Source organism: Bos indicus x Bos taurus, chromosome 15, assembly GCF_003369695.1.
Source record: "Bos indicus x Bos taurus breed Angus x Brahman F1 hybrid chromosome 15, Bos_hybrid_MaternalHap_v2.0, whole genome shotgun sequence".
In the NCBI taxonomy this organism is placed as follows: Eukaryota; Metazoa; Chordata; class Mammalia; order Artiodactyla; family Bovidae; genus Bos; species Bos indicus x Bos taurus.
This window is the reverse complement of record NC_040090.1, coordinates 33,150,720-33,294,898: the sequence shown is the minus strand read 5'-3', so window position 1 is coordinate 33,294,898 and position 144,179 is coordinate 33,150,720. Positions and strand designations below refer to the sequence as shown.

General features: G+C 41.7%; 2 protein-coding genes and 10 pseudogenes across 2 annotated transcripts; 7 read left to right on the top strand and 5 right to left on the bottom strand.

The window, feature by feature from the left end:
- Nucleotides 1-4,567: 4,567 nt before the first annotated feature.
- On the top strand, nucleotides 4,568-5,152 carry LOC113904735 (annotated as a pseudogene).
- Nucleotides 5,153-11,096: 5,944 nt separating this feature from the next.
- LOC113904734 lies at nucleotides 11,097-11,681 on the top strand (annotated as a pseudogene).
- Nucleotides 11,682-20,788: 9,107 nt separating this feature from the next.
- On the bottom strand, nucleotides 20,789-21,844 carry LOC113904899 (annotated as a pseudogene).
- Nucleotides 21,845-46,476: 24,632 nt separating this feature from the next.
- Nucleotides 46,477-47,421, bottom strand: LOC113904898 (olfactory receptor 52B4-like). Its single transcript, XM_027561973.1, has one exon. The coding sequence runs from the start codon at nucleotides 47,419-47,421 to the stop codon at nucleotides 46,477-46,479; it is 945 nt and encodes a 314-aa protein (XP_027417774.1).
- Nucleotides 47,422-52,003: 4,582 nt separating this feature from the next.
- Nucleotides 52,004-52,588, top strand: LOC113904733 (annotated as a pseudogene).
- A 17,179-nt stretch (nucleotides 52,589-69,767) lies between these two features.
- On the top strand, nucleotides 69,768-70,811 carry LOC113904897 (annotated as a pseudogene).
- Nucleotides 70,812-78,113: 7,302 nt separating this feature from the next.
- LOC113904732 lies at nucleotides 78,114-78,698 on the bottom strand (annotated as a pseudogene).
- A 5,219-nt stretch (nucleotides 78,699-83,917) lies between these two features.
- On the bottom strand, nucleotides 83,918-84,502 carry LOC113904731 (annotated as a pseudogene).
- Nucleotides 84,503-96,415: 11,913 nt separating this feature from the next.
- LOC113905568 lies at nucleotides 96,416-98,616 on the top strand (annotated as a pseudogene).
- A 16,670-nt stretch (nucleotides 98,617-115,286) lies between these two features.
- Nucleotides 115,287-115,910, top strand: LOC113904730 (RNA polymerase II subunit A C-terminal domain phosphatase SSU72-like). Its single transcript, XM_027561827.1, has 2 exons — nucleotides 115,287-115,310; nucleotides 115,350-115,910. The coding sequence occupies exons 1-2, from the start codon at nucleotides 115,287-115,289 to the stop codon at nucleotides 115,908-115,910; spliced, it is 585 nt and encodes a 194-aa protein (XP_027417628.1).
- Nucleotides 115,911-121,224: 5,314 nt separating this feature from the next.
- LOC113904729 lies at nucleotides 121,225-121,809 on the top strand (annotated as a pseudogene).
- Nucleotides 121,810-132,461: 10,652 nt separating this feature from the next.
- On the bottom strand, nucleotides 132,462-133,517 carry LOC113904896 (annotated as a pseudogene).
- Nucleotides 133,518-144,179: the final 10,662 nt, after the last annotated feature.

Below are 144,179 nucleotides of genomic sequence, written 5' to 3'. Positions count from 1 at the left end.
TATAAATTGGTGTATTCCATGGTCGCATTTATTACTAAAATCCAAGCCCTATCTGTTGAACTATGTACCTTATTTAAATAAAACAAAATGAAATAAATCAAAATAATACTCTTTAAGAAAAGGTATCCTCTATGACTCACTTCCCAGAATATTGGAAATAAAAGTGAAAATAAACAAATGGGACCTAATTAAACTTAAAAGCTTTTGCACAACAAAGGAAACTCTAAGCAAGGTGAAAAGACAGCCTTCAGAATGGGAGAAAATAATAGCAAATGAAGCAACTAATAAACAACTAATCTCAAAAATATACAAACAACTCCTGCAACTCAATTCCAGAAAAATAAATGACCCAATCAAAAATTGGGCCAAAGAACTAAATAGACATTTCTCCAAAGAAGACATACAGATGGCTAACAAACACATGAAAAGATGCTCAACATCACTCCTTATCAGAGAAATGCAAATCAAAACCACTATGAGGTACCATTTCACACCAGTCAGAATGGCTGCGATCCAAAAGTCTACAAGCAATAAATGCTGGAGAGGGTGTGGAGAAAAGGGAACCCTCTTACACTGTTGGTGGGAATGCAAACTAGTACAGCCACTATGGAGAACAGTGTGGAGATTCCTTAAAAAACTGGAAATAGAACTGCCTTATGGCCCAGGAATCCCACTGCTGGGCATACACACTGAGGAAACCAGAATTGAAAGAGACATGTGTACCCCAATGTTCATCGTAGCACTGTTTATAATAGCCAGGACATGGAAGCAACCTAGATGTCCATCAGCAGATGAATGGATAAGAAAGCTGTGGTACATATACACAGTGGAGTATTATGCAGCCATTAAAAAGAATACATTTGAATCAGTTCTAATGAGGTGGATGAAACTGGAGCCTATTATACAGAGTGAAGTAAGCCAGAAAGAAAAACACCAATACAGTATACTAACACATATATATGGAATTTAGAAAGATGGTAACGATAACCCTGTATGCGAGACAGCAAAAGAGACACAGATGTATAGAACAGTCTTTTGGACTCTGTGGGAGAGGGAAAGGGTGGGATGATTTGGGAGAATGGCATTGAAACATGTATAATACCATATATGAAATGAATCACCAGTCCAGCTTCAATGCAGGATACAGATGCTTGGGGCTGGTGCACTGGGACGACACAAAGGGATGGTATGGGGAGGGAGGTGGAAGGGGGGGTTCAGGATGAGGAACATGTGTATGCCTATGGTGGATTCATGTTGATGTATGGCAAAACCAATACAAAATTGTAAAGTAATTAACCTGCAATTAAAATAAATAAATTTTTATAAAAAGAAAAAAGAGAAAAGGTGTCTTCTCATTTGTGCTAGGGGATGGATCTTACCAACTGGGTATCTTGATCTCCTTTTTTTCAAAGCCTATAAATCCCATGTAGAAAAGCATTCTTTTCTCTTGAGAATTTACTTCTTGCTTCAAACATTTGTTGTTTTGTGTTTTGTGTTCCTCTGAAAACAGATCCTCATTGCTCGGCAGTGAAACATTCTTGGTCCTGACCAGAGGTGCCACCAAGTCTTGTGTGACTCACAGGAGAAAATAAAGGAGAGGTAGTTGGGATGGTGAAGTAGTTTACTCACTATCAGAAAGTAAGTGTGGACTTTGTTATCCATGTAGGTGACATGGAGTGCCATGGGTCTGGAGGGATCAGGGAGTACAGGACATCCTGAGGACAGGAGTGCACTGAGAAGTAGGGAGATGGCTCTGCATAGGGGGAGAAGCTGTGGGAGCAGAGGCAGGTGCTGGAGTTGAAAAGACTTGATGAAGAGAAGAGAGAGGGATGGATATAGAAGCACTCTCAATTTCTGTCTTTCCCCACATGTGAGCATGTGCATCTATATCTGAAGAGGGCAGTGGTAGGGAGATGATGGTTTTCTTTCCTGGTAGAGTCAGTGGTATTCAAGATCAGTCTCTCATCTGATGGGGGACAGTCACGGTCAGGAATGGAGAGGGAGTAGGAGTCAGCTGAGATCATCTTTTCCAATGATAGGACCACAAAATTGAAGTAGGGAGATTTAGGAGCCCTTTGAAAGAAAGAGAAATGATTTGTCCAGGTGAACTTATTTTGCCAGAAAATCCACATGCAGAAAAAGCTGTTGGTTGAATTCCTGTCTGTAGGGATATGCAGGAGGCAAATATGAGACAGTGCAACTGGTTCAAAGTGCTGTAGATGTTACACAGGAGCGATTATAGTAATGCCACTTAACATAGTAGGTATCCATGGAAAAATAAAGGGAATGGAAATGGATGAAATCCATGCTGAAGCATAGTTTGTCTAAGAGCTATTAGAGTTGAAAAAAAATAAAAGATTAGAAGGTGGGTGGTTGAAGGTTGGTGAATATCCTGCTTTGGATTTTGATGTAGTGGCAGAGATCTGGGTGGAAGTATGGAAACTGCTGTCACAGGGGACTGTGGAGAAAAAGGCAGCTGGGGAAGAAGTGACAATACCAGATTTTGTTGGTGTTGAATGGGTGATGTGTGCACTTGTAGGGTTTGTTAAGTATTTGGCCTGTATCTATTGATTTTACATCCAAAATTGACAGAATATGGGCTTCCTCAGAGTGGTAAGTCCAGAAAGACAGAAGATAACTTTGAGAAGAGATTGTGTCTACAGGATTGATTTTAAAAAAAAAAGAAAGAAAGAAAGAAAAGAGGTAGTAATCATAAAAAAGATGCTGACATCATTCAAAAGAGAACTGACTCTAAAGGAAATCAATCTTCATATAAATGAAAACATATTCAAGGTTATCTCAAGGTGAAAAAACAGGGACGGTGTCCAATTAAATAGTGCTCAGAATTGGCAGAAAGTGAAAGAAACCCTGCCCTGTAAGGTCTCCTCTATCAGCACTGCAGACATCAGGAAGTCTTATGGAGTGACACAGGAGCACTGCTCTAGCACTAAGAGCTCAACTGTTGGCTGCCACAGTGCTGGCATGCTGAACAAGAACCCCCCATCCCCACCCTGAGTCTGAGAGAGAAATTCAGGAGCACACAAAGCAGATGAGAAGTAGAGGTTTTCCCCACTGTGTGACCCTAGAGCCATCCTATGAAGAGAAAGAACCATGATGAAATTACTTCCTCCTGTAGTATCATGAATGTAGTTTGGACTCTGAGATCTTTCTTCTCTCTCTCTCTCTCTCTCTCTCTCTCTCTCTCTCTCTCTCTCTCTCTCTGCTTTTCCTGGCAGGATGAGTTAGGTCTCAGGCAGTGACTGTTAAAAAACATTTTCACATCATATTTGAGAGCTGACTACCTTTTCAGGTATGCCTGGCCTTTTCTCTAATCTGGCTTTTCTCTTCAGAATATTCAACCTCCCATCTAGAGGTAGTGCTTCTCAGGGACTTCCGAGGTTCAGTCAAGTTTCTGAAATCTCTGTTACTAATCAATTTGCTCCCAATCTTTAGTGCACGTCCCTGCAATCCAATTCAGTGGTCTGGGAGTCCAATTCCCAGGTTAAACAAGCTCCCCTTCAGTTCATGCTGATGCTCTGGGGGTCACACTTTGAGTAGACTTGGGCTGTTTACTGACATAGGACTCTTTGCACTCAGAGAATCACTGCAATGGACAGAACATTCAGTCTGTGGCTCTATGAAGAGATCTCTGCCCTCGTCATTTTGAAGTGACAGCATTAAGTCTCCTTAGTGGTCAATGTCCCGACCCCAAGTTTAATATCTGTACAGTTGCTTCATCAGCTATGCAAATGGAGAAAAGCAATGAAAAGGCTCCTATTTTGAGTATGGAGTGTTCAGACTGAGCTGCTTTTAGAGACAAGATAAGGGAGGAGGATCAGGTCGGTTCACTCCAGAATTCTGATGAATTGAAGAAAAGAGAAAGGAGAAAATGCGGTGTTCTTGCAACTTGTGAAACCCTATCAAATGGCAGTAATATTTTCCAGAGGTTGCTACTGACATCGGTGCATGCTTTTTTGACTGATAGAAAGAACCATGAATGCCTTCCTAGGATTTAGCACAACTGCTCTACTGGAGTATCAACTCTAACATGAAAATTTGGGGAACAACCACTGTGATTCTTTCCATCATTGGATTAGGAGGCTCAGGAATTTCAAAGACCTTTTCCACATGCATGTCTTCAGCTCTTTGGAAGGCTGGTGAGAAGCCAGTGAGTAGTCTAGTTGTTTGGCCTGATACCAATTCTAGCCCCATACACACAGGCACAGATGGAGTTAACTGGAGATGGCAAAATGCTCAGGAAGGGGTGGGGGTTGTGTGGGCACCCACTGAGGTTGGGTGATTGCATCACTGGGATTATTCTGAAAACAGCACTGGGTTCTCTGCTCCCAGCCCACCATTCAAATCCAATCAGTCAAGAGTTAAGCCAATCATCAATCAAGATTTCTCCTCCCACTGAGGACAAGTGCCTCCATATAAACGCCCTCTTTCTTCTTTGACTCTAACACTCCTTGGAAGAGCTGGACCCAGTCGGTCATCCCCTGGCCTTCAGAGTTCCCTCAGCCCCTGAAGTCCAGGCATCTGGCTGGAGTCCCAAGTGGCCGCCACCATGCCCTCGTATCCGCTCAGTGTGGCTGTGGTCTGCATGAGCAACATGAACAGGAGCATGGAGGCCCACCGCATCCTCAGGAGGAAAGGATTCCGAGTCAGGTCCTTCGGAGCTGGATCTCGAGTCAGGCTCCCAGGAAGGGCACGCAACCTCCCCGTGGTTTACAATTTCTCCACCACCTATGAGGAGATGCGCAAGGACCTTGTGCGCAAAGACCGACAACGCTATAACAGCAACGGCATCTTACACATCTTGGGAAGAAACGAGAGAATCAAGCCTCGCCCGGAAAGATTTCAAGAGTGCCGAGATCGCTTTGACGTCATCTTCACCTGTGCGGAGAGTGTCTACGACAGGGTGGTGGAGGAGCTGTGGGTCCGAGAGCAGGAGACCTTCCAGCCTGTGCACGTGATCAACGTGGACATGGCTGACAACTTGGAGGAGGCCACGCTTGGGTCTTTCATCATCTGTGAGCTCTGCGAACGCCTCCAGCAGGCAGACAACCTGGAGGACTCTCTGGTCCAGGTGCTCCTGGCAGCCGAGCGCAAAACTGGCAAGAGCTTTCTGCACACGGTCTGCTTCTACTGAGGATCTTGTCTGCTTTCAGCTCCTCTTGGTAAGCACTTGTGTCTGGACATTGGACTAGGTGGTATTTTCTGTCAGAAGCGGCTTCCAAGGCCTTTCTGCTAAAAGCCATCTACATGACTTTTTCCAGGTACACTCCAGCCTGGGAAGGAAGTGGAGAAGGAAATCTCTTTCTGCCAAAGTAACATGAACGCCCTGGAGGCATCAAACCTTTCCATGGTGGGGGACGATGGTATGGATTCTTGACCTGGAAGGAACACTTCCGGTCTCACAGGGCTCTTCGAGGAAGTTAACCTAGAGGACTCCATTATCCACATCAAGAGACCAAGGTTTACAATGGACCAGTGATGCGTTGAAGGACACTCAGGGAAGAAGAACAAACAAACCCCACACCATTTCCATTCCATCATTGGTTTTTACTTCATCATTTTAATACAGTTTCCTTTTGTCGTTTTGGTATCATGCATCAGTATAAATGAATTTTTCTTTTTAGTGAGATATGATTATATTTAATGTTTGAACTTTAAAAATCTAATTTTAGATTGTATATATTTTGGTAAATGCAAGTTTCATAGAAACTCAGGCATTGATTGCTAAAATGTTAGCACAATCTGTTCAATTCAATATTAATGAAATGAAATGAAAGCTTCTAGTTTATAGAAAATGGATCTCCTAATTTTTGGTAGGGGTTGGATCTTGCAAAAGGAACACCTTGGTTTCTTACTGTTCAAGCTGAATGAATTCCACAGAGTAAAGCACTCTTTCCTCAAGCGGATTTTCTTCATGCATAAAAGTTTCATTGATTATTGAACTCCTCTAAACGTGGATTCTATGTGTAGGGAAGTGAATCATCTTGGGTCTGACCAGCAATGACACCTAGGCATGTGTAACTTACAGCAGAAATTAAAGGAAGGGGGAGTTGGCCTGGTTGAATGAGGTATCTTGCTATGTCAGAAGATTGATGTGGACTTTATTTACAGAGCAAAGGCAGGATGGAGCAAGGGTGTACCTGGAGGCATGGGATGAGCTAGTAGAGGATTTCCCGAGGAGTGTGGATTGAGCAGTAAAGTGGATGTTCTGGACAGGGGGACAAGCTGTGGGATCCTAGGAAGATGGTGGAGTTGAAGGATGGAACATGCTGAAGAGGAGAGAGAGAGAGAGGGAAGAATTTAGAAGCAATGTCAATTTTCTGTCTTTCCACACTGGTGACAGGGTGTACTTATCCACATGGGGCAGTGCTGGCAGTAGGGAGGTGAGGGTTTCTTTCTGGGTAGATTCAATGAGCTTCAAGGTCAGTCTTTCATCTGATGTTGAGGTAAGTAGGGCAGGAATGGGAAAGGGATCCGATAGTGTGTTGAGATGATCATCTCCAATGATGGGAACACAAAATGGAAATAGGGAATGTTGGGGACCTTTTATGAGAGAGAGAAATGATCTGTCCAGGAGATCTTACTTTTGTCAGAACATTCACTGGAAGGAATTAAGAAAGTATTTTTGGTTGATTTCCTGTCTGTAGGGGTATGGAGGAGGCAAATATGATAAAGCATGTAAAAGTGCGGCTGGTGTTCCAAAGGAGTGACTCCAGTGAGGAAACTCAACATAGAAAGTGTCCATGGAAAAGTTAAAGGGAATGGGACTGGATGAAATGGATGGTGGGACATGGTTTGTCTAAGAGTCCTTAGAGCTGAAAAAATAACAAAGATTTGAGGGTTGACAGTTGAAGGTTGATGAGTGTCCTGCTTCAGGTTTAGATGTACTGCAGAGATCTGGATGGATCTTGGGAAGTTGCTGTCTTGGGGGAAGGTGTAGACAAAAGCAGTTGGACAAATGTAACAACACTGAATATCTTTGATATTGAATGGGTGATCTTTGTGCTGGTTGGGTTTGCTATGAATGGGACCTGTTCTAGTGACTTCACATAAAGAATTGTCAGGAGAATAGGAACCCTCTCATGCCAACATGACATGCCAACCCTTCCAATGTGGGGAACGATGGTGTGGAACTGGACCTGGAAGGAAGGACTCAGTGTTCACAGGGTTCTGCAAGGAGGTTAATCTCGAGGACTCTCTTCTGGATGGACAATCAAAGCTGATCACAGAGCCCAGGACAAGCAATGCATTGAAGGATATTCTGAGAAAAAGGAACAGTTTCTATTTTATTGATCTATATGGATACTGATTTCTTTTTGTCCTTTTGGCATGGTGTCGATACGACGGGTTGTTTTTTCTTAAGTGGGATGGGAATACATTGAATCGAAATTATATTGAATTGGAAATATTTTTGCTTTTAGAGTGTTTGTTTTTGATGAATGCCTACTTTATTAGAAACTCAGGGTAGATCATGTGTGGCTTTTTTAGGGGAAAATCCAAGCATGATTTGTTTAATCAAATAGCTTATTTATGAAAGAAAATTAGAAATCGCTGTAACCCGTGGTTGCATTTATTACTAAAATCGAAGCCCTATCTGTTGAACTATGTAGCTCATTTAAATAAACAAAATGACATAAATCAAAATAAAACTCTTTAATTTAAGAAAAGGTGTCTTCTCATTTGTGGTAGGGGATGGATCTTACCAACTGGGTATCTTGATCTCCTTTTTTTTAAAGCCTATAAATCCCATGTAGAAAAGCATTCTTTTCTCTTGAGAATTTACTTCTCACTTCAAACATTCGTTGTTTTTTTGTTTTGTGCTCCTCCGAAAATGGATCTGCATTGCTCGGCAGTGAAACATTCTTGGTTCTGACCAGCTGTGCCACCAAGTCCTATGTGACTTCCAGGAGAAAACAAAGGAGAGGTAGCTGGTATGGTGAAGTAGTTTACTCACTATCAGAAAGTAAGTGTGGACTTTTTTATCTGTGTAGGTGGCATGGAGTTCCATGGGTCTGGAGGGATCAGGGAGTACAGGACATTCTGAGGACAGGAGTGCACTGAGGAGTAGGGAGGTGGCTCTGCATAGGGGGAGAAGCTGTGGGAGCAGAGGGAGGTATTTGAGTTGAAAAGACAAGACTTGATGAAGAGAAGAGAGAGGGATGGATATAGAAGCACTCTCAATTTCTGTCTTTCCCCACATGTGAGCAGGTGCATCTATATCTGAAGAGGGCAGTGGTAGGGAGATGACGGTTTTCTTTCCTGGTAGAGTCAGTGGTATTCAAGATCAGTCTCTCATCTGAGGGTGGACAGTCACGGTCAGGAATGGAGAAGGAGTAGGAGTCAGCTGAGATCATCTTTTCCAATGATGGGACCACAAAATTGAAGTAGGGAGATTTAGGAGCCCTTTGAAAGAAAGAGAAATGATTTGTCCAGGTGAACTTATTTTGCCAGAAAATCCACATGCAGAAAAAGCTGTTGGTTGAATTCCTGTCTGTGGGGATATGCAGGAGTCAAATATGAGAGAGTGCAACTGGTTCAAAAACTGTAGATGTTACACAGAAGTGACTACAGTAATGCCTCTTAACATAGTAAGTATCCATGGAAAAATAAGGGGAACGGAACTGGATGAAATGGATGCTGAAGCATAGTTTGTCTAAGAGCTATTAGAGTTGAAAAAGAGAAACAAAAGATTGGAAGGTGGGTGGTTGAAGGTTGGTGAATATCCTGCTTTGGATTTTGATGTAGTGGCAGAGATCTGGGTGGAAGTATGGAAGCTGCTCTCGCAGGGAGTGTGCAGAAAAAGGTAGTTGGGGAAGAAGTGATAATGCCAAATATTGTTGGTGTTGAATGGGTGATGTGTGCACTTGTAGGGTTTGTTAAGTATTTGACCTGTATCTATTGATTTTACATCCAGAATTGACAGAATATGGGCTTCCCCAGAGTGGTAAGTCCAGAAAGTCAGAAGATAACTTTGAGGAGAAGAGATTTTGTCTACAGGATTGATTTTTTAAAAAAAAGAAAGAAAAGAGGTAGTAATCATTAAAAAAGATGTTGACATCATTCAAAAGAGAACTGACTCTAAAGGAAATCAATCTTCATATAAATGAAAACATATTCAAGGTTATCTCAAGGTGAAAAACAGGGATGGTGTCCAGTTAAATAGGGCTCAGATTTGGCAGAAAGTGAAGGAAACCCTGCCCTGTAAGGTCTCCTCTACCAGCACTGCAGACAGAGCACTGCTCTAGCACTAAGAGCTCAACTGTTGGCTGCCACAGTGCTGGCATGCTGAACAAGAACCCCCCATCCCCACCCTGAGTCTGAGAGAGAAATTCAGGAGCACACAAAGCAGATGAGAAGTAGAGGTTTTCCCCACTGTGTGACCCTAGAGCCATCCTATGAAGAGAAAGGACCATGATGAAATAACTTCCTCCTGTAGTATCATGATTGTAGTTTGGGCTCAGAGATCTTTCTTCTCTCTCTCTCTCTCTCTCTCAGGTCTCAGGCAGTGACTATTAAAAAACATTGTCACATCATATTTGAGAGCTGACTACCTTTTCAGGTGTGCCTGGCCTTTTCTCTAATCTGGCTTTTCTCTTCAGAATATTCAACCTCCCATCTAGAGGCAGTGCTTCTCAGCGACTTCCGAGGTCCAGTCAAGTTTCTGAAATCCCTGCTATTAGTCAACTTGCTCTAAATCTTAAGTGCACATGCCTGAAATCCAATTCAGTGGTCTGGGAGTCCAATTCCAGGTTAAACAAGCTCCCCTTCAGTTCATGCTGATGCTCTGGGGGTCACACTTTGAGTAGACTTGGGCTGTTTACTGACATAGGACTCTTTGCACTCGGAGAATCACTGCAACGGACTGAACACTCAGTCTGTGGCTCTAGGAAGACAGCATTAAGTCTCCTTAGTGGTCAATGTCCCAACCTCAAGTTTAATATCTGTACGGTTGTTTCACCAGCTATGCAAATGGAAAAAAGCAATGAAAAGGCTTCTATTTTGAGTATGGAGTGTTCAGACTGAGCTGCTTTTGGAGACACGATAAGGGAGGAGGATCTGTTCAGTTCACTCCAGAATTCTGAAGAATTGAAGAAAAGAGAAAGGGAAAAAAATGTGGTGTTCTTCCAACTTGTGAAACCCTATCAAATGGCAGTCATATTTTCCAGAGGTTGCTTTTGACACTGGTGCATGCTTTTCTTGAATGATAAGAAGAGCCATGAATGCCTTCCTAGGATTTAGCACACTGCTCTCAGTTCAGTTCAGTCGCTCAGTCATGTCTGACTCTTTGTGACCCCATGAATTACAGCACCCCAGTCCTCCCTGTCCATCACCATTTCCCAGAGTTCACTCAAACTTATGTCCATCAAAGGCTTTGGCATAGTCAATAAAGCAGAAGTATATGTTTTTCTGGAACTCTCTTGCTTTTTCTATGATCCAGCACATGTTGGCAATTTGATTCCTGGTTCCTCTGCCTTTTCTAAAACCGGCTTGAACATCTGAAAGTTCACAGTTCACAACTGCTCTGCTGGAGTATGAACTCTAAAATGAAAATCCGGGGAACAACCCCTGTCATTCTTTGTCATTCTTTGCATCATTGTATTAGAAGGCTCAGGAATCTCAAAGACCTTTTCCACATGCATGTCTTCAGCTCTTTGGAAGGCTGGTGAGAAGCCAGTGAGTGTCTAGTTGTTTTGCCTGATACCAATTCTAGCCCCATACACACAGGCACAGATAGGGTTAACTGGAGATGGCAAAATGCTCAGGAGGGGGGTGGGGGTTAGGTGGGCACATAGTGGCATTGAGGTTGGGTGATTGCATCACTGGGATTGTTCAGAAAACAGCACTGGGTTCTCTGCTCCCAGCCCACCATTCAAATCCAATCAGTCAAGAGTTAAGCCAATCATCAATCAAGATTTCTCCTCCCACTGAGGACAAGTGCCTCCATATAAACGCCCTCTTTCTTCTTTGACTCTAACACTCCTTGGAAGAACTGGACCCAGTCGGTCATCCCCTGGCCTTCAGAGTTCCCTCAGCCCCTGAAGTCCAGGCGTCTGGCTGGAGTCCCAAGTGGCGCCACCATGCCCTCGTATCCGCTCAGTGTGGCTGTGGTCTGCATGAGCAACATGAACAGGAGCATGGAGGCCCACCGCATCCTCAGGAGGAAAGGATTCCAAGTCAGGTCCTTCGGAGCTGGGTCTCGAGTCACACTCCCAGGAGCTGCACGCAACCTCCCCGTGGTTTACGATTTCTCCACCACCTATGAGGAGATGCGCAAGGACCTTGTGCGCAAAGACCGACAACGCTATAATAGCAACGGCATCTTACACACCTTGGGAAGAAACGAGAGAATCAAGCCTCGCCCGGAAAGATTTCAAGAGTGCCGAGATCGCTTTGACGTCATCTTCACCTGTGAGGAGAGCGTCTACGACAGGGTGGTGGAGGAGCTGTGGGTCCGAGAGCAGGAGACCTTCCAGCCTGTGCACGTGATCAACGTGGACATGGCCGACAACTTGGAGGAGGCCACGCTTGGGTCTTTCATCATCTGTGAGCTCTGCGAACGCCTCCAGCAGGCAGACAACCTGGAGGAATCTCTGGTCCAGGTGCTCCTGGCAGCCGAGCGCAAAACTGGCAAGAGCTTTCTGCACACGGTCTGCTTCTACTGAGGATCTTGTCTGCTTGCCGCTCCTCTTGGTAAGTACTTGTGTCTGGACATTGGGCTAGGTGGTTATTTTCTGTCAGAAGCGGCTTCCAAGGCCTTTCTGCTAAAAGCCATCTACATGACTTTTTCCAGGTACACTCCAGCCTGGGAAGGAAGTGGAGAAGGAAATCTCTTTCTGCCAAAGTAACATGAACGCCCTGGAGGCATCCAAACCCTTCCATGGTGGGGGTTGATGGTATGGATTCTTGACTTGGAAGGAACACTTCAGGGCTCACAGGGCTCTGCGAGGAAGTTAACCTAGAGGACTCCATTATCCACATCAAGAGACCAAGGTTTACAATGGACCAGTGATGCGTTGAAGGACACTCAGGGAAGAAGAACAAACAAACCCCACACCATTTCCATTCCATCATTTCTTTTACTTCATCATTTTAATACAATTTCCTTTTGTCGTTTTGGTATCATGCATCAGTATAAATGAATTTTTCTTTTTAGTGAGATATGATTATATTTAATGTTTGAACTTTAGAAATCTATTTTTAGACTGTATGTATTTTGGCAACTGCTACTTTCATAGAAACTCAGGTTTGATAATAGTAGGCATTGATTGCTAAATGTGAGCATGATCTGTTCAATTCAATATTCATGAAATGAAATAAAAGCTTCTAGTTTATAGAAAATGGATCTCCTAATTTTTGGTAGGGGTTAGATCTTACAACAGGAACACCTTGGTTTCTTACTGTTCAAGCTGAATGAATTCCACAAGGTAAATCGCTCTTACCTCAAGAGGATTTTCTTCATGCATAAAAAGTTCATTGAGAGGGTGGGAAGATTTGGGAGAATGACACTGAAACATGTAAAATATCATGTATGAAACTAGATGCCAGTCCAGGTTCGATGCACGATACTGGATGCTTGGGGCTAGTGCACTGGGACGACCCAGAGGGATGGTATGGGGAGGGAGGAGGGAGGAGGGTTCAGGATGGGGAACACATGTATACCTGTGGTGGATTCATTTTGATATTTGGCAAAACTAATACAATTATGTAAAGTTTAAAAATAAAATAAAATTTAAAAAAAAAAGTTCATTGAGGTTCAGTAGAGGAGTATTCAGATCAGATTAGATCAGATCAGTCACTCAGTCCTGTCTGACTCTTTGCGACCCCATGAATCGCAGCACGCCAGGACTCCCTGTCCATCACCAACTCCCGGAGTTCACTCAGACTCACGTCTATCAAGTCAGTGATGCTATCCAGCCATCTCATCCTCTGTTGTCCCCTTCTCCTCCTGCCCCCAATCCCTCCTAGCATCAGAGTCTTTTCCAATGAGTCAACTCTTCACATGAGGTGGCCAAAGTACTGGAGTTTCAGCTTTAGCATCATTGAACTCCTCTAAATGTGGATTCTCACACGATGGTAAAGTGATGCTCAAAATACTCCAAGCCAGGCTTCAGCAATACGTAAACTGTGAACTTCCAAATGTTCAAGCTGGTTTTAGAAGAGGCAAAGGAACCAGAGATCAAATTGCAAACATCTGCTGGATCATGGAAAAAGCAAGAGAGTTCCTGAAAAGCATCTATTTCTGCTTAATTGACTATGCCAAAGCCTTTGACTGTATGCATCACAATAAACTGTGGAAAATTCTGAAAGAGCTGGGAATACCAGACCACCTGACCTGCCTCTTGAGAAACCAATATGCAGGTCAGGAAGCAACAGTTAGAACTGGACATGAAACAACAGACTGGTTCCAAATAGGAAAAGGAGTATGTCAAGGCTGTATATTATCACCCTGCTTAGTAACTTCTATGCAGAGTACATCATGAGAAACTCTGGGCTGGAAGAAGCACAAGCTGGAATGAAGATTGCCTGGAGAAATATCAATAACCTCAGATATGCAGATGACACCACCCTTATGGCAGAAAGTGAAGAGGAACTAAAAAGCATCTTGATGGAAGTGAAAGTGGAAAGTGAAAAAGTTGGCTTAAAGCTCAACATTCAGAAAACGAAGATCATGGCATCTGGTCCCATCACTTTATGGGAAACAGATGGCGAAACAGAATAAACAGTGTCAAACTTTATTTTGGGGGGCTCCAAAATCACTGCGGATGGTGATTGCAGCCATGAAATCAAAAGACGCTTACTCCTTGGAAGGAAAGTTATGACCAACCTAGATAGCATATTGAAAAGCAGAGACATTACTTTGCCAACAAAGGTCGGTCTAGTCAAGGCTATGGTTTTTCCAGTGGTCATGTATGGATGTGAGAATTGGACTGTGAAGAAGGCTGAGAGCGGAAGACTTGCTTTTGTTTTTTTTGTTGTTTTTTTTTTTTTCTAATTTTATTTTATTTTTAAACTTTACATAATTGTATTAGTTTTGCCAAATATCAAAATGAATCCACCACAGGTATACATGTGTTCCCCATCCTGAACCCTCCTCCCTCCTCCCTCCCCATATCATCCCTCTGGGTCGTCCCAGTGCACTAGCCCCAAGCATCCAGTATCGTGCATCGAACCCGGACTGGCAACTCGTTTCTTACATGATATTTTACATGTTTCAATGCCATTCTCCCAAATCTTCCCACCCTCTCCCTCTCCCACAGAGTCCATAAGACTGTTCTATACATCAGTGTCTCTTTTGCTGTCTCGTACACCGGGTTATTGTTACCATCTTTCTAAATTCCATATATATGCGTTAGTATACTGTACTTATGTTTTTCCTTCTGGCTTACTTCACTCTGTATAATAGGCTCCAGTTTCATCCACCTCATTAGAACTGATTCAAATGTATTCTTTTTAATGGCTGAGTAATACTCCATTGTGTATATGTACCACTGCTTTCTTATCCATTCATCTGCTGATGGACATCTAGGTTGCTTCCATGTCCTGGCTATTAGAAACAGTGCTGCGATGAACATTGGGGTACACGTGTCTCTTTCCCTTCTGGTTTCCTCAGTGTGTATGCCCAGCAGTGGGATTGCTGGATCATAAGGCAGTTCTATTTCCAGTTTTTTAAGGAATCTCCACACTGTTCTCCATAGTGGCTGTACTAGTTTGCATTCCCACCAACAGTGTAAGAGGGTTCCCTTTTCTCCACACCCTCTCCAGCATCTATTATTTGTAGACTTTTGGATCGCAGCCATTCTGACTGGTGTGAAATGGTACCTCATAGTGGTTTTGATTTGCATTTCTCTGATAATGAGTGATGTTGAGTATCTTTTCATGTGTTTGTTAGCCATCTGTATGTCTTCTTTGGAGAAATGTCTATTTAGTTCTTTGGCCCATTTTTTGATTGGGTCGTTTATTTTTCTGGAGTTGAGCTGTAGGAGTTGCTTGTATATTTTTGAGATTAGTTGTTTGTCGGTTGCTTCATTTGCTATTATTTTCTCCCATTCTGAAGGCTGTCTTTTCACCTTGCTAATAGTTTCCTTTGATGTGCAGAAATTTTTAAGGTTAATTAGGTACCATTTGTTTATTTTTGCTTTTATTTCCAATATTCTGGGAGGTGGGTCATAGAGGATCCTGCTGTGATGTATGTCGGAGAGTGTTTTGCCTATGTTCTCCTCTAGGAGTTTTATAGTTTCTGGTCTTACGTTTAGATCTTTAATCCATTTTGAGTTTATTTTTGTGTATGGTGTTAGAAAGTGGTCTAGTTTCATTCTTTTACAAGTGGTTGACCAGCTTTCCCAGCACCATTTGTGCAATGTCAATTTTCTGTCTTTCCACACCGGTGACTGGGTGCAGTTATCTACATGGGGCAGTGTTGGCGGTAGGGAGGTGAGGGTTTCTTTCTGGGTAGATTCAATGAGCTTCAAGGTCAGTCTTTCATCTAATGTTGAGGCAGTCAGGGCAGGAATGGGAAAGGGATCCGATAGTGTGTTGAGATGATCATCTCCAATGATGGGAACACAAAATGGAAATAGAGAATGTTGGGGACCTTTTATGAGAGAGAGAAATGATCTGTCCAGGAGATCTTACTTTTGTCAGAACATTCACTGGAAGGAATTGAGAAAATATTTTTGGTTGATTTCCTGTCTGTAGGGGTATGGAGGAGGCAAATATGATAAAGCATGTAAAAGTGTAGCTGGTGTTCTGAAGGAGTGACTCCAGTGATGAAACTCAACATAGAAAGTGTCCATGGAAAAGTTAAAGGGAATGGGACTGGATGAAATGCATGGTGGGACATGGCTTGTCTAAGAGTCCTTGGAGCTGCAAAAATAACAAAGATTTGAGGGTTGACAGTTGAAGGTTGATGAGTGTCCTGCTTCAGATTTAGATGTACTGCAGAGATCTGGATAGATCTTGGGAAGTTGCTGTCTTGGGGGAGGGTGTAGACAAAAGCAGTTGGGCAAATGTAACAACACTGAATATCTTTGGTATTGTATGAGTGATCTTTGTGCTGGTTGGGTTTGCTATGAATGGGACCTGTTCTAGTGACTTCACATAAAGAATTGTCAAGAGAATAGGAACCCTCTCATTGACATATGGACAACGACCCCGAAGATGCCATCCTTGGGTCTTATCATCTGTGAGCTCTGCGAATGCCTCCAGCAGGTAGACCACCTGGAAGACCCTCTGGTTGAGGTGCTCCTGGCAGCCCAGTGGAAAACAGGCAAGAGCTTTCTACACACGGTCTGCTTCTACTGAAGATCTTATCTGGCTTCAGCTTCTTAGTCAGTAAGAACCTGCGCCTGGACATTGGGCTAGGCGGTATTTGCTGTGCAAGGATCTCATAGCCCTTTTCGCTAAAAGCCATCCTTATGATTTTTTTTCAGGTGCACCCCACCCAAGCATGGAAATGCAGGGGGAAAGCATTATATGGATAATAGAACTTGAGTCACTGGGAGCCATCAAAAACCTTCCAATGTGAGGGATGATGGTGTGGGGACTTGACTTGGAGGGAACAGTTCAGTGTTCACATGGCTCTGCAAGGAAGTGAACCTGAATGACTCTGCTTTTCAGATCAACTAATGAAGGCTTATAATGGAATGGTGGACGTGTTTTGTTCAGTATAATCAGGAAAGAAACTTGTTTATTTCATCATTTTAAAACAATATCCTTTTTTCTCTTTTGTAGTTTTATATAACTATATAAATTTTTATTGAGATGTCATTCTGGTGAATTGTTTTACTTAGAAATATATTTATATTTAGATTGTATGTATTTTACTAATGCCAATCTTAAGAGAAACAGCGTAGATTATGGGCAGCATTTACTAAAATCCCGGCATGATTTTTTCAATTAAATAGCTCATGACATTAGGTAAAGTAAATTGAAACCCTCTGAATTATAGAAAAAGTGTCGTCTTGTTTGTGGTAGTGCAGGGATCTTACAAAGTGAGCCCTCTGGTTTCTTATTGTTCAATCCATGTGAATTCCATGGAGAAAAAGCTTTGTTTCCTAAGAAGTTCTTTCTTCATGCTGGTTGAGTTCCTATCAGTTTGGGCGAGGGATGTCAAAAATGACAGACGAGTAAAATGCTGCAGGTACTGCAATGGAGAGATAACAGTGATTAATTACAACATATAAAGTGTATATAAAATAGAAAACCAATAAGGACCTTTTCTGGGCTTCCCAGGTTGTGCTAGTGGTAAAGAACCCAGTTGCCAATGCAGGAGACATAAGAGATTCAGGTTTGATCCTTGGCTCGGGAAGATCCCCGGAAGCGGGCATGGCAACCCACTCCAGTATTCTTGCCTGGAAAATCCCATGGACAGAGGAGCCTAGTGGGCTACAGTCCATGGGGTTGCAAAGAGTCCAATATTACTGAGCAACAGAGCATGCACGTGCTCAAGGACCTTGTCTATAGCACAAGGAACTCCTCCACTCTGTCGTGACCTGTATAGATACATATGGATAAAAAAGGTTGAAAAGAGGGGATATGTATGAGTGTGTGTATATCTGATTCACTTTATTGCACAGTAGAAACTAAAATAACATTCTAAATCAACTATAGACCAAAAAATATTTTTTTCAATTTACTTAAAAACATACAATGTGTCTGTGAATAAATTAAAACAAATGGGATAGGAAATAAAGTAGATTGTGGAACGTGATTTGTCTAAGTCACCATAACGGTCATAAAAATATAAAAATGTTTGGGGAGTTAGAACTTTAAGGTTGGTGAATTTAGTGTTTCACATTTTGATCTAGTGGTAGATTTCTTGTGGAACTATAGAAGCTGGTGTCTCTTGTAGAGTTAGAAAAATGCAGATGAGGAAGTTGTCAAAACCCTGAACACTGTGGGCATTGAGTGGGTGAACTTTTGGTTGCTGGAGTTTCTGTGAATGAGAACAGAAGGTGAGTAAAAGTTTGCTGGGAGGCTGCTTGGGCTCATGTTTCCTCCTGAAACCCGCAGCACCTGGGGCTTCCTTGTGTGGAGAGTTGGCGACAGATTAGAGAGGGTGATGGGAACACAGAGATCATTTATGTGGAGCGGTGGATGTTACCTACAGAATTTGGCCAGGACTATGAACTTCTGGCTGGATAAGGGCATAGCAACCCACTCCACTGTTCTTGCCTGGAGAATTCTATGGACAGAGGAGCCTGGCAAGCTACAGTTCATGGTGTCCCACAGAGTCAAACGTGACTGAAGTGACGTAGCATGCACGCACTCATGAATTGCCGGCAGCATTCCAAAGGTATTTTCCAGACTTCCTCAAGGTGATTGCAGTCCCAGGATGCTGAGTCCTGATCTTTGTCAATGGATGGTCCTTTTACCAGCCTCTAAGGATGCTCCTCACAATGGCAAGGTCTTTTAAGCTTCAGATCCATGAAAACCAGCCACAGTTCGGACCAGAGTGCCGGTACATTCTCTGTGGAACTTCTGGCACTCCATTAAAAAAAAAAACAAACCCAGAGTTGGGGGGCTGGGACTAGAATAGGTGCTGTTAAATACAGTGAGACAATCATTTCCAGGTGGTATTAACACCACTGGTGTTGGTGGTTTTGCTAAAGGAAGGGGAAATTTGTCATTTTTAATGATAACTAACAATAATATGTTTCTAAGTGTGAGGAATGGAAAAATAAAGAATTAGATGTGCTACTGGGCATACAGTGGTTTTTTCTTGACTAGACAAATATAATTCCAGTTAAGACACAGAGGCAAATGAAATATTCAGACGGTTGTTGTAGGTGAAATGGCAGCATTTGAATGCAAATTGTTGAAAGACATGAATGTACATGTAATTAGATATGTTAAGTATGCCAGTGATAGCTTTGGGACTCTTTGATGGGGCACATGGACATGGCTGTGGGTATGTCAGAGCAAGCTGTATTTCTTGATCTGGATGATATTGGACTTTATAGTCCAAGAGCCAACAGCCTAACAATATATGTGTCAGTAGCTTCATTCATAATTAATTTATTTAAAATCCTTCATTTCAGTTGTTTCTTGATTTATATCCCCCTCTGACTGTTGTTCCTGCTTCACTTCACTCTAAATCCACAAGGCAGAGGATATAATACTTCTACATTATTCCACTGGCCAAAGAAAGACATGAGGCGTTCACAGGTACAAGGGAGTGGGGAACAGACTGCACCTCATGGAGGACGAATTGGCTTGTGTGGACAGTGGAGGGGTTGGGTAGGGAAGGATTATTGGTATTCATCTGTGCAGATAGTCAGCCTTATTGGAAACACTATCCGACTGAAAATGTCTGAAAGCTTGACAATATAGTCTGAAGGCATCATGTGAGGACTAAGTTACTCTCAAATATTGTTGGGAGGAATGAAAAATAGTATAGCCTGTACAAAGGGAATCTTTCCACATAAGACAAAACTACAAATGCATTACCCCTGGACCAAGGTGCCCCCACTTGCAAAAATAGACCCTAGATCTTTCAACAGAGTTATCCAACTGGAGAAGAGAGAGAAAATACAGAAAAATAGAGAGACCTTTTTTAAAATATATACTTTTTAATTGGAAGATAATTGGTTACAATGTTTTATTGGTTTCTATCATACAATGTGAATCAGCCATAACTATACCTATATCCTTTCCCTCTTAAGTCTCCCTCCCACCTCCTCCGTGTTCCACTCCTCTAGGTTATCACAGAGCACCACGCTGACCTCCCTGTGTTATACAGCACATTCCAATAGCTATCTATTTTACAAATGGTGGTGCATATATGTCAATGCTACTCTCTCAATTTGTCCTACCTTCTCCTTCTCCTGGGCTTTTCTGGTTGCTCAATGGTAAAGAATCCACCTGCAATGCAGGAGACACAGGACACCACTATGCATCTTGTTGTGGTTCTTTCATTACATCTTTAGTTGTGGAGATGCTTTTCTGCTGTTCTTAGGGTCATTTTCATTGATAGCTGTTCTGTAAATGGTTGCAATTCGGGATTGCCCATGGAAGTAGGTGAGCTTAGGGTCTTCCGACTCTTGCCACATTGGCTACACCTCTACATATATCAGTGTGTTTTTTACATATGCTTGCTCAGTGTACTCTTACATGTTTGTACTGTATTTGCTCTCGTGTTGAATACTTTCTTCCAAACAGTTGATAATATAAATAAAATGAAAGAATTAGTAAACATTTGCTATGTTTAATGTTTTGAAAGGATAAAGATTTACTGATACATACGCTCATTATTTATGGTCACATTATGTTAATGGTGAATACATATGAATTTTAAGATATATATGAATTTTATAATTGTCTAAAAAGCAAAAGTATGATGAAAGCTACAACATGGGGGCAAATGGCAGGAAAATGTCTGAATGAGAGGAATAAAACAAGTGTAGCCATTCAAAGCATAGAATACCCTAGTAAATAAGAGTTTAACAATTACCCAGGAAAGGTCACTGTTTCCAGGGCATTACATTCTAACCTCCAGCCTAGGAGTAGGGAGGTGAACTAATCTATTTATGAATTCTATGTATAAGAAAGTGAACTAAGACCCCAAAGGCACTGATATCTAATAAGTTATTAAAGACGTTGCAAGAAACATTTACAAACCCATCCCTGATAAAATTGCTCTATGACAACAAGACACAGAGTTATTTGATTACTATTTCCACTGTATCCTTCCACGTCTTGATACAAAAACTAACCTAAAGCATGATGAGCATTATTGAGGAAAGCACAAAGGTAGTTTCCATTATTATAGTCATATCTGCTTTGGAAACGGTAAATGAACTACCAGCTCCCGAATCTGCTTGGTCTTAATCCCGTAAACCATGGGATTTAATGTAGGTGGAATGAGAATATAGACATTGGCCAGAAGAATGTAAATATGGAATGGAATGTGGTATCCAAACCACTGAGTGAGAACTGAGAAGATCCCAGGTCCATAAAAGAGGATGATGACACAGATATGGGAGCCACACATGTTGAGAGCTTTGTGAGGAGCATCTTGGGAAAGGATGTGGAGGACAGCACGGAGAATAGGCATGTATGAAACAAAGATTAGCATAACATCTAAGACCAAGGTCGACATTAGGACAAAACATCAAACCATATGTTCTATGTTAAAGTCACTCAGATGTGTTCAACTCTTCGCGACCCCATGGACTATACAGTCCATGGAATTCTCCAGGCCAGAATACTGGAGTGGATAGCCATTTCCTTCTCCAGTGTTTTGTTGGATATCGTTACAGGAAATTTTTGCCAGGACAATGTTTACAAGCAGTGTTTGGGAGGATGTTACTTTTATAAAAAGTCAGTCTTTTCAGAAGAATTATTACAGTAAAACTGTACAATAACTTCTTAGGAAGATGGATATATGAATTTTCCCTATCAGTGTATGTGTAAGAACAGTGGTGTATCACAGGGGGTAGTGCATGGCAGTGTAGGGGTCAAATGCCATCACCAGCAAGATCCCAGACTTGTAAATGAAAGTGGAAGTGAGGAAGAACACCTGACAAATGCACCGATCCAGGGAGAGCTCTCCAGCATGGAACCAGAGGATCACCAAGGCCTGAGGGACTCTGCACGCAGAGAGGACAAGGTCTGCTCCAGACAGCATGCAGAGGAAGAGGAACATGGGTTCATGGAGGCTGTGCTCGGTGAGGATAATGAAGAGGAACAGGCTGTTTCCAAGCAAGGCAGTGGCATAGGAAATAACAAAGGGGATGGAAATCCACATGTAGTGGTCTTCAAAGCTAGGGATGCCCAGCAAGCAGAAGACTGTGTGGCTAGCACCAGTGTGGTTTAAGGTCCTCATATTTGGGAAGTTCTTCCAGAATCTCATGCCTATTCATGGAGACAGAGGAAAACCCAAAATATATGCAAACTTTTCTTTTGTATTGTCACTTGATTTTGGTTCCTACTTCATCCCATTCCATTCTGATGATGTCAGGAATTTTGGATATATATATAAATAAAGATAAGTAAGGTATGACTTGCTATCTGAATGAAGCCTTAATTTCAGGAACAAGATAGACCCATAAAGCAGTAGAGAAAATTAAATGAGTATGGTAATGATTAACATCTTGTTGTCCAAAATTAAGCCAATACACAAACAAAATGGAAAGAATAATTTACTCTGTATTTGTGTTGGTTTTAGGAATGAGTTATTTTTAAATGTACCTTTGAAAACACTTTTGTGACTATGGGTAGGGAATCAGGGGAGGAGCAGAACAAAGGCTTTCCCTGAGCAGGTAGCTATGTCCTATTGTTTTGACTACTGAATAAAGAGTAGGATAGTATAACATGAGTTTTGAAAGGGTTTTTGAAACCTCATCAATATTTAATGTGTCCCTTGTCAATTTCTTTCTAGGCAACAGTGATAAAATTCTGGTAAAGACCTAAAACACTTGTGCACCATGTATCCAGGCCAGCTGAAGGCTGAGGAGTTCATAATATAGTCCTGTTACCTATTGTACTACATAAGAAAGAGGGGTTGTGAGGTCACATGGAAGGAGGAGCAGTGGGCCCAAATTCTAAGAGCTCTTGGAGAGGAAGAAAGAAGGTTCAATTGTTACAGTTTCTAGAAGAAACACACATGGTTTAGTGGACAGAGGTCTCTTTCCCCCATGAATCAATATCCAAAATTGCTATTTGTAAAAAGAGTGTTTTTATACTATGAAGGCCAAACTCAAGGGCTTACGCTTTCCATGCCCTCTCTCACTATGACTGAAGTTGATTCCCATGTCCATCTGCATTCTCAAGAGAGGAGCTTGGTGCAAAACTCAGGGAGTTGCAAATTCAGGAATCCATGAAATAATGAAGTATATTGATCAACAACTTTCAAGATCTGCATGTTTTTTAATATTTTATTTTATTTTATTTTTTATTTTATTTAACTTGACAATATTGTATTGGTTTTGCCATATATCAAAATGAATCTGCCACAGGTATACATGTGTTCCCCATCCTGAACCCTCCTCCCTCCTCCCTCCCTGTACCATCCCTCTGGGTCGTCCCAGTGCACCAGCCCCAAGCATCCAGTATCGTGCATCGAACCTGGACTGGCGGCTCATTTCATATATGATATTATACATATTTCAATGCCATTCTTCCAAATCATCCCACCCTCTCCCTCTCCCACAGAGTCCAAAAGACTGTTCTATACATCCGTGTCTCTTTTGCTGTCTCATATACAGGCTTATCGGTACCATGTTTCTAAATTCCATATATATGCGTTAATATACTGCATTGGTGTTTTTCTTTCTGGCTTACTTCACTCTGTATAATAGGCTCCAGTTTCATCCATCTCATTAGAACTGATTCAAATGTATTCTTTTTAATGGCTGAGTAATACTCCATTGTGTATATGTACCACTGCTTTCTTATCCATTCATCTGCTGATGGACATCTAGGTTGCTTCCATGTCCTGGCTATTAGAAACAGTGCTGCGATGAACATTGGGGTACACGTGTCTCTTTCAATTCTGATTTCCTCAGTGTGTATGCCCAGCAGTGGGATTGCTGGGCCATAAGGCAGTTCTATTTCCAGTTTTTTAAGGAATTTCCACACTGTTCTTCATAGTGGCTGTACTAGTTTGCATTCCCACCAACAGTGGTTCCCTTTTCTCCACACCCTCTCCAGCATTTATTGCTCATAGATTTTTGGGTTGCAGCCATTCTGACTAGCATGAAATGGTACCTCTCAGTGGTTTTGATTTGCATTTCTCTGATAATGAGTGATGTTTAGCATCTTTTCATGTGTTTGTTAGCCATCTGTATGTCTTCTTTAGAGAAATATCTATTTAGTTCTTTGGCCCATTTTTTGATTGGGTCATTTGTTTTTCTGGAATTGAGCTGTAGGAGTTGCTTGTATATTTTTGAGATTAGTTGTTTGTCTGTTGCTTCATTTGCTATTATTTTCTCCCATTCTGAATTTTTAACAGGGCATAACTGAAGATCCAGCACACAGTAAGTCACAAAGAGTGTTCTTTGCCCTTCCAGGATTGACACTTCTCACCTCTGAATTTATTTAACAGATTGGGAAAACCTTCTCCTATTTTTATTCCTGTACCTTCTAAGTAATGACTAAAGTTGTCCTAAAAATACAATCATGGAACAGAAACCCAGTAGAGGTGTGTGAAGATGTTCCTGCTGTGGGCAGCTACCAAAGCCAGGTCAGTCTGTGACCAAACAGCCATTTTGAGAATAGATCATGCCCTGAGGAAGGCCATCCTCCTGAAGGAGATGGAAGACACCAAAATAGACATGAAAATGCCATTGGGGGCGGGGGGATAATATATGTGCCATATGCTGAGAAGCTTGTAGCAAGAAAAGGTTATAAAAATGAAGCAACATAAATGTTGTCATTATAAAGAGGAGCCAGTGAGGACCAGCTTAGAGATGATGATGGACACTGGATATTTGGGAGTAAAGAGGAATTTTTCTTCTAGGAGCCAGAGGAGAGATGCTGAGGAGCTCAATGTTTGTGGTATGGTCTGTGGGTACATTGTGAGTACATGATAGCTATTTGTTTACTGAATCAAATCTAAAGCAACTTCTCCAAAGCAGCCTCATGCCGGTTCCCCCAGGCTGGATCCAGAGAGCATCAGTATCATGGAGAATTTACTTGCTTCTCCCTGCTGTGTTCCCGAGAGAGCTGACCCCATTCAGGATACTGTTCACCATCTGCCCACTATGTCAGCCATGTGCTTGTAAAAGTCTTCTCCCCATATGTCATTTATTTCCTCTGATTTCACAAGGGATCTAATCATCAAAACTCGTATCTCAAGAATAGGAGAAAATTTGATTACCTGACCATGTTTCTCCTATTGATTTTAAAGTTTCTGTGGTCTTGGAATTGTCTTTTTCCTTTGTGCAGTTCTAGACCTCAGCATATCAAGGCAAAGTGTAGCTTCTCATAGTGTTTAACAAAGCGAACAAATGACAAATATCAGGTAGGTGTGCTGAAGGATCAGTTCGGGGTGGCTGTGAATAACCCTTTTTAATGTCTCAGATATTTACACCAGTGAGGATCTGGGGCCAACATAGAACCTCCTCTGGAAGGTCTTAGGGATCCTTGGCACAGTGAGAGCTAATGATGCGTCCCACTTCTCTACACTCTCCTTTCCCAGAGAACAGATTCCATTCTGCTGGGACAGCTCATATGTATGGCAGTGGTTCAGTGGTGTGCTGGTAACCCAGCTCAAATGCACATATATATATACCTAGTATGTAGATAAATAAGTAAATAAATAAATAATCTTGATTGCAGTGCTTGCCAATTTCTGTGTATGTACTCCCCTAAGGTGTATTTCATGGAACAAGGTGATATCACTGAGTGTGGAGTTGCATGGAATGGGCAAAGGGGCAGGTACAAGTGGATCCAGCACACAACTGCTCTTGTCTCTCTAAATCTGTTTCCTTTACTGTAGACAATGGTCCTAATATTTTCAACCACTTTCTTTAGGCTGCATAACATCTAGTCTTGTAATGATCTTATTGCCTGAAATATCACTCCACAGCAATAATAAATGTCACCTGCTTCAGTGGAATTCACATGGGTTAGAATGGGTTAGAATGGGTTAAGTCCCAACAGGGTTCTCAGAGTGATGGGTGCCACGAACTGAGCTTTTATGCATTTGCCTGAAAGCCTCGGGGGCAGCTATCACCCTAGGGAGACCAGATTTCAGGTTGCCTTTTCAACAACATCTCTTTATCCCACATATGTGGATCATGTCTTTAGGTCTCTTTAAGCCTTCGTTTTCCACTATTTTTCTCTATACATCCCTTGATCAGATGTGCTCACATACTTATTTCTAATAAATCAATTATTAGTATTACCACTGCAAATATTTGTGTTTCTATTTTTATGGCAATTAATAAATATCAATCCTGTTTTCAATCAGAACAATTTAAAGATTTACATATTAATTATTTTAAAAATACATTCAGTTCAGTTCAGTCACTCTGTCCTGTCTAACTCTTTGCAACCCCATGAATTGCAGCATGCCAGGCCTCCCTGTCCATCACTATCTCCCAGAGTTCACTCAAACTCACGTCCATTGAGTCAGTGATGCCATCCAGCCATCTCATCCTCTGTCATCCCCTTCTACTCCTGCCCCCAATCCCTCCCAGCATCAGAGTCTTTTCCAATGAGTCAGCTCTTCGCATGAGGTGGCTGAAGTATTGGAGTTTCAGCTTTAGCATCAGTCCTTCCAAAGAACACCCAGGACTGATCTCCTTTAGAATGGACTGGTTGGATCTCCTTGAAGTCCAAGGGACTCTCAAGAGTCTTCTCGAACACCACAGTTCAAAAGCATCAGTTCTTCGGCACTCAGCTATCTTCACAGTCCAACTCTCACATCCATACATGACCACTGGAAAAACCATAGCCTTGACTAGATGGACCTTTGTTGGCAAAGTAATGTGTCTGCTTTTGAATATGCTATCTAAACACATTACACAAAAGCATTTCTTTGTAATTTAAACAGACTTGAATTAAATTTGTGCTGTTTGGTGGCCAAGATGATGGAATAGGAAGACCCTGAGCTCACCACCTCCTCCATGACCACATCAAAATTACAACTATTTACTGAGAAAATATTGATGGGAAAGACCTGAAGACTACTAGAAAATATTTTTCCACAACTAATTGTAAAAAGACCAATAGGAGTGGCAGAAATGCATAGTCAAGATCACAACACCAGGTAAGTGCCCTAAAAGGAGAGGATAATAACAATTGCAGAAGTTCTCCCCAAGGAGAAAGTTGTTTGAATCCTGCATTGGGCTTCCTAGCCTGGGGGTCCTGCTTTGGGAAGATAAGTCCTTAGACTGTCTGGCCTGAAGGCCAGCAGGGCTCACATACAGGAAAGCCAGAGGGCTGTAAAAAACAGAAACTTTGCTCTTAAAGCTTGTGTGTAAAATCTCAAGCACAGAGGCAGTAATGTGAAAACAGCCTTAATCAGTCCCATTTGCTGATCTTGGAGAACCTCCTGGAGAAGCAGAAGGCAACTGGGAATTTTCCTGGGGACATCGATGCTGATGGCAGTCATTTTGGGGAGCTCATTCTACTATGAGGACACTGCTTCTGGCAAATATCATTTTAGAGTCCTCAGTCTAGTCTATTATCATCGAGGGCATACCTGCCCACCAGTAAGCTGGCACAAGCTTTGGGCCTCCCTGGTCCCCACACCAGCAACCCTAGGACCCAGCCCCATGCACCAGCAGGATGGCACCCCTTTCAACTCCCCACAGCCAGCCCATGCTGCCAACGGCCATGAAATATGACCCTGCCCACCAGTGAGCCAGCTCCAACCCCAGGACCCCTCAGGCCCTGCAGCCAGCAACAACAGAACTTTGTTCCACATTCCAATGGGCTGGCAGCCATCACATGAGGCAGGGCCTAGAAGCCAATCATGCTGGGAGCCAGACCTGCCTATGAACATACCCACAATATTTAACCCTGCCACAACAAAAGGGCCCAAGCAGTTCACATGCAGGACATGCACAGAACACATATTAATAGCTCTGGTGACTGGAGGGTAGTGTGCTGCTAGGTCCATTAAGACATCTTCATAATGCTACTTCTCCAATATCAAGAAACACAGCTGACCTACCTACTATATAGAAATAAACAAAACAAATTAGGCAAAAGGAGAAGAGAGAAGAATGTTACTGACAAAGGAACAAGAAAATCTCCAGAAGAAGAATAAGCCAAGTGGAGATAAGAAATTTACACAATCAAGAGTTCGAAGTAATGATCTAAAGATGCTCAAAGGAAAAAGAATGGATGAACACAGTGAGAAGTTTAACAAAGAGAACATATAAAGAAGAAGCAAAGAGAGCTGAAGAATATAATAACTGAAATTAAAAATATATGAGAAGAATAAACAGTAGATTAGGTGATACATAGGAAATAATCAGTGAACTGGAAGACAGTAGTGGAAAGCACTTCAGATGAAGAAAAAATGTATTAAATACAATGGAAAAGTTTTAAATGACCTGTGGGACAATCTCAAGTACACTAAAATTTGCATTATAGGAGTCTCAGGAGCAGAAGAGGGATAATGAGGGGAAAGAACTTATCTGAAGATATAGTAGCTGAAAACTTTCCTAACCTAGGGAAGGAAACAAACAACCAGGTCCCTGAAGCAGAGAGTCCCAAACAAGATGCACCCAAAGACATCCACATCCAATCACATTTTAATTAAAATGGAAAAAATTTTAAATAAAGAGAGAGTCTTAAAAGCAGCAAGATAAAGGCAACTATTCATAACTACATACAAAGGAACTCCCATGAAACCATCAGATGACTCTTCAGCAGAACCTTTGCAAGTCAGAAGAGAGTGTGGCATAATAATATTCAAAGTAATGAATGGAAAAAACCAAAATACTGTACTTCACAAGGCTACTTTCAGATTTGAAGATGAGATAAAGTGTTTTACAAACAAGCAAAAACTAAAGGAGTTCAGCACCATGAAACCAGCTTTATAATAAAAGTTAAAAGGACTTCTTTAAGTAGAAAAGAAAATATTGCAATTAGAAATGTGAAAATTACAAAGGAAAAATCTCAATGGTACATGAAACACAGAGGTAAGGTAGTTTATCAACAATTTATAAAGCTAACAGGAAGGTTAAAAAAAGAAAAGGAAAGACTTGCCTGGTGGTCCAGCGGTTGTGAATCTGCCCACCAATGCAGGGACACAGAGTGGATCTCTGGTCTGGGAAGATACCACATGTCACAGGGCAACTAAGCCTGTGAGCCACTACTGAAGCCCCCATGCTCTAGAGTGCATGCTCTACAAGAGAAGCCGTGACAACCTGAAGCCCTAATACTAAAATGAAGAGTAGCCCCTGCTCTCCACAACTAGGAAAGTCCATGAGCAGCAACAAAGACCCAGTGCAACCAAAGAGGGGGTGGAGGGGGTGGGGGAGGTGTTGGGAGGCGCAGTGCAAAATAGCCTTGAAGGAGAAGGTCCTCGGGGGGAAATGGCGAAGGGCCAGAAGTACCCAGACATTGTGTACTGATAGCTGAAAAACATTTCCTGCCTTTGGCTATGCTCGGGGCTAAGAATTAACGATTAAACATTAAAGATGTTGCTTGAGAAAATGGGTCATGGGATAAACACATGGGTCGTTAAGAACACGCTGGTCCTTGAAGTATCTTTTACTGATTATATCTTAGCCTTGTGCGTGCTCTGCTGACCGTATGCTCTAGGCTCTTTGTTCCTTACTCCTATAAAAAGCTGGACTGCAGAAATAAAGTTGTCAGTCCTTGCAGAGACTGTCCGAGTGTTGTTCGTTCAGGTTCACTGTTTCAAATCCTGGGAAGAAAATTCCCACAAAAGGCAAAATGAGTAAAATTATGTATATCCAAATAAGTTATTAGGGAATAAATAAAACAAAAAGATGTAAAATATAATGTCAAATAATAAATGAATGTGTATGAGAGGGAGAGGGGGATGCAGAGTTATTAAAATGGACTTGAATTTAAGATTGTTGTTGATGTTCAGTCACTAAGTCATGTCCAACTCTTTGTGGCCTCATGGACCACACCATTACAGGCTTCCCTATCCTTCACTGTTTCCCAGACTTTGCTCAAACTCGTGTCCATTGTGTCAGTGATACCATCCAACCATCTCATCCTCTGTTGCCCACTTCTCCTCCTGCCCTCAATCCTTCCCAGCATCAGAGTCTTTTCCAATGACTCAACCCTTCGCATGAGGTGGCCAAAGTATTGGAGTTTCAGCTTTAGCATCAGTCCTTCCAAAGAACACCCAGGACTGATCTCCTTTAGAATGGACTGGTTAGATCTCCTTGCAATCCAAGGGACTCTCAAGAGTCTTCTCAGAAAAATAAACAATCCAATCAAAAAATTGGCCAAAGAACTAAACAGACATTTCTCCAAAGAAGACATACAGATGGCTAACAAACACATGAAAAGATGCTCAACATCACTCATTATCAGAGAAATGCAAATCAAAACCACAATGAGGTACCATTTCACGCCAGTCAGAATGGCTGCCATCCAAAAGTCTACAAGCAATAAATAATGGAGAGGGTGTAGAAAAAAGGGAACCCTCTTACACTGTTGGTGGGAATGCAAACTAGTACAGCCACTATGGAGAACAGTGTGGAGATTCCTTAAAAAACTGGAAATAGAACTACCTTATGACCCAGCAATCCATACGCAGTGAGGAAACCAGAATTGAAAGAGACACGTGTACCCCAATGTTCATCACAGTACTGTTTCTAATAGCCAGGACATGGAAGCAACCTAGATGTCCACCAGCAGATGAATGGATAAGAAAGCTGTGGTACATATACACAATGGAGTATTACTCAGCCATTAAAAAGAATACATTTGAATCAGTTCTAATGAGGTGGATGAAACTGGAGCCTATTATACAAAGTAGGCCAGAAAGAAAAACACCAATACAGTATACTAATGCATATATATGGAATTTAGAAAGATGGTAACGATAACCCTGTATGAAAAACAGCAAAAGAGACACAGATGTATAGAACAGTCTTTTGGACTCTGTGGGAGAGGGAGAAGGTGGGATGATTTGAAAGAATGGCATTGAAACATGTATAATATAATATATGAAACGAATCACCAGTCCAGGTTAGATGCATGATACAGGATGCTTGGGGCTAGTGCACTGGGATGACCCAGAGGGAAGGTAGAGGAGGGAGGTGGTACAGGGGTCCAGGATGGAGAACACCTATATACCTGTGGTGGATTTATGTTCATGTATGGCAAAATCAATACAATATTGTAAAGAAATTAGCATGCAATTAAGTAAATTTATATTTAAAAAAAAAAAAGAGTCTTCTCCAACACCACAGTTCAGAAGCATCAATTCTTCGGCACTCAGCTTTCTTCACAGTCCAACTCTCACATCCATACATGACCACTGGAAAAACCATAGCCTTGACTAGACGAACCTTTGTTGGCAAAGTAGTGTCTCTACTTTTGAATATGCTATCTAGGTTGGTCATAACTCTCCTTCCAAGGAATAAGCATCTTTTAATTTCATGGCTGCAATCACCATCTACAGTGATTTTGGAGCCCCCCAAAATAAAGTCTGACACTGTTTCCACTGTTTCCCCATCTATTTGCCATGAAGTGATGGGACCAGATGCCATGATCTTAGTTTGCTGAATGTTGAGCTTTAAGCCACCTTTTTCACTCTCCTCTTTCACTTTCATCAAGAGGCTCTTTAGTTCCTCTTCACTATCTGCCTGCCATAAGGGTGGTGTCATCTGCATATCTGAGGTTATTGATATTTCTCCCAGAAATCTTGATTCCAGCTTGTGCTTCTTCCAGCCCAGCGTTTCTCATGATGTACTCTGCATAGAAGTTAAATAAGCAGGGTGATAATATACAGCCCTGAGGTACTCCTTTTCCTATTTGGAAGCAGTCTGTTGTTCCATGTCCAGTTCTAACTGTTGCTCCCTGACCTGCATACAGGTTTTTTAAGAGGCAGGTCAGGTGGTCTGGTATTCCCATCTCTTTCAGAATTTTCCACAGTTGATTGTGATCCACACAGTCAAAGGCTTTGGCATAGTCAATAAAGCAGAAGTTGATGTTTTTCTGGAACTCTCTTGCTTTTTCTATGATCCAGTGGATGTTGACAATTTGATCTCTGACTCCTCTGCCTTTTCTAAAACAAGCTTGAACATCTGAAAGTTCACGGTTCACGTATTGCTGAAGCCTGGCTTGGAGAATTTTGAGCACTACTGTACTAGCATGTGAGACGAGTGCAATTGTGCGGTAGTTTGAGCATTCTTTGGCATTGCCTTTCTTTGGGATTGGAATGAAACTGACCTTTTCCAGTCCTGTGGCCACTGCTCAGTTTTCCAAATTTGCTGGCATATTGAGTGCAGCACTTTAACAGCATCATCTTTCAGGATTTGAAATAGCTCCACTGGAATTCCATCACCTCCACTAGCTCTGTTCATAGTGATGCTTCCTAAGGCCCACTTGACTTCACATTCCAGGATGTCTGGCTCTAAGTGAATGATCAGACCATCGTGATTATCTGGGTCATGAAGATCTTTTTTGTACAGTTCTATGTATTCTTGCCACCTCTTCTTTATATCTTCTGCTTCTGTTAGGTCCATACCATTTCTGTCCTTTATTGAGCCCATCTTTGCCTGAAATGTTCCCTTGGTATCTTTGATTTTCTTGAAGAGATCTGTAGTCTTTCCCATTCTGTTATTTTCCTCTATTTCTTTGCATTGATCACTGAAGAAGGCTTTCTTATCTCTCCTTGCTATTCTTCAGAACTCTGCATTCAGATGCTTATATCTTTCCTTTTCTCCTTTGCTTTTTGCATCTCTTCTTTTCACAGCTATTTGTAAGACCTCCCCAGACAGCCATTTTGCTTGTTTGCATTTCTTTTCCATGGGAATGGTCTTGATCCCTGTCTCCTGTACAATGTCATGAACCTCATTCCATAGTTCATCAGGCACTCTATCTATCAGATCTAGTCCCTTAAATCTATTTCTCACTTCCACTGTATAATCATAAGGGATTTGATTTAGGTCATACCTGAATGATCTAGTGGTTTTCCCTACTTTCTTCAATTTAAGTCTGAATTTGGCAAGAAGAAGTTCATGATCTGAGCTATAGTCAGCTCCCAGCCTTGCTTTTGCTGACTGTATAGAGCTTCTCCATCTTTGGCTGCAAAGAATATATTCCTGTATTGTAATTATTTTTTAAGTAGGTTAAATTAAGATTTTAGTTGGAGTTTCAATATCAAACTCTTAAAAATTAATAGAATGAATATACAGAGAAGGAAACGGATATAGTAGTCCTGAAAGGCACTGTGAACCAATTCAATATAGTTGAAATTTATACAATTTTCACCCACATTTTTCACAGTAGCATACAAATTCTATTCAAGTCCCTATAGACTGTAAACTAGGAGAACCTGGAATATATCTATGGACATAAAGCAAGGTGAAAATTTTCATGGTTTAAAGGTATTGAAATCATACAAAGTCTGTTCTCTTATCACTGTGAAATTATGCTAGAAATCAATATTAAAAGATATTTGAAAATAACCCACATATTTTCAAGTGCAATGTGACATTTACCAAGAGAGATATTCGACTTAGCCATTGAAAGCCTCAATAAGTCAGACTGAAAAAAGCACCAAGGGTGATTGCAATGAAGAAAACATTTAAATGAGAAATTAGAATCAAAATAAGAAATTAATATTAAAGATACTTTAAATAAAATCCTTTGTATTTAGAAATTAAATGTCTGCTTTTAAATGATGGGTGTATCTAAGAGGCCATAACAAGGAAAATTAAAAATTATTTGTAATAGAATAAAAAGGAAAAGAGAATTTGACAGAATTTGTTCATGCAGCTGAAGCTGCTCAGTGCAATTAAATACAATATGCGCCTAGAATAAGGTATGAAAACAAATAATGGACAGTATCATAAAATTTTGTGAAATTTGAACAAAATCTGTACTTCAGTTAATAATACTGTATCATTTGTTAATTTCCTGTTTTTTTAACAGCAAAGTATTTCTTTATATTCTCAAAATTAGAATTTTCAAGCCTTATGCAAGTTTTTTTTAATCACTAAGATAATAAATTTTCGAATGTTAACAGTAAAGCTAGATGTCAAAATACATGGACCTATAAAGCTTTGAAAGAATATAAATTAGAAATCTAACATTCTATACACACTAAGTCAAACAAGTGGGATCAAAATGTCATAAGTTTTTTTACCTAGGCAAAATTCATAAATTTTCTAAACTATATATATTATACATGCTATATATATGGATATATGTATGTATGTAAAAGCTTTCCTACTACCCTTGATAAAGGCTTGAGAAAGAACAACAACATCAAAAAGAGACAGAGAAATTGAAAAACAAACTAAATGAAATGGGAGCACTGAATATGAAATAGAAAAAGTGAAACAAACTAGATAAAAGTAAAAGATCATCATATAGTCCACTTGTTTTTAAACATGCTTGGTTATTAGAAACACATCTGGTGTTTTGTAGAAGAGCAGCAGTACCTAGACATTTGTATTTTTCAAAATATTTCAAGATAATCCTGATATGCATCTGGACTTTAAAAAGTGATTACAAGTTTTTCTATTAAATGGTAGTTTTAGTGAAATAGAATTGTATTATTTTCTGTTGACCAATTATGATACAATGATATTAAGTGAATAATAGTTGCATAATCACAATAGTAAAGATGTTTATCAGTTTTCACAATCAATAGCTGTTGGGGGCTGGCGTGAGGCACTCCGCCCATGGCAAAGGTCATGAGGAAGGAGGTTCGACACACGCAAAGGCGGGATCGAGCCTCAGGAGTCCCCCTGGAAATTCTCAAGCATCTACCCCCATAACCAGAGCCTGCCTACTTTGCTACTTTGTGCTCTCACCTACACCTCTGACTTTAAGAGGGGCTGTCCCCCACCACCTCTTTTGGAGAAGAAGTTAAGTTAGAGCTCCAATTAATAATAATTCCTGGGTGTGATAGGAATGTTTCAACTACAAACTCCTCTGAAGGTTCTCTAGCCTGCCTGACAGGCTTGTCTGGCCACATGTGATTGCTCACAGCCTCCCAACTGTGAGAGGCATGAGATGCTTTAAACCTTCTAAAAACAGGTTCTTTAGAGAAGTTAGAAAATTATTAGTATAAGTATAGTGGGCTGATTAGAAATTGTATTGGTGAAGGGTTTTTCATTTGTTGAGCCAATGTTTACTGCTAAGTCTCCACATCCCCTGCCCTTATACACATTAATGAATATATAGAAGAAATAAGTATTAACCTTTGATATAAATCACGTTAGACCTTAGGCCAAGTAAATTCTTTCCTTAACTAAAACCCACTACACCCTCACCCTATAGGAATGTAACTTTATTTGAGTGACGTCTGTTTTAAGAATAATCACCCCTGGAGAAATACGTGTTGACTAACCGCTGTCACAAGGAGAAGGTCGTAAATTGTCAGCAGGCCCCCCTGGCCAGAAGATGATGTAACACCCCTAAGACCTCTGTATACATTTGTGTGAAGCACCTGACTTTAATAAAAGTCAGGACTGCTGTCCCCGTGTGACTTTTGTATAACATCTCAGTGTATAAAAACAGACTCTGGAAAATAAAGAATTGGGATCAGTTTCTCGAAATACTGGTCTCCCCATGTCGCTCTCTCTCTCACTCTGGCTGAGTCTCCATCTGGAGTGCGGAACCTGCCATACTTACTAATTATGCCTGGGCTTCTAAGATCCAACCGGAGAGGCCTCAGTGTCTCCTCTCCTTCGGGAGAATGGAAGGACGCCTGCAGCCTACATAAGTGGTGCAAGCTTCTTGTCTTGAAGTTGTATTGGTCTCCCGCGTAAACCAAGCTACTCAGCCTCTTTTGTCCACTGAATTTTCCTACTGAGCTATCCTCATTCTATTACTCTTTACATCTCTAATTAATGTCTAATTGAAGCTATTGTATCCTGATCCTCGCCGAAGCCGTCTCCCCTTCGAATACCCTGGATCAGCCGGGGCTGGACCCCGGCAAATAGCCAGACAAAAACAAAAAAATAGAAGATAATTACAATTGCAAGCCATAATGGAAACATGATTAATCTAACAGTATAAAATAATTACATAAGGTTTGGGGGGTGAAATAGAGTGATGTGGTATGAGGAAGTGCATACTTGCACATGTTTTCATCTGACCAGCCAATACACCTTTTGGTTGGTGCATTTAATCAATTTACAATTATGGTGATTATCAATCTGTATAATCCCACTAACATTTTCTTAACTGCTTTGGGTTTATTTTGTGTAGGTCTTTTCTTTCTCTTGTGTTTCCTGCCTAGAGAAGTTCCTTTAGTACTTGTTGTAAAGCTGGTTGGGTGGTGCTGAATTCTCTTAACATTTGCTTGTCTGGAAAGATTTTAATTTCTCCACCAAACCTAAATGCAAGTCTTGCCGGGTAGAGTATTCTTGGTTGTAGTTCTTCCCTTTCTTCACTTTAAATATATCATGCCATTTTCTTCTGGCTTGTAGAGTTTCTGTTGCAAATCATATTTACTTTTCATCCTATAATAAATGAAATGGTTTATAATTTTGCTTTAAACTATTTGCTACTAGTATTTAAAAATATAGTTTGTTTTTTAAACTTTTATCCTAAAACCTTGCTAAATCTGTTTCAGTGTTGTATGAATTGTTAGCATTTTCTATATACTCAATCATTTCATCTGTTAATAATCTATTAACAAATAGTGGCTTATTAATAGTGAGCACCACTGAAGTGATGTTTTTGAACTGTGGTGTTGGAAAAGACTCTTGAGAGTCCCTTGGACTGCAGGGAGATCCAACCAGTCCATCCTAAAAGACATTAATCCTTAATATTCATTGGAAAGACTGATGCTGAAGCTAAAACTCCAATACTTTGGCCACCTGACACGAAGAACTGACTCATTTGAAAAGACCCCGATGCTGGGAAAGATTGGAGGCAGGAGGAGAAGGGGATGACAGAGGATGAGATGTTTGGATGGCATCACCGACTCAATGGACATGAGTTCGAGTAAACTCTGGGAGTTGGTGATGGACAGGGAGGACTGGCGTGCTACAGTCATTGGGGTAGCAAAGAGTTGGACATGACTGAGCGACTGAACTGAAAAAGTTGTTTAATTGTCCCTTTCCAACCCGAATATGTTTTGTTTATTTCATTTTTAAAAGTGGATTTTCCATTCACTCAGTGAACGACACCTTGATTGCTTCCAGGTTTTGGCAGTTATAACTAAAGCTGCTATAAATGACCATGCACCAGTTTTTTGTGGATATACGTTTTTAGTTCATGTGAGCAAATATAAAGATGTGCAACTGCTGGACTATATGGTAAGAGTATGTTTAGTTTTGTAAGAAGCTGCTTGTCTTCCTAAGTGGCTGTACCATTTTGAATTCCCACCAGCAATGAATGAGAATTCCTGTTACTATACATCCATGCTGGAATTTGCTGCTGTCAACATTTTGGATTTTCTCCATCTCATTAGGTGTGCAATGGCATCTCATTGCTGTTTTAATTTGCAGTTCTGCATTGATTATGATATCATTTTATCCCAAAAGAAAGTGAAAGTGAAGTCACTCAGTCGTGTCTGACTCTTTGTGACCCCATGGACTGTAGCCTACAATGCTTCTCCGTCCATGGGATTTTCCAGGCACGAGTACTGGAGTGGGTTGCCATTTCCTTCTCCAGAGGATCTTCCCAACCCAGGGATCAAACCTGGCTCTCCTGCATTTTAGGCAGATGCTTTACCATCTGAGCCACCCAAATCCAACGTCATCTGGATTTTCTCTTCTGTTGTCCTTTAAGAGTTTTAGAATTTTGCATTTTCTATATAGTTTTTATATAGAAAATCCTAAAGGCTTCACTAAAAAACTATTAGAACTTATCAATGAATTTAGTAAAGTTGAAGGATACAAAGCCAACTTAAAAAAGACAGTTGCATTTTTATACACTAACAATGAACTATTTGAAAAAGAAATAAAACAATCATGCTTGCAATAGAAAAACAGTAAAATACTTAGGAATAGATCTCTCCAAGGATGTGAACATTTCTACACTGAAAACTCCAAAACTGTGGTAAAATAAGTTGAAGGAGACAAACAAACGGAAAGCTTGTTCATGGACCAGAAGAACTGATATAGTTAAAATGTCCATACTACATAATGCCATCCACAGTTTCTTTTCAATGCATTAAAATATTCCAGTCACATTTTCCATGGAAACAGAAAAAGGCCCTAGAATTTGTATAAAACAAATAAAAAACAAAAGACACAACATCGTGAAACAGTTATTAACCAATTTAAAAAATAAGTTTAAAGAAAGATAATATCAGGAAAAAAAGGATGCTGACTATCCATAGCAATCCTGAGGGGGGAAAAAGACAAATAATTGTGGCAAGTCAATTCAATGGAGGAAACAATAGCCCCTTTTCATGAACCGTGCTGGGAAAATTAGATAGCCACAGACAAAAGAAAAGAAAACCCTACTTTTCACTATATATAAAAGTTTGGTCAAAATGGATCAAAAACATAAATATAAGAGTTAAACCTATAAAAATCTTACAAGAAAGCAGTTATAAATCTGTTATCGAGTCCTAGCGCACTCTACTTGCTGCATGACAAGCCAGTAAATCTAAGAAATTTGTTGAGGCAAGGAATAACAACTTTATTCAGAAAGCCACAAGACTGAGAAAATGGCAGACTAATATCTCAAAATAATCATTTTATTTGGGGTCTGGATGCCAGGTTCTTTTATAAAACAGAGCAGGGGAGGAGCTGAGGAAATAAAGAAAAAAGGCCATTTTCCTTGCAACTGTCTCCTGGAATGGTCAGCCCCCAGGAAGGGATGGTGTTCAGGCAGAGGGGCACGGTTCCTTGAGGCAGGTCATTATGTGTAGACAGTATCCTTTTAGTAAACAAAAGCAATGGGAAGAAAAGTAAAAAGATTAGGCATGATACCAGAGTACAAACAACACAACATAAAATAAGGTAAATTCAACCTTATTAAAAGTGAAAACTTTTCTACTTAAAAGCACATTATCAAGAAAGTGAAGAGACAGTCCCTTGAGTAGGAGAAAATATTTTCAAATTACCTATCTGCTAAAGGTCTAGTATCTAGAATACATTAATAACCATTATGATTCAACAACTAAAACAAATAGCTCAGTTAAAAACTATATGATTACATTTGTGGGGCATTTTGGAAAAGGCAAACTGCTGGATCATAGAAAAAGCAAGAGAGTTCCAGAAAAACATCTATTTCTGCTTTCCCAAAGCCATTGACTACGTGGATCACAATAAACTGTGGAAAATTCTGAAAGAGATGGGAATACCAGACCACCTGATCTGCCTCTTGAGAAACCTATATGCAGGTCAGGAAGCAATAGTTAGAACTGGACATGGAACAACAGATTGGTTCCAAATAGGAAACGGAGTACGTCGAGGCTGTATATTGTCACCCTGCTTATTTAACTTCTATGCAAAGTACATCATGAGAAACGCTGGACTGGAAGAAACACAAGCTGGAATCAAGATTTCTGGGAGAAATATCAATAACCTCAGATATGCAGATGACACCACCCTTATGGCAGAAAGTGAAGAGGAACTAAAGAGCCTCTTGATGAAAGTGAAAGAGGAGAGTGAAAAAGGTGGCTTAAAGCTCAACATTCAGCAAACTAAGATCATGGCATCTGGTCCTATCACTTCATGGCAAATAGATGGGGAAACAGTGGAAACACTGTCAGACTTTATCTTTTGGGGCTCCAAAATAACTGCGGATGGTGATTGCAGCCATGAAATTAAAAGACGCTTACTCCTTGGAAGAAAAGTTATGACCAACCTAGATAGCATTTTCAAAAGCAGAGACACTTTGCCAACAAAGGTCCATCTAGTCACGGCTATGGTTTTTCCAGTAGTCATGTATGGATGTGAGAGTTGTGCTGTGAAGAAAGCTGAGCACCGAAGAAATGATTCTTTTGAACTGTGGTGTTGGAGAAGACTCTTGAGAGTCCCTTGGATTGCAAGGAGATCCAACAAGTCCATTCTGAAGGAGATCAGCCCTGGGATTTCTTTGGAAGGAATGATGCTAAAGCTGAAACTCCAGTACTTTGGCCACCTCATTCGAAGAGTTGACTCATTGGAAAAGACTCTGATGCTGGGAGGGATTGGGTGCAGGAGGAGAAGGGGACGACAGAGGATGAGATGGCTGGATGGCAGTACTGACTCGATGGATGTGAGTCTGAGTGAACTCCGGGAGTTGGTGATGGACAGGGAGGCCTGGTGTGCTGTGATTCATGGGGTTGCAAAGAGTCAGACACGACTGAGCGACTGAACTGAACTGAAGCATAGAAAACAGATAAAAGGCTCCCAGGGTTAGTGGAAATAGTTGACTAGGAAGGGGAACCTGGGTGTGTTTTGGTAGGATGATGGAACTGAGTATCTTAACTGCTAAGTCACTTCAGTTGTGTGCAACTCTTTGTGATCCTATGGGCCATAGCCCACCAGGCTCCTCGGTCCATGGGATTCTCCAGGCAAGAATACTGTAGTAGGCTGCTGTGCCCTCCTCCAGGAGATCTTCCCGTCCCAAGAATCAAACCTGGTCTCTTACGTCTTCTGCATTGGCAGGCAGGTTCTTGACCACTAGCACCACCTGGGAAGCCCCTCACACAGCTGAGGTGCATATCAAGGGAATGATTTCAGTGAGCCCAGACTTTTGTGTCTTCCCTTACATAGAAAAGAACTAAATTCCTTATCTCGAGGTACCCGTTTTGTTTTGTTTTGTTTTTTTAATCAACAGTAATCTTTGAGGTTCCTGACTACCTACCCTTAGTTGCAAAACTTCTATATACCCTGGCTCCTCCACTCGCTTCCTTGGAGGAGTTTCTCAGAACTATCTGGAAACCTGCCTCTTGGGTTGCAGTTCTCATTTTGCCTCAAATAAAGCTTAACTCCAAACATTGTACAAATATTTTTCAACATTTAAAGCCAATAAATATATAATTTAGTTGAAAATGGTATCTTACCTTTGTATATTGCTATTGGGTTTTATTCAATTTTTGGAAATGATGGATTATCTTACAATTTATAAGATGTATATTTAAAATTTTTTGTGCATAAAAAACATATTCAACCTGACTGCGTTCCAGTTGCTCATATATGCAGTAAAAATTTTCAGAATCTGTTTTTACAGTGTACATTAAGGACTCAAAATATAGCAGATGTTTATTAATGCTTAATTTCATAACAATTTTATTTATACTGTCAGTTACACAGATGTAAATATTCAAAAAGAATCCACTAGTTTACTAGAACACAGTATGCCATGTAGCAGTATATTATACAAAGATTCATATAAACCTTAACATTCAACATTTAAAACATTCAAAAATTCTTTGGGCTCCAAAATCACTGCAGATGGTGACTGCAGCCATGAAATTAAAAGATGCTTGCTCTTTGGAAGAAAAGTTATGACCAACCTAGACAGCATATTAAAAAGTAGAAACATTACTTTGTCAACAAAGGTCTGTCTCGTCAAAGCTATGGTTTTTCCACTAGTCATGTATGGATGTGAGAGTTGGACTATAAAGAAAACTGAGCATGAAAGAAGTGGTGCTTTTGAACTATGATGTTCGAGAAGACTCTTGAGAGTCCCTTGGACTGCAAGGAGATCCAACCAGTCCATCCTAAAGGAAATCAATCCTGAATATTCACTGGAAGGGCTGATGCTGAAGCTGAAACTCCAATACTTTGGCCACCTGATGTGAAGATCTGACTCCTTGGAAAAGATCCTAATGCTGGGAAAGATAGAAGGCAGGATGAGACAGGGACAAAGGAGGATGAGATGGTTGGATGGCATCACTGAATCAATGGACATGAGTTTGAACAAGCTCTGGAGTTAGTGATGGACAGGGAGGCCTGGTGTGCTGCAGTCCATGGGGTTACAGAGCCAGATATGACTGAGAAAATGAACTGAACTAACATTTATATAATGTCCTTGATGTCAAAGTAACACACTTGCTATATGACATTGAATAAAAAAGTAAGGCATAGAGTATTCACAAAAATCATATGTGAAAATATGCTTAAATGATGAAATATTCTGTAGTTATTAACTATTTTGTTTAGTGGGTATAATTGGTGATCACAGACAGAGTGCCTGATGAACTATGGATGGAGGTTCATGACATTGTACAGGAGACAGGTATCAAGACCATCCCCAAGAAAAAGAGATGCAAACAAGCAAAATGGCTGTCTGAGGAGGCCTTACAAATAGCTGTGAAAAGAAGGGAAGTGAAAAGCAAAGGAGAAAAGGAAAGATATACCCATTTAAATGCAGAGTTCCAAAGAGTAGCAAGGAGAGATAAGAAAGCCTTCCTCAGTGATCAGTACAAAGAAATAGAGGGAAAAAATAGAATGGGAAAGACTAGAGATCTCTTCAAGAAAATTAGAGATACCAAGGGAACATTTCATGCAAAGATGGGCTCAATAAAGGAAAAAATGATAGGGACCTAACAAAAGCAGAAGACATTAAGAAGAGGTGGCAAGAATACACAGAAGAACTGTACAAAAAAGATCTTCACGACCAAGATAATCACAATGGTGTGATCACTCACCTAGAGCCAGACATCCTGAAATGTGAAGTCAAGTGGGCCTTAGGAAGCATCAGTACAAACAGAGCTAGTGGAGGTGATGGAATTCCAGTGGAGCGATTTCAAATCCTGGAAGATGATGCTGTGAAAGTGCTGCATTCAATATGCCAGCAAATTTGGAAAACTCAGCAGTGGCCACAGGACTGGAAAATGTCCGTTTTCATTCCAATCCCAAAGAAAGGCCATGCCAAAGAATGCTCAAACTACCGCACAATTGCACTCTTCTCACACGCTAGTAAAGTAATGCTCAAAATTCTTCAAGCCAGGCTTCAGCAATATGTGAACTGTGAACTTCTAGATGTTCAAGCTTGTATTAGACAAGGCAGAGGAACCAGAGATCAAATTGCCAACATCTGCTGGATCATGGAAAAAGCAAGAGAGTTCCAGAAAAACATCTATTTCTGCTTTATTGACTATGCCAAAGCCGTTGATTGTGTGGATCACAATAACCTGTGGGAAATTTTGAAAAACATGGGAATACCAGACCAACTGACCCGCCTCTTAAAAAACCTGTATGCAGGTCAGGAAGCAACAGTTAGAACTGGACATGGATCAACAGACTGGTTTGAAATAAGAAAAGGAGTACATCAAGGCTGTATATTGTCACCCTGCTTATTTAATTTCTATGCAGAGTGCATCATGAGAAATGCTGAGCTGGAAGAAGCACAAGCTGGAATCAAGATTGCTAGGAGAAATATCAATAACCTCAGATCTGCAGATGACACCACCCTTATGGCAAAACGTGAAGAGGAACTAAAAAGCCTCTTGATGGAAGTGAAAGTGGAGAGTGAAAAAGGTGGCTTAAAGCTCAACATTGAGAAAACGAAGATCATGGCATCTGGTTCCATCACTTCATGGGAAATAGATGGGGAAACAGTGGAAACAGTGTCAGACTTTATCTTTTTGGGCTCCAAAATCACTGCGGTTGGTGATTGCAGCCATGAAATTAAAAGATGCTTACTTCTTGGAAGGAAAGTTATGACCAACCTAGACAGCATATTGAAAAGCAGAGACATTACTTTGCCAACAAAGGTCCATCTAGTCACGGCTATGGTTTTTCCAGTAGTCATGTATGGATGTGAGAGTTGGACTGTAAGAATGGTGAGCGCCTAAAAATTGATGCTTTTGAACTGCGGTGTTGGAGAAGACTGTTGAGAGTCCTTGGACTGCAAGGAGATCCAACCAGTCCATCCTAAAGGTGATCAGTCCTGGGTGTTCATTGGAAGGACTGATGTTGAAGCTGAAACTCCAATACTTTGGCCACCTAATGCAAAGAGCTGACTCATCTGAAAAGACCCTGATGCTGGGAGGGATTGGGGGCAGGAGGAGAAGGGGATGACAGAGGATGAGATGGTTGGATGGCATCTCGATGGACATGGGCTTGAATAGACTCCAGGAGTAGGTGATGGAGAGGGAGGCCTGGCATGCTGCTGTTCATGGGGTTGCAAAGAGTCAGACACAACTGAGCAACTGAACTGAACTGAACTGAAAGTGTTCTTTGTTATTTTGTCTTTTAAAATCAGCAGACATTTTAAAAACACTGACCATAATTATTCAAATGCTAAATTAAGTAGAAACCAAATATTAAAATAATGTTAATTTTGTTTGTTTTTTAAACATTTCCGAGGCACACTAGGAAAACAGCGGGAAAAGAAAAATCAAAGGAAAAGAGTCATATTTCAACCACTTAAGGAAGCATGTGTAAACTAAAAATAATGGATAGGAAAAATGAGGAAATGTTTTAACAAGCATTACTTTCTCAGACAACTGAAAAATTTGAAATATCCTGCATGTTAATAATAGTCAAATGGCTAGGTGAATTATGGTTCTTCCATGAACTGGTTTATTTTATAACCAGCTGAAATTATGTTAAAACTATATTATAAATAATTATAAATATATGTATGTAAAATACAAATATATTTCACATAAATTATGTTTGTAGTCTATATGAAATATAGTTTTGGATATGTAAGTTCAGTTTAGTCATTCAGTCATGTCTGACTCTTTGTGAGCCCATGAACTGCAGCACACCAGGCTTCCCTGTCCATCATATCTTTTTGCTTTTTCATACTGTTCATGAGGTTCTTACAGAGAAGGCAACGGCACCCCGCTCCAGTACTCTTGCCTGGAAAATCCCATGGACTGAGGAGCCTGGTAGGCTGCGGTCCATGGGGTCGCCAAGAGTCGGACGCGACTGAGCGACTTCCCTTTCACTTTTCACTTTCACGCACTGGAGAAGGAAATGGCAACCCACTCCAGTGTTCTTGCCTGGAGAATCCCAGGGACGGGGGAGCCTGGTGGGCTTCCGTCTATGGGGTCACACAGAGTCGGACACGACTGAAGTGACTTAGCACATGAGGTTCTCAAGGCAATAATACTGAAGTTGTTTGCCATTCCGTTCTCCACTGTTTCATCAGAACTCTCCACCATGACTTGTCCAACTTGGGTGGCCATACACGGCATGGCTCATAGTTTCATTGAGTTAGACATGTAAAAATAAGTGTAAAAATCAAAGGAAAAAAGGGGAACCACAGTGGCAAATGCAATATGTGTAACTTCTTTATGCATTTCATTATCTATGATCATTTATCTATCTCAGATGATATAATGGATACTTAGGAAGTAATATTTAGAGAATGCTGAGCCTACTCTTGATTGGAAATGAAGAGTAAATAAAAAATTACATATGAGAAATGCTTTTTGAAAAGAGTATGGCTTTTTAAAATGCTTTTTGACAAGACTACCGGTTAAATTATAGTACATCTTTGTATAAAAACAATGGAAAGATGATAAAAATGCCTACAGATGTGTAGAGTTGGTTGGTTTTTTTTTTTACAGTTGGTTTTTAAATAATTTTTTTGAGAGTTATATTTATTTGGCAGGAATTTTTAGGACTTCAAGCCTGAGGAGGCAGTGTGTCAAATAACCCTGAGAGAACTGCTCTGAGGAGACAAGGTAGGAGGAAGCCAGGTTATATAGAAGTTTTGCAACCAAGGGCAGGTGGTCTGAATGACAAAAGATTATTGTTAATTTAAAAAACCCAAATATACCAAGTTAAGGAATTTAGTGCTTGTCTATGTATGGGAAGATGCAAGAGTCTGGGCTCACTGAAATCATTCCTTTGATATGCAGCTCAGTTATCTGCAGACACTATCCTGTGTTTTCATATCCTGAGTTTTCTCAGGGCTCATCGGCTCACCATCCTTGGTGGCTGCAATTGCTAATGACTAGAGATGTACAGTTTTAGCATGGGCATATGTCTACATTACTTTGCTAAGTGAGAAAGGTACATTCTGGAATAGTAAGTGGAATATAGTCCAAATTAAAAAAAAAATTATTTACCTGCACACAAATACACCATAGAAAATATATACCAATCTTTTGTAAGATATTAACAGTTATTATCTCCATTTGATAAGAAATAAGTAACTTTATACAGCTTTTATTTCTAATATATTGTCTGATGTGGGATGAGGGAGAATTTTCAAGAATGAGAGCTGTTTGGCTATGTGAAATATTTCTCATGTGTCATGTAGAATGAATATTGACCATTGAATTCGGCAGGGTAGAGGTCACTGTAACATGCGTGCAACATGAAGGGAAAATGATTGGTATGAGATTAAAAAAATAGAAAAGTATCAAAACCTGAATATATAGAGAGCTCTTTCAGATGTTTTTCTGTGATGGAAACAGTGAAAGAAGAAGGAGAAGGAACAGAGGAGGAGGAAAAGGAGACAAGAAAGAGGAGGAGGAGGAAGAGGAGGAAAAGAAGGGATACAGAGGAAAAGCAATGGGCAAATATATGGATGCCAGAGGTTTTTGCGTGCTAGTTTCCCTCCATCCCTCCCTCTGAAACATTCCTTTCCTTCCTCCCTTCCTTCTCTGTCCTTTCTCCCTCCCTCCTCCAAACCTGGCTTCCTCCCTCCCTTTCTTCTGATAGAACAAGTAACAGAATGAATGTGGGTAGAGGTGAGCCTGTGAAAATGAAAACTTTGTGATAGAGCAGACAAAGGGAAGAATATACACAGCCATGCCCCAAAATAGATAAGAGGAATAAGAACTGCATCATTATGTCAAGGCATGCAACAAACCAGGACAGGAAAGTATAATCTAGTGATTATCCATAATTTGTCTTTTTCCAAATACCTATCTAGAGTAAGAATGAATTAAGAAGGCGAGCTGGTTTATTTTTCAGACTCTGAGTGAGAAATGTTGAGAAAAGAGTAATTTTGCTTCCATTTCCAAAGTCATATCTTTTTTTGACACAAAACCTGAGATACCTGGTCCTGGATCTGTTTAGTTTTGATCCCATAAATGATGGGATTCAGCATAGTAGGAGCCAGAATGCAAACATTGGCCAGTAAGACATGGACATGGGGTAAGATATGACGTGCAAATCGAGGAGTGAAAGCTGAGAAGATCCCAGGTCCATAAAAGAGTATGATGACACAGACATGGGAGCCACATGTATTGAGAGTTTTGTGGCGAGCATCTCGAGAAGGGATGCGGAAGACAGCACAGAGAATAAGCATATATGATACAAATATTAGCACAACATCTAAGGTCACTGTTGACAACAGGACAAAAAATCCATACCAGAAGTTTACTCGTATGTCATCACAGGAAAATTTGGCCACGGCGATGTGCTCACAAACAGTGGTTGGAAAAATGTTACTTTTACAAAAAGTTAGCCTTTTCAGTAGAAATATTATTGGGAACATTGTACCGTAACTTCTCAAAAAGATGGTCACACCGATTTTCCCTATCAGTGTATGTGTAAGAATAGTGGTGTATCTCAGTGGGTAGCATATGGCAATGTAGCGGTCAAATGCCATCACCAGCAAGATGCCTGACTCTGAGATGAAGGTGGAATGGATAAAGAAGAGTTGAGTGATGCATCGATCCAGGGAGATCTCCCTCGCATTGAACCAGAAGATGGCCAAAGCCTGAGGGATTGTGCATGTGGAGAGGACAAGGTCTGCTCCCGACAGCATGCAGAGGAAGAGGTACATAGGTTCGTGGAGGCTGCGCTTGGTGAGGATAATGAAGATGAGCAGGCTGTTCCCAAGCAGGGCGATGACATAGGAAATGAAGAAGGGGATGGAGATCCACACATGCTGGTCCTCAAGGCCAGGGATGCCCACAAAGTAGAAGACTGTGTGGCTAACACCAGTATGGTTAAAGACAGTCATACCTGGAGCAGATGACTAGGACCTCACCCCCTGTTAACAGACACAATCAAAATTTCAGACTGTACTCAGAGCTCATGGCATCTATCTGATTCTTTTCCACAGCGAGTGAGCCAGGAACAATATAGGATGGGAAGATGAACAAGATATTATCTGTAAAATGAGGTAATAATCTCACAGAGAAAATGAATGTTTATATAGTTAAAGAAAACTATATGGTAAAGAAAGATAATAGTAGTACCAAGAAAAAATACTATGGGAACCAGATGGAATGAATAATTCAGTCTATTTGGCTATGGGATGTCATTGGATGGAGATCAATTAGGTGGGGAATGACATGAAGTCTTTTGGGAGTTTAAGGATAAGCTTCTGTCATAGAAATATTTAATGCATTTAAATATTTTTAAAAGCATTAAATATTTTAAACAGTTTGCAACCCTGTATGGTTGTGTGATCAATCACATCTACATGCAATGGTGAAAAGATAGAAGCAAAAGTATTTTGGCTGTGATTACAAGTTAAGGAGTTTTGATGCTATCCTGGGAGGAGTTAATTATTATGAGTTTTAAAATTGGAGAACATTAGATATCACTCTGCTTACTTAACACCAGACAAAGGTCTTAATATTTTCAAATGTCTGCTTTGGTTCCCCTAAACAGTTTAGTCTTGATACTGTAATTTTCTTCCCTTTCCTAAAGTTTATACAATATCAGTAAATAACCTACTTACGTGCTTCAAACGCAGACTTCATAGAATACAATGTGATGAATCAAGGAGGACTCTGAGAGCTGGGCATCAGGGAGCAGAGATTTTTATGCATTTGCCTGAAGACTCCAGGGAAGGCTGTTGCCCCAAGGAACCCAGTTTTAAAGCTGTATTTCTAACAACACCCTTTCCATTGTATCCACATGAGTAAAGGTATTATGGTTCTCTGTATCTGTCAAAACCAATCCATCCTCCACAACTTTTCACCCTTGAAATGGTTGTGTACATACATTATTTTCAATAAATGAGATATTTATGTCATTATGAAATGGAGCAGGATCATATGGTCCTTGCCCCTTCCCATGTCCTCTGCCTGCCTTTTCCTGAGGGAAATCTTAACCAAAGAATACATTTAATCAGAGAAATGCTAAAACAAAGGAAAACTGTCTAAGGAGACTAGTAACAATGTAGTCATCAAGCATAGTCAAGGACCTTCAGTTCTTTCTCAAGGGCTGTAGATAATCTGAGCCATATCCTGTGAGCTCTCTTAGAGATACTAAAACCTGAGGTGGAGAAATTACCTACATGATGAGCAGATTGTACCCAGGACGTGAGCTTCCACAATTCTGAGAATTGACCACAAAGAAATTGGAACAAATGGACCCTGGAACTGAAGATTAACTGTACCTAAGACATTCAAGAAGATGCTGGTCAGACCATTGTGACTATGCTGTTTTTGCATGTAGCGCCACACCCCCATATCCCCATCCCCTGCGCCTGCCTGTCTATGAATTCTCTCACCCCCTGCTTGTCAGTGGGGGGAGCTGGCCTTTGGACAGATATCTGCCACCCCTCTCCCCCAGTTGCAGACATCTGAAATAAAGCAACTTTCCTTTCCATCAACCTGGCCTGTTTACTGGCTTTTGAGCAGCAAGCAGTCAGACCCCACACACCATATACTCCTTTTGGTAACAATTACTTTAACTATTCCTGTTTCTATTTTAATGAGAATTAGTAAATATTAATCCTATCTTAATCAGCACAAAAAGACTATCAAATATTCAGGTTATTTTAAGATCACTTATTCCTAAGAGTTTTTCTTTGTAATTTTGACAAAATTAATATGAAATCTGTACCTTACTTTCATATCATTTTCTATTCTAGAAACTGAAATAATGAATTTTAATTGCTAATGTGAGATAATTTAATGGCCTTATTAAAATTTTCACATCTTTTATGTACTTAAGTGTTAGGCTATAATGAAGAAATAATCTTCACCTTCCTCTTTTTTGGCTGCCTTCAAATCTATAATGAAGACTCAGTTACCACATTTTCCTGTATCTTTTTTTCTGGTAATATATCTCAACCTTCAACATATTCTGTTTTATCTTTATTAAATTATCCCAAGTAAGTAATTATGTTTATATTTGTAAAGAAGAGACTACTGTGTATGTGCATGTATAGGATTATAAATTCATAGATTTCAATTTAACATGGTGGATTGAGCTTATACAAGAAGACTCCACGCCTACTTAACTTCCAGAAATATTTGATAAAATATACATATTTTATTAAGTGGTTTTTAGATATTATTAAAACACATAAAAGCTACATTAATTAATTATTTTTGTTGTCAGTTGCTCAATCTTGTGTGATTCTGCGATCCCATGGACTACAGCACGCCAGGCTTTCCTGTCCTTCACTATCTCCCAGAATTTGCTCAAACTCATGTCCATTGAGTTGATGTGCCATCCAACCATCTTGTCCTCTACTGCCCCCTTCTCCTGCCCTCAATCTTTCCCAGCATCAGGGTCTTTTCCAATGTGTTGGATCTTCGCATCAGGTGGCCAAAGTATTGGAGCTTCAGCTTCAGCACCAGGCCTTCCAGTGAATATTCACAGTTGATTTCCTTCAGGATTGACTGCTTTGACCTCCTTGCTGTCCAAGGGACTCTCTAGAGTCTTCTCCAGCACCACAGTTTGAGCATCAGTCCTTCAGTGATCAGCCTTATTTATGGTCAAAATTATTAAAACATATAAAAGCTACATTAATAAATTATAAATTCCAGTAAAACTTTCATTTAGATTCAGCCACTATTAGTATTTGGCCACATTTCCCTACCTCCTTGCCTCCTCCCCAAACCCCCGCCCCCTCTGCTCCTGGCCCTGTCTCTCTCTCATTCTTAGTCTGATTTTTTTGTTGTGCCATTTAGCAAAATATGCAGTGTCATGACCCTATATTTAGCTGTAACTTCTTAAGGATAATCTCTTACATATACAGCAGTGCAATGACCAAGTCACAATATTTCACATTGATACAACACTATAATCCAAAATATAGAACATAGTCAAAATTCACCAATTGTCCACAAATTCTTCTTCAGAGTGATGATTATTATTTTTTTATCAGATTTACATATCACATCAAATTGTCACATACTTACTTTCCTTCCCGAAGAAGGAGAGTCCAGTCAAGTGACATCCCAGGGACTGTCAATGTCCAGTCAAGTTTCAGAAACCTCTGCCATGAGTAAGTCTTTGGTGGACATCACACCATCCAAAGGGCTTTGTATGTCACAAATCTCTGGGCTCCACTCGCAGAATTTCTCATTTTGTGGTGTGGAGTCCAAAGTTGCCTTTTTCACATATTCCAGGTTGATGTTAATGCTCTGGGTTTGGGATTCACACTTTGACAAGGCTGAATGTGGTTACTGAGACTGCAATGTGACAATCACTATGTTGATGGAGACACAGAGATATAAAATCTTTGGCTTTCTAAGTGGATGTTTTTCCTGCACCATTTTGAAGGGATGGGACTGTCCCTCCTTACTGTTTCGTGTTTCATTTATAATTTTAAAGTCTATATTCTGATGCTGGGAGGGATTGGGGGCAGGAGGAGAAGGGGACGACAGAGGATGAGATGGCTGGATGGCATCACTGACTCGATGGACGTGAGTCTCAGTGAACTCCCGGAGTTGGTGATGGACAGGGAGGCCTGGTGTGCTGTGATTCATGGGGTCGCAAAGAGTCAGACACGACTGAGCGACTGATCTGATCTGATCTCTGATTTGATTCTTTGCTGGGTCAATGGTGCAAAGTAACCAAAGAAATGGAACAAAAAATTGCTATATTTCAGTATAGAGTGGTCAGACAGAGCTCTCCCTGAAGACATGGGAAAGCCAGTGGAGGCTATTCCAATTCTTGGAGAATTATCAGGAATTCAAGAAAGGATGTGTAATGTTGTAACTCCTGCACACACTATCAGGAGGGATGTTTTCTAAGAATCACTTTTTACACTGGTGAATCATTTTACTACTTACGGGTAAAACTATCTGTATCCTCTCATGATCAACAGTTACAATTCTAGAGTACCAATTATAGGAAAGAAAGAAAAACAACGCTTGTAGTTTTATGTATAATTAAATTAAGTGTAAGCTTGGACATTTCAATCATGTTTTTCACATGCATGTTCTCAGGTCATTGGAGGGAGCTGGTGACAAGCTTGGGAGTAGTCTAGGTATTTTGCCTAATATCAATAGTAGCCCCACCCACAATTGAACCCAAGGGCTAAGTGGAGATTTCAAAACACACCCATGGGGTAGCCACACTCTTTTGGAAAATTAGATTTTGGGGTGATAATCACCAGATTGTTCTGATGCCTGGATTGAGCCTCTGGTCAGAGCCCACTATTCAAATCCAATTACTCAAGAGTTAACCCAATTATCAATCAAAAGGTCCCCTCCCACCTGGGGTAGGTGACAATCTGTTCTTTGACACTAGATTAGTCTGAAGAACTTGACCTAGGCTGACTTCTCCCTGGGTTCTGCCCTTAAGAGACTCTAAGCCCATCCATCAGCCTGGAGTTCCAAGTGGCCAACATAATGTCATCCTCCACACTCAGGGTGGCTGTGGTCTGTATGAGCAACATGAACAGGAGCATGGAAGCCCACAGCATCCTCAAGAAGAAAGGATTCAACGTTAGGTCTTTTGGAGTGGGATCCCATGTGACACTGCCAGGACTGGCACCCAACCTCCCTGTGGTATATGATTTCTCCACTACATATGAGCAGATGTGCAAGGACCTTCTCTGCAAAAACAGAATGCACCACAAGAGCAATGGGGTGTTACAGATCTTGGGGAGAAATGAGAGAATCAAATCTGGCCCTGAAAGATTTCAAGAGTGCAGAGATCCCTTCGATGCCATCTTCACCTGTACTGAAAGAGTGTATAAAGTGGTGGTGAAAGATCTGTGTGCTAGAGAACAGAAGACCTGGCAGCCTGTGTATGTGATCAACGTGGAAATAGAGGACACCCTGGAGGCAGCCACACTTGGAGCTCTGATCATCTGTGAGCTCTGCCAGGGTCTCCAGCAGGAGGACGATATGCAAAGCAGTCTGCCTAAGCTGTTCCAGGCAGTGAAGAAGAAAACAGGCAAGAGCTTTCTGCACACTATCTGCTTCTACTGAAGATCTTGGCTGGATTCAGTTCCTTTGTTGGTAAGAACTTGTGCCCGGACTTTTGGGCTAACTGGTATTTTCTATGAGAAGAGTCTTCAAAGCCCTTTTAACTCAAAACCATCTGCATGATTTTTTTCAGGTATACCCCACCCAGGGAAGGAAGTGGAAGAGAACATCATTGCATGGCACAGGAGTTATGGACTACCAGCACACACCTGAATGCTTTCAACTGAATAGATGATGGTGTGGGTACTTAATCTGGAAGCTCCCATGGCTCTGCAAGGAATTTAACATGAGGACTCCCTTTTCCCGATGGACAAGCCAAGGCTGATCACAGAGTGCCAGACAAGTGATGTGTTGGATATTCCAGCAATACAAAACAAACAAAAAACATTTTCTACTCCATTTATTTATAGTGATAAAATTTTCCTTTTGCTCTTTTGGAGTGGTATACAAATGTGAGTTCTTTTTTTTTTTTTTTTTAAGTGAGATAGGATTGTATGGAATGTTTGAACTTAGACATATGTTGTTTTTAGGTTGTATGTTCTTTCACTAATGCTGATTTCCTTAGAAACTCAGGATAGATAACTGGTGGCTTTTATTACTAAAATCCTGGCGTGATCTGTTCAATTAAATAGTTCATTAAGTGAAATAAAATGAAATAAAACCTCTAATTTAAAGAAAATGTGTCTTCTCATTTGTGATAGGGGATGGATCTTACTAACTGAGCCCTTTGGTTTCTTATTGTTCAAGCTATATAAATTCCACAGTATATATTACACCACATGTAATACATATATTCCACGAGATATAATGGTCATCTGAGTTAAATTCACCAATTCAGGTCCATTTTAGTTCTTTGATTCCTAAAATGTCGATGTTCATTCTTGCCATCCCTTGTTTGACCACTTCTAATTTATCTTGATTCGTGGACCTAACATTCTAGGTTCCTATGCAACATTGTTCTTTATAGCATCAGACTTTACTTCCATCACCAGTCACATCCACAACCGCGCATTGTTTTTGCTTTGGCTCTGTCTCTTCATCTTTCAGAGAAGGAAATGGCAACCCACTCGTATTCTTGCCTAGAGAATCCTGTGGACAGAGGAGCCTGTTGGGCTGCTGTCCATAGGGTCACACAGAGTCGGACATGACTGAAGAGACTTAGCATGCATGCATGCACTGGAGAAGGAAATGGCAACCCACTCCAGTATTCTTGCCTGGACAGTCCCAGGGACAGAGCCTGATGGGCTGCCATCTATGGGGTCACACAGAGTCAGACACGACTGAAGTGACTTAGCAGCAGCAGCAGCTTCATTCTTTCTGGAGTTATTTCTCCACTGATCTCCACTAGCATATTGGGTACCTACCGACCTGGGGAGTTCATCTTTCGGTCTATCTTTTTGCCTTTTCATACTGTTCATGGGGTTCTCAAGGCAAGAATACTGAAGTGGTTTGCCATTCCCTTTTCCAGTGGACCACATTTTGTCAGAGTTCTCCACCATGACCTATCCATCTTGGGTGGCCCCATATGGCAGGGCTCATAGTTTCATTGAGTTAGCCAAGGCTGTGGTCCATGTGATCAGTTTGATTAGTTTTCCATGACTGTGGTTTCCATTCTGTCTGCCCTCTGATGGAGAAGGATAAGAGGCTTATGGAAGCTTCCTGTTGGAAGAGACTGACTGTGGGGGAAACTGGGTCTTGTTCTGTTGGGTGAGGCCATGCTCAGTAAATTTTTAATCCAATTTTCTGTTGATGGGTGGGGCTATTTTCCCTCCCTGTTGTTTGACCTGAGATCAAACTATGGTGGAGGTAATGAAGATAATGGCAACCTCCTTCAAAAGGTCCCATGCACACACTGCCACACTCAGTGCTCCCGACTCTACAGAGGGTCACAACTGATCCACACTTCCAGCAGAAACTCTTGGACACACACAGGCAAGTCAGGGTCAGTCTCTGTGGGGTCATAGCTCCTTTCTCCTGGGTCCTGGTGCACACAAAGCTTTCTTTGTGCCCTCCAAGAGTCTGTTTGCCCAGTCCTGTGTAAGTTCTGGGGGCTCTATGTTGGGGTTAATGGCGACCTCCTCCAAGAGAGCTTATGCCATACCCAGGTCTGCTACACCCAGAGCCCCTGCCCCTGTGGCAGGCCACTGCAGGAGACAAACACTCAAAGGCAGGTCTGGCTCAGCCTCTGTGGGTTCTCCTGGTTGCACAAGGTTTTGTTTGAGCCCTCCAAGGATCTCTGGTGGGTATGGGATTTGAGTCTAAATGGGATTTTGCCCCTCCTACTGTCTTGTTGGGGCTTCTCCCTTGCCCTTGGATGTGGGGTATCTTTTTTGGTGGGATCCAACATTCTCCTGTAAATGGTTATTCAGAAGTGAGCTGTAATTTTCAAGTTCTCACAGGAGAAGATGAGTGCAAGTGGGCCCAAAAGCCCACTTTTAGTCAACAAAAGAGTCTGAAATGTAGGACTTGGATGCAATCCCCAAAATGACAGTGTGATCTCCGTTTGTTTCCAAGGCAAACCGTTCAGTATCACAGTGATCTAAGTCTATGCCTCAACCAGGAATGCTGAAGAAGTTGAAGTTGAACGGTTCTATGAAGATCTACAAGACCTTCTAGAACTAACCCCCAAAAGATGTCCTTTTCATCATAGGGGACTGGAATGCAAAAGTAGGTAGTCAAGAGATACCTGGAGTAACAGGCAAATTTGGCCTTGGAGTACAAAATGAAGCAGGGCAAAGGTTAATAGAGTTTTCCCAAGAGAACACACTGATCATAGCAAAGCAAAGATGTTCTCCCCTCCTCACTTGTTCTTTGATTATAAAACTATAGGCCAGTAAGTTTCAGGGTTGTGGATTTTTGAGTTTTACCAAGAGAATGCACTGGTTATAGCAAACATCCTCTTCCAACAACACAAGAGAAGACTCTACACATGGACATCACCAGATGCTCAATACTGAAATCAGATTGATTGTATTCTTCACAGCCGACTCTGGGGAAGCTCTATACAGTCAGCAAAAACAAGACTGGGAGCGGACTGTGGCTCAGATCATGAACTCCTTATTGTCAAATTCAGACTTAAACTGAAGTAGGGAAAACCAAAAGACCATTCTGGTATGACCTGAATCAAATCCCTTATGGTTATACAGTGGAAGTGACAAATAGATTCAAGGGATTAGATATGATAGACGGAGCACCTGAAGAATTATGGACAGAGGTTTGTGACATTGTACAGGAGGCAGTGATCAAGACCATTGCCAGGAAAAAGAAATGCAAAAGGGCAAAATGGTGTTCTGAGGAAGCCTTACAAATAACTGAGAAAAGAAGAGAAGCTAAAGGCAAAGGAGAAAAGGCAAGATATACCCATTTGAATGCAGAGTTCCAAAGAATAGCAAGGAGAGATAAGAAAGCTTTCCTCAGTTATCAATGCAAAGAAATAGAGGAAAACAATAAAATGGGAAAGACTAGAGATTTCTTCAAGAAAACTAAAGATACCAAGGGAACATTTCATGCAAAGATGGGCACAATAAAGGACAGAAATGGTATGAACCTAACAGAAGCAGAATATATTAAGAAGAATTGGCAATAATACACAGAAGAACTATCCAAAAAAGATCTTCACAACCCAGATAATGAAAATTAAATAGAAAATGCAAAATTCTAAAACTCCTAAATGACAACAGAAGAGAAAATCCAGATGACGTTGGATTTGGTAGTAACTTTTGTGATAAGACAATATCATAATCACTGTAGAACTGAACATTAAAACAACAATGAGATGCCACTGCACACCTAATGAGATGGAGAAAATCCAAAACGTTGACAGCAGCAAATGCCAGCATGGGTGTATAGTAACAGGAATTCACATTCATTGCTGGTAGGAATTCAAAATGGTACAGCCACTTAGGAAGACAAGCAGTTTCTTACAAAACTAAGCATGCTCTTACCATACAGTCCAGCAGTTGCACATCCTGGTATTTACCACATGAACTAAAATCTATATACACAAAAAAAAAACTGGTTCATGGTCATTTATAGCAGCTTTAGTTATAACTGCCAAAACTTTGAAGCAATCAAGGTGTCCTTCACCGAGTGAATGGAAAATACACTATTAAAAATGAAATAAAAGATATTCAGGTTGGAAAAGGACATTTAAACCACTATTTCAGTTCAGTCACTGAGTCATGTCTGACTCTTTTAGACCCCAGTAACTGCAGCACGCTAGTCCTCCCTGTCCATCACCAACTCCCAGAGTTTACTCGAACTCATGTCCATTGAGTCAGTAATGCCATTCAACCATCTCATCCTCTGTTGTCCCCTTCTCCTCCTGCCTTCAATATTTCCCAACATTGAGGTCTTTTCAAATGAGTCAGTTCTTCGCATCAGGTGGCCCAAGTATTGGAGTTTCAGCTTCAGCATCAGTCCTTCCAATGAATATTCAGGATTGAGTTCTTTTAGGATGGACTGGTTGGATCTCCTAGCAGTCCAAAGGACTCTCAAGAGTCTTCTCCAATATCACAGTTCAAAAGCATCACTTCTTTTGCACTCACTATTAATAAGCCACTATTTGTTAATAGATTATTAACAGATAGAATGATTGAGTATATAGAAAATGCTAACAATCCATACAACACTGAAAAAGATTTAGCAAGGTTTTAGGATAAAAGTTTAAAAAACAAACTATATTTTTAAATACTAGTAGCAAATAGTTTTGGAGAAGGCAATGGCAACCCACTCCAGTACTCTTGCCTGGAAAATCCCATGGACAGAGGAGCCTAGTAGGCTGCAATCCATGGGGTCGCTAAGAGTCAGACACGACTGAGAGACTTCACTTTCACTTTTCACTGTCATGCACTGGAGAAGGAAATGGCAACCCACTCTAGTATTCTTGCCTGGAGAATCCCAGGGATGGGGGAGCCTCGTGGGCTGCCGTCTATGGGGTTGCACAGGGTCTGACACGAATGAAGCGACTCAGCAGCAGCAAATAGTTTAAAGCAAAATTATAAACCATTTCATTTATTATAGCACAAAAGTAAAGATGATTTCCAACAGAAACTCTACAAGCCAGAAGAAAATGCCACGATATCTTTAAAGTGAGGAAAGGGAAGAACTACAACCAAGAATACTCTACCCGGCAAGACTCGCGTTCAGGTTTGGTGGAGAAATTAAAATCTTTCCAGACAAGCAAAAGTTAAGAGAATTCAGCACCACCCAACCAGCTTTACAACAAGTACTAAAGGAACTTCTCTAGGCAGGAAACACAAGAGAAGGAAAAGACCTACACAAAATAAACCCAAAGCAATTAAGAAAATGGTAGTGGGATTATACATATTGAAGTGAGTGAAGTCGCTCAGTTGGTTCGACTCTTTGCGACCCCATGGACTGTAGCCCACCAGGCTCCTCCATCCATGGAATTTTCTAGGCAAGAGTACTGGAGTGGGTTGCCATTTCCTTCTCCAGGGGATCTTCCCGACCCGGGGTCTCCCTCATTGCAGGCAGACGCTTTACCGTCTGAGCCACCAGGGAATCCCTTACATACTGATAATCACCTTAATTATAAATGGATTGAATGCACCAACCAACAGACAGATTGGCTGGGCAGATGAGAACATGTGCATGTATGCATTTCCACATACCACATCACTCTATTTCACCCCCCAAACTGTATGTAATTATTTTATACTGTTAGATTAATCATGTTTCCATTATGGCTTGCAATTGTAATTATCTTCTACTTTTGTTTTGGTCTGGCTATTGATTATGAAAACTGATAAACATCTTTACTATTGTGATTATGCAACTATTATTCACTTAATATCAATATATCATGATTGGTCAACAGAAAATAATACAATTCTATTTCACTAAAAATATCATTTAATAGAAAAACTTGTAATCACTTTTTAAAGTCCAGATGCATATCAGGATTATCTTGAAATATTTTGAAAATACAAATGTGCAGGTACTGCTGCTTTTCTACAAAACACCAGATGTGTTTATAATAAGCAAGCATGTTTAAAAACAAGTGGACTATATGATGATCTTTTACTTTTATCTAGTTTGCTTCACTTTTTTTATTTCATATTCAGTGCTCCCATTTCATTTAGTTTGTTTTCCAATTTCTCTGTCTCTTTTTGATGTTATTGTTCTTTCTTAAGCCTTTATCAAGTGTAGTAAGGAAGCTTTTATATACATACATATACCCATATATATAGCATATACAAAATATATATTTTAGAAAATTTATGAATTTTGCTTAGCTAAAAAAATTTATGACATTTTGATTCCACTTGTTCAACTTAGTATGAATAGAATGTTAGATTTCTAATCTATATTCGTTCAAAATTTTATACTTCCATGTATTTTGGCATCTAGTATTACTGTTAACATTCTAGAAAATTTATTATCTTCAATTCAGTTCAGTTCAGTCACTCAGTCATGTCCGACTCTTTGCGACCCCATGAATTGCAGCCCGCCAGGCCTCCCTGTCCTTCACCAACTCCCAGAGTTCACTCAAACTCACGTCCATCGAGTCGGTGGTGCCATCCAGCCATATCATCTTCTGTCGTCCCCTTCTCCTCCTGCCCCCAATTCCTCCCAGCATCAGTCTTTTCCAATGAGTCAACTCTGCATGAGGTGGCCAAAGTACTGGAGTTTCAGCTTTAGAATCATTCCTTCCAAAGAAATCCCAGGACTGATCTCCTTAAGAATGGACTGGTTGGATCTCCTTGCAGTCCAAGGGACTCTCAACAGTCTTCTCCAATACCACAGTTCAAAACCATCAATTCTTTGGCCCTCAGCTTTCTTCACAGTCTAACTTTCACATCCATACATGACTACTGGAAAAACAATAGCCTTGACTAGATGGACCTTTGTTGGCAAAGTAGTGTCTCTGCTTTTGAATATGCTATTTAGGTCGGTCATAACTTTTCTTCCAAGGAGTAAGCGTCTTTTAATTTCATGGCTCCAACCACCATCCGCAGTGATTTTTGAGCCCAAAAATATAAAGTCGGACACTGTTTCCACTGTTTGCCCATCTATTTCCCATGAAGTGATGGGACCAGATGCCATGATCTTCATTTTCTGAATGTTGAGCTTTAAGCCAACTTTTTCACTCTCCTCTTTCACTTTCATTAAGAGGCTTTTTAGTTCCTCCTCACTTTCTGCCATAAGGGTGGTGTCATCTGCATATCTGTGGTTATTGATATTTCTCCCAGCAATCCTGATTCCAGCTTGTGCTTGTTCCAGCCCAGAGTTTCTCATGATGTACTCTGCATAGAAGTTAAATAAGCAGGGTGACAATATACAGCCTTGATGTACTCCTTTTCCTATTTGGAACCAGTGTGTTGTTCCATGTCCAGTTCTAACTGTTGCTTCCGGAGCTGCATATCCGTTTCTCAAGAGGCAGGTCAGGTGGTCTGGTATTCCCATCTCTTAGTGATTAAAAAAAAAAATTGAATGAGTCTTCAAAATTCTGATCCAATATTGAGAATATAAAGAAATACTTTGCTGTTAAAAAAAAAAAAAAAAAAAACAAGAAATTAACAAGGGATACAGTATTATTAACTGAAGTACAGATTTTATTCATCAAATTTTATACATCTTCCCTCATAGCTCAGTCGGTAAAGATTCTGCCTGAAATGTAGGGGACCTGGGTTCAATTCCTGGGTTGAGAAGATCCTCTGGAAAAGGAAATGGCAACCCACTCCAGTGTTCTTGCCTGGAAAATCCCATTGACAGAGGAGCCTGGCGGGCTACAGTCCACGGGGTTGCAAGAGTCACACATGACTTAGCAACTAAACCACCACCACCACCACAGATTTGGTTCAAATTTCACAAAATTTTATGATACTGTCCATTATTTGTTTTCATACCTTATTCAAGACCCCATATTGTATTGAATTGCACTGAGCAGCTTCAGCCTCATGAAACAAAGTCTGTCAAATTCTGTTTTCACTTTTATTCTATTACAAATAATTTCTAATTTTCCTTGTTATGGCCCTCTCAGATACACCCATCGTTTAAAAGCAGACATTTAATTTCTAAAAGGGATTTTATTTAAGGTATCTTTAATATTAATTTCTCATTTTGATTCTAGTTTCTCATTTAAATGCTTTCTTCAATGGAGTCACCCTTGGTGCCTTTTTCAGTCTAACTTACTGAGGCTTTCGAAGGCTAAGTTTAAAATCTCTCTTGGTAAATGTCACATTGCATTTGAAAATATGTGAGTTATTTTCAAATATCTTTTAATGTTGATTTCTAACGTAATTTCACAGTGATAAGAGAACAGATTCTGTATGATTTCAATACCTTTAGAACATAAAAGTTTTGCACCTTGCTTTATGTCCCTACATATTTTCCAGGGCCTCCTAGTTTACAGTCTATAGGGACTTGAATAGAATTTGTATGCTACTGCTGTGTGAAAATTGTATAAATTTCAAATATGTTGAATTGGTTCACAGTGCCTTTCAGGTCTACTATATCCTTCTCCTTCTCTGTATATTCATTCTATTAATTTTTGAGAGTTTGATATTGAAACTCCAACTAAAATCTTAATTTACCTACTTAAAAAAATAAGCACAATATATAGAGGAACTACATGTATTTCCCAAGTCTCCTGTAAATGTGTTATCATACTTTCATAATTTAAAAAAAATAAAAATTTTTAAAAATAAATATATTGTAGTAAAGCCATTTTAAAAGGTAGACATGATAAATTATCCCAAAACTTATACAAGTTAATAGCTGTATGTGGTCAAGAAAAGGGACATGGTCCAGTTGGAAGGGTGGTCAACTGAGCAGAAAGCAGCTTTGAAAGAGCAAAAAGTCTAATGACCCTGAAGAGCACTGGGAAGTGTTAATAGACGTGGGGTACTTCTGCAGCCTGTCAATGAGTCTCAGGGATTGCTAACAGAATGTTTACAAAACCTACTGAGTTCTATGATTTTTCCGGTAGTCATGTACAGATGGGAGAGTGGGACCATAAAGAAGGCTGAGCTTCCAAGAAGTGATGCTTTTGAACTGTGGTGTCGGAGAAGACTCTTGAGTGTCCCTTGGACAGCAAGGAAATCAGTCAATCCTAAAAGAAATCAACCCTGAATATTCTTGAAAGGACTGATGCTGAAGCTGAAGCTCCAATACTTTGGCCAGTTGATCTGAAGAGCTGACTCATTGGCAGACTCTGATGCTGGGGCGGATGGAGGGCAGGAGGAGAAGGGGGTGACAGAGGATGAGATGGTTGGATGGCATCACCGACACAACGGACACGAGTTTAAGCAAACTCTGGGAAATAGTGAAGGATAGGGAAGCCTGCAATGGTGTGGTCCATGGGCCACAAAGAGTTGGACATGACTTAGCAACTGAACAACAACAATCTTAAATTCAAGTCTATTTTAATAACTCTGCATCCCCCCCACACACATTCATTTACTATTTGACATCATATTTTACATCTTTTTGTTTTATTTGTTCCCTAACAACTTATTTGGATATACAAAATTTTACTCCTTTAGTCTTTTATTTGCCTTGGTTGCACTGGGTCTTTGTTGCTGCTCATGGACTTTCCCTCGTTGTGGAGAGCAGGGGCTACTCTTCATTTTAGTATGAGGTTTTCTCATTGCTGTGGCTTCTCTTGCTATACAGCATGTGCTCTAGGGCATGGTGGCTCCAGCAGTTACTGGCTCACAGGTTTAGTTGCCCTGAAAATGAGGTATTTTCCCAGACCAAGGATCCACTCTATGTCCCTGCATTGGTGGGCAGATTCACAACCACTGGACCAGCAGGGATGTCTCTCCTTTTCTCTTTGTAACCTTCCTGTTAGCTTTTTTAAAAAATATAAATTTATTTATTTTAATTGGAGGCTAATTACTTTACAATATTGTATTGGTTTTGCCATACATCAACATGAATCCACCACGGGAGTACCTGTTAGCTTTATAAATTGTTGATATACTACCTTACCTCTGTACTTGATGTACCATTGAGATTTTTCCTTTTGTAATTTTCACATTTCTAATTGCAATATTTTCTTTTCTACTTAAAGAAGTCCTTTTAACTTTTATTATAAAGCTGGTTTGCTGGAGCTGAACCTCTTTAGTTTTTGCTTGTTTGAAAAACTCTTTATCTCATCTTCAAATCTGAAAATAGCCTTGCCAGGTACAGTATTTTGGTTTTTTCCATTCATTACTTTGAATATTATTATGCTGCACTCTCTTCTGACCTGCAAAGCTTCTGCTGAAGAGTCACCTGATGGTGTCATGGGAGTTCCCTTGTATGTAGCTATCAGTAGTTGTCTTTATCTTGCTGCTTTTAAGACTCTCTCTTTATCCTTAATTTTTTCCATTTTAATTAAAGTGTGCGTGGATGTGGACATCTTTGGGTGCATCTTGTTTGGGACTCTGTGCTTCAGGGACCTGGATGTTTGTTTCCTTCCCCAGGTTAGGAAAATTGTCAGCTATTATATCTTCAGATAAGTTCTTTCCCATCATTATCTCTCTTCTGATTCTGAGACTCCTATAATGCAAAAGTGTACTTGAGATTGTCCTAGAGGTCACTTAAAACTTCATTTTATTTAATGCTTTTTTTTTGTTCATCTTAACTGCTTTCCACTACTGTGTCTTCCAGTTCACTGATTACTTCCTTTTTTCAGTTCAGTTGCTCAGTCCTGTCCGACCCTTTACGACCCCATGAACTGCAGCACACCAGGCCTCCCTGTCCATCACCAACTCCCGAGTCTACCCAAACCCACGTCCATGAGGTGGTGAGCTAGGGGTCTTCCTATTCCATCATCTTGGCCATGAAACATAGTACAAATTTAATTCAAGCCTGTTTAAATTACAAAGAAATGCTTTTGTGTAATATGTTTTTAAAATAATTAACTTGTAAATCTTTAAATTGTGCTGATTGAAAACAGGATTGATATTTATTAATTTCCATAAAAATAGAAACAGAAATATTTGGAATAGTAATACTAACAATTGATTTATTAGAAATAAGTGACACTGGATGCTTGGGGCTGGTGCACTGGGATGACCCAGAGGGATGGTATGGGGAGGGAGGAGGGAGGGGTGTTCAGGATGGGGAAAACATGTACACCCATGGAGGATTCATGTTGATGTATGGCAAAACCAATACAATATTGTAAAGTAATTAACCTCCAATTGAAATAAATAAATTTATATTTAAAAAAAGAAATAAGTATGTGAGCATATCTGATCAAGGGATGTATAGAGAAAAATAGTGGAAAACAAAGGCTTAAAGAGACCTAAAGACATGATCCACATATGTGGGATAAAGAGATGTTGTTGAAAAGGCAACTCGAAATCTGGTCTCCCTAGGGTGATAGCTGCCCCTGAGGCTTTCAGGAAAATGTATAAAAGCTCAGTTCCTGGCACCCATCACTCTGAGAACCCTGTTGTGACTTAACCCATTTTAGCCCATGTGAATTCCACTGAAGCAGGTGACATTTATTATTGCTGTGGAGTGATATTTCAGGCAATAAGACCATTACAAGACTAGATGTTATGCAGCCTAAAGAAAGTGTTGAAAATATTAGGACCATTGTCTAGAGTAAAGGAATCAGATTTAGAGAGACAAGAGCAGTTGTGTGCCAGATCCACTTGTACCTGCCCCTTTGCCCATTCCTTGCAAACTCCACTCAGTGATATCATCTTGCAGCTTGAAATACACCTTCAGTTCAGTTCAGTTCGGTCGCTGAGTCCTGTCTGACTCTGCAACCCCATGAATCGCAGCGTGCCAGGCCTCCCTGTCCATCACCAACTCCCAGAGTTCACTCAGACTCACGTCCATCGAGTCAGTGATGCCATCCAGCCATCTCATCCTCTGTCATCCCCTTCTCCTCCTGTCCCCAATCCCTCACAGCATCAGAGTTTTTTCCAATGAGTCAACTCTTCCCATGAGATGGCCAAAGTACTGGAGTTTCAGCTTTAGCATCATTCCTTCCAAAGAAATCCCAGGACTGATCTCCTTCAGAATGGACTGGTTGGACCTCCTTGCAGTCCAAGGGACTCTCAAGAGTCTTCTCCAACACCACAGTTCAAAAGCATCAATTCTTCAGTGCTCAGCTTTCTTCACAGTCCAACTCTTACATCCGTACAGGACAACTGGAAAAAACATAGCCTTGACTAGGTGGACCTTTGTTGGCAAAGTAATGTCTCTGCTTTTGAAAATGCTATCTAGGTTGGTCATAACTTTCCTTCCAAGGAATAAGAGTCTTTTAATTTCATGGCTGCAGTCACCATCTGCAGTGATTTTGGAGCCCAAAAATATAAAGTCTGACACTGTTTCCACTGTGTCCCCATCTATTTCCCATGAAGTGATGGGACCAGATGCCATGATCTTACTTTGCTGAATGTTGAGCTTTAAGCCACCTTTTTCATTCTCCACTTTCACTTTGATCAAGAGGCTTTTTAGTTCCTCTTCACTTTCTGCCATAAGGGTGGTGTCATCTGCATATCTGAGGTTATTGATATTTCTCCTGGCAATCTTGATTCTAGCTTGTGCTTCTTCCAGTCCAGCGTTTCTCATGATGTACTCTGCATAGAAGTTAAATAAGCAGGGTGACAATATACAGGCTTGATGTACTCCTTTTCCTATTTGGAACCAGTCTGTTGTTTCATGTCCAGTTCTAACTGCTGCTTCCTGACTTGCATATAGATTTCTCAAGAGGCAGGTCAGGTGGTCTGGTATTCCCATCACTTTCAGAATTTTCCACAGTTGATTGTGATCCACACAGTCAAAGGCTCTGGCATAGTCAATAAAGCAGAAATAGATGTTTTTCTGGAACTCTCTTGCTTTTTCTATGATCCAGCGGATGTTGGCAATTTGATCTCTGGTTCCTCTGCCTTTTCTAAAACCAGCTTGAACATCAGGAAGTTCATGGTTCACATATTGCTGAAGCCTGGCTTGGAGAATTTTGAGCATTACTTTAATAGCATGTGAGATGAGTGCAATTGTACGGTAGTTTGAGCATTCTTTGGCATGGCCTTTCTTTGGGATTGGAATGAAAACTGACCTTTTCCAGTCCTGTGGCCACTGCTGAGTTTTCCAAATTTGCTGGCATATTGAGTGCAGCACTTTCACAGCATCATTTTTCAGGATTTGAAATAGCTCAACTGGAATTCCATCACCTCCACTAGCTTTGTTCGTAGTGATGCTTTCTAAGGCCCACTTGACTTCACATTCCAGGATATCTGGCTCGAGGTCAGTGATCACATCACCGTCATTATCTGGGGCGTGAAGATCTTTTTTGTACAGTTCTTTTGTGTATTCTTGCCACCTCTTCTTAATATCTTCTGCTTCTGTTAGGTCCATACCATTTCTGTCCTTTATCGAGCCCATCTTTGCATGAAATGTTCCCTTGGTATCTCTAACTGTCTTGAAGAGATCTCTAGTCTTTCCCATTCTGTTGTTTCCCTCTATTTCTTTGCATTGATCGCTGAGGAAGGCTTTCTTATCTCTTCTTGCTATTCTTTGGAACTCTGCATTCAGATGCTTGTATCTTTCCTTTTCTCTTTTGCTTTTCTCTTCTCTTCTTTTCACAGCTATTTGTAAGGCCTCCCCAGACAGCCATTTTGCTCGTTTCCATTTCTTTTCCATGGAGATGGTCTTGATCCCTGTCTCCTGTACAATGTCACGAACCTCATTCCATAGTTCATCACGCACTCTATCTATCAGATCTAGGCCCTTAAATCTATTTCTCACTTCCACTGTATAATCATAAGGGATTTGATTTAGGTCATACCTGAATGTTCTAGTGGTTTTCCCTACTTTCTTCAATTTAAGTCTGAATTTGGTAATAAGGAGTTCATGGTTTGGAGCCACAGTCAGCTCCCAGTCTTGTTTTGGTTGACTGTATAGAGCTTCTACATTTTGGCTGCAAAGAACATAATCAATCTGATTTCGGTGTTGACCATCTGGTGATGTCCATGTATAGAGTCTTCCCTTGTGTTGTTGGAAGAGGGTGTTTGCTATGACCAGTGCATTTTCTTGGCAAAACTCTATCAGTCTTTGCCCTGCTTCATTCCGTATTCCAAGGCCAAATTTGCCTGTTACTCCAGGTGTTTCTTGACTTCCTACTTTTGCATTCCAGTTCCCTATAATGAAAAGGACATCTTTTTTGGGTGTTAGTTCTAAAAGGTCTTGGAGGCCTTCATAGAACCGTTCAACCTCAGCTTCTTCAGCATTACTGGTTGGGGCATAGACTTGGATTACTGTGATATTGAATGGTTTGCCTTGGAAATGAACAGAGATCATTCTGTCGTTTTTGAGATTGAATCCAAGTACTGCATTACTGACTCTTTTGTTGACCATGATGGCTACTCCATTTCTTCTGAGGGATTCCTGCCTGCAGTAGGAGATATGATGGTCATCTGAGTTAAATTCACCCATTCCAGTCCATTTGAGTTCGCTGATTTCTACAATGTCGACGTTCACTCTTGCCATCTCCTGTTTGACCACTTCCAATTTGCCTTGATTCATGGACCTGACATTCCAGGTTCCTATGCAGTATTGCTCTTTACAGCATCAGACCTTGCTTCTATCACCAGTCACATCCACAGCTGGGTATTGTTTTTGCTTTGGCTCCATCCCTTCATTCTTTCTGGAGTTATTTCTCCACTGATCTCCAGGAGCATATTGGGCACCTACTGACCTGGGGAGTTCCTCTTTAAGTATCCTATCATTTTGCCTTTTCATACTGGGGGAGTACATACACAGAAATTGGTAAGCACTGCAAATCAGGACTATTTATTCATTTACTTATTTATCTACGTATTCGGTATATATATGTGTATATTTGAGCTGGGTTACCAGCACACCACTGAACCACATTCATATATATGAGCTATCCCAGTAGAATAGAAACTGCTGTCTGGGAAAGGAGAGTGTAAAGAAGTGGGGACCATCATTAGCTCTCACTGTGCCAAGGATCCCTAAGACCTTCCAGAGGAGGTTCTATGTTGGCCCCAGATCCTCACTGGTGTCAGTATCTGAGGCATTAAAGAGGGTTATTCACGGCCACCCCGAACTGATCCTTCAGCACACCTACCTGATATTTGTCATTTGTTCACTTTGTTAAACACTTTGAGAAGCTACACTTGGCCTTGATATGCTGAGGTCTAGAACTGCACAAAGGAAAAAGGCAATTCCCAGACCACAGAAAGTTTAAAATCAATACAAGAAACACAGTCAGGTAATCAAATTTTCTCCTATTCTTGAGACACGTGTTTTGATTATTAGATCCCTTGTGAAATCAGAGGAAATAAATGTCATATGGGGAGAAGACTTTCACAAGCACATGGCTGACATAGTGGGCAGATGGTGAACAGTATCCTGAATAGGGTCAGCTCTCTCGGGAACACAGCAGGGAGAAGCAAGTAAATTCTCCATGATACTGAAGCTCTCTGGATCCAGCCTGGGGGAACCGGCATGAGGCTGGTTTGGAGAAGTTGCTTTAGGTTTGATTCAGTAAAAAAAAAAAAATAGCTATCAAGTACTCACAGTGTACCCATAGACCACTCCACACACATTGAGCTCCTCAGCATCTCTCCTCTGGCTCCTAGAAGAAAAATTTCTCTTTACTCCCAAATATCCAGTGTCCATCATCACCTCTAAGCTGGTCCTCATAGGCTCCTGTTTATAATCACATAACAACATAAATGTTATAATCACATAACATTTATGTTGCTTCATTTTTATAACCTTTTCTTGGTACAAGCTTCTCAGCATATGGCACACACATTATCCCCCCACTCCCCAATGGCATTTTCATGTCTATTTTTGTGTCTTCCATCTCGTTCAGGAGGATGGCCTTCCTCAGGGCACGATCTATTCTCAAAATGGCTGTTTGGTCACAGACTGACCTGGCTTTGGTAGCTGCCCACAGCAGGAACATCTTCACACACCTCTACTGGGTTTCTGTTCTATGATTATATTTTTAGGACAACTTTAGTCATTACTTAAAAGGTAACAGGAATAAAAATAGGAGAGGAATTTCCCAATCTGTTAAATAAATTCCCAGGTGAGAAGTATCAATCTTGGAAGGGCAGAGAACACTCATTGTGACTTACTTTGTGCTGGATCTTCAGTTATGCCCTGTTAAAAATGCAGATCTTGAAAGTTGTTGATCAGTATACTTCATTATTTCATGGATTCCTGAATTTGCAACTCCCTGAGTTTTGCACCAAGCTCCTCTCTTGAGAATGCAGATGGACGTGGGCATCAACTTCAGTCATAGTGAGAGAGGGCATGGAAAGCGTAAGCCCTTGAGTTTGGCCTTCATAGTATAAAAACACTCCTTTTACAAATAGCAATTTTGGATATTGATTCATGGGGGAAAGAGACCTCTGTCCACTAAACCACCTGTGTTTCTTCTAGAAACTAAAACAATTGAACCTTTCTTTCTTCCTCTCCAAGAGCTCTTAGAATTTGGGCCACTGCTCCTCCTTCCATGTGACCTCACAACTCCTCTTTCTTATGTAGTACAATAGATAACAGGACTATATTATGAACTCCTCAGCCTTCAGCTGGCCTGGATACATGGTGCACAAGTGTTTTAGGTCTTTACCAGAATTTTATCACTGTTGCCTAGAAAGAAATTGACAAGGGACACATTAAATATTGATGAGGTTTCAAAAACCCTTTCAAAACTCATGTTATACTATCCTACTCTTTATTCAGTAGTCAAAACAATAGGACATAGCTACCTGCTCAGGGAAAGCCTTTGTTCTGCTCCTCTCTTAATTCCCTACCCATAGTCACAAAACTATTTTCCTAGGTAAGTTAAAAAAAAAACTCATTCTTAAAACCAACACAAATACAGAGTAAATTATTCTTTCCATTCTGTTTGTGTATTCACTTAATTTTGGACAAAAAGATGTTAATCATTACAATACTCATTTAATTTTCTCTACTACTCTATGGGTCCATGTTGCTTGTGAAATTAAGGCTTCATTCAGAAAGCAAGTCATACCTTACTTATCTTTATATATATATATATATATTTGGATATATATATATATATCCAAAATTCCTGACATCATCAGAATGGAATGGGATGAAGTAAGAACCAAAATCAAATGATAATTCGAAAGAAACATTTGCATATATTTTTGATTTTCCTCTGTCTCCATGAATAAGCATGAGATTCTGGAAGAACTTCCCAAGTATGAGGACCTTAAACCACACTGGCGCTAGCCACACAGTCTTCTGCTTGCTGGGCATCCCTGGCCTTGAAGACCACTACATGTGGATTTCCATCCCCTTTGTTACTTCCTATGCCGCTGCCTTGCTAGGGAACAGGCTGTTCATCTTCATTATCCTCACCAACCGCAGCCTGCATGACCCTTGTACCTCTTCTTCTGCATGCTATCTGGAACAGACCTTGTCCTCTCCATGTGCAGAGTCCCTCAGGCCTTGGTGATCCTCTGGTTCCATGCTGGAGAGCTCTCCCTGGATCGCTGCATTTGTCAGGTATGCTTCCTCTTTCCACTTTCATTTACAAGTCTGGGATCTTGCTGGTGATGGCATTGCAATATGCTACCCCTTGTCATACACCACTGTTCTTACACATACACTGATAGGGAAAATTCATATATCCATCTTCCTAAGAAGTCACTGTACAGTTTTTCCTGTAATATTTCTCCAGAAAAGACTGACTTTTTATCAAAATAACATCCTCCCAAACACTGCTTGTAAGCACGTTGTCCTGGCAAAATTTTCCTGCAACGATATCCAACAAAATGCTGGAGAAGGAAATGGCTACCCACTCCAGTATTCTGGCCTGGAGAATTCCATGGACTGTATAGTCCTTGGGGTCACGAAGAGTTGAACACATCTGAGCCACTTTCACACAGAACATCTGGTTTGATGTTTTGTCCTAATGTCGACCTTGGTCTTAGATGTTGTGCTAATTTTTGTTTCATATATGCCTATTCTCCGTGCTGTCTTCCACATCCCTTCCCAAGATGCTCCTCACAAAGTTCTCAACACGTGTGGCTCCCATATCTGTGTCATCATCCTCTTTTACGGACTTGGGATCTTCTCAGTTCTCATTCAGTGGTTTGGATACCACATTCCACTCCATATTTACATTCTTCTGGCCAATGTCTATATTCTCATTGCACCTACATTCAATCCCACAGTTCATGGGATTAAGACCAAGCAGATTCGGGACCTGGTAGTTCATTTGCTGTTTCCAAAGCAGATATGACTATAATAATGGAAACTACTCTTGTGCTTTCCTCAGTAATGCTCATCATGCTTTAGGTTAGTTTTTGTATCAAGATGTGGAAGGGTACAGTGGAAATACTAATTAAATAACTGTATCTTGTTGTCATAGAGCAATTTTATCAGGGATGGGTTTGTAAATGTTTCTTGCAACGTCTTTAATAACTCATTAGATATCACTGCCTTTGGGGTCTTAGTTCATTTTCTTATACATAGAATTCATAACTAGATTAGTTCACCTCCCTACTCCTAGGCTGGAGGTTAGAATGTAATGACCTGGAAACAGTGACCTTTCCTGGGTAATTGTTAAACTCTTATTTATTAGGGTATTCTATGCTTTGAATGGCTACACTTGTTTTATTCATCTCATTCAGACATTTTCCTGCCATTTGCCCCATGTTGTAGCTTTCATCATACTTTTGCTTTTTAGACAATTATAAAATCCATATATATCTTAAAATTCACATGTATTCACCATTAACATAATGTGACCATAAATAATGAGCGTATGTATCAGTAAACCTTTATCATTATAAAACATTAAACATAGCAAATGTTTACTAAATCTTTCATTTTATTTATATTATCAACTGTTTGGAAGAAAATATTCAACACAAGAGAAAATACAGTACAAACATGTAAGAGTACACTGAGCAAGCATACATGAAAAACACACTGATATATGTAGAGGTGTAGCCAACGTGGCAGAGTCAGAAGACCCTAAGCTCACCTGCTTCCATGGGCAATCCCAAATTGCAACCATTTACAGACAGCTATCAAGGAAAATGACCCTAAGACCAAAGAAAAGCATCTCCACAACTAAAGATGTAATGAAAGAACCACAACAAGATGCGTAGTGGTGTCCTGTGTCTCCTGCATTGCAGGCGGATTCTTTACCATTGAGCAACCAGAAAAGCCCAGGAGAAGGAGAGGGTAGGACAAATTGATAGAGTAGCGTTGACATATATGCACTACCATTTGTAAAATAGATAGCTAGTGGGATGCTGCTGTATAACACAGGGAGGTCAGCGTGGTGCTCTGTGATAACCTAGAGGAGTGGAACAGGGAGGAGGCGGGAGGGAGGCTTAAGAGGGAAGGGATATATGTATACTTATGGCTGATTCTGGAGAAGGCAATGGCACCCCACCCCAGCACTCTTGCCTGGAAAATCCCATGGACGGAGGAGCCTGGTGGGCCGCAGTCCATGGGGTCGCTGAGTCGGACAAGACTCAGTGACTTCACTTTCACTTTTCACTTTCATGCATTGGAGAAGGAAATGGCAACCCACTCCAGTGTTCTTGCCTGGAGAATCCCAGGGACGGGAGAGCCTAGTGGGGTGCCATCTATGGATTCGCACAGAGTCAGACACAACTGAAGCGACTTAGCAGCAGCAGCAGCAGCATGGCTGATTCACAATGTCTTATGGCAGAAACCAACAAAACATTGTAAAGCAATTATCCTCCAATTAAAAATATATTTTTTAAAAAAGGTCTATTTTTCTGTATTTTCTCCTCTTCTCCATTGGATAACTCTGTTGAAAGATCTATGGTCTATTTTTGCAAGTGGGGGTACCTTGGTCCAGGGGTTAATGCATTTGTAGTTTTGTCTTATGTGGAAAGATTCACTTTGTACAGGCTATACTATTATTCATGACTCCCAGCAATATTTGAGAGTAACTTAGTCCTCACACGATGCCTTCAGACTATATTGTCAAGCTTTCAGACATTTTCAGCCGGATAGTGTTTCTAATAAGGCTGACTATCTGCACAAATGCGTACCAATAATCCTTCCCTACCAACCCCTCCACTGTCCACACAAGCCAATTCCTCCTTCATGAGGTGCAGTCTGTTCCCCACTCCCTTGCACCTGTGATCGCCTCATGACTTTCTTTGGCCAGTGGAATAATGTGGAAGTATTATATCCTCTGCCCTGTGGATTCAGAGTGAAGTGAAGCAGGAACAACAGTCAGAAAGGGGATATAAAATCAAGAAACAACGGGTAGGGGTAGGGATTTGGGAAATGAGGGATTTTAAATAAATTGATTATGAATGAAGCTACTGACACTTATATTGTTAGGCTGTTGGCTCTTGAAATATAAAGTATTTCTGTCATTTGAGGATTTTTTTTAATTGTTATTGTAAATACACACACAAATACATAAAACAAAACAAATGCACAGCCTAACAAATTCTTATAAGGCAAATATCACCCAGATCATGAAATCCAACTTGCTCTGACATACCCACAGCCATGTCCACATGCCCCGTCAGAGTCCCAAAGCTATCACTGGCATACTTAACATATCTAATTACATGTACATTCATGTCTTTCAACAATTTGCATTCAAATGCTGCCATTTCACCTACAACAACCGTATGAATATTTAATTTGCCTATGTGTCTTAACTGGAATTATGTTTGTCTAGTCAAGAAACCACTGTATGTCCAGTAGCACATCTAAGTCTTTATTTTTCCATTCCTCACACTTGGAAACATATTATTGTTAGTTAGCATTAAAAATGACAAATTTCTCCTCCCTTTAGAAAAACCACCAACACCAATGATGTTAATACCACCTGGAAACTACTCTTTCACCGTATTTAACAATGGCACCCCACTCCAGTACTCTTGCCTGGAAAATCCCATGGATGGAAGAGCCTAGTGGGCTGCAGTCCATAGGGTCTCGACTGAGCAACTTCACTTTCACTTTTCACTTTCATGCATTGGAGAAGGAAATGGCAACCCACTCCAGTGTTCTTGCCTGGAGAATCCCAGGGATAGAGGAGCCAGGTTGGTTGCCATCTATGGGGTCGCATAGAGTCAGACACGACTGAAGTGACAGCAGCAGCAGTTCTAGTCCCAGCCCCCCAGTTCCAGGTTTTTTGTTTTGTTTTGTTTTGTTTTGTTTTTTTAATGGAGTGCCAGGAGACCTGCAGAGAACTTAGCAGCACTCTGGTCCAATCTGTGGCCGACTTTGGTGCATCTGAAGCTGAAAATACCTTGCCATAGTGAGGAGCATCCTAAGAGGCTGGTAAAAGGACCATCCAATGATGAAGATCAGGACTCAGCATCCTGGAACTGCAATTATCTTGAGGAAGCTTGGAAAATACCTTTGGAATGCTGCCAGCAGTTCATGTGTGCATGCTATGTCACTTCAGTCATGTCTGACTCTGTGCAACGCTATGGACTGTAGCCTGCCAGGCTCCTCTGTCCATGGGATTCTCCAGGCAAGAACAGTGGAGTGGGCTGCTATGCCCTTATCCAACCAGCAGTTCATAGTCCTGGCCAAATTCTGTAGTAACACCCACCACTCCATGTAAATTATCTCTGCATTCTCATCACCCTCTCTAATCTGTCACCAACTCTCCACACAAGGAAGCCCCAGGTGCTGCAGGTTTCAGGAGGAAACATGAGCCCAGGCAGCCTCCCAGCAAACTTTTACTCACTTTCTGTTTTCATTCACAGAAACTCCAGCAACCAAAAGTTCACCCACTCAATGCCCACAATGTTCAGGGTTTTGACAACTTCCTCATCTGCATTTTTCTAACTCTACAAGAGACACCAGCTTCTATAGTTCCACAAGAAATCTACCACTAGATCAAAATGTGAAACACTAAATTCACCAACCTTAAAGTTCTAACTCCCCAAACATTTTTATATTTTTATGACCTTTAAGGCGACTTAGACAAACCACGTTCCACAATCTACTTTATCTCCCATCCCATTTGTTTTAATTTATTCACAGACATATTGGATGTTTTTAAGTAAATTAAAAATATATATATATTGGCCCATAGTTGATTTAGAATGTTATTTTAGTTTCTACTGTACAAGAAAGTGAATCAGTTATACACACTCATATATATCCCCTCTTTTCAACCTTTTTTATCCATATATATCTATATAGGTCACTGCAGAGTGGAGGAGAGTTCCTTGTGCTATAGACAAGGTCCTTGAGCATGTGCATGCCCCATCGCTCAGTCATATTGGACTCTTTGCAACCCCATGGACTGTAGCCCACTAGGCTCCTCTGTCCATGGGATTCTCCAGGCAAGAATACTGGAGTGGGTTGCCATGCCCGCTTCCAGGGACTTTCAGGATCTTTCAGACTGAAAGTCTTCCAGGACTTTCAGACCCAAGGATCAATCCTGAATCTCTTATGTCTCCTGCATTGGCAACTGGGTTCTTAACCACTAGCACCACCTGGGAAGCCCAGAAAAAGGTCCTTATTAGTTATCTATTTCATATACACTTTATATTTTGTAATTAATCACTGTTATCTCTCCACTGCAGTACCTGCAGCATTTTACTCCTCTGTCATTTTTGCCATCCCTTACCCACCGGATAGGAACTCAACTAGCATGAAGAAAGAACTTAGGAAAGAAAACTTTTTCTCCATGGAATTCACATGGATTGAACAATAAGAAATCAGAGGGCTCACTTTGTAAGATCCCTGCACTGCCACAAACGACACTTTTTCTATAATTCAGAGGGTTTTATTTCATTTTACTTAATGTCATGAGCTATTTAATTGAAAAAATCATGATGGGATCTTAGTAAATGCCACACATAATCTATGCTGTTTCTCTTAAGATTGGCATTAGTAAAAGGCATACAATTTTTTTTTTAGTTTACAATATTGTATTCGGGAAAAAAAGACATACAATCTAAATATAAATATATTTCTAAGTAAAAACAATTCACTAGAATGACATCTCAATAAAAATTTATATATTTATATAAAACTACGAAAGAGCAAAAAGGGTATTGTTTTAAAATGATGAAATAGACAAGTTTCTCTCCTGATTATACTGAACAAGCACGTCCAGCACTCCATTATAAGCCTTCAGTAGTTGATCTGAAAAGCAGAGTCCTTCAGGTTCACTTCCTTGCAGAGCCATGTGAGCACTGAACTGTTCCCTCCAAGTCAAATCCCCACACCATCATCCCTCACTCTGGAAGGTTTTTGATGGCTCCTGGTGATTCAAGTTCCATTATCCATATAACGCTTTTCTCCTGCATTTCCATGCTTGGGTGGGGTACACCTGAAAAAAATCATAAGGATGGCTTTTAGCAAAAAGGGCTATGAGATCCTTGCAGAGCAAATACCGCCTAGCCCAATGTCCAGGCACAGGTTCTTACTGACTAAGAAGCTGAAGCCAGACAAGATTTTCAGTAGAAGCAGATCGTGTGCAGAAAGCTCTTGCCTGTTTTCCACTGGGCTGCCAGGAGCACCTCAACCAGAGGGTCTTCCAGGTGGTCTACCTGCTGGAGGTATTCGCAGAGCTCACAGATGATAAGACCCAAGGGTGGCATCCTGGGGGTCTTCGTCCATATGTCAATGAGAGGATTCCTATTCTCCTGACAATTCTTTATGTGAAGTGACTAGACACAGGTCCCATTCATAGCAAACCCAACCAGCACAAAGATCACTCATTCAATACCAAAGATATTCAGTGTTGTTACATTTGCCCAACTGCTTTTGTCTACAAACTCCCCCAAGACAGCAACTTCCCAAGACCCATCCAGATCTCTGCACTACATCTAAATCTGAAGCAGAACAGGCATCAAATTTCAACTGTCAACCCTCCAATCTTTGTTACTTTTGCAGCTCTAAGGACTCTTAGACAAACCATGTCCCACCATCCATTTCATCCAGTCCCATTCCCTTTAACTTTTCCATGGACACTTTCTATGTTGAGTTTCATCACTGGAGTCACTCCTTCGGAACACCAGCCGTACTTTTACATGCTTTATCATATTTGCCTCCTCCATACCCCTACAGACAGGAAATCAACCAAAAATATTTTCTTAATTCCTTCCAGTGAATGTTCTGACAAAAGTAAGATCTCCTGGACAGATCATTTCTCTCTCTTATAAAGGGTCCCCAACATTCCCTATTTGCATTTTGTGTTCCCATCATTGGAGATGATCATCTCAACACACTATCGGATCCCTTTCCCATTCTTGCCCTACCTGCCTCAACATCAGATGAAAGACTGACCTTGAAGCTCATTGAATCTACCCAGAAAGAAACCCTCACCTCCCTACTGCCAGCACTGCCCCATGTGGATAAGTACACCCTGTCACCAGTGTGGAAAGACAGAAAACTGACATTGCTTCTAAATTCTTCCTTCTCTCTCTCCTCCTCAGCATGTTCCATCCTTCAGCTCCACCATCTTCCTATGATCCCACAGCTTGTCCCCCTGTCCAGAGCGTCCACCTTACTGCTCAATCCACACTCCTCCTCGGGAAATCCTCTACTAGCTCATCCCAGGCCTCCAGGTACACCCTTGCTCCATCCTGCCTTTGCTCTGTAAATAAAGTCCACATCAATCTTCTGACATAGCAAGATACCTCATTCAACCAGGCCAACTCCCCCTTCCTTTAATTTCTGCTGTAAGTTACACATGCCTAGGTGTCATTGCTGGTCAGACCCAAGATGATTCACTTCCCTACACATAGAATCCACGTTTAGAGGAGTTCAATAATCAATGAAACTTTTATGCATGAAGAAAATCCGCTTGAGGAAAGAGTGCTTTACTCTGTGGAATTCATTCAGCTTGAACAGTAAGAAACCAAGATGTTCCTTTTGCAAGATCCAACCCCTACCAAAAATTAGGAGATCCATTTTCTATGAACTAGAAGCTTTTATTTAATTTCATTAATATTGAATTGAACAGATCGTGCTCACATTTCAGCAATCAATGCCTACTATTATCAAACCTGAGTTTCTATGAAACTTGCATTTACCAAAATATATACAATCTAAAATTAGATTTTTAAAGTTCAAACATTAAATATAATCATCTCACTAAAAAGAAATATTCATTTATACTGATGCACAAGACAAAAATGACAAAAGGAAATTGCATTAAAATGAAGTAAAAACCAATGATGGAATGGAAATGGTGTGGGGTTTGTTTGTTCTTCCCTGAATGTCCTTCAGCACATCACTTGTCCATTGTAAATCTTGGTCTCTTGATGTCTCTGGGTTACCTTCCTCGAAGACCCCTGTGAGCCCTGAAGTGTTCCTTCCATATCAAGAATCCATACCATCAACCCCCACAGTGGAAGGGTTTGGATGCCTCCAGGGCATTCATGTTACTCTGGCAGAAAAAGATTTCCTTCTCCACTTCCTTCCCAGGTTGAAGTGTACCTGGAAAAAGTCATGTAGATGGCTTTTAGCAGAAAGGCCTTGGAAGCCGCTTCTGACAGAAAATACCACCTAGCCCAATGTCCAGACACAAGTGCTTACCAAGAGGACCTGCAAGCAGACAAGATCCTCAGTAGAAGCAGACCGTGTGCAGAAAGCTCTTGCCAGTTTTCCGCTCGGCTGCCAGGAGCACCTCGACCACAGAGTCCTCCAGGTTGTCTGCCTGCTGGAGGCGTTCACAGAGCTCACAGATGATCAAAGACCCAAGCGTGGCGTCCTCCGCGTTGTCGGCCATGTCCACGTTGATCACGTGCACAGGCTGGAAGGTCTCCTGCTCTCGGACCCACAGCTCCTCCACCACCCTGTCGTAGACGCTCTCCTCACAGGTGAAGATGACGTCAAAGCGATCTCGGCACTCTTGAAATCTTTCCGGGCGAGGCTTGATTCTCTCGTTTCTTCCCAAGATGTGTAAGATGCCGTTGCTGTTATAGCGTTGTCGGTCTTTGCGCACAAGGTCCTTGCGCATCTCCTCATAGGTGGTGGAGAAATCGTAAACCACGGGGAGGTTGCGTGCCCTTCCTGGGAGCCTGACTCGAGATACAGCTCCGAAGGACCTGACTCGGAATCCTTTCCTCCTGAGGATGCGGTGGGCCTCCATGCTCCTGTTCATGTTGCTCATGCAGACCACAGCCACACTGAGCGGATACGAGGGCATGGTGGCGGCCACTTGGGACTCCAGCCAGAGGCCTGGACTTCAGGGGCTGAGGGAACTCTGAAGGCCAGGGGATGACCGACTGGGTCCAGCTCTTCCAAGGAGTGTTAGACTCAAAGAAGAAAGAAGGCATTTATATGGAGGCACTTGTCCTCAGTGGGAGGAGAAATCCTGATTGATGATTGGCTTACGTCTTGACTGATTGGATTTGAACAGTGGGCTGGGAGCAGAGAACCTAGTGCTGTTTTCAGAATAATCCCAGTGACGCAATCACCCAACCTCAATGGGTGCCCACCCAACCCCCCACCCCTTCCTGAGCATTTTTCCATCTCCAGTTAACTCCATCTGTGCCTGTGTTTATGGGGCTAGAATTGGTATCAGGCCAAACAATTAGACTACTCACTGGCTTCTCACCAGCCTTCCAAAGAGCTGAAGACGTGTATGTGGAAAAGGTCTTTGAAATTCCTGAGCCTCCTAATCCAATGATGCAAGAATCACAGTGGTTGTTCCCCAGATTTTCATGTTAGAGTTGAAACTCCAGTAGAGCAGTTGTGCTAAATCCTAGGAAGGCATTCATGGTTCTTCCTATCAGTCAAGAAAAGCATGCACCAGTGTCAAAAGCAATCTCTGGAAAATATGACTGGCATTTGATAGGGTTTCACAAGTTGCAAGAACACCGCATTTTCTCCTTTCTCTTTTCTTCAATTCATCAGAATTCTGGAGCAAACCGACCTGATCCTCCTCCCTTGTCTTGTCTCCAAAAGCAGCTCAGTCTGAGCGCTCCATACTCAAAATAGGAGCCTTTTCATTGCTTTTCTCCATTTGCATAGCTGATGAAGCAACTGTACAGATATTAAACTTGAGGTTGGGACATTGACCACTAAGGAGACTTAACGTTGTCACTTCAAAATGGCGAGGGCAAAGATCTCTTCATAGAGCCACAAACTGAATGTTCTGTCCATTATAGTGATTCTCCGAGTGCAAAGAGTCCTATGTCAGTAAACAGCCCAAGTCTACTCAAAGTGTGACCCCCAGAGCATCAGCATGAACTGAAGAGGAGCTTGTTTAACCTGGGAATTGGACTCCCAGACCACTGAATTGGATTGCAGGGACGTGCACTAAAGATTCGGAGCAAGTTGATTAGTAACAGAGATTTCAGAAACTTGACTGGACCCCTGAAGTCCCTGAGAAGCATTGCCTCTAGTTGGGGGGTTGAATATTCTGAAGAGAAAAGCCAGATTAGAGAAAAGGCCAGGCATACCTGAAAAGGTAGTCATCTCTCAAATATGATGTGAAAATGTTTTTTAATAGTCACTTCCTGAGACCTAACTCATCCTGCCTGGAAAAACAGAGAGAGAGAGAGAGAGAGAGAGAGAGAGAGAAGAAAGATCTCAGAGCCCGAACTACATTCATGATACTACAGGAGGAAGTTATTTCATCATGGTCCTTTCTCTTCATAAGATGTCTCTAGGGTCACACAGTGGCGAAAACCTCTGCTTCTGATCTGCTTCGTGTGCTCCTGAATTTCTCTCTGAGACTCAGGGTGGGGAAGGGGGGTTCTTGTTCAGCATGCCAGCTCTCAGCATGCCAGCTGTTAGTGCTAGAGCAGTGCTCCTGTGTCACTCCATAAGACTTCCTGATGTCTGCAGTGCTGGTAGAGGAGACCTTACAGGGCAGGTTTCCCTTCACTTTCTGCCAGTTCTGAGCACTATTTAATTGGACACTGTCCCTGTTTTTTCACCTTGAGATAACCTTGAATATGTTTTCATTTATATGAAGATTGATTTCCTTTAGAGTCAGTTCTCTTTTTAATGATGTCAACATCTTTTTTATGATTACTACCTCTTTTCTTTCTTTTATTTTTTTAATCAATCCTGTAGACAAAATTTCTTCTCAAAGTTATCTTCTGTCTTTCTGGACTTACCACTATGAGGAAGCCCATATTCTGTCAATTCTGGCCGTAAGATCAATAAATAACAAACAATAAACAGGACAAATACTTAACAAACCCTACAAGTGCACACATCACACATTCAACACCAACAAAATTTGGTATTGTCACTTCTTCCCCAACTGCCTTTTCTGCACACTCCCCTGTGACAGGAGCTTCCATACATCCACCCAGATCTGTGCCACTACATCAAAATCCAAAGCAGAATATTCACCAACCTTCAACCACCCACCTTCCAATTTTTATTTTTTTCAACTCTAATAGCTCTTAGACAAACTGTGCTTCAGCATCCATTTCATCCAGTTCCATTCCCCTTATTTTTCCATGGATACTTACTATACTATGTTAAGTGGCATTACTATAGTCACTTCTGTGTAACATCTACAGTTTTTGAACCAGTTGCACTGTCTCATATTTGCCTCCTGCATATCCCTACAGACAGGAATTCAACCAACAGCTTTTTCTGCATGTGGATTTTCTGGCAAAATAAGTTCACCTGGAAAAATCATTTCTCTTTCTTTCAAAGGGCTCCTAGATCTCCCTACTTCAATTTTGTGGTCCCATCATTGGAAAAGATCATCTCAGCCGACTCCTACTCCCTCTCCATTCCTGACCGTGACTGTCCCCCATCAGATGAGAGATTGATCTTGAATACCACTGACTCTACCAGGAAAGAAAACGTCACCTCCCTACCACTGCCCCCTTTAGATATAGATGCACCTGCTCACGTGTGGGGAAAGACAGAAATTGAGAGTGCTTCTATATCCATCCTTCTCTCTTCTCTTCATCAAGTCTTGTCTTTTCAACTCCAAAACCTCCCTCTGGTCCCACAGCTTCTCCCCCTATGCAGAGCCACCTTCCTACTCGTCAGTGCACTCCTGTCCTCAGGATGTCCTGTACTCCCTGATCCCTCCAGATCCATGGCACTCCATGCCACCTACACGGATAATAAAGTCCACACTTAATTTCTGATAATGAGTAAACGACTTCATCATCCCAACTACCTCTCCTTTATTTTCTCCTGTGAGTCACACAGGACCCTGTGGCACAGCTGCTCAGAACCAAGAATGTTTCACTGCCGAGCAATGAGGATCCATTTTCAGAGGAGCACAAAACACAAAACAATGAATGTTTGAAGCAAGAAGTAAATTCTCAAGAGAAAAGAATGCTTTTCTACATGAGATTTATAGGCTTTGAAAAAAGGAAATCAAGACACCCAGTTGGTAAGATCTATCCACTACCACAAATGAGAAGACACCTTTTCTTTTTTTTTTTTTCTTTTTATAAAAATTTATTTATTTTAATTGCAGGTTAATTACTTTACAATTTTGTATTGGTTTTGCCATACATCAACATGAATCTGCCACAGATATATACATGTTCCCCATCCTGAACCCCCCTCCCACCTCCCTCCCCATACCATCCCTCTGGGTCGTCCCAGTGCACCAGCCCCAAGCATCCAGTATCATACATCGAACCTGGACTGGTGATTCATTTCATATGATATTATACATGTTTCAATGCCATTTTCCCAAATCATCCCACCCTCTCCCTCTCTCACAGAGTCCAAAAGACTGTTCTATACGTCTGTGTCTCTTTTGCTATCTTTCATACAGGGTTATCATTACCATCTTTCTAAATTCCATATATATGCATTAGTATACTGTATTGATGTTTTCCTTTCTGGCTTACTTCACTCTGTATAATAGGCTCCAGTTTCATCCACCTCATTAGAACTGATTCAAATGTATTCTTTTTAATGGCTGAGTAATACTCCATTGTGTACATGTACCACTGCTTTCTTATCCATTCATCTGCTGATGGACATCTAGGTTGCTTCCATAACCTGGCTATTATAAACAGTGCTGTGATGAACATTGGGGTACACGTGCCTCTTTCAATTCTGGTTTCCTCAGTGTGTATGCCCAGCAGTGGGATTGCTGGGCCATAAGGCAGTTCTATTTCCAGTTTTTTTAAGGAATCTCCACACTGTGCTCCATAGTGGCTGGACTAGTTTGCATTCCCACCAATGGTGTAAGAGGGTTCCCTTTTCTCCACACCCTCTCCAGCATTTATTGCTTGTAGACTTTTGGATCGCAGCCATTCTGACTGGCGTGAAATGGTATCTCATTGTGGTTTTGATTTGCATTTCTCTGATAAGGAGTGATGTTGAGCATCTTTTCATGTGTTTGTTAGCCATCTGTATGTCTTCTTTGGAGAAATGTCTATTTAGTTCCTTGGCCGACTTTTTGATTGGGTCATTGATTTTTCTGGAATTGAGCTGCAGGAGTTGCTTGTATATTTTTGAGACTAGTTGTTTGTCAGTTGCTTTATTTGCTATTATTTTCTCCCATTCTGAAGTCTGTCTTTGCACCTTGCTTAGAGTTTCCTTTGTTGTGCAGAAGCTTTTAAGTTTAATTATGTCCCATTTGTTGATTTTTGCTTTTATTTCCAATATTCTGGGAAAAGGGTCATAGAGGATACATTTTATTAAATTAAAGAGTATTATTTTGATTTTTCATTTTGTTTTATTTAAATAAGCTACATAGTTCAACAGATAGGGCTTGGATTTTAGTAATAAATGTGACCACAGACTACACCGATTTATAATCTTATTTCATAAATGCATGATTTGATTAAACAAATCATGCTTGGATTTTCCCCAAAAAAGCTACATATGATCTACCCTGAGTTTCTAATAAAGCAGTCATTCATCAAAGACATACAATCTAAAAGCAAAAATATTTCCAATTCAATATAATTTCCACTCAGTGTATTCCCATCCCACTTAAGAAAAAAACAACCTGTCGTATCAACACACCATGCCGAAAGAACAAAAGGAAATTAGTATCCATATAGATCAATAAAATAGACACTGTTCCTTTTTCTCAGAATATCCTTCACTTCATTGCTTGTCCCAGGCTCTGTGATCAGACTTGATAGTCCATCCAGTAAAGACAGTCCTCGAGATTAACCTCCTTGCAGAACCCTGTGAGCACTGAGTTCTTCCTTCCAGGTCCAGTTCCACACTGTTGTTCCCCACATTGGAAGGGTTGGCATGTCTACCGGTGTTCCATGTTCCCCGTGCCATGTGATGCTGTCCTCCTCCACCTCTTTCACTGGGTGGGGTGTACCTGACAACAGATCATACATAGACGGCCTTTAGCAGAAATGGCTTTGAAGAAGCCTCTCCCAGAAAATACCCAGCAGCTCAAGAGTCCAGGCACAGGTTCTTACCGACAAAGGAGCTGAAACCAGCCAAGATGCTTCCTCAGTAGAAGCAGACCGTGTGCAGAAAGCTCCGTCCTGTTTTCTCCTTCGCTGCCTGGAGCAGCTCGGCCAGCCGACTTTGCGTGTCATCTGCCTGCTGGAGACCCTGGCAGAGCTCACAGATGATCGAGGCTCCAAGGCTGGCTGCCTCCAGGGTGTCGTCTATGTCCACGTTGACGACTGGCACAGGCTGCCAGGTCTCCTGATCCCTGGCACACAGGTCGGCTACCACCCGGTTATAGGCCCTCTGCCCACAGGTGAAGATGACGTCAAAGGGATCTGGGCACTCTCGAAACCTTTCTGGGCCAGGCTTGATTCTCTCATTTCTTTTCAGGATGTGTAAGACTCCATTTCTTTTGTAGCGCTTTTGGTCTTTAGAGGAGAGGTCGCTGTGCATCTTCTTGTAGGACGTGGAGAAGTCGTAGAGCACACGTGGCCTGTGTGCCCCTCCTGGGAGCCTCACGTGGGATCCGGCTCCAAAAGACCTGACATGGAACCCATTCTTGCTGAGGACGCGGTGGGCTTCCATGCTCCTGTTGACATTGCTCATGCAGACCACAGCCACCCTGAGTGGGGAGGAGGGCATGGCGGCAGCCTCCTGGGACTCCAGCTGGACAGGAGGACTTCAGGGTCTGAGAGGGACTCTGAAGGCCAGGGAGATGACCAGCTGGGTCCAGTTGTAATGAGCATTTGAATCAGAGAGAAGGCCTTTATATGGAGGTATGGGCCCAATGTGGGCGGAGACCTCTTGACTGGTGATTGGCTTAACTCTTGAGTGATTGGATTTAGACAGTGGACCCAATGGGGTGACCAGAACAACTCGGTGATCCAATCGCCTGATTCAACTGCCAGTAGGTGTCCATCCTGCTCCCTTGCCACCCTGGAGGCCTTTGCCAGGTACAGTTAACCCTGTATGTGCCTGTGTGTATGAGGCTGAGATTGGCAATTCAATCACCTGAATATCTGCTCTCCACCCTGGCCTCCTCCCATGTGGGAGTGTTTTATAGTCTCTGCTTCGTCCTCTGGGTCACATTTGCAAGAGGCTACTAAGCATATTAGACTTATCCAGACTACTTTCAAGTTTGTCATCAGTCTCTCTAGTGACCTGAGAACATGCATGTGGAAAGTATGTTTGAAGTTTTCAAACTTACAGTTAATTCATTATACATAGAATTGCAACCGTTTTTTCATATTTATTTCCCTCAGTTGATAATCTAGAATTGTAATTTTGTTAAATTACAGCAGAAACACATAATTTTGCCCATAAATAATAACAAGATTCACCAGTGTACAAAACAACTGTTTGGAAAACATCCCTCCTGTTAGTGTTGCAGGAGTTTCAAAACACGCACATCCTCCCTTTGATTTTCTTGAGTTCATGATGTTCCTTCAGGGCCTAGAGCCACCTCCATGGCTTTCCCATGTTTTCAAGTATAGCTCTGTCCACTCTATACTGAAATACAGTAATTTTCATTCCATTTCTTTTGTCAATTTACAGAGTTGACATAGCAAGGATATAGACCTAAAAATTATGAACCATACAACAAACAATAAGGAGAGACAGTCTTATTCCTTCAAAATGGTTCAGGAGTAACACCCATTTAGAAACTCACAGATTTTTGGTCTCTGTGCCTCTGTCAATTGTAGTGATTGTCACATTGAAGGAGTCCTACCTCAGTGAACACACTTGATCTTCTCCAAGTATGAAACCCAAAGCCAGGACACTAACATTGACCCAGAATGATGGGTAAGGTAACTTTGGACCCCAGGCCACCAAATCGGAAAATCTGGGAGTGAAGCCCAGAGATCTGGGATGTACAAAGTCCATCAGATGATCACAATGTACACCAAGGTGTGAGAACAACTGACCCAAAGCAGGGGTTTCTGAGCTTCGATTGATACTTGGAAGCTGTGAGGATTTGTTCAAAACAGGGCATCAAGAATACAAGGGAAGCAGGACATTCAAAAGAGAAAAATCTTGTCAAAGAAACACCAGGCATAAATGAAAAGGTAGTCAGAAGCTACATACAGCATGAAATTGTATTAGAGTAGTGACACAAACCTGAAGGGGTCTAACAAACCTTGTATAGCAAGATCTTGAGCTCAAAGTGACACAGAACAGGACCCTATGGTCTTTCCCCACTATGTCCTCTGCCTGCTTTTGTCTGTGAAAAAAATTAGCTAAAGGATAAGCTTAATCAGTGAAGCGAGAGAATGCAGAAATAAAGGAGAACAGTACATCTAACAAGACTAAATAATAATAGTTGAATCATTAAGTATCAAAACATCTACTTCTGCTTTATTAACTACAGTAAAGCCTTTGACTGTGTGGATCACAACAAACTGTGGAAAATTCCTAAAGAGATGGGAATACCAGACACTGTTACTGCCTCCTGAGAAACCTGTATGCAGGTCAAGAAGCAACAGTTAGAGCCAGACATGGAACAACAGACTGGTTCCAATTTGGGAAAGGAGTACGTTAAGCCTGTATAGTGTCACCCTGCTTATTTAGCTTCTATGAAGAGCACATCATGCAAAATGCCAAACTGGATGAAACACAAGCTGGAATCAAGATTGCCTGGAGAAATATCATTACCCTCAGATATGCTGATGACACCACCCTTATGGCAGAAAGCAAAGAGGAATTAAAGAGCCTCTTGAGGAAGGTAAAAGAGGAGAGGGAAAAAGCTGGCTTAAAACTCAATATTCAAAAAACTATGATCATGGCATCCAGTTCCATCACTCCATGGCAAATAGATGGGGAAACAATGGAAACAGTGAGAGCCTTTATTTTCTTGGGCTCCAAAATCACTGCAGATGGTGACTGCAGCCATGAAATTAAAAGACACCTACTCCTTGGAAGAAAAGCTATGACCAACCTAGACAGCATATCAAAAAGCAGAGACATTACTTTGCCAACAAAGGTCCGTCTACTCAAAGCTATGGTTTTTTCAATAGTCATGTATGGATGTGAGAGTTGAACTATAAAGAAAGCTGAATGCTGAAGAATTGATGCTTTTGAACTGTGTTGTTGGAGAAAACTCTTGAGAATCCCTTGGACTGCAAGGAGATCCAACCAGTCCATCCTAAAGGAAATCAGTCCTGAATATTCATTGGAAGGACTGATGCTGAAGCTGAAACTCCAGTACTCTGGCCACCTGATGCAAAGAGCTGACTCATTTGAAAAGAACCTGATGCTGGGAAAGGTTGAGGGCAGGAAGAGAAGGGGATGACAGAGGATGAGATGGTTGGATGGCATCACTAACTCAATGAACATAGGTTTGGGTGGACTCCGGAAGTTGGTGATGGACAGGGAGCCCTGGCGTGCTGCGGTTCATGGGGTTGCAAAGAGTCGGACACGACTGAGAGACTGAACTGAACTGAACTGAACTTTGAGAAAGTACACAGGAATTCATGGTATATATCTTCCTCTGGAGCTCTGAAAAATCTATTTCAAAGCTTTGCAAGCCCAGGTTTTCAACTTTAACCATAATTTCTTGTTCAACCTCCTAAGTTGAAGGACAGTCAGAGAGTTGAAAGAAAAGCTCTCGTGTTAGGATGTCATCCAGTATAGAGCTGGAATACTGCAGTGAGTAGAAATACAAGAAAATCATTGTTTTCTTGCAATGAAAACATTTCCCTACTTGTTTGAGGCCCCAAATGCAGAATTTCTGAAACAACATAGATATACCAATGGATGCACCAGCATACCAACATTTAATTTTTTTCTCTAATTTTTCCTTCCACATTAAACACTGTCATTTTGTACAAGGAATTGATCTATTGACCACAAGTATTCAGAATTACTTTTTTCTGTCAGCTTTCTCCTCAGCTTCCTGAGTTCCAAACGCTCTTATCCCTGAAAATATCCTTGAGACACTAAAGTGGGTTCTAGCCCATAGTTCAGATTTTAACCTCAGAAATAAGCCCAGATCTGGCTGGAAGACAGTCTTGGAGTAAAAGAATGAGGAACAGTAGCCACTGTATGTTACTGTTCATGGTCCCAAATATCTGAATGATAAGTGGCCACCTGAGAAAACAAAGTCTTTGGGCATGAGAAGGCTTGGGTTTCCTCTACCTGAATCTATGTTTCCCAAAGGGAAAAGAGGGGGAGTATAAATTAGGAGAATGGGGTTAACAGATACAAACTACATACAAAAAATAAATAAGCAACAAAATTTTACTATATGCCCCAGGGAACTATATTCAATAACTTGAAATAACCCAAAACAGAAAAAAATCTGGAAACATGTATATGTATGTATACAACTGCATCACTTTGCTGTACACCTGAAAACTTACACAATATTGTACATCAACCAGACTTCGATTTTTTAAGCTTTTTTTTCCCTATAGCCAGTAAGTTTTGAATGTTATAAGTGTCTTTATTATCACTTTTTTTTCCTTTTTTTTTAATCTATTCTGGAAAAAGTACATTGCCCTAAAAATTCTTATGTCTTTTTGTAATTACCCCTACAAAAAAAATCCGTATTCTCCAGACACTTTTTTATGTGAAGTCAGTGGACACTCTCTTGTATTAGTATTTCTGTGGCTGAATAGTTTATGTCCAAATTACTTCAAGAACACAGGCCACAGTTTATGCCTCATGTACTTTGGGACATCAGTGAACTGAAATTTTTTAAAGCTACACGTGTTCATGTGAATTCTTTGAATTTCTTACAGAAAGTTTTGTAGTGCAGTTGTTTGACTTTTCACAGTTAATAGTTGACTCAAGATAAGGGTCCAATTTTATGTTTTTGGATGTTGATATCCAGTCTTCCCAAAACTATTGAAGACAGACTATCCTTTCCCCATTGTGTGTTCTTGGCACCCTTGTTAAAGATGAGTACCTGCCAGTGCCATACTGTAGCTTTCTATATATTTTGAAATCAGGAAGTGTTATGTCTCCAGTTGTGTTCTTCTCACACAGTATTGTTTGGCTATTTGGGGTCTTTTCAGGTTTCATATGAATTTTAGGATTATTTTTCTATTTTTATTTAAAATGGCTATGGAAAAATCTCAAACAAATAACCTAATAATACATCGAATTCAAGTAGAGAATAATAGCAAATAAAGCCTACAGTTATCAGAAGGAAAGAAATCATAAAAATCAGAAGCAAAATACATGAAATAGAAATTTAAAACAAACAATAGAAAAAATCAATAAACTTAAAGATGGTTCTTTGAGAAAATAAATAAAACTGATAAATCTTTAGCCAGATCCATCAAGGGAAAAAAGGGGGAGAGGGCTCAAATCAATAAGAGTGGAAAATAAAAATAAGGAAGTTACAATCGACATCACAGAAATACGAAGAACCAAAAGAGACTACTACAAACCACTATATGCCAATAAAATGGACAACCTAGAAGAAATGGACACATTCTTTAAAAGGTACAATCTCCAAAGACTGAACCAGGAAGAAATAGAATATGTGAACAGACTGATTATAAGTACTACAACTGAGTCTGCAATTTAAAAATTCTCAACACACAGAAGTCCAGGACCAGAAGTGTTCACAGGCAAATTCTATCAAACATTTAAATAAGAGTTAGCACCTATTCTTCTTAAACTATTCCAAAAAATTGCAGAGGAAAAAACACTTTCAAACTCAGTCTACGAGGACACCATCATCCTGATACCAAAACCAGACAAAGATATCATAAAAACAAAGAAAATTACAGGCCAATATCACTGATGAACAAAAATGCAAAAATCCTCAACAAAATACTATCAAATCAATCAAGCAAGCAAAACATTAAAAGGATCATACAAAAAGGGAACCCTCTTACACTGTTGGGAATGCAAACTAGTACAACCACTATGGAGAACACTGTGGAGATTCCTTAAAAAACTGGAAATAGAACTGCCATACGACCCAGCAATCCCACTGCTGGGCATACACACTGAGGAAACCAGAATTGAAAGAGACACATGTACCCCAATATTCATCGCAGCAATGTTTATAATAGCCAGGACATGGAAGCAACCTAGATGTCCATCAGCAGATGAATGGATAAGAAAGCTGTGGTACATATAAACAATGGAGAATTCCCCAGCCATTAAAAAGAACACAGTTGAATCAGTTCTAGTGAGGTGGATGAAACTGGAGCCTATTATACAGAGTGAAAGAAGCCAAAAAGAAAAACACCAATACAGCATACTAACACATATATATGGAATTTAGAAAGATCGTAACAATAACCCTGTATGCGAGACAGCAAAAGAGACACAGATGTGTAGAACAGTATTTTGGACTCTGTGGGAGAGGGAGAGGGTGGGATGATTTGGGAGAATGACATTGAAACATGTATAATATCATATAAGAAACAAATCGCCAGTCCAGGTTCGATGCAGGATACAGGATGCTCGGGGCTGGTGCACTGGGATGACCCAGAGGGATGGTACGGGGAGGGAGGAGGGAGAGGGGGGTTCAGGATGGGGAACACGTGTATACCTGTGGCAGATTCATGTTGATGTATGGCAAAACCAATACAATATTGTAAAGTAATTATCCTCCAGTTAAAATAAATAAATTTATGTTTTTTTAAAAATTAATAAAATAAAAGTAATTATGCTCCCCCCCCAAAAAAAAAGCATCAATTCTTTGGCACTCAGCTTTCTTTATAGTCCAACTCTCACATCCATACATAACTACTGGGAAAACCATAGCCTTGGCTAGATGGACCTTTGTTGGCAAAGTAATGTCTCTGCTTTTTAAAATTCCTTCTAGATTGGTCATAACTTTTCTTCCAAGGGGTAAGCATTTTTTAATTTCACGGCTTCAGTCACCATCTGCAGTGATTTGGGAGCCCAAAAAAATAAAGTCTGCCATTGTTTCCACTGAAATAAATAAATAAATAAATAAAAGAATCATACTCTATGATCAAGTAGAACTTATCCCAGGGACAAACATAGGCAGAAGACTCTGTGACATAAATCGCAGCAGTATCTTTTTGAATCCATCTCCTAGAGTAATGAAAATGAAAGCAAAAATAAATAAATGGGACCTAACTAAGCTCAAAACCTTCTTCACAGCAAAGAAAACCATAAATAAAACAAAAAGACAACCCACACAATGGGAGAAAATATTTGCAAATGAAGTTACCCACAAGGGATTAACCTCTAAAACATAAAAACAGCTCATGTAGCTCAATATGAAAAAAAAAAAAAAAATCAAACAATGGGCAAAAGGTCTAAATAAACATTTCTCCAAAGAAGACATACAGATGACCCAAAGCACATGAAAAGATGCTCAATATTGCTGATTATTAGAGAAATGCAAATCAAAACTACAATGAGGTATCACCTTACATCAGTCAGATTGACCATCCTCAAAAAGTCTACAAACAGTAAATGCTGGAAAGAGTGTGGAGGAAAGGGAACCCTTCTACACTGTTGGCAGGAATGTAAATTGGTACAGCCACTACGGAGAACAGTATGGAGATTCCTAAAGAAACTAAGAATAGAGCTACCACATGACCCAGCCAGCCCACTCCTGTGCATATATCCAGAGAAAACCGTAATCTGAAAGGATACATGCACCCCAGTGTTTATTGCAGTACTGTTTACAATAGTCAAGACGTGGAAGCAACCTAAATGTCCATCAACAGAGGACTGGATAAAGAAGATGTGGGACATATATACGATGGAATATTACTCAGACATAAAAAGGTGAAATAATGCCATTTGCAACAACATGAATGGACCTGGAGATTATGATACTAAGTGAAGTAAGTCAAAAACAAATATCACATAATACTGCTTATATGTGGAATCTAAAAAAGGAATACAAATAAATTTGTTTGAAAAACTGACATAGATTCACAGACATAGAAAACAAACATGATTACAAAGGGGGGGAAGGAATAAATGAGAAGTTTGGGATTAAAATATACACAGTGCTATATATAAAACAGATAATCAATAAGGACCTACTAGATAGCACAGGAAAATATACTCAATATCTTGTAATCACCTATAAAGAAAGAGAATGTTAAATAAATAAATAAGGATGTATATGTTGTTGTTGTTTAGTTGCTAAGTCATGCCTGACTCCTTTGCAGGCCCATTGGACTGTAGCCCAACAGGTTCCTCTGTCCATGGGATTTTCCAGGCAAGAATACTGGAGTGGGTTGCCATTTCCTTCTCCAGGGGATCTTGCCGACCCAGGGATCGAACCTGTATCTCTTGCATCGGCAGGCAGATTCTTTACCACTGAGCCACCAGTGAAGCTCAGTATAACTGAGCAAGATCCTTTCTCTATAGTTTATTTTCTCTAATATGTAATTTTCATAAATGTAGTTTCCTACTATAAGCATCCATATAATCTTTGAATCCTAATATGAAGGGTTACATTTCACAACGAATGCATTTTTTAACTTAATAAAAATTTATTACAAGAAAACTTCTTGCAAAAGGATTAACCTGGGAATCAATTTTATGATGACAAAGGAGAGAATATGCATGTATCTAATATAAATAGGAACTTTGTCCCACTCCCATCTTAATAATGTTATAGATGTTTTTGTGCCTGCCGGCTCAGTAGCACAGTTGTGTCCGACTCTTTTCAACCCACTGGACTACCAGGAGTCTGCCAGGCTCCTCTGTCCATGGGATTCTCCAGGCAAGAATACTGAAGTGGGTTGTCATGCCCTCCTCCATGGGATCGTCCCAATTCAGGAATTGAATATGAGTCTCCCGAAATCAGATTGATTATATTCTTTGCAGCCAAAGATGGAGAAGCTCTATACAGTCAGCAAAAACAAGACCAGGAGCTGACTGTGGCTCAGACCATGAACTCCTTATTGCCAAATTCAGACTTAAATTGAAGAAAGTAGGGAAAACCACTAGACCATTCAGGTATGACCTAAATCAAATTCCTTATGATTATACAGTGGAAGTGAGAAATAGATTTAAGGGCCTAGATCTGATAGATAGAGTGCCTGATGAACTATGGAATGAGGTTCGTGACATGTACAGGAGACAGGGATCAAGACCATTCCCATAGAAAAGAAATGCAAAAAAGCAAAATGGCTGTCTGGGGAGCCCTTACAAATAGATGTGAAAAGAAGAGAAGCAAAAAGCAAAGGAGAAAAGGAAAGATATAAACATCTGAATGCAGAGTTCCAAAAAATAGCAAGGAGAGATAAGAAAACCTTCTTCAGAGAAAAATGCAAAGAAATAGAGGAAAACAACAGAATGGGAAAGACTAGGGATGTCTTCAAGAAAATCAGAGATACCAAAGGAACATTTCATGCAAAGATGAGCTCAATAAAGGACAGAAATGGTATGGACCTAACAGAAGCAGAAGATATTAAGAAGAGGTGGCAAGAATACACAAAAGAACTGTACAAAAAAGATCTTCACAACCCAGATAATCACGATGGTGTGATCACTGACCTAGAGCCAGACATCCTGGAATGTGAAGTCAAGTGGGCCTTAGGAAGCATCACTATGAACAAAGCTAGTGGAGGTGATGGAATTCCAGTTGAGCTATTCCAAATCCTGAAAGATGATGCTGTGAAAGTGCTGCACTCAATATGCCAGCAAATTTGGAAAACTCAGCAGTGGCCACAGGACTGGAAAAGGTCAGTTTTCATTCCAATCCCAAAGAAAGGCAATGCCAAAGAATGCTCAAACTACCACACAATTGCACTCATCTCACATGCTAGTAAAGTAATGCTCAAAATTCTCCAAGCCAGGCTTCAGCAATATGTGAACCATGAACTTCCTGATGTTCAAGCTGGTTTTAGAAAAGGCAGAGGAACCAGAGATCAAATTGCCAACATCTTCTGGATCATAGAAAAAGCAAGAGAGTTCCAGAAAAACATCTATTTCTGCTTTATTGACTATGCCAAAGCCTTTGACTATGTGGATCACAATCAACTGTGGAAAATTCTGAAAGAGATGGGAATACCAGACCACCTGATCTGCCTCTTGAGAAATTTGTATGCAGGTCAGGAAGCAACAGTTAGAACTGGACATGGAACAACAGACTGGTTCCAAATAGGAAAAGGAGTTCGTCAAGGCTGTGTATTGTCACCCTATTTGTTTAACTTATATGCAGAGTACATCATGAGAAACGCTGGGCTGGAAGAAACACAAGCTGGAATCAAAATTGCCAGGAGAAATATCAATAACCTCAGATGTGCAGATGACACCACCCTTATGGCAAAACGTGAAGAGGAACTCAAAAGCCTCTTGACAAAAGTGAAAGTGGAGAGTGAAAAAGTTGGCTTAAAGCTCAACATTCAGAAAACGAAGATCATGGCATCTAGTCCCACCACTTCATGGGAAATAGATGGGGAAACAGTGGAAACAATGTCAGACTTTATTTTTCTGGGCTCCAAAATCACTGCAGATGGTGACTGCAGCCATGAATTAAAAGACGCTTACTCCTTGGAAGAAAAGTTATGACCAACCTAGATAGCATGTTCAAAAGCAGAGACATTACTTTGCCAACAAAGGTTCGTCTAGTCAAGGCTATGGTTTTTCCTGAGGTCATGTATGGATGTGAGAGTTGGACTGTGAAGAAGGCTGAGCGCCGAAGAATTGATACTTTTGAACTGTGGTGTTGGAGAAGACTTGTGAGAGTCCCTTGGACTGCAAGGAGATCCAACCAGTCCATTCTGAAGGAGATCAGCCCTGGGATTTCTTTGGAAGGAATGATGCTAAAGCTGAAACTCCAGTACTTTGGCCACCTCATGCGAAGAGTTGACTCATTGGAAAAGACTCTGATACTAGGAGAGATTGGGGCCAGGAGGAGAAGGGGACGACAGAGGATGAGATGGCTGGATGGCATCACTGACTCGATGGACGTGAGTCTCAGTGAACTCCCGGAGTTGGTGATGGACAGGGAGGCCTGGCGTGCTGCGATTCATGGGGTTGCAAAGAGTCAGACACGACTGAGTGACTGATCTGGTCTGATCTGATCTGATGGCTCCTGCATTACAAGCAGATTCTTTATCACTGAGCCACCAGGGAAGCCCATAGCTGTTTTTATGACTTTTTAAATAACCAGTAACTCTCTGTCACAAAAAAGGATAAGTTTTCCCAGAGGACTGAAATTCAAATCTGCTTATGTTACTATCTCTCCTTTTCATGCTTTTCATAAAATGTTATTTTACTTTGTATTCTCCACCTTGAATTGAATTTTTAACCAAGGATGTATTAAAGTGTTTGGGGCTCATCAGTTTTCAGCATCCAGTTGGTGCCTTGAAAGGGAGAAGCTTAAAAGGAATAAACATGGGGGCTGTGTGTTGGTCTCCCTCTGGGGCCCCTGAAGTGAATGTGAGCACTGCAGATACTGGCAAGGGCTCCACATGCAGCGGGACCTGTGCTTTGGTGAGGCATGACCATCACAGCCAAGGCCCTGGGACCAGCGAGTCCAGAAAATGCGTTCTGCAAGCACGGTCTGTTCTTTCCAATTTTCCCCCTCTTCAGGGTACTCTCATGAACAATTTTTTGAAGATCACACCCCACCACCACCTCCCTTCTGGGACTAGAGGACTTCTTGGCAATTGGTCAGTTCTATTGGGGTGGGGGGCTGGCATCATGGGGCTGCAGAAGTTATCAGTGAGAGGCCCTGAGGGGGAGATGAAAGGAGCCCTTCACTGAACTGAAATTTGTGCCACTGAGGTAATCTTTCAAAGAATAAGAGGTTGTTTCACCACATGAGATGGATACAGTTCCTAAGTAACATTTATTGACCTTTTATGACAGTGACTTACATAGGCATGCCTGCAGAGAGCTCAAGAGACTGAGCTTTGAGGCACACAGTTTTCTTACAGTATACACTGAGTTTGTTAAAGAAATTATTTGATTTCCACAAGAAACTATTCTAATCACTTCACAAATGTGATTCACTTGACAAAAATTAATTTAGCCCATGCTATGATCAAAACACTGTTCTAGGCTTTTGGGAGGTATCAGTGGAAACGGGGCATTTTGAAAAAAAAATCCTGCCTTTGTGATGCTTTTCGTGTTGAGAGGGGAAAGATACAATAAACAATAAACCAAAAATAAGCAACTGTGTCAAGTGTTAGAAGACAATAAGAGCTATGGAAATAGAAAAATGTAGAGGGTAAGAGGATTGGGGGTATTAAATAAGGGTCAGAGTTAATATCCTGAGAATATGAGATTTAAGGTAAGACTAGAGGGAAGAGAGAGAGACAGCCAAGTCAGTCCTGGGGAACATAGTTTGGGGAAGAAAGACCAGTCATACCAACTGTCTTGGGGAGAAATCAACTATGAATTATTCAAATATCAACAGGGAGGGGACTTCCCTGGTGGTCCAGTGGTTAAGACCTCCCCTTCCAATACAGGGAACACAGGTTTGATCCCTGGTCAAGGAGCTAAGATCCCATTTACCTCCTGGCCAAAAAACAAAACATAAAATATAAACAATGTTGTAACAAAATCAATAAAGACTTCTAGGGCCCGCCGGCCCGCCCGCCAGCTCGCCCGCCAGCCCTTCAGCGCCCGGCGGCGGCAGCGGCGACGGCCGCAGGAGGCGCAGTCTCCCTCCCAGGTGCGCGCTTCGCTCCCGGAGCCGCGGAACTCGGCGGCCGCCATGACGTCCAACATGGACCGGGAGATGATCCTGGCGGATTTTCAGGCATGTATTGGCATTGAAAACATTGATGAAGCTATTACACTGCTTGAACAAAATAATCGGGACTTAGTGGCAGCTATTAATGGTGTAATACCCCAGGAAAATGGCATTCTGCAAAGTGACTATGGAGGTGAGACTATATCAGGACCTGCATTTGATCCAGCAAGTCACCCAGCTCCAGCTCCTGCTCCCTCTTCCTCTTCAGCATTTCGACCTGTAATGCCATCTAGGCAAATTGTAGAAAGGCAACCGCGGATGCTGGACTTCAGGGTTGAGTACAGAGACAGAAATGTTGGTGTGGTACTGGAAGACAGCTGTACTGTTGGAGAAATTAAACAGATTTTAGAAAGTGAACTTCAGATACCTATGTCTAAAATGCTTTTAAAAGGCTGAAGACTGGAGACGTGGAAGACAGTACCGTCTTAAAATCACTACACTTGCCAAAAAACAACAGTCTTTATGTCCTTACCCCAGATTTGCCACCACCTTCATCATCTAGTCATGCTGGTGCCCTGCAGGAGTCATTAAATCAAAACTTCATGCTGATCATCACCCACCGAGAAGTCCAGCGGGAGTACAACCTGAACTTCTCAGGAAGCAGTACCATTCAAGAGGTAAAGAGAAATGTGTATGACCTATGACCTCACGAGTATCCCTGTTCGCCATCAGTTATGGGAGGGCTGGCCAACTTCTGCCACAGATGACTCCATGTGTCTTGCTGAATCAGGGCTCTCTTATCCCTGCCATCGACTTACAGTGGGAAGAAGATCTTCACCTGCACAGACCCGGGAGCAATCTGAAGAGCAAAGCACCGATGTTCATATGGTTAGTGATAGTGATGGAGATGACTTTGAAGATGCTTCCGAATTTGGGGTGGATGATGGAGAAGTATTCGACATGGCATCATCTGCCCTGAGAAAATCTCCAATGATGCCAGAAAACGCAGGAAATGAAGGAGATGCCTTATTACAATTTACAGCAGAGTTTTCTTCAAGATATGGTAACTGCCATCCTGTATTTTTTATTGGCTCATTAGAAGCAGCTTTTCAAGAGGCCTTCTATGTGAAAGCCCGAGATAGAAAGCTTCTTGCTATCTACCTCCACCGTGATGAAAGTGTATTAACCAACATGTTCTGCTCACAAATGCTTTGTGCTGAATCTATTGTCTCTTATCTGAGTCAAAATTTTATAACCTGGGCTTGGGATCTGACAAAGGATGCCAACAGAGCAAGATTTCTGACAATGTGCAATAGACACTTTGGCAGTGTTGTTGCCCAAACCATTCGGACTCAAAAAACAGATCAGTTTCCACTTTTTCTGATTATTATGGGAAAGCGATCATCTAATGAAGTGTTAAATGTGATACAAGGTAACACAACAGTGGATGAGTTAATGATGAGACTCATGGCTGCAATGGAGATCTTCACAGCCCAACAACAGGAAGATATAAAGGATGAGGATGAATGAGAAGCCAGAGAAAATGTGAAGAGAGAACAAGATGAGGCCTATCGCCTTTCACTTGAGGCTGACAGAGCAGAGGGAAACTCATGAGAGAGAGATGGCAGAACAGTTTCGTTTGGAACAGATTCGAAAAGAACAAGAAGAAGAACGTGAGGCCATCAGGCTCTCCTTAGAGCAGGCCTTGCCTCCTGAGCCAAAGGAAGAAAATGCTGAGCCTGTGAGCAAACTGCGGATCCGGACCCCAAGTGGCGAGTTCCTCGAGCGGCGTTTCCTAGCCAGCAATAAGCTCCAGATCATCTTTGATTTCGTAGCTTCCAAAGGATTTCCATGGGATGAATTCAAGTTACTGAGTACCTTTCCTAGGAGAGATGTAACCCAGCTGGACCCAAATAAGTCATTATTGGAGGTAAAGTTGTTCCCTCAAAAAACCCTTTTCCTTGAAGCAAAAGAGTGAACATGGCTCAGCGGTGGAACCAGCCATTCCTTGACAAGCCAGAGGCCTGCATCAAGAGGAGGGCTCCTCATCAACCCATTTACACGCTCATCTCACTCAACTCAATGTCACACTTCTGCCTCTTGCAAGATTGCTGGAAAAAAGTAATAATAAACATAGCTACTTAAAATTAAAAAATAAATAAATAATAAAGACTTTTAAAAAGAGAGAGAGAGCAGGGAGGCAGTTGTAGCTGTGAGAATAAGCAAGGGTTGAGTGTTACATAATCCTTCTAAATTGCATCTCCAGACCATCCACAGTGAAACAGTGAAGAGTGCACTCACAGGCTTCATCCCTCACTGCTCAGAGGGGCATGAATGTTTTGCATCGCAGGTTGTTTATATACAAGCACCAAGGGCAGTCCTTGCATAAACTCAGATATGCAGATGGCACCATCCTTATGGCAGAAAGTGAAGAAGAACTAAAGAGCCTCTTGAGGAAAGTGAAAGAGGAGAGTGAAAAAGTTGGCTTAAAACTCAACATTAAGAAAACTAGGATCATGGCATCTGGTCCCATCACTTCATTGCAAATAGATGGGGAAATAGTGGAAACAGTGACAGACTTTATTTCTTTAGGCTCCAAAATCACTGCAGATGGTGACTGAAGCCATGAAATTAAAAGATGCTTATTCCTTGTAAGAAAAGTTATCACCAACATAGACAGCATATTAAAAGGCAGAGACATTGCTTTGCCAACAAAGGTCCATCTAGTCAAAGCTATGGTTTTTCCAGTAGTCATGTATGGTTATGAGAGTTGGACCATAAAGAAAGCTGAGTGCTTAAGAATTGATGCTTTTGAACTGTGGTGTTGGAGAAGACTCTTGAGAGTCCCTTGGACTGCAAGGAGATCCAACCAGTCCATCCTAAAGGAGATCAGTCCTGAATATTCATTGGAAGGACTGATGCTGAAACTGAAAGTCCAATACTTTGGCCACCTGATGTGAAGAACTGACTCATTGGAAAAAACCCTGATGCTGGGAAAGATTGAGGGCAGGAGGAGAAAGGGATGACAGAGGATGAGATGGTTGGATGGCATCACCAACTCAATGGACATGAATTTTAGTAAACTTCAGAAGTTGGTGATGGACAGGGAGGCCTAGCGTGCTACAGTCCATAGGGTCACAAAGAGCCAGACACTACTGAGTGACTGAACCTAATTGAACTGTAAGGGCAGTCCAGCAACAGCCTTAACAGGGAGGCCCCCAGGTGGAGCCCAGAGGCTCACAGCACAGGCTGGAGAGGTGCTACCAGGCTGTGTGAAGCTGGACAGAGCTGCTGGCCCCAGCAGCCACTGTAAAAGAAGGTGGAAAAAGAAGTGGATGAGCCAGGAGGATCTGAAATGGTACATGAAAGATTTCTGGTTCAGTACTCATAGATATTGATTTACACATTCATAAAATTAAATTTCTTGAATAAGTACTAGGTAGCAGGCCTCCTAGCTCTTTTCTATTTCATGTTGTATATTCACTGGCCACTATAAAATTGATACGTGGGGCTTCCCTGGTGGTCCAGTGATTAAGAATCCACCTGCCAGGGGACACAGGTTCAATCCCTGGTCTGGGAAGATTCTGCATGCCTAGGGGCAGCTAAGCCCATGCACCACAGCAGAAGAAGCCACCTCAATGAGAAACCCAGATGTACTGCAACTAGAAAGCAGCCCCTGCTCACTGCAACTAGAGAGAGCCCACCCACAGCAACAAAGACCCAGCACAGCCAAAAAATGAATAAATACACGAATAAGTTTTTAAAGAATAATATATGAAAGTATGCTTGGTTTTGAAAAACATACAGAAGTAGAAAAATATATTGAAGCTTCAAAATTAAAAAAGCAAGAAAGAATATTTATGGTGTGTTCACTTTTTATAAAAGATAGAAGGGAGAAAAAAATATATTTGCAATCTGCACAAGTATACCAATAAAAACTTAGGGAGGTAACCCAGAAACTACTGAGATTGATCTTATCCAGGGAGTGGGTAGAAATGGGTGAGAAGAATAAGACGGTAACAACAGGGTAGGAAACGTGGAGGGGTGACACTTAGTAGAGTTTGTGGTTTTATGTTCTTAGAGTTCATGCAAATGTTTCACATACTCTAATTTTTAATGAACAAAAATCAAGGAGAAAATGGAGAAACCCTAATGTAGACTATAAATGGGGGCAAGTGAACCTAACTTTATTTACAATGAAAGGGACGAAAAAGTAAGTTTTGAACCAATATTTTGCCTTGAAACCTCCAGGTTCTAACAAATACTGGGTTCTAGATAGTAGATTTTGTTTCAACAGCACAATGAGTTAGCAAGTCTGAAACTACATCCTGTATATTCTAGGATTAAGCAAACATGGAAATATATTGTAGATAACTGGAGTCTGATTCTTCACTGTTAGAGAAAGAAAAGACATTAAGTGCTAGGACGTTAAAACGAATATTGGTTGAGTGGACCTGGAGGTATGGACTCCTCCTTGTTAAGATGGATAGAGAGAAGATACACAGAAAAACAGATAAGATGATTGATCAATGTGGGTAACTGTGTTTGTATGTGTATATTTAACTATATATTTGTGTATATAGATAGAGAGAGAGAGTGAAGTCGCTCAGTCGTGTGTGACTCTTTGCAACCCCATGGACTATAGCCTACCAGGCTCCTCCATCCATGGAATTTTCCAAGCAAGAATACTGGAGTGGGTTGCCATTTCCTTCTCCAGAATATATAGAGTTTATATATATTAATACATCACATACACACATATGTAAACATTCATTTTCTACTAACAAGCAACAGCATTTCTTAGAAAAGTACCTTTTTACAGAGCTTGGGCAGAGAAAGTACAAGATGACCCTGGAATAGCTTGCTATGCCTTAAAGCAGGGAAGTGCTCAGAGAAGGATGGGGCCATGACACAGGGACACAGGAGTCCACCTGGAGGACCTCAAACTCAGGGGTAAGAACTGGGCAGATGTGGGGAAGCAGAAGGCTTCCAGAAATCCCTTAGAAGGGGCACAGACCATATGTAATTAACTGTGACATTTCAAAAACAACAGTCCTCCTCCATCTCACTTTCCCACTCTTGGAAGACAAAGGAATGCCTGTGGAGCTACTGGGAGGGGAGCCCCTGCCTTCTCTGTCTCCAGGCTGGCAGTGGTGGGAGCAGCCCTGGATTCAGACTGTGGGTATCAACACTGGAAGGAAAAATCAGAGGATATGGACTTCCTTGGTGGTCCAGTGGTTAAGACTCCACACTCCCAATGCAGGGCTCCTGGGTTCAATTCCTGCTCGGGGAACTGGATCTCACATGCCGCAATTAAAAATCCTGCACATGACCACAAAGATCCTGAGTGCTGCAGCTAAGACCCAGCATGGGCAAATAATAATAATAAATACAATGCATAAGGAAAAAGAAGAGTATGATCTCAGGAAACAAAACACACAGCAGGGAGGGTTTTTGATCACCAGATAGCTCTGGTAAACCCGAAGGACCCCCAACTCTGGGGCAGCTGATCACATCCATCTCCTTCTTTAACACCTGCCCCATGCTCACAGCACAGACGCTGACCGCTGGCCAGCACCACCAACCCACTCAACTCTGCAGTGCCTGCCTAGAAGTGGGGGGAAGGGTGACAAGGTGGGACCACAGCTCGTCCAGATGTTTGTATAAGCAGCAAATCTCCTACCCCACAAACTCACACACTTCTAGGAGCCCCTGAATCATGGACCTGGGATGGGACTTTTTGCTCCTCTGTTTAGGAACACAGGCCAGGGCAATGCACAGACTTCAGGACTATGGGAGGCAGAGAGTTTTAATCATATTCCTCTTTGTAGCTCCAATGGGCTTCCCTGGTGGCTCAGATTCTGAAGAGTCTGCCGGCAATGTAGGAGACCCGGGTTCGATCCCTGAGTCGGGAAGATCCACTGGAGAAGGGCATGGCCACCCACTCCACTATTCTGGCCTGGAGAATCCCATGGACAGAGGAGCCTAGTGGGCTACAGTCCATGACATCACAAAGAGTCAGACACAACTGAGTGACTAACACACACACAATCACAGTGTCAATAGGCACATAGCTGGTGTCAGAGGAATCATCAGCTTTCCCCAGGTTTCACCTTCGTGTAAGTGAGAACTTAGAGCCAGAATCAGCCAAGATTCCACTGCGCCAGGACCACTGCAGGGTGGCCTCATCCCCAGGTGGGTCCCAAACCTCCCTGTCATCTCACTCACCCGCCAAACAAGTCTTACTTAAAGATCTAACCATTTGCTAAAGGTTTGGGGTTTCAGTGTAAACCACCGTGAACCAAACTGCCTCGTGGCTCCCATAGTAATGGGATAGGGACCCACCCCAAACCTGAGCAAGCACAAACACACACACCTACACTGGTAGGGGGAGGGGGAGGTAGAGATGAGGGGAACAGGATGAGTAGGAGCTGAGAGCTTCTTGCAGCAGCTGCAGGACTGAACCTGGATTGTGGCTTTTCAGGGTGACCTCAGTGAGGACTGGGGCTTGAGTTCTGCCCAAGGAGAGCACCAAGGGTCCCCCTTGGACCCACCACCCCCAAGGAAAGGAAGCCGCTCCCAGTAAACAGTTGCATCCTTAGGGTCCCAGCTCCCTCCCTGAGTTGTCAATTCCATACTGCCCCCCACCACCTTCATAAGGGTCCTCTGGACTTTGGCATCTTCCTCTGAGCCTGGACAGCAGCACCTGCCTCGGCCACACCCATTGGCCTCTAAGCAACTAACCTCAGGCCACAAAGACACCACTCTCCTCTTCTGGTGGAGGAGAAGTTCTTCTCAGGTCCTGATGCAGCAGTGGAGCAGGGTGGATGGGAGGAAGTAAGCCCTGGAGTCCACAAATTGATCTGCTGGAACCAGTCCCACCGTGGAAGGCCTGGTAGAAGTGTTAGTGTTAGTCACTCAGTCATGTCCAACTCTTTTTGACCCCATGGACTGTAGCCCACCAAGCTCCTCTGTCCATGGGATCCTCCAGGGAAGAATACTGGAATGGCTAGCCATTCCCTTCTCCAGGGCATCTTCCCAGCCCAAGAATTGAACCCAGGTCTCCTGAATTGCAGGCAGATTCTTTACCTTCTGAGCCACCAGGGCAGCCTGATGGAATTCAGTCCCACTGTGGGAGGCCTGGTAGAGGATGGCCCAAATGCACAGGGCACACCAGAGGAAGAACCCCCATACCACAAAGCCCCCATCAGCCCTGGGGCCAGGCAGACCCACTGAAGGATGGGCAGGTCAGGTCAGGGAGCCAAGGTCATCACTGAATCATCACAGAGTCTGATACAAACCACCCAAGAAGGATTAGCTAGTTCACCAAATCCTGCAAACTTCAGTTTGCCTCCTTCAGTTTGGGGAAACAGCATTTCCCCAAATTTTGGCCCTGAGGATGTGGTGCAGAACCAACTGACGGGTCAGCTAGCCCACCCCGGCACCACCTTCACCTCTGTGTCTATGAGTGCCCCCCCATCCGGCAGCTTCCCAGCCACTCTCAGCCCCGAACGTCCCATGAGGCCTAAGATCCAGGAGACCAGCCTGACTGCGCTTTCTCACGGCCCCTATAGATCAACCGCCAAGCTGCTGCTCTTGTAAGAGAACTTCCCTGTCAGTTTCAGAGCCGCCCAGTGGGCCCCACAGCAGCTGCAGCTTCTTCTCACCCCTCGGGTGCCTTCCCCAGAAGAAGAGGCCCCATGGACACCCTTAATAGACAGCCACACATGTGCCCCATCAAGACCCTCAGGACACAGGCTCCCACGAAGCCCTGGCCGAGGGCCTAAAGGCAGAGTCAAAACAAATCAGTCAGGAAACCTGGGCCTTTGATATTAGAGCATCACTTCCTTTTTGAGGGGCTTCTGAGCATCTGAGAAGTGAAAAGGCAAAGAAGAAAAGGAAAGACATACCCATTTGAATGAAGAGTTCCAAAGAATAGCAAGGAGAGATAAGAAAGCCTTCCTCACAAATCAGTGCAAAGAAATAGAGGGAATAAATAGAATGGGAACGACTACAGATCTCTTCAAGAAAATTAGAGATATTAAGGGGACATTTCATGCAAAGATGGGCACAATGAAGGACAGAAACGGTATGGACCTAACAGAAGCAGAAGATATTAAAAAGAGGTGGCAAGAATACACAGAAAAACTATACAAAAAGATCTTCATGACCCAGATAATCACGAAGGTATGAACACTCAACCTAGAGCCAGACATCCTGGAATGTGAAGTCAAGTGGGCCTTAGGAAGCATCACTATGAACAAAGCTAGTGGAGGTGATGGAATTCCAGTTGAGCTGTTTCAAATCCTGAAAGATGATGCTGTGAAAGTGCTGCACTCAATATGCCAGCAAATTTGGAAAACTGAGCAGTGGCCACAGGACTGGAAAAGGTCCGTATTCATTCCAATCCAAAGAAAGGCAATGCTAAAGAATGCTCAAACTACCACACAATTGCATTCATCTCACATGCTAGCAATATAATGTCCAAAATTCTCCAAACCAGCCTTCAACACTATGTGAACCACGAACTTCCAGAAGTTCAAGCTGGATTTAGAAAAGGCAGAGGAACCAGAGATCAAATGGCCAACATTCATTGGATCATCGAAAAAACGAGAGAGTTCCAGAAAAACATCTATTTCTGCTTTATTCACTATGCCAAAGCCTTTGACTGTGTGGAGCACAAAAAACTGTGGAAAATTCCTCAAGAGATGGGAATATCAGGCCACCTTACCTGCCTCCTGAGAAATCTTTATGCAGGTCAAGAAATCTGTATATAGTTAGAACTGGACATGGAACAGCAGACTGGTTCCAAATCAGGAAAGGAGTACGTCCAGGCTGTGTACTGTCAGAGTGCTTATTTAATTTATATGCAGAATACATCATGTGAAATGCCAGGCTGTATGAAGCACAAGCCATAATGAATATTGCTGGAAGAAATATCAATAACCTCAGATATACAGACGACACCACCCTTATGGCAGAAAGCGAAGAACTAAAGCACCTCTTGATGAAAGTGAAAGAGGAGAGTGAAAAAGTTGGCTTAAAACTCAATATTCAGAAAACAAAGATCATGGCATCCAGGCCCATCACTCCAGGGTAAATAGATGGGGAAAGAGTGGAAACAGTAACAGACTTTATTTGGGGGGACTCCAAAATCACTGCAGATGGTGACTGCAGCCATGAAATTAAAAGACGCTTGCTCCTTGAAAGAAAAGTTATGACCAACCTAGATAGCATATTCAAAAGCAGAGACATTACTTTGCCAACAAAGGTTCGTCTAGTCAAGGCTATGGTTTTTCCTGTGGTCATGTATGGATGTGAGAGTTGGACTGTGAAGAAGGCTGAGCGCCGAAGAATTGATGCTTTTGAACTATGGTGTTGGAGAAGACTCTTGAGAGTCCCTTGGACTGCAAGGAGATCCAACCAGTCCATTCTAAAGGAGATCAGTCCTGGGTGTCCTTTGGAAGGAATGATGCTAAAGCTGAAACTCCAGTACTTTGGCCACCTCATGCGAAGAGTTGACTCATTGGAAAAGACTCTGATGCTGGGAGGGATTGGGGGCAAAAGGACAAGGGGAAGACAGAGGATGAGATGGCTGGATGGCGTCACTGACTCGATGGACATGAGTCTCAGTGAACTCCGGGAGTTGGTGATGGACAGGGAGGCCTGGCGTGCTGCAATTCATGGGGTCGCAAAGAGTCGGACACGACTGAGTAACTGATCTGATCTAATCTGATCCCTGGTGGCCCAGTGGTTAAGAATCCACCTTGCACGGCAGGGGACTTGGGTTCAATCTCTGGTCTAGGATCTAAGATCCCACATGGCATGGGGCAACTAAACCCAAGCGTGGCAACTACCGAAGCCTATGTTCTCTGGAGCCTACACGAAACAACCAGAGAGCCCACGGCCTACTACACAAGATCCCACATGAAGTGAGGAACATCCTATATGTCAAAGATATAGATAAATAAAAGTTAAAAAAAAAAAATAAAGAAAATGCTTTGTGAACAGTTAAAGCACCCTGCCAACACCAGGAGAGTTTAAGGGGAAAAATCCAGGAAAGTGACCAGGTGACGGACTAGCAAGAGAGGTGCTCTGGAGGCCCCCAGGGAAATACTACAGGGAATGGGACCACCCAGGAAAGATTCCAGAAAAATGGGTCCAGTACCAGTGATGGAAGCAGGCTTCCCTCATAAAGATATCCCAGGTGCAGCTCTGCCCCAGAGGACTCATTGCCAGGAGTGGGCCACAGGGAAGATATTAGCTGTGGCAGGAACTGGCCAAGAGAAGCAGGGACTCAGCCTGCCAACTGCTCCACCTGCAGAGGGCAGAGGAAGAAATGGCCCACGGCCTCCAGGAGGCACCAGCTCCCAGCAGGACTAGGCTCCCAGGACTGCAGCCTGGGGTTTGTGCCAGGGACAGCAAGCAGGGAACCCAGGCAACTGGGGTGTGCTTTGCCAAACAGATGGCCCTGCCCAGGAGAGGAGATGCCAGAGCCTGTGGGAACCCCAGTGGGCTGGACTTGGCACTCACAACCCCTTTACTACAGCTGAGGACCTGCCAGGTTTTGCCACTCTGTCCCCACAGTGGACAGACCAGACACTCAGAACAGAGTTCCTCACCCTGCTGTCCCCACCCTTATCTATCAGTGATTGTTAAAAGACTTAACGGTGCATGGAAAGATGGGAGACATCACTACTGATCATACAGATGCAAATCAAACCACAATGAGGTATCACACCAGTCAGAATGGCCATCACCAAAACGTCTACAAACAATAAATGCTGGAAAGAGCATGGAGAAAAGGGAGCCCGCCTACACTGTTGGTGGAAATGTAAAATTGTACAGCCACTATGAAGAACAGTGTGGAGTTTCCTTAAAAAACTAAAAATAGAAATACCATATGATCCTGCAGGTCTTCCCTGGTGGCTCAGACAGTAAAGAATCTGCCTGCAATGAAGGAATCATGGAAGACTCTGGGTCAGGAAGATCCTCTGGAGGAGGGCATGCAACCCACTCCAGTATTCTTGCCTGGAGAACTTCATGGAGAGGAGCCTGGGTAGCTACAGTCCATGTGGTCGAAAAGAGTCAGACACGCCTGAAGCAACTTAGCACGTACACACACCTGGTCCTGCAATCCCACTCCTGGGCATATATCCAGAGAAAACCATAAATCAAAAAGATGCATGCATTCCAATGTATGTATTGGATGCAGCACTTTACAATGGCCAACATGTGGAAGCAACCTAAATGTCCCTCAACAAAGGAATGGATAAAGATGTGATTGTACATATATACAATAGGATATTCAGTTCAGTTCAGTTCAGTCGCTCAGTTGTGTCCGACTCTTTGCGACCCCATGAATCGCAGCACGCCAGGCCTCCCTGTCCATCACCAACTCCCGGAGTTCACCCAGACTCACATCCATCGAGTCAGTGACGCCATCCAGCCATCTCATCCTCTGTCGTCCCCTTCTCCTCCTGCCCCCAATCCCTCCCAGCATCAGAATCTTTTCCAATAAGTCAACTCTTCGCATGAGGTTACCAAAGTACTGGAGTTTCAGCTTTAGCATCATTCCTTCCAAAGAACACCCAGGACTGATTTCCTTTAGAATGGACTGGGTGGATCTCCTTGCAGTCCAAGGAACTCCCAGGAGTCTTCTCCAACACCACAGTTCAAAAGCATCAATTCTTCAGTGCTCAGCTTTCTTCACAGTCCAACTCTCGCATCCATACATAACCACAGGAAAAACCATAGCCTTGACTAAACGGACCTTTGTTAGCAAAGCAATGTCTCTGCTTTTGAATATGCTATCTAGGTTGGTCATAACTTTTCTTCCAAGGAGTAAGCATCTTTTAATTCCATGGCTGCAGTCACCATCTGCAGTGATTTTGGAGCCCAAAAATATAAAGTCTGACAATGTTTCCACTGTTTCCCCATCTATTTTCCAAGAAGTGATGGGACCAGATGCCATGACCTTCATTTGCTGAATGTTGAGCTTTAAGCCAACATGTTCACTCTCCTCTTTCACTTTCATCAAGAGGCTTTTCAGCTCCTCTTCACTTTCTGCCATAAGGGTGGTGTCATATGCATATCTGAGGTTATTGATATTTCTCCCAGCAGTCTTGATTCCAGCTTGTGTTTCTTCCAGCCCAGCGTTTCTCATGATGTACTCTGCATATAAGTTAAATAAGCAGGGTGACAATATACAGCCTTGATGTACTCCTTTTCCTATTTGGAACCCTTCTGTTGTTCCATGTCCAGTTCTAACTGTTGCTCCCTGACCTGCATACAGGTTTCTCAAGAGGCAGGGCAGGTGGTCTGGTATTCCCATCTCTTTCAGAATTTTCCACAGTTGATTGTGATCCACACAGTCAAAGGCTTTGGCATAGTCAATAAAGCAGAAGTATATGTTTTTCTGGAATTCTCTTGCTTTTTCGATGATCCAGCGGATGTTGGCAATTTGATCTCTGGTTCCTCTGCCTTTTCTAAAACCAGCTTGAACATCTGGAAGTTCACGGTTCATGTATTGCTGAAGCCTGGCTTGGAGAATTTTGAGCATTACTTTACTAGCGTGTGACATGAGTGCAATTGTGCGGTAGTTTGAGTATTCTTTGGCATTGCTTTCTTGGGGATTGAAATGAAAACGGACCTTTTCCAGTCCTGTGGCCACTGCTGAGTTTTCCAAATTTGCTGGCATATTGAGTGCATCACATTCACAGCATCACAGCATTTTGAGGTTGCATCCGAGTACTGCATTTCAGACTCTTTTGTTGACCATGATGGCTACTCTATTTCTTCTAAGGGATTCCTGCCCGCAGTAGTAGATATAATGGTCATCTGAGTTAAATTCACCCATTCCAGTCCATTTGAGTTCGCTGATTTCTAGAATGTCGACATTCACTCTTGCCATCTCCTGTTTGACCACTTCCAATTTGCCTTGATTCATGGACCTAACATTCCAGGTTCCTATGCAATATTGCTCTTTACAGCATCGGACCCTGTTTCTATCACCAGTTACATCCACAACTGGGTATTGTTTTTGCTTTGGCTCCATCCTTTCATTCTTTCTGGAGTTACTTCTCCACTGATCTCCAGGAGCATATTGGGCACCTACTGATCTGGGGAGTTCCTCTTTCAGTATCCTATCATTTTGCCTTTTCATACTGTTCATGGGGTTCTCAAGGCAAGAATACTGAAGTGGCTTGCCATTTCCTTCTCCAGTGGACCACATTCTGTCAGACCTCTCCACCATGACCCTCCTGTCTTGGGTGGCCCCAGGGGCATGGCTTAGTTTCATTGAGTTAGACCAGGCTGTAGTCCTAGTGTGATTAGATTCACTAGTTTTCTGTGATTATGGTTTCAATGTGTCTGCCCTCTGATGCCCTCTTTCAACACCTACCATCTTACTTGGGTTTCTCTTACCTTGGACGTGGGGTATCTCTTCACAGCTGCTCCAACAAAGCGCAGCTACTGCTCCTTACCTTGGACGAGGGGTATCTCCTCAGCACCACCCCTCCTGACCTTGAACATGGAATAGCTCCTCTAGGCCTTCCTGCGCCCGTGCAGCCAGCGCTCCTTGGACGTGGGGTTGCTCCTCTTGGCTGCCACCCCTGGCCTCAGGCATGGGGTTGCTCTTTCCAGCCGCTCCCCTGGCCTCGGGTGTAGGGTAGCTCCTCTCTACTGCTCCTGTGCTGTCACAGCCTGGCACTCTCTGCCACCGCCCCAGACCATAGACGTGGGGTAGCTCCTCCCGGCCGCTGCCCCTGACCTCGGACCAGAAGCATCCTAAGATACTGGTAAAAGGAACGTCCAATGATGGAGATCAGAACTCAGCATCCTGGGAACCCACACACCCCAAGTGAGACCTGAAAATGCCTTCGAAATGCCACCAACAGCTCTCTGCTGCTGCTGCTAAGTCGCTTCAGTCGTGTCCGACTCTGTGAAACCCCATAGACGGCAGCCCACCAGGCTCCCCTATCCCTGGGATTCTCCAGGCAAGAATACTGGAGTGGATTGCCATTTCCTTCTCCAGTGCATCAAAGTGAAAAGTGAAAGTGAAGTCGCTCAGTCATGTCCGACTCTTCAAGATCCCATGGACTGCAGCCTACCAGGCTCCTCCATCCATGGGATTTTCCAGGCAACAGTACTGGAGTGGGGTGCCATTGCCTTCTCCGACCAGCAGCTCTCAGTCCTGGCTAAATTCTATAGGTAACATCCACAGCTCCATGTAAATGATCTCTGAGTTCTGATCACCTCCTCTAATCTGTCTCCTATTTTCCAGGCAAGAAAGCCCCAGGTGCTGCAGGGTTTGAGAGGAAATGTGGGTCCAAGCAACCTTTTAAGTTAAGTCAAGTCATATTCGACTCTTTGCGACCCCATGGACTGCAGCACGCCTGGCCTCCCTATCCATCACCAACTTCCGGAATCTACTCAAACTCATGTCCATTGAGTTGGTGATGCCATCCAACCATCTCATCCTCTGTCATCCCCTTCTCCCCCTGCCCTCAATCTTTCCCAGAATCAGGGTCTTTTCAAATGAGTCAGTTCTTCGCATCAGGTTTTACTCACATACTATTCTCATTCTTAGCAACTTCAGCAACCAACACATTTCCCACTCAGTGTCCACAATGTTCAGGGCTTGATGTCTTCCTCAACTACATTTTTTAAAGATTTTTTTGGATGTGGAACATTTTTTTTAAGTCTACTGAATTTGTTTCAATACTGCTTTTTTTTTTTTTCTTCTTCTTCTTCTTTGGATTTGAGGGATGTGGGATCTTAGCTCTTTAAGCAGGGCTGAAACCTGTACCCCCTACAATGGAAGGTGAAGTTTCATCCACTGGACAACCAGGGAAGTCCCTCAATTGCTTTTTTCTAACTCTACAATAGACACCATCAAAATATAAACAATAAATTCACCACCATTAAAGTTCGAACTTTCCAATCTTTTTTATATTTTTATAACCTATAGGGCTTCCCTGGTGGCTCAGCAGTAAAAGATCCACCTGCCATTGCAGGAGATGTGGGTTTGACACCTGGATTGGGACGATCCTCTGGAGAAGGAATGGCAACCCACTCCACTATTCTTGCCTGGGAAGTCCCATGGAGAGAGGAACCTGGCCGTCTACACTACACAGGGTTGCAAAAGAGTAATAAACAACTTAGCGACTAAACAACAGAGAGGATTCTTAAACCATGTTCCAAAACCTTTTTAATTCAGTACCATTCTTTTTAATTTATTCAAGTACACTTTATATTTTTTAAGTAAACAAATTCTATTTTTAATTTCTTTTACACTGCAAAAGAATACAATGTTGTATTAGCTTCTACTGTACAACAAACTAAATATATCTCCACTTTCTTAGGATTCTTTTCCCATATAGGTCATTAGAGACCTTCAGAGAGTTCCTTGTGCTAGAGTAAGTCCTTAGTAGTTAACTATTTTATGCACTTTATATTTTGTAATTCATCACTATAATCTCTCCATCTAAGCACCTGCAGCATTTTAATCCTCTGTCATATTTGCCTTGCCTGTCTCAACAAAAAGGAACTCAGAAACATATTACATTTTCCTCAAAATGGGTATTCTGGTGAAAATAATATCAGCTGGATAACACATTTCTATCTTCAGAAGAACATTCAACACTACCTTAAAACCTACTTCAATTTGGTGTTCCCATCACATGAAATGATAGCCTCAACAGATTATCCCCTCCAGTCACCAATCCTGACCCTGACTACCCACCAGCAGCAGAAAGACTAATGATAAAGCCCAAGGAATCTACTAGGAAAGAAACCCTCACGTTCCTACCACCAGCACTGCCACATGCAGATATATACACATAATCACCTGTGGTGAAAGAAAATTGAGTGTTTCTAAATTACTACCCTCTCTCCTCTTCAGCAAGTCCTCTTATTTCACTTCAGCATCTCTCTTGATCCCACATCTACTCCACCTGTCCAGAGCCACAACCCTACTCCTGGGTCCACTCTTTTCCTCAGGAATTACTGTACTAACTGATACATCTCCAGGTCCACCCTTCACTCCAATATGCCTACAATGTGTAGAGAAAGTCATCTACTTGGTGACATAGCAAATAACCTAATTCAATCATGCCAACTCCCTCTCCTTTATTTTCTCCTTTAAGATACACAGGCCTTGGTGTTACTGCTGATCACAACCAAGAATAATTCATTTCCCAATAGTGAGGATGCACTTTCAGAAGAGCATAATACTCAGAACAGTGAATGTTAAGCATGAACAAAATTCTCTTGAGGAAAGAATGCTTTTCTCCCTGGAATTTATATCAGTTCAGTTTAGTTCAGTGGCACAGTTGTATCCAACTTTTTGGGACCCCATGGTGTGCAACATGCCTTGTGCAGGACTTCCTTGTCCATCACCAATTCCCAGAGCTTACTCAAAATCATGTCCATTGAGTTGGTGATGCCATCCAACCATCTCATCCTCTGTCATCCCCATCTCCTCCCACCTTCAGTCTTTCCCAGCATCAGGGTCTTTTCAAATGAGTCAGTTCTTGGCATCAGGAGCCCAAAGAATTGGAGTTTCAGCTTTAGCATCACTCCTTCCAATGAATATCCAGGACTTACTTCCTTCAGAATTGGCTGGTTGCATCTCCTTGCAGTCCAAGGGACTCTCAAGAGTCTTCTCCAACACCACAGTTCAAAAGAATCAATTCTTCAGCACTCAGCCATCTTTATGGTCCGACTCTCACATTCATACATGACTCCTGGAAAAACCATAGCTTTGTGTAGACAGACCTTTGATGGCAAAGTAATGTCTCTGCTTTTTGATATGCTAAATTTTTCAGTTTTTTTTTTTTTTTCCCCAAGGAGCAAGCATCTTTTAATTTCATAGCTGCAGTCACCATCTGCAATGATTTTGGAGCCCAAGAAAATAAAGGCTCTCACTATTTCCATTGTTTCCCCATCTGTCTGGTTCTAACTGTTGCTTCTTGACCTGCATACAGGTTTCTCAGGAGGCAGTAACAGTGTCTGGCATTCCCATCTCTTTAAGAATTTTCCACAGTTTCTTGTGATCTGCACAGTCAAAGGCTTTACTGTACTATAGTCAATGAAGCAGTAGTAGATGTTTTGATATTTAATGATTCAACTATTATTATTAGTCTAGTTAGATGGACTGTTCTCCTTTATTTCTGCATTCTCTCGCTTCACTGATTAAGCTTATCCTTTAGCTAATATTTTTCACAGACAAAAGCAGGCAGAGGACATAGTGGGGAAAGACCATAGGGTCCTGTTCTGCTTCACTTTGAGCCCAAGATCTTGCTCTACAAGGTTTTTTAGACGCCTTCAGGTTTGAGTCGCTACTCTAATAAAATTTCATGCTGTATGTAGCTTCTGACTACCTTTTCATTTATGCCTGGAGTTTCTTTGACAAGATCTTTATCTTTTGAATGTCCTGCTTCCCTTGTATTCTTGATGCCCTGTTTTGAACAAATTCTCACAGCTTCCAAGTATCAATCGAAGCTCAGAAACCCCTGCTTTGAGTCAGTTGCTCTCAAACCTTGGTGTACATTGCAATCATCTAAAGGGCTTTGTACATCCCAGATATCTGGGCTTCACTCCAAGATTTTCCAATTTGGTGGCCTGGGGTCCAGAGTTACTTTATCCCACATTCTGGGTGAATGTTAATGTCCTGGCTTTGGGACTCATACTTGGAGAAGATAAAGTGTGTTCACTGAGGATTCCTTCAATGTGACAATCACTACAATTAACAGAGGCACAGAGAAAAAAAAAAACTGTGAGTTTCTAAATGGATGCTTCTTCTGAACGATTTTGAAGAGATAAGACTGTGTCTCCTTACTGTTTGGTGTACGGTTCATAATTTTTAGGTCTATAACCTTGATAGGTCACCTCTCCAAACTGACAAAAGAAACAGAATTTAAAATTTCTATATTTCAGTATAGAGTGTTCAGAGAGAGCTGTACTTGACAACATGGGAAAGCCATGGAGGTGGCTCCAGTCCCTGAAGGAACATCATGAACTCAAGAAAATCAAATGGAGGATGTGCATGTTTTGAAACTCCTGCAACACTAACAGGAGGGATGTTTTCCAAACAGTTGCTTTGTACACTGGTGAATCATGCTATTCTTTATGGGCAAAATTATGTGCTTCCCCTATAATTTAACAAAATTACAATTCTAGATTATCAATTGTAGGAAATAAATATGAAACAACTCTTGCAATTATACATATAATGAATTTACTGTAAGTTTGAAAACTTCAAACACACTTTTCACATGCATGTTCTCTGGTCAGTAGAGAGAATGATGAAAAGCTTGGAAGTACCCTGGACACATTGTCTTATATGCATAGTAGCCTCTTCCAAATGTGGCCCAGAGGATGAAGTGGAGACTACAAAATACTCCCACCAGGGATCCAGACCAGGGTGGAGAACAGACGTTCAGGTAATTGAATTACCAAACTTAGCCCCATATACACAGGCATATACAGGGTTAACTGTACCTGGCAAAGGACTCTGGGGTGGCAAGGAAGCTGGATGGGCATCTCCTGGCAGTTGAATTGGGTGATTGGATCACCGGGTCGTTCCAGTCACACCACTGGGTCCATTATCTAAATCCAATCACTCAAGAGTTAAGCCAATCACCAAAGAGGTCTCTGCCCACCTTGGGCCCAGGCCTCCACATGAAGGCCTTCTCTCGTCTCTGATTCAAATGCTCATTTCAAAAGTGGACCCAGCCAGTCATCTCCCTGGCCTTCAGAGTCCCCCTCAGACCCTGAAGTCCTCGTGTCCAGCTGGAGTCCCAAGAGACTGCCGCCATGCCCTCCTCCCCACTCAGGGTGGCTGTGGTCTGCATGAGCAGTGTCAACAGGAGCATGGAGGCTGTGGTCTGCATGAGCAATGTCAACAGGAGCATGGAAGCCCACCGCATCCTCAGCAAGAACGGGTTCCATGTCAGGTCTTTCGGAGCCGGATCCCACGTGAAGCTCCCAGGAGGGGCACGCAAGCCACCCGTGCTCTACGACTTCTCCACGTCCTACAAGAAGATGCACAGCGACCTCTCCTCTAAAGACCAAAAGCACTACAAAAGGAATGGAGTCTTACACATCCTGAAAAGAAATGAGAGAATCAAGCCTGGCCCAGAAAGGTTTCAAGAGTGCCCAGATCCCTTTGACGTCATCTTCACCTGTGGGCAGAGGGCCTATAACCGGGTGGTGGCCGACCTATGTGCCAGGGATCAGGAGACCTGGCAGCCTGTGCCAGGCGTCAACGTGGACATAGACGACACCCTGGAGGCAGCCAGCCTTGGAGCCTCGATCATCTGTGAGCTCTGCCAGGGTCTCCAGCAGGCAGACGACACGCAAAGTCATCTGGCTGAGCTGCTCCAGGCAGCGAAGGAGAAAACAGGAAGGAGCTTTCTGCACATGGTCTGCTTCTACTGAGGAAGCATCTTGGCTGGTTTCAGCTCCTTTGTTGGTAAGAACCCGTGCCTGGACTCTTGAGCTGCTGGGTATTTTCTGGGAGAGGCTTCTTCAAAACCGTTTCTGTTAAAGGCCATCTCTGTATGATCTGTTGTCAGGTACACCCCACCCAGTGAAGGAGGTGGAGGAGGACAGCATCACATGGCACGGGGAACATGGAACACCGGTAGACATGCCAACCCTTCCAATGTGGGGAACGATGGTGTGGAACTGGACCTGGAAGGAAGAACTCAATGCTCACAGGGTTCTGCAAGGAGGTTAATCTCGAGGACTCTCTTTACTGGATGGACTATCAAGACTGATCACAGAGCCCAGGACAAGCAATGCATTGAAGGATATTCTGAGAAAAAGGAACAGTGTCTATATATTGATCTATATGGATACTAATTTCCTTTTGTCCTTTTGGTGTGGTGTATCAATACGACGGGTTGTTTTTTCTTAAGTGGGATGGGAATACATTGAATGGAAATTATATTGAATTAGAAATATTTTTGCTTTTAGAGTGTTTGTCTTTGATGAATGCCTACTTTATTAGAAACTCAGGGTAGACCATGTTTGGCTTTTTTAGGGGAAAATCCAAGCATGATTTGTTTAATCCAATGGCTTATTTATGAAATAAAATTAGAAATCACGACCCAGAGGGATAGTATGGGGAGGGAGGAGGGTTCAGGATGGGAAACATATGTATACCTGTGGCGGATTCACGTTGATATATGGGAAAATCAATACAATATTGTAAAGTTTAAAAAAATTTTTTTAAAAGAAAGAGAAAAAAAAAAGAAATCACTGTAGTCCATGGTCACATTTTTACTAAAATCCAAGCCCTATCTGTTGAACTATGTAGCGTATTTAAATAAAACAAAATGAAATAAATCAAAATAAAACTCTTTAAGAAAAGGCGTCTTCTCATTTGTCATAGGGGATGGGTATCTTGAGTTCCTTTTTTTCAAAGCCTATAAATCCCATGTAGAAAAGCATCCTTTTCTCTTGAGAATTTACTTCTTGCTTCAAACATTCGCTGTTTTGTGTTTTGTGCTCCTCTGAAAATGGATCCTCATTATTTGGCAGTGAAACATTCTTGGTTCTGACCAGCTGTGCCACCAAGTCCTGTGTGACTCACAGAAGAAAATAAAGGAGAGGTGGTTGGGATGGTGAAGTAGTTTACTGACTATCAGAAAGTAAGTGTGGGCTTTGTTATCTGTGTAGGTGGCATGGAGTGCCATGGATCTGGAGGGATCAGGGAGTACAGGACATCCTGAGGACAGGAGTGCACTGAGCAGTAGGGAGGTGGCTCTGCATAGGGGGAGAAGCTGTGGGAGCAGAGGCAGGTGTTGGAGTTGAAAAGACAAGACATGATGAAGAGAAGGGAGAGGGATGGATATAGAAGCACTCAATTTCTGTCTTTCCCCACATGTGAGCAGGTGCATCTATATCTGAAAGTGGCAGTGGTAGGGAGATGACGGTTTTCTTTCCTGGTAGAGTCAGTGGTATTCAAGATCAGTCTCTTACCTGAGGGTGGACAGTCATGGTCAGGAATGGAGAGAGAGTAGGAGTCGGCTGAGATCATCTTTTCCAATGATGGGACCACAAAATTGAATTAGGGACATTTAGGAGCCCCTTGAAAGAAAGAGAAATGATTTGTCCAGGTGAACTTATTTTGCCAGAAAATCCATATGCAGAAAAAGCTGTTGCTTGAATTCCTGCCCGTAGGGATATGCAGGAAGAAAATATGAGAGAGTGCAACTGGTTCAAAGTGCTGTAGATGTTACACAGGAGCAACTATAGTAATGTCTCCTAACATAGTATGTATCCATGGAAAAATTAAGGGAATGGAACTGGATGAAATGGATGCTGAAGCATAGTTTGTCTAAGAGCTATTAGAGTTGAAAAAAATAAACAAAAGATTGGAAGGTGGGTGGTTGAATGTTGGTGAATATTCTGCTTTGGATTTTGATGTAGTGGCAGAGATCTGGGTGGATGTATGGAAGCTCCTGTCACAGGGGAGTGTGAAGAAAAAGGCAGCTGGGGAAGAAGTGACAATACAAAAGTTTGCTGGTGTTGAATGGGTGATGTGTGTACTTGTAGGGTTTGTTAAGTACTTGACCTATATCTTCTGATTTTACATCCAGAATTGACAGAATATGGGTTCCTCAGAGTGGTAAGTCCAGAAAGACAGAGAAGAGATTTTGTCTACAGGATCGATTAAAAAAGAAAGAAAAGAGGTAGTAGTCATAAAAAAGATGTTGACATCATTCAAAAGAGAACTGACTCTAAAGGAAATCAATCTTCATATAAATGAAAACATATTCAAGGTTATCTCAAGGTGAAAAAACAGGGATGGTGTTCAGTTAAATAGGGCTCAGAATTGGCAGAAAATGAAGGGAACCCTGCCCTGTAAGGTCTCCTCTATCAGCACTGCAGATATCAGGAAGGCTTATGAAGTGACACAGGAGCACTGCTCTAGCACTAAGAGCTCAACTGTTGACTGCCACAGTGCTGGCATGCTGAACAAAAACCCCCCTTCCCCACCCTGAGTCTCAGAGAGAAATTCAGGAGCACACAAAGCAGATCAGAAGCAGAGGTTTTTGCCACTGTGTGACCCTAGAGCCATCTTATGAAGAGAAAGGACCATGATGAAATAACTTCCTCCTGTAGTATCATGAATGTAGTTTGGGCTCTGAGATCTTTCTTCTCTCTCTCTCTCTCTGTTTTTCCAGGCAGGATGAGTTAGGTCTCAGGCAGTGACTGTTAAAAAACATTTTCATATCATATTTGAGAGCTGACTACCTTTTCAGGTATGCCTGGCCTTTTCTCTAATCTGGCTTTTCTCTTCAGAATATTCAACCTCCCATCTAGAGGCAATGCTTCTCAGGGACTTCCAAGGTCCAGTCAAGTTTCTGAAATCCCTGCTATTAATCTACTTGCTCTCAATCTTTACTGCACATCCCTGCGATCCAATTCAGTGGTCTGGGAGTCCAATTCCCAGGTTAAACAAGCTCCCCTTCAGTTCATGTTGATGCTCTGGGGGTCACACTTTGAGTAGACTTGGGCTGTTTACTGACATAGGACTCTGCACTCAGAGAATCACTGCAATGGACTGAACACTCAGTCTGTGGCTCTATGAAGAGATCTTTGCCCTCGTCATTTTGAAGTGACAGCATTAAGTCTCCTTAGTGGTCAATGTCCCAACCCCAAGTTTAATATCTGTACAGTTGCTTCATCAGCTATGCAAATGGAGAAATCAATGAAAAGGCTCCTATTTTGAGTATGGAGCACTCAGACTGAGCTGCTTTTGGAGACAAGATAAGGGAGGAGGATCAGGTCGGTTTGCTCCAGAATTCTGATGAATTGAAGAAAAGAGAAAGGAGAAAATGCGGTGTTCTTGCAACTTGTGAAACCCTATCAAATGGCAGTCATATTTTCCAGAGATTGCTTTTGACACTGGTGCATGCTTTTATTGACTGATAGGAAGAACCATGAATGCCTTCCTAGGATTTAGCACAACTGCTCTCAGTTCAGTTCAGTTCAGTCGCTCAGTCATGTCCGACTCTTTGCCACCCCATGAATTACAGCACGCCAGGCCTCCCTGTCCATTACCAACTCCCAGAGTTCTCTCAGACTCACGTCCATCGAATCAGTGATGCCATGCAGCCATCTCATCCTCTGTTGTCCCCTTCTCCTCCTGCCCCCAATCCCTCCCAGCATCAGAGTCTTTTCCAATGAGTCAACTCTTCAAAGGTGGCCAAAGTACTGGAGTTTCAGCTTTAGCATCATTCCTTCCAAAGAACACTCAGGACTGATCTCCTTTAGAATGGACTGGTTGGATCTCCTTGCAGTCCAAGGGACTCTCAAGAGTCTTCTCCAACACCACAGTTCAAAAGCATCAATTATTCGGCACTCAGCTTTCTTCACAGTCCAACTCTCACATCCATACATGACCACTGGAAAAACCATAGCCTTGAATAGATGGACCTTTGTTGGCAAAGTAATGTCTCTGCTTTTCAATATGCTATCTAGGTTGGTCATAACTTTCCTTCCGAAGATAAGTGTCTTTTAATTTCATGGCTGCAATCACCATCTGCAGTGATTATGGAGCCCAAGAAAATAAAGTTTGACATTGTTTCCACTGTTTCCCCATCTATTTCCCATGAAGTGATGGGACCAGGTGCCATGATCTTTGTTTTCTGAATGTTGAGCTTTAAGCCAACTTTTTCACTCTCGTCTTTCACTTTCATCAAGAGGCTTTTCAGTTCCTCTTCATTTTCTGCCATAAAGGTTGTGTCATCTGCATATCTCAGGTTATTGATATTTCTCCCAGCAATCTTCATTCCACCTTGTGCTTCTTCCAGCCCAGCGTTTCTCATGATGTACTCTGCATAGAAGTTAAATAAGCAGGATGACCATATACAGCCTTGATGTACTCCTTTTCCTATTTGGAACCAGTCTGTTGTTCCATGTCCAGTTCTAACTGTTGCTTCCTGACCTGCATATAGGTTTCTCAAGAGGCAGGTCAGGTGGTCTGGTATTTCCAACTCTTTCAGAATTTTCCAGATTATTGTTCTCCACACAGTCAAAGGCTTTGGCATAGTCAATAAAGCAGAAATAGATGTTTTTCAGGAATGCTCTTGCTTTTTCGATAATACAGCAGATGTTGACAATTTGATCCCTGGTTCCTCTGCCTTTTCTAAAACCAGCTTGAACATCTGGAAGTTCACGGTTCACAACTGCTCTGCCAGAGTATCAATTCTAATATGAAAATCTGGGGAGCAACCACTGTGATTCTTGCATCATTGGATTAGGAGGATCAGGAATCTCAAAGACCTTTTCCACATACACGTCTTCAGTTCTTTGGAAGGCTGGTGAGAAGCCAGTGAGTAGTCTAGCTGTTTTGCCTGATACCAAGTATAGCCCCATAAACACAGGCACAGATGGAGTTAACTGGAGATGGAAAAATGCTCAGGAGGGGGTGGGGGTTGGGTGGGCACACAATGGCATTGAGGTTGGGTGATTGCATCAATGGAATTGTTCAGAATACAGCACTGGGTTCTCTGCTCCCAGCCCACCATTCAAATCCAATCAGTCAAGAGTTAAGCCAATCATCAATCAAGATTTCCCCTCCCACTGAGGACAAGTGCCTCCATATAAACGCCTTCTTTCTTCTTTGACTCTAACACTCCTTGGAAGAGCTGGACCCAGTCGGTCATCCCCTGGCCTTCAGAGTTCCCTGAGCCCCTGAAGTCCGGGCGTCTGACTAGAGTCCCAAGTGGCCGCCACCATGCCCTCATACCCGCTCAGTGTGGCTGTGGTCTGCATGAGCAACATGAACAGGAGCATGGAGGCCCACCGCATCCTCAGGAGGAAAGGATTCCGAGTCAGGTCCTTCGGAGCTGGATCTCGAGTCAGGCTCCCAGGAAGGGCACGCAACCTCCCCGTGGTTTACGATTTCTCCACTACCTATGAGGAGATGCGCAAGGATCTTGTGCGCAAAGACGGACAACGCTATAACAGCAACGGCATCTTATACATCTTGGGAAGAAACGAGAGAATCAAGCCTCGCCCGGAAAGATTTCAAGAGTGCCGAGATCGCTTTGACGTCATCTTCACCTGTGAGGAGAGCGTCTACGACAAGGTGGTGGAGGAGCTGTGGGTCCGAGAGCAGGAGACCTTCCAGCCTGTGCACGTGATCAACGTGGACATGGCCGACAACGCGGAGGACGCCACGCTTGGGTCTTTGATCATCTGTGAGCTCTGCGAACGCCTCCAGCAGGCAGACAACCTGGAGGACTCTGTGGTCGAGGTGCTCCTGGCAGCCGAGCGCAAAACTGGCAAGAGCTTTCTGCACACGGTCTGCTTCTACTGAGGATCTTGTCTGCTTGCAGGTCCTCTTGGTAAGCACTTGTGTCTGGACATTGGGCTAGGTGGTATTTTCTGTCAGAAGCGGCTTCCAAGGCCTTTCTGCTAAAAGCCATCTACATGACTTTTTCCAGGTACACTCCAGCCTGGGAAGGAAGTGGAGAAGGAAATCTTTTTCTGCAAAGTAACATGAATGCCCTGGAGGCATCCAAACCCTTCCACGGTGGGAGACGATGGTATGCATTCTTGACCTGGAAGGAACACTTCAGGGCACACAGGGCTCTTCGAGGAAGTTAACCTAGAGGACTCCATTATCCACATCAAGAGACCAAGGTTTACAATGGGCCAGTGATGCGTTGAAGGACATTCAGGGAAGAAGAACAAACAAACCCCACACCATTTCCATTCCATCATTTGTTTTTACTTCATCATTTTAATACAATTTCCTTTTGTCATTTTTGTATTGTGCATCAGTATAAATGAATTTTTCTTTTTAGCGAGATAGGATTATATTTAATGTTTGGACTTTAGAAATCTATTTTTAGTTTAGAAACTCAGGTTCGATAATAGTAGGCATTGATTGCTAAAATTTGAGCATAATCTGTTCAATTCAATATTCATTAAATGAAATAAAAGCTTCTAGTTTATAGAAAATGGATCTCCTAATTTGTTGTAGGGGTTGGAACTTACAAAAGGAGCACCTTGGTTTCTTACTGTTCAAGCTGAATGAATTCCACAGGGTAAAGCGCTCTTTCCTCAAGCAGATTTTCTTCATGCATAAAAGGTTCATTGAGTATTGAACTCCTCTAAACGTGGATTCTCACATGCTAGTAAAGTAATGCTCAAAATTCTCCAAGCCAGGCTTCAGCAATACGTGAACCGTGAACTTCCAGATGTTCAAGCTGGTTTTAGAAAAGGCAAAGAAACCAGAGATCAATTTGCCAACATCCGCTGGATCATCAAAAACCAAGAGAATTCCAGAAAAACATCTATTTCTGCTTTATTGACTATGCCAAAGCCTTTGACTGTGTGGATCACAATAAACTGTGGAAAATTCTGAAAGAGATGGAAATACCAGACCACCTGACCAGCCTCTTGAGAAACCTATATGCAGGTCAGGAAGCAACAGTTAGAACTGGACATGGAACAATAGACTGGTTCCAAATAGGAAAAGGAGTACATCAAGGCTGTATATTGTCACCCTGTTTATTTAACTTCTATGCAGAGTACATCATGAGAAATGCTGGGCTGGAAGAAGCACAAGGTGGAATGAAGATTGCCAGGAGAAATATCAATAACCTGAGATATGCAGATGACACAACCCTTATGGCAGAAAATGAAGAGGAACTGAAAAGCCTCTTGATGAAAGTGAAAGACGAGAGTGAAAAAGTTGGCTTAAAGCTCAACATTCAGCAAACGAAGATCATGGCATCTGGTCCCATCACTTCATAGAAAATGATGGGGAAACAGTGGAAACAGTGTCAGACTGTATATTTGAGGCTCAAATCTCTGCAGATGGTGACTGCAGGAATGAAATTAAAAGACGCTTACTCCTTGGAAGAAATGTTATGACCAACCTAGATAGCATATTGAAAAGCAGAGACATTACTTAGCGAACAAAGGTCTGTCTAGTCAAGGCTATGGTTTTTCCAGTGGTCATGTATGGATGTGAGAGTTGGACTTTGTAGAAAGCAGAGTGCCCAGCCATTAAAAAGAATACATTTGAATCAGTTCTAATGAGGTGGATGAAACTGAAGCCTATTATACGGAGTGAAGTAAGCCAGAAAGAAAAACACCAATACAGTATACTAACACATATATATGGAATTTAGAAAGATGGTAACAACAACCCTGTATGCAAGACAGCAAAAGAGACACAGATGTATAGAACAGTCTTTTGGACTCTGTGGGAGGTGGGGGGTGGGGAATGATGTGGGAGAATGGCATTAAAACATGTATAATATAATATAAGAAATGAATTGCCAGTCCAGGTTCGATGCAGGATACAGGAAGCTTGGGGATGGTGCACTGGGATGACCCAGAGGGCTGGTATAGGGAGGGAGGTGGGAGGGGGGTTCAGGATGGGGAACACGTGTACACTCGTGGCAGATGCATGTTGATGTATGGCAAAACCAATACAATATTGTAAGGTAAAAAATAATAATAACAATTTTTTTTTAATTAAAAAAAAAAAGAAAGCTCAGTGCCAAATAATTGATGCTTTTGAACTGTGGTGTTGGAGAAGACTCTTGAGAGTCCCTTGGACTGCAAGGAGATCCAACCAGTCCATTCTGAAGGAGATCAGCCCTGGCTGTTCTTTGGAAGGAATGATGCTAAAGCTGAAACTCCAGTACTTTGGCCACCTCATGCGAAGAGTTGACTCATTGGAAAAGACTCTGATGTTGGGAGGGATTGGGGGCAAGAGGAGAAGGGGACGACAGAGGATGAGATGGCTGGATGGCATCACTGACTCGAGGGGCATGAGTCTGAGTGAACTCCGGAAGTTGATGGACAGGGAGGTCTGGCGTGCTAGGATTCATGGGGTGGCAAAGAGTCGGACACAACTGAGCAAATGAACTGAACTGAACTGAAACTTGGATTCTGTCTATAGGGAAGTGAATCATCTTGTGTCTGACCAGCAATGAGACCTAGGCTTACTGGAGAAACTTACAGGAGAAAGTAAAGGAAAGGGGAGTTGGCCTGGTTGAATGAGGTATCTTGCTATGTCAGAAGGTTGATGTGGACTTTATTTACAGAGCAAAGGCAGGATGGAGCAAGGGTGGACCTGGAGGCATGGGATGAGCTAGTAAAGGTTTTCCCAAGGAGAAGTGTGGATTGAGCAGTAAGGTGGACGCTCTGGACAGGAGGAAAAGCCATGGGATCATAGGAAGCTGATGGAGTTGAAAGGACAGAACATGCTGAAGAGGAGAGAGAGGGAAGAATTTAGAAGCAAAGTCAATTTTCTGTCTTTCCACACTGGTGACGGGGTGTACCTATCCACGTGGGGCAGTGCTGGCGGTAGGGAGTTGAGGGTTTCTTTCCGGGTAGATTCAATGAGCTTCAAGGTCAGTCTTTCATCTGATGTTGAGGCAGTCAGGGCAGAAATGGGAAAGGGATCAGATGGTGTGTTGAGATGATCATCTCCAATGATGGGAACACAAAATGGAAATAGGGAATGTTGGAAATTTCTCTCCCTTTATAAGAGAGAGAAATGATCTGTCCAGGAAATCTTACTTTTGTCAGAACATTCACTGGAAGGAATTGAGAAAATATTTTTGGTTGGTTTCCTGTCTGTAGAGGAATGGAGGAGGCAAATATGATAAAGCATGTAAAAGTGCAGCTGGTGTTCCAAAGGAGTGACTCCAGTGAGGAAACTCAACATAGAAAGTGTCCATGGAAAAGTTAAAGGGAATGGGACTGGATGAAATGGATGGTGGGACATGGTTTGTCTGAGAGTCCTTAGAGCTGCAAAAATAACAAAAGATTGGAGGGTTGACAGTTGAAGGTTGATGAGTGTCCTGCTTCAGATTTAGATGTAGTGCAGAGATGTGGATGGAACTTGGGAAGTTGCTGTCTTGGGGGAGGGTGTAAACAAAAGCAGTTGGGCAAATGTAACAACACTGAATATCTTTGGTATTGAATGGGTGATCTTTGTGCTGGTTGGGTTTGCTATGAATGGGACCTGTTCTAGTGACTTCACATAAAGAATTGTCAGAAGAATAGGAACCCTCTCATTGACATATGGACGATGACCCCGAGGATGCCACCCTTGGGTCTTATCATCTGTGAGCTCTGCGAATGCCTCCAGCAGGTGGACTACCTGGAAGACCCTCTGGTTAAGGTGCTCCTGGCAGCCCAGTGGAAAACAGGCAAGAGCTTTCTGCACAGGGTCTCCTTCTACTGAAGATCTTGTCTGGCTTCAGCTTCTTAGTCCCTAAGAACCTGTGCCTGGACATTGGGTTAGGTGGTATTTGCTGTGCAAGGATCTCATAGCTCTTTTTGCTAAAAGCCATCCTTATGATTTTTTTCAGGTGCACCCCACCCAAGCAAGAAAATGCAGGAGAAAAGCGTTGTGTGGATAATGGAACTTGAGTCACCAGGAGCCATCAAAAACCTTCCAAGGTGAGGGATGATGGTGTGGGGACTTGACTTGGAGGGAACAGTTCAGTGCTCACATGGCTCTGCAAGGAAGTGAACCTGAAGAACTCTCTTTTCAGATCAACTAATGAAGGCTTATAATGGAATGGTGGGTGTGTTTTGTTCAGTATAATCAGGAAAGAAACTTGTCTATTTCATCATTTTAAAACAATAACCTTTTTTCTCTTTTGTAGTTTTATATAAATATATAAATTTTTATTGAGATGTCATTCTAGTGAATTGTTTTTACTTAGAAATATATTTATATTTAGATTGTATGTCTTTTACTAATGCCAATCTTAAGAGAAACAACATAGATTATGGGTGGCATTTACTAAGATCCCATCATGATTTTTTCAATTAAATAGCTCATGACATTAAGTAAAATGAAATAAAACCCTCTGAATTATAGAAAAAGTGTCGTCTTGTTTGTGGTAGTGCAGGGATCTTACAAAGTGAGCCCTCTGGTTTCTTATTGTTCAATCCATGTGAATTCCATGGAGGAAAAGCATTCTTTCCTAAGAAGTTCTTTCTTCATGCTAATTGAGTTCCTATCTGTTTGGGCAAGGGATGGCAAAAATGACAGATGAGTAAAATGCTGCAGGTACTGCAATGGAGAGATAACAGTGATTAATTACAAAATATAAAGTGTATATAAAATAGAAAACCAATAAGGACCTTTTCTGGGCTTCCCAGGTGGTACTAGTGGTAAAGAAGCCAGTTGCCAATGCAGGAGACATAAGAGATTCAGGTTTGATCCTTGGCTCGGGAAGATCCCCAGAGGAGGGCATGGCAACTCACTCCAGTATTCTTGCCCGAAGAATCCCATGGACAGAAGAGCCTAGTGGGCTACAGTCCATGGGGTTGCAAAGAATCCGATATGACGAGCGATGGAGCATGCACGTGCTCAAGGACCTTTTCTATAGGACAAGGAAGTCTCCTCCACTCTGTAGTAACCTATATAGATATATATGGATAAAAAAGGTTGAAAAGAGGGGATATATATGAGTGTGTGTGTATCTGATTCACTTTCTTGTACAGTAGAAACTAAAATAACATTCTAAATCAACTATAGACCAAAGAATATATATTTTTAATTTACTTAAAAACACCCAATGTGTCTGTGAATAAATGAAAACAAATGGGATGGGGGATAAAGTAGATTGTGAAACGTGGTTTGTCTAAGTCGCCTTAAAGGTCACAAAAATATAAAAATGTTTGGGGAGTTAGAACTTTAAGGTTGGTGAATTTAGTGTTTCACATTTTGATCTAGTGGTAGATTTCTTGTGGAACTATAGAAGCTGGTGTCTCTTGTAGAGTTAGAAAAATGCAGATGAGGAAGTTGTCAAAACCCTGAACATTGTGGGCATTGAGTGGGTGAACTTTTGGTTGCTGGAGTTTCTGTGAATAAGAACAGAAGGTAAGTAAAAGTTTCCTGGGAGGCTGCCTGGGCTCATGTTACCTCCCGAAACCCGAAGCACCTGGGATTCCTTGTGTGGAGAGTTGCAGACAGATTAGAGAGGGTAATGAGAATGCAGAGATCATTTACATGGAGTGGTGGATGTTACCTACAGAATGTGACCAGGACTATGAACTGCTGGCTGGATAAGAGCATAGCAACCCACTCCACTGTTCTTGCCTGGAGAATTCCATGGACATAGGAGCCTGGCAGGCTACAGTCCAAAGTGTCGCACAGAGTCAGACTTGACTGAAGTGATGTATAATGCACGCACTCATGAACTGCTGGCTGCATTCCAAAGGTATTTTCCAGGCTTCCTCAAAGTGATGACCTAAATCAAATCCCTTATGATTATACAGTGGAAGTGAGAAATAGATTTAAGGGCCTAGATCTGATAGATAGAGTGCCTGATGAACTATGGAATGAGGTTCGTGACATTGTACAGGAGACAGGGGTCAAGACCATTCCCATAGAAAAGAAATGCAAAAAAGCAAAATGGCTGTCTGGGGAGGCCTTACAAATAGCTGTGAAAAGAAGAGAAGTGAAAAGCAAAGCAGAAAAGGAAAGATATAAACATCTGAATGCAGAGTTCCAAAGAATAGCAAGAAGAGATAAGAAAGCCTTCCTCAGCAATCAATGCAAAGAAATAGTGGAAAACAACAGAATGGGAAAGACTAGGGATGTCTTCAAGAAAATCAGAGATACCAAAGGAACATTTCATGCAAAGATGAGCTCGATAAAGGACAGAAATGGTATGGACCTAACAGAAGCAGAAGATATTAAGAAGAGATGGCAAGAATACACAGAAGAACTGTACAAAAAAGATCTTCACCACCCAGATAATTACGATGGCGTGATCACTCACCTAGAGCCAAACATCTGGAATGTGAAGTCAAGTGGGCCTTAGAAAGCATCACTACGAACAAAGCTAGTGGAGGTGATGGAATTCCAGTTGAGCTATTCCAAATCCTGAAAGATGATGCTGTGAAAGTGCTTCACTCAATATGCCAGCAAATTTGGAAAACTCAGCAGTGGCCACAGGACTGGAAAAGGTCAGTTTTCATTCCAATCCCAAAGAAAGGCAATGCCAAAGAATGCTCAAACTACCACACAATTGCACTCATCTCACACACTAGTAAAGTAATGCTCAAAATTCTCCAAACCAGGCTTCAGCAATATGTGAACCGTGAACTTCCTGTTGTTCAAGCTGGTTTTAGAAAAGGCAGAGGAACCAGAGATCAAATTGCCAACATCTGCTGGATCATAGAAAAAGCAAGAGAGTTCCAGAAAAACATCTATTTCTGCTTTACTGACTATGCCAAAGCCTTTGACTGTGTGGATCACAATCAACTGTGGAAAATTCTGAAAGAGATGGGAATACCAGACCACCTGATCTGCCTCTTGAGAAATTTGTATGCAGGTCAGGAAGCAACAGTTAGAACTGGACATGGAACAACAGACTGGTTCCAAATAGAAAAAGGAGTTCGTCAAGGCTGTGTATTGTCACCCTGTTTATTTAACTTATATGCAGAGTACATCATGAGAAACGCTGGGCTGGAAGAAACACAAGCTGGAATCAAGATTGCCAGGAGAAATATCAATAACCTCAGATGTGCAGATGACACCACCCTTATGGCAGAAAGTGAAGAGGAACTCAAAAGCCTCTTGATGAAAATGAAAGTGGAGAGTGAAAAAGTTGGCTTAAAGCTCAACATTCAGAAAACGAAGATCATGGCATACGGTCCCACCACTTCATGGGAAATAGATGGGGAAACAGTGGAAACAGTAACAGACTTTATTTTTCTGGGCTCCAAAATCACTGCAGATGGTGACTGCAGCCATGAAATTAAAAGACGCTTACTCCTTGGAAGGAAAGTTATGACCAACCTAGATAGCATGTTCAAAAGCAGAGACATTACTTTGCCAACAAAGGTTCGTCTAGTCAAGGCTATGGTTTTTCCTGTGGTCATGTATGGATGTGAGAGTTGGACTGTGAAGAAGGCTGAGCGCCAAAGAATTGATGCTTTTGAACTGTGGTGTTGGTGAAGACTCTTGAGAGTCCCTTGGACTGCAAGGAGATCCAACCAGTCCATTCTGAAGGAGATCAGCCCTGGGATTTCTTTGGAAGGAATGATGCTAAAGCTGAAACTCCAGTACTTTGGCCACCTCATGCGAAGAGTTGACTCATTGGAAAAGACTCTGATGCTGGGAGAGATTGGGGGCAGGAGGAGAAGGGGACGACAGAAGATGAGATGGCTGGATGGCATCACTGACTCGATGGATGTGAGTCTGAGTGAACTCTGGGAGTTGGTGATGGACAGGGAGGCCTGGCGTGCTGTGATTTATGGGGTCGCAAAGAGTGGGACATGACTGAGCGACTTATCTGATCTGATCTGATCAAGGTGATTGCAGTCCCAGGATGCTGAGTCCTGATCTTCGTCATTGGATGATCCTTTTACCAGTCTCTTAGGATGTGGTCTCAAAGAGTTGGACACGACTGAGAGACTTCACTTTCACTTTTCACTTTCATACACTAGAGAAGGAAATGGCACCCCACTCCAGTGTCCTTGCCTGGAGAATTCCAGGGATGGGGGAGCCTGATGGGTTGCCGTCTACGGGGTCGCACAGAGTTGGACACGACTGAAGCGACTCAGAAGCAGCAGCAGCAGAATGCTCCTCACAGTGGCAAGGTCTTTTCAGCTTCAGATCCACCAAAATCAGCCACAGTTTGGAACAGAGTGCTGGTAAATTCTCTGCGGGACTTCTGGCACTCCATTTGAAAAAAAAAAAAAAAAAACAGAACTGGGGGGCTGGGACTAGAACAGGTGTTGTTAAATATGGTGAGAGAATCATTTCCAGGTCCTATTAACACCACTGGTGTTGGTGGCTTTCCTAAAGGGAGGCGAAATTTGTCATTTTTAATGCTAACTAACAATAATATGTTTCTAGGTGTGAGGAATGGAAAAATAAAGAATTAGATGTGCTACTGGACATACAGAGGTTTTTTCTTGACTAGACAAATATAATTCCAGTTAAGACACAGATGCAAATGAAATATTCAGACAGTTGTTGTAGGTGAAATGGCAGCATTTGAATGCAAATTGTTGAAAGACATGAATGTACATGTAATTATATATGTTAAGTATGCCAGTGATAGCTTTGGGACTCTTTGATGGGGCACATGGACATGGCTGTGGGTATGTCAGAGCAAGCTGTATTTCTTGATCTGGATGATATTGGACTTTATAGTCCAAGAGCCAACAGCCTAACAATATGTGTGTCAGTAGCTTCATTCGTAATTATTTAAAATCCCTCATTTCAGTTGTTTCTTGATGTATATCCCCCTTCTGACTGTTGTTCCTGCTTCACTTCACTCTAAATCCACAGGGTAGAGGATATAATACTTCCACATTATTCCACTGGCCAAAGAAAGACATGAGGCGTTCACAGGTGCAAGGGAGTGGGGAACAGACTGCACCTCATGGAGGACGAATTGGCTTGTGTGGACAGTGGAGGGGTTGGGTAGGGAAGGATTATTGGCATGCATTTGTGCAGATAGTCAGCCCTATTGGAAACACTATCCGACTGAAAATGTCTGAAAGCTTAACAATATAGTCTGCAGGCATCGTGTGAGGACTAAGTTACTCTCAAATATTGCTGGGAGTCATGAAAAATAGTATAGGCTGTACAAAGGGAATCTTTCCACATAGGACAAAACTACAAATGCATTACCCCTGGACCAAGGTGCCCCCACTTGCAGAAATAGACCACAGATCTTTCAACAGAGTTATCCAACTGGAGAAGAGACAAAAAATACAGAAAAATAGAGAGACCTTTTTTTTGGGGGGGGGGGGACCTTTTTTAAAATATATTTTTTTAATTGGAGGATAATTGCTTTACAATGTTTTGTTGGTTTCTGCCATACAATGTGAATCAGACATAAGTATACATATATCCCTTCCCTCTTAAGTTTCCCTCCCACCTCCTCCGTGTTCCACTTCTCTAGGTTATCACACATAACCTCCCTGTGTTATACAGCAGCATCCCACTAGCTATCTATTTTACAAATGGTGGTGCATATATGTCAACACTACTCTCTGAATTTGTCCTACCCTCTCTTTCTCCTGGGCTTTTCTGGATGCTCAATGATAAAGAATCCGCCTGCAATGCAGGAGACACAGGACACCACTACGCATCTTGTTGTGGTTCTTTCGTTACATCTTTAGTTGTGGAGATGCTTTTCTGCTGGTCTTAGAGTCATTTTCATTGATAGTTGTTCTGTAAATGGTTGCAATTTGGGATTGCCCATGGAAGCAGGTGAGCTTAGGGTCTTCCGACTCTGCCACATTGGCTACACCTCTACATATATCAGTGTGTTTCTTACGTACGCTTGCTCAGTGTACTCTTACATGTTTGTACTGTATTTGCTCTCATGTTGAGTACCTTCTTCCAAACAGTTGATAATACAAATAAAATGAAAGAATTAGTAAACATTTGCTATGTTTAATGTTTTGAAAGGATAAAGATTTACTGATACATATGTTCATTATTTATGGTAACATTGCATTAATGGTGAATACATATGAATTTTAAGATATATATGAATTTTATAATTGTCTACAAAGCAAAAATATGAAGAAAGCTACAACATGGGGGCAAATGGCAGGAAAATGTCTGAATGAGAGGAATAAAACAAGTGTAGCCATTCAAAGCATAGAATACCCTACTAAATAAGAGTTTAACAATTACCCAGGAAAGGTCACTATTTCCAGGGCATTACTAACCTCCAGCCTAGGAGTAGGGAGGTGAACTAATCTAGTTATGAATTCTATGTATAAGAAAGTGAACTAAGACCCCAAAGGCACTGATATCTAATGAGTTACTAAAAACATTGCAAGAAACATTTACAAACCCATCCCTGATAAAATTGCTCTATGACAACAAGATACAGAGTTATTTGATTAGTATTTCCACTGTACCCTTCCACGTCTTGATACAAAAGCTAACCTAAAGCATGATGAGCATTACTGAGGAAAGCACAAGGGTAGTTTCCATTATTATAGTCATATCTGCTTTGGAAACAGCAAATGAACTACCAGCTCCCGAATCTGCTTGGTCTTAATCCCATGAACCGTGGGATTGAATGTAGGTGCAATGAGAATATACACACTGGCCAGAAGAATGTAAATACGGAGTGGAATGTGGTATTCAAACCACTGAGTGAGAACTGAGAAGATCCCAGGTCCATAAAAGAGGATGATGACACAGATATGGGAGCCACACGTGTTGAGAGCTTTGTGAGGAGCATCTTGGGAAGGGATGTGGAAGATAGCATGGAGAATAGGCATATATGAAACAAAGATTAGCACAACATCTAAGACCAAGGTCGACATCAGGACAAAAAATCAAACCAGATGTTCTATGTGAAAGTCGCTCAGATGTGTTCAACTCTTCGCGACCCAATGGACTACACAGTGCGTGGAATTCTCCAGGCCAGAATACTGGAGTGGATAGCCATTTCCTTCTCCAGCGTTTCGTTGGATATCGTTGCAGGAAATTTTTGCCAGGACAATGTTTACAAGCAGTGTTTGGGAGGATGTTACTTTTATAAAAAGTCAGTCTTTTCAGAAGAAATATTACAGTAAAACTGTACAATAACTTCTTAGGAAGATGGATATATGAATTTTCCCTATCAGTGTATGTGTAAGAACAGTGGTGTATCACAGGGGGTAGCGTATGGCAGTGTAGCAGTCAAATGCCATCACCAGCAAGATCTCAGACTTGTAAATGAAAGTGGAAGAGAGGAAGAATACCTGACAAATGCAGCGATCCAGGGAGAGCTCTCCAGCATGGAACCAGAGGATCGCCAAGGCCTGAGGGACTCTGCACATGGAGAGGACAAGGTCTGCTCCGGACAGCATGCAGAGGAAGAGGTACATGGGTTCATGGAGGCTGTGCTCGGTGAGGATAATGAAGAGGAACAGGCTGTTTCCAAGCAAGGCAGCGGCATAGGAAATAACAAAGGGGATGGAAATCCACATGTAGTGGTCTTCAAGGCCAGGGATGCCCAGCAAGCAGAAGATTGTGTGGCTAGCACCAGTGTGGTTTAAGGTCCTCATATTTGGGAAGTTCTCCCAGAATCTCATGCCTATTCATGGAGACAGAGGAAAACCCAAAATATATGCAAACATTTCTTTCAAATTATCATTTGATTTTGGTTCCTACTTCATCCCATTCCATTCTGATGATGTCAGGAATTTTGGATATATATGTAAATAAAGATAAGTAAGGTATGACTTGCTATCTGAATGAAGCCTTAATTTCAGGATCAAGATAGACTCATAAAGCAGTAGAGAAAATTAAATGAGTATGGTAATGATTAACATCTTGTTGTCCAAAATTAAGCCAATACACAAACAGAATGGAAAGAATAATTTATTCTGTATTTGTGTTGGTTTTAAGAATGAGTTATTTATGAACTTACCTTTGAAAATACTTTTGTGACTATGGGTAGGAAATCAGGGGAGGAGCAGAACAAAGGCTTTCCCTGAGCAGGTAGCTATGTCCTATTGTTTTGACTACAGAATAAGGAGTAGGGTAGTATAATATGAGTTTTGTTACCTCATCAATATTTATTGTGTCCCTTGTCAATTTCTTTCTAGGCAACAGTGAAAAAATTCTGGTAAAGACCTAAAAGACTTGTGCACCATGTATCCAGGCCAGCTGAAGGCTGAGGAGTTCATAATATAGTCCCGTTATCTATTGTACTACATAAGAAAGAGGAGTTGTGAGGTCACATGGAAGGAGGAGCTGCTGCTGCTAAGTTGCTCAGTCGTGTCCGACTCTTAGCGACCCCATGGACTGCAGCCCACCAGACTTCTCCATCCATGGGATTTTCCAGGCAAGATTAGTGGAGTAGGGGGAGGAGCAGTGGGCCCAAATTCTAAGAGCTAATGGAGAAGAAGAAAGAAAGGTTCAATTGTTACAGTTTCTAGAAGAAACACAGGTGGTTTAGTGGACAAAGGTCTCTTTTCCCCCTGAATCAATATCCAAAATTGCTATTTGTAAAAGGAGTTTTTTTATACTTTGAAGGCCAAACTCAAAGGCATACCCTTTCCATGCCCTCTCTCACTATGACTGAAGTTGACTCCCATGTCTATCTGCATTCTCAAGATAGAAGCTTGGTGCAAAACTCAGGGAGTTGCAAATTCAGGAATCCATGAAATAATGAAGTATACTGATCAACAACTTTCAAGATCTGCATTTTTAACAGGGCATAACTGAAGATCCAGCACAAAGTAAGTCACAAGTTCTTGTGACTTGAGTGTTCTCTGCCCTTCCAGGATTGACACTTCTCACCTCTGAATTTATTTAACAGATTGGGAAATTCCTCTCCTATTTTTATTCCTGTTACCTTCTAAGTAATGACTAAAGTTGTCCTAAAAATACAATCGTGGAACAGAAACCCAGTAGAGGTGTGTGAAGATGTTCCTGCTGTGGGCAGCTACTAAAGCCAGGTCAGTCTGTGACCAAACAGCCATTTTGAGAATAGATCATGCCCTGAGGAAGGCCATCCTCCTGAAGGAGATGGAAGACACAAAAATAGACATGAAAATGCCACTGGAGGGGGGGGGGGGTGGCAAGGGAATAATGTATGTGCCGTATGCTGAGAAGCTTGTAGCAAGAAAAGGTTATAAAAATGAAGCAACATAAATGTTATGCGATTATTAAGAGGAGCTGATGAGGACCAGCTTAGAGATGATGATGGACCCTGGATATTTGGGAATAAAGAGGAATTTTTATTCTAGGAGCCAGAGGAGAGATGCTGAGGAGCTCAATGTTTGTGTTGTGGTCTATGGGTACATTGTGAGTACTTGATAGCTATTTGTTTACTGAATCAAACCTAAAGCAATTTCTCCAAACTGCCTCATGCTGGTTCCCCCAGGCTGGATCCAGAGAGCTTCAGTATCATGGAGAATTTACTTGCTTCTCCCTGCTGTGTTCCTGAGAGAGCTGACCCTATTCAGGATACTGTTCACCATCTGCCCACTATGTCAGCCATGTGCTTGTGAAAGTCTTCTCCCCATATGTCATTTATTTCCTCTGATTTCACAAGGGATCTAATCATCAAAACACGTGTCTCAAGAATAGGAGAAAATTTGATTACCTGACTGTGTTTCTTGTATTGATTTTAAACTTTCTGTGGTCTGGGAATTGTCTTCTTCCTTTGTGCAGTTCTAGACCTCAGCATATCAAGGCCAAGTGTAGCTTCTCAAAGTGCTTAACAAAGCGAACAAATGACAAATATCAGGTAGGTGTGCTGAAGGATCAGTTCAGGGTGGCCGTGAATAACCCTCTTTAATGCCTCAGATACTGACACCAGTGAGGATCTGGGGCCAACATAGAACCTCCTCTGGAAGCTCTTAAGGATCCCTGGCACAGTGAGAGCTAATGATGGTTCCCACTTCTTTATACTCTCCTTTCCCAGACAGCAGTTTCTGTTCTACTGGGATAGCTCATATGTATGATTGTGGTTCAGTGGTGTGCTGGTAACCCAGCTCAAATGCCTATATATATATATATATATATATATATATATATATATATATACACACACACATACATATATACATATATATACATACACATACACACATATATGTGTATATATATATATACCTAATATGTAGATAAATAAGTAAATGAATAAATAGTCCTGATTTGCAGTGCTTGCCAATTTCTGTGTATGTACTCCCGCAAGGTGTATTTCATGGTACAAGGTGATATCACTGAGTGTGGAGTTGCATGGAATGGGCACAGGGGCCCGTACAAGTGGATCCAGCACGCAACTGCTCTTGTCTCTCTAAATCTGATTCCTTTACTCTAGACAACGGTCCTAATATTTTCAACCACTTTCTTTAGGCTGCATAATATCTAGTCTTGTAACGGTCTTATTGCCTGAAATATCACTCCACAGCAATAATAAATGTCACCTGCTTCAGTGAATTCACATGGGTTAGAATGGATTAAGTCCCAACAGGGTTCTCAGAGTGATGGGTGCCACGAACTGAGCTTTTATGCATTTGCCTGAAAGCCTCGGGGGCAGCGATCACCCTAGGGAGAACAGATTTCAGGTTGCCTTTTCAACAACACTCTTTATCCCACATATGTGGATCATGTCTTTAGGTCTCTTAGCCTTCGTTTTCCACTATTTTTCTCTATACATCCCTTGATCAGATGTGCTCACATACTTATTTCTAATAAATCAAGTGTTAGTATTACTACTCCAAATATTTGTGTTTCTATTTTTATGGAAATTAATAAATATCAATCCTGTTTTCAATCAGCACAATTTAAAGATTTACATGTTAATTATTTTAAAAACACATTACACAAAAAGCATTTCTTTGTAATTTAAACAGACTTGAATTAAATTTGTATTGTGTTTCATGGCCAAGATGATGGAATAGGAAGACCCCTAGCTCTCCACCTCATGGACATGGGTTTGGGTGGACTCAGGAGTTGGTGATGTTCGGGAAGCGAGCTCCGCCCGTGGCAAAGGTCATGAGGAAGGAGGCTTGGCATATGCAAAGGCGGGATCAAGCCTCAGGAGTCTCCCTGGAAATTCTCGAGCATCTACCCCCAAAACCAGAGTCTGCCTACTTTCTGCTTTGTGCTTTCACCTACACCTCTGACTTTACGGGGGGCTGTCCCCCACTACCTCTCTCTGAAAAAAGAGTTAGCTTACAGCTCCAGTTAATAATTCCTGGGTGTGACAGTGTTTAACCTACAAACTCCTTTGGAAATCCTCTAGCCTGCCTGAATAGGTTTTTTCCGCCACATGTGATTGTTCAGAGCCTCCCAACTGTGAGAGGGAGGAGATGTTCTAAACTGTCTAAACACAGATTCCTTTGAGTAGTAAAAGATTGATTAGAAATTGTATTGGTGAAGGGTTTTTCACTTATTGGGCCAATGTTTGCTGCTAAGTCTCCATACTCCTTACCTACTGTGTCCTTGGCAGTGTATTGATTGATATAATGGGTGTATAGAAATGTAAGTAGTAGCCTCAATGTTTGTAACCTTGGGCCCTTGAGTTAATTCTTTTCTTGATTGAGCCCACCTCACCTTTGCCCTATAGGAATACAGCTTTGTCCAGTGCTTTTTTGGAGGCTGGTGCCTGACTTTGGAATAATCACCTTTAGAGAAAGATAAGTTTCTTAAAATGTTAACAGGCCTCCTGGCCAGAAGATGATGTAATTCACCTGAACTTTTGCATATGATAAGTTTGAAAGCCTGGCTTCGATTAGGACCAGGAACTGCTGTCCTTGCATGACTCCACCCCTTCCCTCATTATCCTCTATGCACAACTTAAGGTATAAAAACTACTTTGGAAAATAAGGTGTGGGCCTTGTTCACCGAAACTTGGTCTCCCCATGTCTCTCTCTCTCCCAAATTCTGGCTGAGTCTCCATCTGGAGCGCGGAACCCGCCATGCTTACTAATTATGCCTGGGCTTCTAAGATCCGACCGGGGAGGCCTCAGTGTCTCCTCTCCTTCCGGAGAATGTAAGGACACCTGCGGCCTACGTAAGTGGTGCAAACTTCTTGTCTTGAAGTTTTATTGGTCTCCCACATAAACCAAGCTACTCAGCCTCTTTTCTCCACTGAATTTTCCTACTGAGCTATCCTCATCCTATTACTCTTTATATCTTTGATAAAATATTTAAATAAATAGGTCACCGACACTGTCCCCACTTCGAATACCCTGGATCAGCCGGGGCTGGTCCCAGGCAGTGATGGACAGGGAGGCCTGGTGTGCTGCAGTTCGTGGGGTTGCAAAGGGTCAGACAGGACTGAGCAACTGAACTGAACTGAAAAAAGGAAGTAATCAGTGAGCTGGAAGACACAGTAGTGGAAATCAGTTAAGATGAACAAAAAAAAAAGCATAAAATAAAATGAAGTTTTAAGTGACCTCTAGGACAATCTCAAGTACACTTTTGCATTATAGAAGTCTCAGAATCAGAAGAGAGATAATGATGGGAAAGAACTTATCTGAAGGTATAATAGCTGACAATTTTCCTAACCTGGGGAAGGAAACAAACATCCAGGTCCCTGAAGCACAGAGTTGCAAACAAGATGCACCCAAAGATGTCCACATCCACGCACACTTTAATTAAAATGGAAAAAATTAAAGATAAAGAGACAGTCTTAAAAGCAGCAAGATAAAGACAACTACTGATAGCTACATACAAGGGAACTCCCATGACACCATCAGGTGACTCTTCAGCAGAAGCTTTGCAGGTCAGAAGAGAGTGTGGCATAATAATATTCAAAGTAATGAATGGAAAAAACCAAAATACTGTACCTGGCAAGGCTATTTTCAGATTTGAAGATGAGATAGAGAATTTTTCAAACAAGCAAAAACTAAAGAGGTTCAGCTCCAGCAAACCAGCTTTATAATAAAAGTTAAAAGGACTTCTTTAAGTAGAAAAGAAAATATTGCAATTAGAAATGTGAAAATTACAAAAGGAAAAATCTCAATGGTACATCAAATATGAGGTAACGTAGTATATCAACAATTTATAAAGCTAACAGGTACACCTGTGGTGGATTCATGTTGATGTATGGCAAAACCAATACAATATTGTAAAGTAATTAGCCTCCAATTAAAATAAATTTATATTAAAAAAAAAGTTAACAGGAAGGTTACAAAGAGAAAAGGAGAGACTTCCCTGCTGGTCCAGTGGTTGTGAATCTGCCCACCAATGCAGGGACATAGAGTGGATCCTTGGTCTGGGAAAATACCTCATGTTGCATGGCAACTAAACCTGTGAGCCAGTAACTGCAGGAGCCACCAGGCCCGAGAGCGCATGCTGTATAGCAAGAGAAGCCACAGCAATGAGAAGCCCTCATACTAAAATGAAGAGTAGCCCCCGCTCTCCACAACTAGGGAAAGTCCATGAGCAGCAACAAAGACCCAGTGCAACCAAGGCAAATAAAAGACTAAAGGAGTAAAATTTTGTATATCCAAATAATTTGTTAGGGAATAAATAAAACAAAAAGATGTAAAATATGATGTCAAATAGTAAATGAATGTGTGGGGGGGGGGGGGATGCAGACTTATTAAAATAGACTTGAATTTAAGATTGTTGTTGTTCAGTCGCTAAGTCATGTCCAACACTTTGTGGCCCATGGACCACACCATTGCAGGCTTCCCTATCCTTCACTATTTCCCAGAGTTTGCTTAAACTCGTGTCCATTGTGTCGGTGATGCTATCCAACCATCTCATCCTCTGTCGCCCCCTTCTCCTCCTGCCCTCCATCCTCCCCAGCATCAGAGTCTGCCAATGAGTCAGCTCTTCAGATCAACTGGCCAAAGTATTGGAGCTTCAGCTTCAGCATCAGTCCTTTCAAGAATATTCAGGGTTGATTTCTTTTAGGATTGACTGATTTCCTTGCTGTCCAAGGGACACTCGAGAGTCTTCTCCGGCACCACAGTTCAAAAGCATCACTTCTTCGAAGCTCAGCCTTCTTTATGGTCCCACTCTCCCATCTGTACATGACTACCGGAAAAATCATAGAACTCAGTAGGTTTTGTAAACATTCTGTTAGCAATCCCTGAGACTCATTGACAGGCTGCAGAAGTACCCCACGTCTATTAACACTTCCCAGTGCTCTTCAGGGTCATTAGACTTTTTGCTCTTTCAAAGCTGCTTTCTGCTCAGTTGACCACCCTTCCAACTGGACCATGTCCTTTTCTTGACCACATACAGCTATTAACTTGTATAAGTTTTGGGGTAATTTATCATGTCTACCTTTCAAAATGACTTTACTGCGATATATTTATTTTTTAAAATTTTTATTTTTTTTTTAATGATGAAAGTATGATAACATTTACAGGAGACTTGGGAAATACATGTAGTTCCTCTATATATTGTGCTTATTTTTTTAAGTAGGTAAATTAAGATTTTAGTTGGAGTTTCAATATCAAACTCTCAAAAATTAATAGAATGAATATACAGAGAAGGAGAAGGATATAGTAGACCTGAAAGGCACTGTGAACCAATTCAACATATTTGAAATTTATACAATTTTCACACAGCAGTAGCATACAAATTCTATTCAAGTCCCTATAGACTGTAAACTAGAAGGCCCTGGAAAATATGTAGGGACATAAAGCAAGGTGCAAAACTTTTATGTTCTAAAGGTATTGAAATCATACAGAATCTGTTCTCTTATCACTGTGAAATTACGTTAGAAATCAACATTAAAAGATATTTGAAAATAACCCACATATTTTCAAGTGCAATGTGACATATACCAAGAGAGACTTTGAACTTAGCCTTCGAAAGCCTCGGTAAGTTAGACTGAAAAAGGCACCAAGGGTGATTGCAACGAAGAAAGCATTTAAATGAGAAACTAGAATCAAAATGAGAAATTAATATTAAAGATAACTTAAATAAGATCCCTTGTATTTAGAAATTAAATGTCCACTTTTAAACGATGGGTGTACCTAAGAGGGCCATAACAAGGAAAATTAGAAATTATTTGTAATAGAATAAAAGTGAAAACAGAATTTGACAGACTTTGTTTCATGAGGCTGAAGCTGCTCAGTGCAATTTAATATGAAAACAAATAATGGACAGTATCATAAAATTTTGTGAAATTTGAATCAAATCTGTAGTAGTGGTGGTGGTTTAGTTGCTAAGTCATGTCCAACTCTTGTGACCCCATGGACTGTAGCCTGCCAGGCTCCTCTGTCAATGGGATTTTCCAGGCAAGAACACTGGAGTGGGTTGCCATTTCCTTTTCCAGAGGATCTTCCCAACCCAGGAATTGAACCCAGGTCTCCTACATTGCAGGCAGAATCTTACCGACTGAGCTATGAGGGAAGATGTACAAAATTTGATGAACAAAAAATCTGTACTTCAGTTAATAATACTATATCACTTGTTAATTTCCTGTTTTCTTTAACAGCAAAGTATTTCTTTATATTCTCAATATTGGGTTAATTTTGAAGCCTCATTCAAGTTTGTTTTTTTTTTTAATCACTAAGAGATGGGAATACCAGACCACCTGACCTGCCTCTTGACAAATCTATATGCAGGTCAGGAAGCAACAGTTAGAACTGGACATGGAAAAACAGACTGGTTCCAAATAGGAAAAGGAGTACGTCAAGGCTGTATATTGTCACTCTGCTTATTTAACTTCTATGCAGAATACATCATGAGAAATGCTGGAATGAAAGAAGCACAAGCTGGAATCAAGATTGCCAGGAGAAATATCAATAACTTCAGATATGCAGACGACACCACCCTTATGGCAGAAAGTGAAGAGGAACTCAAAAGCCTCTTGATGAAAGTGAAAGTGGAGAGTGAAAAAGTTGGCTTAAAGCTCAACATTCAGAAAACGAAGATGATGGCATGTGATCCCATCATTTCATGGGAAATAGGTGGGGAAACAGTGGAAACAATGTCAGACTTTATTTTTGGGGGCTCCAAAATCACTGCAGATGGTGATTGCAGCCATGAAATTAAAAGACGCTTACTCCTTGGAAGGAAAGTTATGATCAACCTAGATAGCATATTCAAAAGCAGAGACATTACTTTGCCAACAAAAGTGTGTCTAGTTAAGGCTATGGTTTTTCCTGTGGTCATGTATGGATGTGAAAGTTGGACTGTGAAGAAAGCTGAGTGCTGAAGAATTGATGCCTTTGGACTGTGGTGTTGGAGAAGACTCTTGAGAGTCCCTTGGACTGCAAGGAGATCCAACCAGTCCATTCTAAAGGAGATCAGCCCTGGGATTTCTTTGGAAGGAATGATGCTAAAGCTGAAACTCCAGTACTTTGGCCACCTCGTGCGAAGAGTTGACTCATTGGAAAAGACTCTGATACTAGGAGAGATTGGGGGCAGGAGGAATAGGGGACGATAGAGGATGCGATGGCTGAATGGCATCACTGACTCGATGGACATAAGTTTTAGTGAACTCCGGGAGTTGGTGATGGACAGAAAGGCCTGGCATGCTGCAATTCATGGGGTCGCAAAGAGTCAGACGTGACTGAGTGACTGAACTGAACTGAAGATAATAAATTTTCTAGAATGTTAACAGTAATACTAGATGCCAAAATACATGGAACTATAAGGGTTTGAACGAATATAAATTAGAAATCTAACATTCTATTTATACTAAGTCGAACAAGTTGGAATCGAAATGTCATAAATTTTTTAGCTAGGCAAAATTCATAAATTTTCTAAAATATATATATTACATATGCTATATATATGGGTATATGTATGTATATGTATGGGTATATGTATGTATATATATATGTATGTATACCCATATATATAGCATATAAAGCTGCCTTACTATGCTTGATAAAGGCTTAAGAAAGAACAATAACATCAAAAAGAGACAGAGAAATTGGAAAACAAACTAAATGAAATGGGAGGACTGAATATGAAATAAAAAAAGTGAAACAAACTAGATAATAGTAAAAGATCATCATATAGTCCACTTGTTTTTAAACATTCTTGCTTATTAGAAACACATCTGGTGTTTTGTAGAAGAGTAGCAGTACCTGGACATCGGTATTTTTCAAAATATTTCAAGATAATCCTGATATGCATCTGGACTTTAAAAAATGATTACGAGTTTTTCTATTAAATGGTAGTTTTAGTGAAATAGAATTGTATTATTTTCTGTTGACCAATCATGATACAATGATATTAAGTGAATAATAGTTGCATAATCACAATAGTAAAGATGTTTATCAGTTTTCACAATCAATAGCCAGACCAAAACAAAAAAAAAGAAGATAATTACAGTTGCAAGCCATAATGGAAACATGATTAATCTAACAGTATAAAATAAATACATACAGTTTGGGGAGTGAAATGGAGTGATGTGGTATGTGGAAGTGCATACATGCACATGTTTTCAACTGCCCAGCCAATCTGTCTGTTGGTTGGTGCATTTAATCCATTTACAATTAAGGTGATTATCAATATGTATGGGATTCCCTGGTGGCTCAGACGGTAAAGCGTCTGCCTGCAATGCGGGAGACCCCGGGTCGGGAAGAGCCTCTGGAGAAGGAAATGGCAACCCACTCCAGTACTCTTGCCTAGAAAATTCCATGGGTGGAGAAGCCTGGTGGGCTACAGTCCATGGGGTCGCAAAGAGTCGGACCGACTGAGTGACTTCACTCACTTCAATATGTATAATCCCACTACCATTTTCTTAATTGCTTTGGGTTTATTTTGTGTAGGTCTTTTCCTTCTCTTGTGTTTCTTGCCTAGAGAAGTTCCTTTAGTACTTGTTGTAAAGCTGGTTGGGTGGTGCTGAATTCTCTTAACTTTTGCTTGTCTGGAAAGATTTTAATTTCTCCACCAAACCTGAATGTGAGTCTTGCCGGGTAGAGTATTCTTGGTTGTACTTCTTCCCTTTCTTCACTTTAAATATATCGTGCCATTTTCTTCTGGCTTGTAGAGTTTCTTTTGGAAATCATCTTTACTTTTGTGCTATAATAAATGAAATGGTTTATAATTTTGCTTTAAACTATTTGCTGCTGCTGCTGCTGCTAAGTCGATTCAGTCGTGTACGACTCAGTGCGACCCCATAGACAGCAGCCCACCAGGCTCCCCCGTCCCTGGGATTCTCCAGGCAAGAACACTGGAGTGGGTTGCTATTTCCTTCTCCAATGCGTGAAAGTGAAGTCGCTCAGTCTTGTCCGACTCTTAGCGACCCCATGGATTGCAGCCTACTAGGCTCCTCTGTCCATGGG

Excerpts from the sequence above, each read along its gene's own strand:
- LOC113904898 (XM_027561973.1), bottom strand. The coding sequence starts at position 47,421 with ATGACTGTCTTTAACCATACTGGTGTTAGCCACACAGTCTTCTACTTT.
- LOC113904730 (XM_027561827.1), top strand. The coding sequence starts at position 115,287 with ATGCCCTCCTCCCCACTCAGGGTG. Across the intron at positions 115,311-115,349 it reads CCTCCTCCCCACTCAGGGTG|GCTGTGGTCTGCATGAGCAA; the intron begins GCTGTGGTCTGC and ends AGGAGCATGGAG.